Raw genomic sequence first — 144,179 nt, 5'->3', positions numbered from 1 at the left:
TGTCTTGTCATTTATTCAACCCTTTGTTATGTCAAGCCTCAATAAGTTCAGGAGTAAAAATGTGCTTAACAAATCACAAGTTGCGATGGACTCTCACTGTGTGCAATAATAGTGCTTAACATGATATTTGAATCACTACCCAATCTCTGTACTCTACACATTCAATTATCTGTAAGGTCCCTCAGTCGAGTAGTGAATTTCACAGATTCAACTACGAAGACCTGGGATGATTTCCAGTGTTTTGCAAAGAAGGGCACCTATTGGTAGATACTCCAAAGATACAGGCACCCTTCCTAACTCGGTTGCCGGAGAGGAAGGAAACCGCTAAGGGATTTCACCATGAGGCCAAACAGTTAGAGTTGAATGGCTGTGATAGGAGATAACTGAGGATGGATCAACAACATTTTAGTTACTCCACAATACTAACCTAAATGACAGAAGGAAACCTGTACAGAATTTAAATATTCCAAAACATGCAGCCTGTTTGCAAATAAACTATTTTGTCCTGAATAGAATGTGTTGTGTTTGGGGCAAATCCATGTCGGAGGGCTTAGGTATGTTGCAGGGCCTAGGTATAGAGTAGCCAACAGGCGAAGGGACTGCCTAGTAAAAACTACCTGTTGGGGCAGGCAGAAATGTCAGAGTGGAAGACCAGGAAATATGAGATGCAGGGGGGTGGGGTGTACAGACCCCAGAGTTGTGGGGTTGGTGTGGGCTCGGCTCACACTGGAGCATGTAATGGGGGGGTGTACAGACCCCAGAGCTGTGGGGTTGGTGTGGGCTCGGCTCACACCGGAGCATTACTGCTTGATAATGATTTGGTAGTCTTCAGTAGAATGATCTGATGATTACCTGGCTGAAGACTGTAGTCATGTCCCCAAATCTATGCTCTCTGATTTTGTTTAGTTTTTCAAAATATAACTGTAATGGCCCCCTTTTTAAAAAAATTTTTTTTAGCTGTTGTCTGGAATAACAAAGTCTAGATGCTATTGCTGGGGGTTAGTCTCTAATCTGACCATCTGCTTTCTCTTAAACACAGCAGCAGTAGTCTATCCATATTGCTGGTGTGCTTTTAGAGTACGTGGCTGAGGCTCTGTTTACAATGAGAGCTTGGTCAGGTTATTTCAGTGTTTTGGCAGACTGCGTAATCTCTGTTCACTGTTTACATCTGAAGTAGCATTGGTGTGTGTGTGAACACATACACTGTGTGTGTTTTGTAAGGTCATGCACAATTTTGGATGTCAGTTAAGCTTCCCAGTTGAAAGAGTTTGCGCATAAATTGACATGTTTTTTTGATGCTTTTGTTTGTTTTGGTTTCTTCGGCTGGTATTTTTTCCGGTTGTTTCCTGCGCACTTTTTAATTTTTTTAGGGGTAGCTGAAGTTCGGTATCCGAAGTCCACGACCCCTTCGTCATTTTGTGCATTTTTTTTTCACTAGAGAAATACTGCACCAAAAATCTTAGTTTGGTGTAAAATTACTTGACTAAAACGTCAAAAAATGAATGAAAGATTTCTTGATTTATCTTGGAATAATTCAGACCATTTTGAGGAATGGTTTTCTGGCTATGTTGCTACGGTGGCTCAAGAGGGGAAAAAAATAACATGTTGGCGAAGGTCTTTAGGGAATATGCGAGCACAGACCTTGGCTTTTCGTATTCTGCTACGGTCACCATAACCGTTCGAAAAGTAAACATTTTTTTTATTTTAAACTGCACATTTTCTCCTCACCTCCTCACCATTCATGATTTGAAATGCAAATCAAGCATTTTAGTTGTAAAATAATAAAGCAACCCTTATAATAATTAGCGATAAAACACATTTCTCATTCCACGTCGGTAATTAAATTTTACGAGCGACTGTTTTTTAGTCTTTGCAGTAATATTGGCTTTTTAAATTATCATTATTTTTTTTTTTAAACTTACAAGACATTTATTTAGTCTTTTTTACGTTGTTCCAAACAGTTAGAAAAATAAATATTGTAATCTAACAGCAGCTGTTATACATAATATGCACTTTTTTGTTGGATCTCCAGTATTTTCCACAACTAGTCAAATTTATTCCATATATCTGACTTCCCCCCTTTTTGGTTTTTGTCACGTCCTATGCATCCATTTTGCTGTCATGTTATGGTGTTCGGAGTTTGTTATAGCCAATTCATTGATGTGATTATGCTATAGGTCAGGCCCTATTGGTTGCGTGCATGCGATGCTTACGTAAGGAGAGCAAGGGTTGAGGGAATAGGGAAGGTTTTCCCTCAACAAATGAGAGATTTCGGTAACAGAACTTTTTCGGTCAGAAATGGCTGGCTGTTATGTGGCAGCTTTAGAAACATGGACAGCACTATAAACACTGTTGATGTTCTGTGGTGGTCGCTGCAGCAGGGAGGAGAGAGAGACAACACTATAAACACTGTTGATGTTCTGTGGTGGTCGCTGCAGCAGGGAGGAGAGAGAGACAACACTATAAACACTGTTGATGTTCTGTGGTGGTCGCTGCAGCAGGGAGGAGAGAGAGACAACACTATAAACACTGTTGATGTTCTGTGGTGGTCGCTGCAGCAGGGAGGAGAGAGAGACAACACTATAAACACTGTTGATGTTCTGTGGTGGTCGCTGCAGCAGGGAGGAGAGAGAGACAACACTATAAACACTGTTGATGTTCTGTGGTGGTCGCTGCAGCAGGGAGGAGAGAGAGACAACACTATAAACACTGTTGATGTTCTGTGGTGGTCGCTGCAGCAGGGAGGAGAGAGAGACAACACTATAAACACTGTTGATGTTCTGTGGTGGTCGCTGCAGCAGGGAGGAGAGAGAGACAACACTATAAACACTGTTGATGTTCTGTGGTGGTCGCTGCAGCAGGGAGGAGAGAGAGACAACACTATAAACACTGTTGATGTTCTGTGGTGGTCGCTGCAGCAGGGAGGAGAGAGAGACAACAGGTCACTCGCTGTCTTTTTTTGTTTTGTTTAACACAGCGCATTCTGAGTCTGGCTCGGCACATTCAAATCAATTGCTGTCGGACTCCCTCTAGTCATTTGGGTGTCCTTAATTATTTCATCAAACACTGCGCTTAAAGCATCAGACAAGCTCAGTGCATATAGTTGATTTGATTAAAACACATAGGATGTGTCTATATGGAAAAATACAGGTTTTTACAATTTTCTACCAATCGATTGGTTGAAAGAACAAACAACTCGATCGACCAAAGATTTATTTTAGTCAGTCAGACCGTCCTACATAATACAACACCTTGTTTTAGCAAGGAGCTACAAAGTTTTCATCACGTTGTTAAGAGTCCATGTTACCACGGAAACATAAATCAACCTTCAGTCAGCAGTGTGATCCATCTCGACACTGACTCACTATCTGGACTCTGGCTCTTTCCCAGAGCAGTGGTGTGAAAAAGAGGTGATGTGGAGCTAATGAGCTGAGGTCAGTTTTCAGAATCAGCTCCTGTTCACCTGATTGACTAGACCTGTAGTTAGTACTGTGTACATATCAGCACAGTCAGACTATCGCATTACTATCAGAGTTTTAAAAAAAAGCCTCTTAAAGCCTCTCACCTTCTTTGTCTTTCTTCTCCACTGGAATTGTTTTCTAGCCCGGATAACAACCCCCTCCCTTCTCTCTGTCTCTCCTTCCATAGTGATGTCCCAACACCACCACCAGCAGCAGCCCCAACAGGCCCAGGCCTTGGGTTCACCTGGCTCCCTCCCCCAGCAGCAGAGCTCCCAGGCTGGGATGATGAGTCTGTCCAGTCCCCTGGGCGTGGTTGTCAGTACCCAGCAGAAGATGAGGCTGCAGCGCATCCAGCTGGAGAGAGAGAGGATCCAGAGACGCCAGGAGGAGCTCATGAGACAGGTGAGGCAGTCTAGGCCTCCATCGCTAGGCCTCCATCGCTAGGCCTCCATCGCTAGGCCTCCATCGCTAGGCCTCCATCGCTAGGCCTCCATGGTTTGCTGCTCAATCCTAGAGTATTTACCCTTTATTTAGGCAGGGGAATTCTCATTGAGACCAAAGTCTCTTTTGCATTACGAACGAGCCAACAACACCACACAGGAGAGCCTGCTTTACTCTCAGACCTCCAGTCCATGTTTCAACACTGTTTATCCCACACCTACAACTCGCCGGAGACTGTCAGGAGAGACCTGATACATTTATTTTACCTTTATTTAACTAGGCAAGTCAGTTAAGAACAAATACATACCGCAAATCAATCATTCTCTCCTCTTTTGCTCTTAGAGACACCTGGACCCAATTTTTTTTAATTTTATTTTTTTAATAAAATAAAAAAAGTTTATTCAGGCTAAACCCACACTAGTGTGTGTGTGTGTGTGTGTGTGTGTGTTTGTTTCAAAATCTTATTTTATTTACCCTTACCCTAAACTTAACCCCTATCCCCTGAGCTTAAAATCTCCTTTGTCCCAACGAGGAACATTTTTGTCTTGTTTTAGGTCCCCACAAGGATAGAAGGACCAGCACACACACAGGCCACATGCCATCATATCACGTGCCTCCTCAATGAGAAAAAAGTTACCCAGAAGAATCTCAAAGACAGCAAATGGAGCTCTTAGTTGGACAGTAGATTGTTTTTTTAGCGCAGGCTTTGGGCCTTTCTATGACGCTGGGGGTAAATATTAGCTCCCACTAGTGGCCGAACGGGGTAGCTACCAGCTACTCTATTCAAGACCACCTAATCATCTACTTACAGGAAGGCAGGCTCGCATAGAGAGAGAGATTCACACCCGTTTGTTAATCGCCTTTATTGTCCTTAGCCAGTGACCTCAACCAGGAAATGTTTATCTCACCCAGAACGCTGTGACTCTGTCGGCCCATCCTGAGCACATAGCAGCACTGGCTGGGGTCTGGGTTTGGGAAGGGAGAGCAGAGTCTTACTCTTGCATTCTTACCTTGGCTATGGCCTGTAGAGGATGAAGGACAGGAGTGTTATAAGGGGTGTACACACATTCTGACAGTAGCTTCTCTATTTTCCACTGTACTCCCCTACACGATCTCACTGTTTTGGTCTGTCTGACAGTCTGGAGAGAGATCTATTTCGGGAAAGGGGGATACATAGTCAGTTGTCCAACTGAATTTATGCAGTTGAAATGTGTCTTCCGCATTCAACCCAACCCCTCTGAATCAGAGAGGTGCGTGGGGGCTGCCTTTAATTAACATCCACGTCTTCGGCATAGAGTTGAGTCATCCGCATACATAGAAACTCTGGCCTGGGGAATTCCTGATTCTACCTGGATTATGTTGGAGAGGCTTCCATTAAAGAACACCCACGTCTTCGGCGCCCGGAGAACAGTGTGGAGGGTGGTTCAAGTGGGGAGGGGCCCTTGGATGAGTTGGTGTGTCTGAGCCTTTGACTTAGTTCTGTATATTGCTCAGGGGAAGATTTTTACCTTGTCAGCTTGGGGATTTGATCCAGCAACCTTACGATTACTGGCCCAACGCGCTAACCACTAGGCTACCTGCCCAAGGCTCTAACCACTAGGCTACCTGCCCAAGACTCTAACCACTAGGCTACCTGCCCAAGACTCTAACCACTAGGCTACCTGCCCAAGGCTCTAACCACTAGGGTACCTGCCCAACGCTCTAACCACTCGGCTACCTGCCCATCGCTCTAACCACTAGGGTACCTGCCCAACGCTCTAACCACTAGGCTACCTGCCCAAGGCTCTAACCACTAGGCTTCCTGCCCAAGGCTCTAACCACTAGGCTCCCTGCCCAAGGCTCTAACCACTAGGCTACCTGCCCAAGGCTCTAACCACTAGGGTACCTGCCCAACGCTCTAACCACTCGGCTACCTGCCCATCGCTCTAACCACTAGGGTACCTGCCCAACGCTCTAACCACTAGGCTTCCTGCCCAAGGCTCTAACCACTAGGCTACCTGCCCAAGGCTCTAACCACTAGGGTACCTGCCCAAGGCTCTAACCACTAGGCTACCTGCCCAAGGCTCTAACCACTAGGCTACCTGCCCAAGGCTCTAACCACTAGGCTACCTGCCCAAGACTCTAACCACTAGGCTACCTGCCCAAGGCTCTAACCACTAGGGTACCTGCCCATCGCTCTAACCACTAGGGTACCTGCCCAACGCTCTAACCACTAGGCTACCTGCCCAAGGCTCTAACCACTAGGTACCTGCCCAACGCTCTAACCACTCGGCTACCTGCCCATCGCTCTAACCACTCGGCTACCTGCTCTAACCACTAGGCTACCTGCTCTAACCACTAGGATACCTGCTCTAACCACTAGGCTACCTGCTCTAACCACTAGGCTACCTGCTCTAACCACTAGGCTACCTGCTCTAACCACTAGGCTACCTGCCCAACGCTCTAACCACTAGGCTACCTGCCCAACGCTCTAACCACTAGGCTACCTGCCCAACGCTCTAACCACTAGGCTACCTGCCGGCCTGTGGACACACCACACACACCTACCTTTTAACCTGTCTGTTCACTACCATATATGTGTTGTGTTCAGTCCATACAGCTCCAATGTCACACACATCGACATTGTTATAAAGCCTCTATTGCGTGGAAAGCCCCTTCCCTTTACAGATACATTGTTATAAAGCCCCTTCCCTTTACAGATACATTGTTATAAAGCCTCTATTGCATGGAAAGCCCCTTCCCTTTACAGATACGTTGTTATAAAGCCCCTTCCCTTTACAGATACATTGTTATAAAGCCCCTTCAGACAGGGAGACTGACACGATCCAACCCTAGATACCATGTCAGGGCAGTGGGAGTTAGTTGTGCCCCAGACAGGGAGACTGACACGATCCAACCCTAGATACCATGTCAGGGCAGTGGGAGTTAGTTGTGCCCCAGACAGGGAGACTGACACGATCCAACCCTAGATACCATGTCAGGGCAGTGGGAGTTAGTTGTGCCCCAGACAGGGAGACTGACACGATCCAACCCTAGATACCATGTCAGGGCAGTGGGAGTTACAGACAGGGAGATGATCCAACCCTAGATACCATGTCAGGGCAGTGGCACAGGTGAAGGGTAGCATTGACCCCCCTCCCTCCTAGTTCCACCAGTGTAGACCTGTCTTTGTGTGTTTGGGTAAGGTTATCTTACGGCAGCAACCACAAACCTCTAACTTATCCCATAGCCCACTTCCTTTAAGACTATTAGCCAATCCCGTCCTGAGGTGTGTGTGTGTTTTCACATCATATAATTGCTGTGTAGTTCACACACTCACTACTATAGGGCTGCAAAAACACTGCTTTGTTCAGAAGCAGATTCTTTTAGGGACTCAGCAAATGTTTCTCAAGTGGTGTAGTACACAATGTGTTCCTGGATAATAATGAACATAGTTTCAGTAATCTTGAATCTCTCCTCTCACCCCTCTTCTCTCCTCTCCTCTCCTCCCCTCTCCTCTTCTCTCTCCCCCTCTTCTCTCTCCTTCTCTCATCCCTCTTCTCTCCTCTCCCCTCTTCTCACTCCCCCTTCCTCTTCTTTCTCCCCCTTCCTCTTCTCTCTCCTCTCCCCCTTCTCCCTCCCCCTGCTGCCTATTGCTTCCCCCTAGGAGGTGGCACTGTGTAGACAGCTCCCCGTGGACTCTGAGAGCATGGCACCAGCACCCACCCCTGGTGGCAACCCTGCCCAGCCCATGACCCAGGGCAACATGCCCACCAATGGATCTGACCCCTTCCTCAACAGGCAAGTGCACTCCTGATTCAATTCAAATCAAAGGGCCTTATTGACATGGGAAACATATGTTAACCACTCCAAAGCAAGTGTAATAGATCATTAACAAAGGTGAAATAAACAATAACATTTTTACAGTAAACATTACACTCACAGAATTTCCAAAATAATAAAGTTACGTCAAATGTCAAATTATGACTATATATGTAGCAGTATACTTCCGTCCTCTCGCCCGACCCGGGCTCGAACCAGGGACCCTCTGCACACATCAACAACAGTCACCCACGAAGCATCGTTACCCTTCGCGCCACAAAAGCCACAGCCCTTGCAGAGCAAGGGGAAACAACTACTTCAAGGCCTCCGAGCGAGTAACGTCATCAATTGAAACGCTATTAGCGTGCACCACCGCTAACTAGCTAGCCATTTCCCATCGGTTACACATGTATCGTCTTGTAATGATGTGCTTCTGTTTCTTCTCATCTGTCTCTCTCTCTCTCTTTTATTCCCCTCATTCTCCCTTCTTTCTCAACACCCCCTCTCCCCTCTGCCTCTCTCCCTTTTCTCCTTCTTCTCTCAGTCTGGTTATTAGACGGGATCAGTTGATTAATATGTTTTTTTCCCCCCTTCCTCTGTGATCCACAGTGGTCACTTCCAGCACTCCCGGGAGCAGAGCACAGACAGTGGCCTGGGGCTGGGCTGTTACAGCATCCCCACCACCCCAGAGGACTTCCTTAATAACATGGAGGAGATGGACACAGGTAGTCCACGTTCTCCCGCCGTCCTCGATCTCAAATTCAAGCTGCTTTATCGGCATGAAAAACATTGTGTCAATTTTGCCAAAGCAACCATGTGTTTAATACACATTGTAATAAAAAGAATGAACAATAATACAAATAAAAAAACAACAAAATGGTAGAAATATAACAAATAATAGTGACGATAAAAGGCTAAACATGGAAAATGGAACTGTCATCGTCATCATTACATCACTACTATTACTACTACCACAACCATTACTACCACTACTACCACCACCACCACTACCATTACTACTACTACCACCACTACCATCACCATTACTACCACTACTACCATTACTACTACTACCACCACTACCATCACCATTACTACCACTACTACCACCACTACCACCATCACCATTACTACCACTACTACCACCACTACCATTACTACGACTACTACCATTACTACCACCACTACCATTACTACTACTACCACCACTACATCACCACTACCATTACTACTACTACTACCACCACTACTACTACCACCACTACCATTACTACCATTACTACTACTACCACCACTACCATTACCACCACTACCATTACTACTACTACCACCACTACCATCACCATTACTACCACCACTACCATTACTACTACTACCACCACTACCATCACCATTACTACCACCACCACCATCAATATTACTACTACCATCACCACTACCATCGATATTACTACTATCACCATTACTACCACCACTACCACTACCACCACTGCCATCACCATTACTACCACCACTACCATCACTATTACTACTACCACCACTACCATTACTACTACTACCACCACTGCCATCACCATTACCATTACTACTACCACCACTACCATTACTTCTACCACTACCATCACCATTACTACCACCACTACCATTACTACTACTACTACCACCACTACCATTACTACTACTACTACCACCACTACCATCACCATTACTACCATCACTATTACTACAACCACCACTACCATCACCATTACTACCACCACTACCATTACTACTACTACCACCACTACCATCACCATTACTACTACCATCACTATTACTACTACCACCACTACCATCACTATTACTACCACCACTACCATTACTACCACCACTACCATTACTACCACCACTACCATCACCATTACTACCACCACTACCATTACTACTGCCACCACCACCACCACGTCACCATTACTACTACTACTACCACCACCACCACCACGTCACCATTACTACTACCACCACCACGTCACCATTACTACTACCACCACCACGTCACCATTACTACTACCACCACCACGTCACCATTACTACTACCACCACCACGTCACCATTACTACTACCACCACCACGTCACCATTACTACTACCACCACCACGTCACCATTACTACTACCACCACCACGTCACCATTACTACTACCACCACCACATCACCATTACTACTACCACCACCACGTCACCATTACTACTACCACCACCACGTCACCATTACTACTACCACCACCACGTCACCATTACTACTACCACCACCACGTCACCATTACTACTAGTACTACTACTACCACGTCACCATTAAACTGCTAGTACTACTACTACCACCACGTCACCATTAAACTGCTAGTACTACTACTACCACCACGTCACCATTAAACTGCTATCACTACTACTACCACCACGTCACCATTAAACTGCTATCATTACTCTCTCTCGAGCCCTCTCTCTCTCACTGACTGACTCCCCCTTCTCTCCCCCCTTCCCTCCAGGTGAGAGCATGGCCCAGGCGGGCAGTATGAACGTGTCTCAGCACAGCAGCTTCCCAGACTTCCTGGACTCCCTGCCAGGGACCAACGTGGACCTGGGAACCCTGGAGGGAGCGGACCTCATTCCCATTCTCAACGATGTGGAGTCAGTCCTCAACAAGAGCGAGCCCTTCCTCACCTGGCTGTAAACACACACACACACACACACACACACACACACACACACACACACACACCTTCTACAAACACACACACCACACACACGCCCAACAAACAGGACGAAAGACTCCAAGTATCTAAAGACTCTGTCTGTGCTGCCTTTAGTGACCTATTCAAATCAGCTTGATTGATTTTTTTCACGTGTCCAGTAATAATACCCCCTCTGTCTGGCCGACCACCTATCAATCTGAGTTCAGTTCAGGTTAAAGATATCTAAAGAGTATTAACCGAAGCCTTGAGAGAACAAAAATCAAATCAAATCAGGACACGTGTTAGTGGATACTGTAATGTAACAAATCAAAATCAAATCAAATCAGGACACGTGTTAGTGGATACTGTAATGTAACAAATCAAAATCAAATCAAATCAGGACACGTGTTAGTGGATACTGTAATGTAACAAATCAAATCAGGACACGTGTTAGTGGATACTGTAATGTAACAAAAGTTACATTTTGTATGTTCTGTAAGACTCTCCCCACCCTGGTTTTTGAATCACAATAGATCTTTTTTACAGCTTTCCTGTCTCTCTTGGTGTGACACTCTATGTGGAACAAGTACTTGGTGAAAAAAAATGTATTGGCGTCCAATGGTATTGCTTTGTCATGACTAAATGTATGCAGGGAGGCTTTTTTTTACCAATAGGTGGCGCTATTGCTTCAGCTACTGTAGTTATGAAATGGCTCTTTACTGGCAACAAGGCTGTCCCATCTGTAGGTTCTTAGTAGTGCACGTCTGTCGGCTACAGCACTGTAAACCTTCTTCTCTAACAAATGATCAATCACCAACAGTATTTTAACTGTCAGTTTGGGTTTGAATTAAAAATCCACACTGTTACTGTTGTTTCTGTTCATAAAAAAAACTGCAGATTCACTTCTACATCAGCATTAGTAGCCATGGGAACAAAGTGTGTTGTATACCAAATAATGTTTCCTGTTGTTCGCTACAATGTCACTACAAAAGCTTTAAAACTTTAAATTGTACTTAGTTTGATTTTTAAACAGAACTGTTTTTAGTTTTTTGTCATTTTAATAATTGTACTGCAATGTAGCTAATTGAACACTAAAATATCATGCCTCAGTTATGAAACAATGTCAAATTCTGTATTCTAATACGTACACTTAAAAAAATATATATATCATACTATAGTATTAGGTTTTTTTCTGATCTGTAAAATAGCCTACATGGGTTCTTTGCATCTGGTGCCATTTGACTTATAATATAGTTAGCATTTTTTGTATTTATCAAGAGCTATGATTCTATTCCTTTTTGTTCAATTTAAAAAAAAAAATTTAAACATTTTTTTTGTGAAATTGAGATTTCAAAGCACTACAAATCAGCAAAATGATTGAAATATATCTGATCATGAAGTGAATGTTGAAGTTAGATGATCACCAGACGTTTTTGTTTCTATATGCGTTGACGCTTGATAATCCTTCATACGCAAACTCTCCTTCATCTTCGGTCTGTTTTTTGGGGGGGGTTTTGCAAAAAGGACACTTTTTTTTTGTTTTTTTTCCCTTCTAATATCTGTTCTACGGGGAATTATGCAACAATAGTCTTTTCATGGGGTCAGAGGTTATTGTGCCTATATGTTTTTAGAGGATTTTTAGTGAATTGTCAGATTGGATTGGCATGGGGTTAGCATTCGGATCTTGTTTTTAACATGCCAACCCCACAACACAATCTGCTCTGATCTTTTTTTTTTTTCTACATTTGTCTCAGTTTTTGTATTTGCATGTTGATTGACATATTTGCTATTCCTAGCGTTAGGTGGTCTATAGCCCGACCTTATATTATGACTATACTGAGTCTGGTTACTATGTAGAATGTTAGAACTAAGAAGGCGAGGAAGTGATGGATCCTTGGTAGGGGCAGGTGAATTAGGGGAGGGTGAGGTTGTTGAGTTTAGGGAGGGTGAGGGGGGTGTTCTATGCACGCCAAAACACACTGGGGGTGTGAGAAGGGACAAGGTGAAGAGGGGCGTGAGAGGTGACGAGCTGAAGTGGGGGCACACAGTTATCACATCACTACCACCTGTGTCCTTGGATTGGGGGAAAGGGTGTGACGATGTGGTGTGGTTTCAGAGATTGGAGGCCTCTATTACCCAGGCATGGCCAAAGAAGGCTAGCTCTGACAGGGCTAGCAACATGCTAACTCGTGCCCATGCCCAGCTGACAGGGCTAGCAACATGCTAACTCGGGCCCATGCCCAGCTGACAGGGCTAGCAACATGCTAACTCATGCCCAGGTCCAGCTGACAGGGCTAGCTGACAGGGCTAGCAATATGCTAACTCATGCACAGCTGATGAAAAGGGCTCCAGTGAGAGGTGATGAGGTCTTTTTTAGAATCAAACAAGGTTATTAATCCAATCACACAGCTGCCAGTCTTGGTGTCTCTGTGTCAGGGAGGTTCCCTGTTTTGTGTTTTCGTTTGAATAATGTGCTGTTCCAGGCTCTAGGGTGGGAAACTTGGCAGGGCTGTCGGTGCACCATTACTGGGGACACAATTCAAGGTTGCACCAGTATGAAGGACACAAGTTAAATGGATGATAGCATTTGTATCAGATTGTCTTTTTGTAAATCTATACTTTGGGGGATATTACGACCAGATGAAAGAGATTCTATGAGAACATAGAACACAGAGGTGGTGTTATACCGTTTGAGGAAATGGTTTGGTGTGGAGCACATATTTTGACTAAAGGTGCATAGAGTGGCATGACATGGATTGGAATAGACAGGATGTAGCAATATATAGCGCAGTATAGCGCAATGGCTAGGCTACAGCTGCATGGTAGGATGGGGACGGGGGTGTGTTGTCAGTAGTTACAGGGTCTTGGAATGTTGAAGGCATGCTCATTGGTGGTGAAAATCAGACTAACAAAATGGCCGCATACTGTATCCTATCCCGGCAGTGTGGACTTCATTTTTACATGATGTAACCTCGGCAAGGAGTCTGAAAATGACAGTAACATGTTTTTAAAAAATAAATAAAGAATCAAATGGCTTCAGAACCGTAGATCTTTGTGTTGTTTTTATTTGTTATTGATGCCATTTATTACAGAAGATCACTCTTGATCACTATCACAACAAGCCACAGATCACACACAACCGTATAGGGAACCAAAAATGACCTACGAACATTATTACTCTCTAGGTAAAATAAGCTAGTATACAAAACAACATACACCCCCCCCCCACACCTTCGGGAGCAGTCCAATTACTTCCCACCAAGGACAACTTGGTCTACCCAGAGAAATGTATATAAAGTAAAAGTTTAATTTCATTTGTATTTATTTAGCTAGGATAATCCACTCAGGAACAATTGCCTCTGTTTTCCAGAGAGTCCTGGGTGAATGTTCTAACAAGAATGTAAATGTTCAGGTTCTACCATCGATATATGTAAATAGGGTTGGAGAAAGCTACATTGCAGTGTGTTTTGTATAATATAGCGGAACCCACCATAAAGTCGCTGAAAACCCGACACGACAGACTCCTTAGTAACCCTGTGGCGTTACAGTAAACATTGACACAGAGGAGGGAATCTCGTCATGTCCCTCCATCAAACAGGAACTAGCAAGAATAAAGTTATAAAATGACACCCACAAGCCTTCTCCGATAAGACTCACACAGGTGTGGCCCACAGTGTACACACACTCTGTCATAAACCTCTATGAAGGGGGTTTTCATGTGTTTTTGAATGTTGAAAATAATTTGCAATTGAAATAAGCCCAGAGACTAATATCTAATAGATGCCAAGTGTTCTGTCTTTTTAAGGTACAAACTAATATGGAATTATACTATGAAATGTTGAAAGTGCTTTTATGTTTTTAACATATAAGAAGTTTGATTTAATTACATTTTAAAAAGTTAAATATAGAAATACTTAATGTGGCTCTTAAATGTCCTCTGCTGTCATAAGACCGACCACCCAAGCAAAAGGCCATCAAGCTAGGTAGGTTTGGAAATGGTCGATTTTAAAAATATTTTTTTTTTTTTTTTTTTTACAAATATTTAACAAAATCATATGGACCTCATAGAAAGCCAGTCAGTGTTGTTGATATAAGAAGTCTTCGGTCTTCTTCTGAGGGGTTCACGGATCCTCAGACGGCATCATCACTACTCTGAAAAACAAACACAGGACAATAACTTTCCAAAAAGATTCAAATCAAGTCTTACTCAAACACACATATTTATACAGTGTATTGGTGTGTCAATCATGGATGAGCAAATTGTTGCTTAGCTTACTGAAGTTCATGGTCAGATAACACATGGCTGAGAGGTCAGTGACACAGGTGGAAGAATTAGGATCTAGCCCTTATTGGAGGGATGGGACTGGGGGTGGGGCTAGGTCTGGGACTGGGGGTGGAGCTAGGTCTGGGGCTGAGCAGCTCCAAGTCTCATATTTAATACATTTAATTAAATCAGGTGTGGTCAACTGGAAAAAAATGTGTACCAATTGGGTTTATGGGCTAGACTAGAGGTTGTTTCAATACAACAGGGTCCTCTTACCCCCACCACAGCAGCCGCAGCAGTCTCCACAGATGGCCCCGATGAGACCGTTGACGACCTGGATGGCACAGAGCACAACCTGCAGCAGACCCATGACCAGCAGCATGGAGAACAGAGTCAGGTGCCAGGTCACGATGCCTTCAGGCTCTTTACAGCCCTCCCACAGGGTGTGGTTATTCAGGTAGTCACTGGTGGACAACAGAGAGTTCAGAAAAAGTTGAATAAGACTCAGCACACTGCACATAAATTGTGTCATGTGTAATTCATGATGAATGCGGGTGAATGAGTGATTTACATAAATTGTGTCATGTGTATTCATGATGAATGTGGGTGAATGAACGAGTGAGTGAGTGAGTGAGTGAGTGAGTGATTTACATACATTGTGTCACAACATGAACAATGTATTACCAACAATGTGTTTGAGCGGTAAAACGGGTTCTTACCCGTTGACAAACGGATTGGTCCACAACTCTGTTGTGCCATTCGTATAGAGACATTTGGGTCCGTTGTGAATGGCAACAGCAGACACAATGAAGGAGTAGCCGGCCCCCAGAACCCCCACCCCAGCAAAGATGATAGAGGTGAACATCTGAGGAGAAGAAACTGATCATAGTTACAGAGGTCCAATTTAATCAATCTGGGTATTGAACCCAGTCTATCCAAGAAAAGTGACTTAAGAAGACCATGTTAGTCCACTGAGCTAAAACCTGTGGTAGGATGAACTAGCACTAGTCTTCAGGGTTCATACTGATGTTGGGATGGACTTCAGAGCCTGTATAAAGCGTCTCAGAGTAGGTGAGTACTGATCTAGGATCTGCCCATATAAATCTGATTCATTGTGATCTAAAAAGCAAAACTGATCCTAGATCAGCCCTCCTATGCTGAGATGCTTTGTGGATACGGGCCCAGGTCTCATACCGGGATCAGTTTGATACTGTATTTTAGCAAGAGTTATTTCCTTGAACTAACCAATGCAACATTGGGCAAACAATCAATTGATTATTTTGCCCAAAATCAGTTGAGAGCAACAGCACCCTCCTACGATGCAGTATGGTACCAGTGTGAGATGGAATGATACTATTGATCAGGTGGTAAGAGCTCTTTGTTTCTCCTATCTGCTGGCCACCAATATAATGGAGGCTCTGTCCCTAGGAGGCATGGGAAATGTCAGTTGAACTCCCTGCTTTGGGGCGATCAAAATCTAGGTGTTATATCTACTGTTTGTGTGTGAGGCTGGTTAGGTCTACAAGTATGGCACACTGCTTTGGATGCCCTGTGCTTTAAGGGTAAATTCCCAGACCTGAATTCAGCGTGCGTAAATGAAACATAATTCCCTTTCTATGCTCTTTTCTCTCTACATTTTGACCTTTAAACTGAACCATTTAGAATAGCATTCTAAATGGTGGAGATCAATGAGATCTCCACCTTGAAGATGAAGGTGTGGTGGAGCTGTGCCTCCACCATATTCTGACCGTGACATCATTCCCTCATAATTCCACCACCTTTTATTCACTATGAAACAATGAATAAGGTTCCAAATGGAACAACATCTATCTACTTTCTTTACCTTTATTTAACTAGGCAAGTCAGTTAAGAACAGATTCTTATTTACAATGACAGGCCTAGGAACAGTGGGTTAACTGCCTTGTTCAGGGGCAGAACAACAGATTTTTTTACCTTGTCAGTTTGGGGATTCGATCTTGCAAACCTTTACGGTTACTCGTCCAGCGCTCTAACTACCACCCTAACTACCACCTGCCGCCCCAACAATGAAGGTGTGGCAGAGCTGTGTCCACACCGTATTCTGACCGTGACATCATTCCCTCATAATGAAACTATGAAACGATGAATAAGGTTCCGAGTGGAACAACATCTACTTTCTTTTTCCTGATAAGACATAACACCAAATACACTGTCATTTACAACTTGATAAGAGCTATTGATAAGAGCTGGGTAAATGAGTAAACCGATTTGATAAAGGGATTGTAAATATAAATGACAATTGTTTTAGATTTATTTTACCTTGTAATTGATGGAGACCAATGTGAAACCAGTCATATGGAAGCAAAGTGAAGCATATACACATAGCACCTTTTCCACAGTAAGTTTATGAAATGCTGGCCTTGTAACTTGGGATGAAATGTGGAGACCCAAGCTATACGCTTCTGTAGCCTTGAGCAAATTACAGTGTAGCGTCAAACCTACCGAGTTGATTTATGATTTCTACAACGTTTTAATTATAGGCCCGGATCTTTCACTGTATATTTTACAATTTGTATCCTGTTAAATATTAGCCACTATCGGTAGCCACCGTCATTTATACCCACATACATTTATAAATGTCTATTTAGTGTTAGTTTCCTTAAATTTAGCATCGTTCCTTTAAATTGTTAGTTTACCTTTCTTTCCTCTGTCACGTTAGTGTGGTTGATCCTGAGGATCTCTAGCATTAGTGGATCATATTTGGCTAACGTATTACAAGCAGCCCAATAATGTGGGACATGTGACCTCTTTGAATCATCATGGAACACAGACCATACTGTAGCAGTTTAAACCTGGAGCCTGGCGCACGGTTCACGGTTCACGACGACTGGACCGTTGTCATCACAGTTCCATGACTAGTGAGGATTATTAGGGTAGATTTATAAAACTACTGTCCAATCCTTATTGTACACTTTTCTCAACATCCAATATTTTTTGGGATTAAACATGATTAGTCAAATCACTGTATTTTTGATTCACCAATATAACGAGGCGCTCCAAACCTGTTGTTTTTATTGATGCTTTTCTAACCCTAAATAATATTCAAGATCAGAGTATTTTTTAAATCTACCAATTGGTGCTGAACAGGAGATGATATGCATGTATTTAGATAGCCTTTTGTCATTCATCCCTAATATTCTGAACCGTTTTCGCCATGTATTCTAGTGAGTCTGTCGTTAAAGGTAAACCAAATTTAAAGAGATGGCTTTAGATAAATGTACTATTGTATGAAAAATCCCACGAGAAGATCTGTTGGCCAACAAGTGGGAGGGTTTTCAGCGGTTGAATAAAATGTATTCCGTGCACAGGGGAACCACGCCTGCAAAGCATTATGGAACTGCATAAGATAAGTCTGAGTACCATCTACTGAGAAGTGTGTCGAAAAGGCCTGTAGGACAGGTGTCTGAATCAGGCCCTTAACTGAATAGAACACCTACAGTATATAGGAAAGTTACTATGGATATGTTTGTTCCCATGTACTCACTGCAAATCTCTTTCCACAACTCTCATTGCCACAGCAACCGCAGCAGTCATTGTTTTTAAGGCCCAGGAAGACCAGCGCTGGGAAGATCATCTGCTCAGAAAGAGATACACAGCCATTAGGATACACAACTATTGGACAGGAAGACATCATACTACCCACAGCCATTAGGATACACAACTATTGGACAGGAAGACATCATACTACCCACAGCCATTAGGATACACAACTATTAGGATACACAACCATTAGGATACACAACTATTGGACACCCACAGCCATTAGGATACACAACTATTGGACAGGAAGACATCATACTACCCACAGCCATTAGGATACACAACTATTGGACAGAAAGACATCATACTACCCACAACCATTAGGATACACAACTATTAGGATACACAACCATTAGGATACACAACTATTGGACACCCACAACCATTAGGATACACAACTATTGGACACCCACAGCCATTAGGTTACACAACTATTGGACAGAAAGACATCATCCTACCCACAGCCATTAGGATACACAACTATTGGACACCCACAGCCATTAGGATACACAACTATTGGACACCCACAGCCATTAGGTTACACAACTATTGGACAGAAAGACATCATCCTACCCACAGCCATTAGGATACACAACTATTGGACACCCACAGCCATTAGGATACACAACTATTGGACACCCACAGCCATTAGGTTACACAACTATTGGACAGAAAGACATCATACTACCCACAGCCATTAGGATACACAACTATTGGACAGAAAGACATCATACTACCCACAACCATTAGGATACACAACTATTAGGATACACAACAATTAGGATACACAACCATTAGGATACACAACCATTAGGATACACAACTATTGGACACCCACAGCCATTAGGTTACACAACTATTAGGATACACAACCATTAGGATACACAACCATTAGGATACACAACCATTAGGATACACAACTATTAGGATACACAACTATTGGACAGAAAGACATCATACTACCCACAACTATTAGGATACACAACTATTGGACACCCACAACCATTAGTATACACAACCATTAGGATACACAACCATTAGTATACACAACCATTAGTATACACAACCATTAGGATACACAACCATTAGGATACACAACCATTAGGATACACAACTATTAGGATACACAACCATTAGGATACACAACTATTAGGATACACAACCATTAGGATACACAACTATTGGACAGAAAGACATCATACTACCCACAACCATTAGGATACACAACTATTAGGATACACAACCATTAGGATACACAACCATTAGGATACACAACTATTGGACACCCACAACCATTAGGATACACAACCATTAGGATACACAACCATTAGGATAATACCAGGAAAACAGTTCTAAATACTCCCTATAGCCAGACAATCATATTGGCTGGAATCAGATTAGTACGGAGTGTTTCTGTCATCAGGGACATGAAGGACAACAGCTTTAGAAGCAGAAACAAACTGGCAACGTTGAACACTGTGATCATTTCCTAAACTTTTCCTAAAATTCTAACAGTGCTGTAATCACACAAGCATAATGGACAAGACCCCCCCACAAAGGCTTTCATTTTGATCATTTCAATTGCACCTCATATAAAGATTCTACATCAAACAATACACTCACTGGTACAAAATCTTGTCCTCAATATTATCACTTAAGTTAAAGGAAAACACTTGTCGTTCTCATACATTTGGTTTCTGATTCATACAGAGGACTTGTAGTGAAGACGTGAATGCAATATACAATATGCATGGACACAGAGCATAATAGACTACACATGATTTCCACCAATCCCACTCCTGACCTCTCAATGAATATCCTGACCTCTCAGTCAATATCCTGACCTCTCAATAAATATCCTGACCTCGCAATCAATATCCTGACCTCTCAGTCAATATCCTAACCTCTCAATCAATATCCTGACCTCTCAATCAATATCCTGACCTCTCAATCAATATCCTGACCTCTCAATGAATATCCTGACCTCTCAATCAATATGCTGACCTCTCAATCAATATGCTGACCTCTCAATAAATATGCTGACCTCCCAATCAATATGCTGTCCTCTCAATCAATATGCTGACCTCTCAATAAATATGCTGACCTCCCAATCAATATGCTGTCCTCTCAATCAATATGCTGACCTCCCAATCAATATGCTGACCTCCCAATCAATATGCTGACCTCTCAAACAACATCCTGACCTCTAAATAAATATCCTGACCTCTCAATGAATATCCTGACCTCTCAATGAATATCCTGACCTCTCAATGAATATCCTGACCTCTCAATGAATATCCTGACCTCTAAATAAATATCCTGACCTCTCAATGAATATCCTGACCTCTCAATGAATATCCTGACCTCTCAATGAATATCCTGACCTCTCAATGAATATCCTGACCTCTCAATCAATATGCTGACCTCTCAATGAATATCCTGACCTCTCAATAAATATCCTGACCTCTCAATGAATATCCTGACCTCTCAATGAATATCCTGAGCCTAGATTGTGTAGAAGGAAACAAAGCGTTTTAAAAGGGCCATCCATCTCACTAAAGCCATCCTGTCATGTAGACAGAACCTCCAGGCCAGTAACTACACCTGTATCTCTACCTAACTGTTCACCTGTTTTCTGATAGACTCAAGCCAAATATTTATAATGTTCTATGTTTCACCACATGTTGAATAGAGATATTCAAATACAACCGTTGAAATGAGACATTTTGATATGAAAGAGTTACAGTATTGGAAGTTATTTAAAAGCCCCATTCCTAAAGCCCTGGCATTTTCCACTCCCCCAGTAACAGTTGACTTACCATAACACCAGATCCCATGATACCCCCAAAGTAAAACACCTCATTGGTGATGTGGTTATTGTCTTCTGCGACCAGCCCCCCAGGGAAGAAGAGCAGGATGTTGCAGAGAACACACAGGATGGCCAGGGGGATCAGGGTGATACCCAGACACTTGGCAAAGCTACCCGAACACATGGTCGGTCGATGGTTCACAATCACTTCAGCAGCTAAAACAGTCGCACAGCACAGGGCCAAGAGGGATTCTCTAAAAGTCCAAAGGGCTCCCACACAAACTCGTATACACCTAAACTGTACTGTAGGTTCCTATCTAGGACTATAGCCTACCTGTCCTGAACCAGCAAACGGTCTCAAGTCCCTCAGATTGGGGAGGGGTATATATATATATATATACACACACCACTGGCTGGATGATGATGTCATGATGGCACTGCCTTAAATTGAATTTACAGCAGTTGTGCCATGGCAACCATCTGGTCTGGTTAATATTCTACTAAAGGATTTGTCTGCCTGGCCTCAGCCCTGACAGAGAGCGAGGCTGGGCTTATTAAACACATTGGTGACTTATTGGAGTCGTCATCTAACGACCAAGAAGTTCATCTATGTGTGTTGTATCAATTGACTCTATGTATTTATGTGGAAGCAACACTCTCTACTTTCCCCTCGGGGACAATAGATTCAATCCTATCACATCACACTGGGTTATCAACAGGAGTACGTTTGGGATAATACTAGTTTTTACCTGCTACTTTACTCTGGGGGTTACTCTACTTTTACTCCCAGTACTCTGGGGGTGGCAGCGTAGCGTAATGGTTACAGCGTTGGACTAGTAACCAAAATGGTTGCAAGATCAAATCCCTGAGCTGACAAGGTACAAATCTGTTGTTCTGCCCCTTAACAAGGCAGTTAACCCACTGTTCCTAGGCCTGTTATTGTAAGAATTTGTTCCTAACTGACTTGCCTAGTAAAATAAAGGTTTTACAAAAATCTCTATTTGACTCAGTGAAACACCTGCGAAGCTTCTCATGATAACTTCTCATAAGGTATCATACACAATAAAAACCATTCCCAATACATGAAGAATAACTTTTTCCTTTACAGTTTTATTCATATTTAGGCTTATATTAGGTCCACAATATTTATAAAGTCTGAAAACAACATTGCAAGCAGTATTTTGTGCACTATTAGATTGATCATGTCTAGGCTACAGGGTAAATGTATGTTTAGCCAATAGAGAATTTGATAACATAACTGGACAATGGTATCGAGACAACCCTTTTAGCCTTGTTCCAGGTAATATCTGTTGGTAAGTAGACATTCACTTTGGTCTTCTTCGTTCTGCCGTTAAACTGCTATGTAGAGGCCTACCACATACTGCCACTTGACATGATCGTCACACAATGAAAATAAAACCGTACAGTTGAATGCAATGCACTGCTCACAGGTGTGATCTGTAATCCATCTACTATTCCCGGATCAATCGAGCACATATTAATCAATCAATCAGGAAGCAGTCACACAAACGTAGCAAAATAGCGTGGAAGAATAACGGATTATTCGTATGATGTCTAGATGATTAAATAATAATGGAAGTGACAGTACGACACAGGGAAACATACTGTAGGCCTGATTGACTATGCTCCCAACACATATGACTGAACTTTACACAATGCGTTTTCACGAGGAAACATTTTAGCGAATTTTTCACGAGGAAAAATGTTAACAAATTTTCACGAGGAAACGTAGCAAATTGTATTTTGTGTGTTAAAGGTGTAGTAAAGCTATGCAACCATCACCTCTCAATGGTCACCTGTTGTTTGTTTACATGGCTGTGTGGTTTCAAGACAACCAGGGCCGGTCCCAGGGATAAGTGACATAAGTGGTTGCTTAGGGCCTCCGGAGAATTGGAGACACCAGGTGCAGTTTCTAAATTCTGACATTTAGAACGTTAATAGATGCGACAATTGTCTGCTATGGTGCGTTTCCATTTCATTATCTTGTGGCGATTAAAACGGGTAGACGTGATGACATGAAACCTACAAAATAAATTAAAAACTGCTGTGTTTAATACAAATTCCAATTTGTATTTCTAATGGATCCCCATTAGTCCCTGCCAAGGCAGCAGCTACTCTTCCTGGGGTTTATTATGGATCCCCATTAGTTCCTGCCAAGGCAGCAGCTACTCTTCCTGGGGTTTATTATGGATCCCCATTAGTTCCTGCCAAGGCAGCAGCTACTCTTCCTGGGGTTTATTATGGATCCCCATTAGTTCCTGCCAAGGCAGCAGCTAATCTTCCTGGGGTTTATTATGGATCCCCATTAGTTCCTGCCAAGGCAGCAGCTAATCTTCCTGGGGTTTATTATGGATCCCCATTAGTTCCTGCCAAGGCAGCAGCTAATCTTCCTGGGGTTTATTATGGATCCCCATTAGTTCCTGCCAAGGCAGCAGCTAATCTTCCTGGGGTTTATTATGGATCCCCATTGGTTCCTGCCAAGACAGCAGCTACTCTTCCTGGGGTTTATTATGGATCCCCATTAGTTCCTGCCAAGGCAGCAGCTAATCTTCCTGGGGTTTATTATGGATCCCCATTGGTTCCTGCCAAGACAGCAGCTAATCTTCCTGGGGTTTATTATGGATCCCCATTGGTTCCTGCCAAGCAGCAGCTACTCTTCCTGGGGTTTATTATGGATCCCCATTAGTTCCTGCCAAGGCAGCAGCTACTCTTCCTGGGGTTTATTATGGATCCCCATTAGTTCCTGCCAAGGCAGCAGCTACTCTTCCTCTGGGTTTATTATGGATCCCCATTAGTTCCTGCCAAGGCAGCAGCTACTCTTCCTGGGGTTTATTATGGATCCCCATTAGTTCCTGCCAAGGCAGCAGCTACTCTTCCTCTGGGTTTATTATGGATCCCCATTAGTTCCTGCCAAGGCAGCAGCTACTCTTCCTGGGGTTTATTATGGATCCCCATTAGTTCCTGCCAAGGCAGCAGCTACTCTTCCTGGGGTTTATTATGGATCCCCATTAGTTCCTGCCAAGGCAGCAGCTAATCTTCCTCTGGGTTTATTATGGATCCCCATTGGTTCCTGCCAAGGCAGCAGCTACTCTTCCTGGGGTTTATTATGGATCCCCATTGGTTCCTGCCAAGACAGCAGCTACTCTTCCTGGGGTTTATTATGGATCCCCATTAGTTCCTGCCAAGGCAGCAGCTACTCTTCCTGGGGTTTATTATGGATCCCCATTAGTTCCTGCCAAGGCAGCAGCTACTCTTCCTGGGGTTTATTATGGATCCCCATTAGTTCCTGCCAAGGCAGCAGCTACTCTTCCTCTGGGTTTATTATGGATCCCCATTAGTTCCTGCCAAGGCAGCAGCTACTCTTCCTGGGGTTTATTATGGATCCCCATTAGTTCCTGCCAAGGCAGCAGCTACTCTTCCTGGGGTTTATTATGGATCCCCATTAGTTCCTGCCAAGGCAGCAGCTACTCTTCCTGGGGTTTATTATGGATCCCCATTAGTTCCTGCCAAGGCAGCAGCTACTCTTCCTGGGTTTATTATGGATCCCCATTAGTTCCTGCCAAGGCAGCAGCTACTCTTCCTGGGGTTTATTATGGATCCCCATTAGTTCCTGCCAAGGCAGCAGCTACTCTTCCTGGGGTTTATTATGGATCCCCATTAGTTCCTGCCAAGGCAGCAGCTACTCTTCCTCTGGGTTTATTATGGATCCCCATTAGTTCCTGCCAAGGCAGCAGCTACTCTTCCTGGGGTTTATTATGGATCCCCATTAGTTCCTGCCAAGGCAGCAGCTACTCTTCCTGGGGTTTATTATGGATCCCCATTAGTTCCTGCCAAGGCAGCAGCTACTCTTCCTGGGGTTTATTATGGATCCCCATTAGTTCCTGCCAAGGCAGCAGCTACTCTTCCTCTGGGTTTATTATGGATCCCCATTAGTTCCTGCCAAGGCAGCAGCTACTCTTCCTGGGGTTTATTATGGATCCCCATTAGTTCCTGCCAAGGCAGCAGCTACTCTTCCTCTGGGTTTATTATGGATCCCCATTAGTTCCTGCCAAGGCAGCAGCTACTCTTCCTGGGGTTTATTATGGATCCCCATTAGTTCCTGCCAAGGCAGCAGCTACTCTTCCTGGGGTTTATTATGGATCCCCATTAGTTCCTGCCAAGGCAGCAGCTACTCTTCCTGGGGTTTATTATGGATCCCCATTAGTTCCTGCCTAGGCAGCAGCTACTCTTCCTGGGGTTTATTATGGATCCCCATTAGTTCCTGCCAAGGCAGCAGCTACTCTTCCTGGGGTTTATTATGGATCCCCATTAGTTCCTGCCAAGGCAGCAGCTACTCTTCCTGGGGTCCAGCAACATGAAGGCAGTTTATACAATTTTAAAAACATAACAATACATTCACAGATTTCACAACACACTGTGTGCCCTCAGGCCCCTACTCCACCACTACCTCATATCTACAACACACTGTGTGCCCTCAGGCCCCTACTCCACCACTACCACATATCTACAACACACTGTGTGTCCTCAGGCCCCTACTCCACCACTACCACACATCTACAACACACTGTGTGCCCTCAGGCCCCTACTCCACTGCTACCACATATCTACAACACACTGTGTGCCCTCAGGCCCCTACTCCACCGCTACCACATATCTACAGTACAAAATCCATGTGTACGTGTCTGTATAACGCGTTTGCTATCGTGTGTGTGTATTCATGTGTCTGGCCTATGTTTGTGTTGCTTCACAGTCCCCGCTGTTCCATAAGGTGTTTTTGAATCTGTTTATTAAACCCGATTTTACTGCTTGCATAAGTTACTTGATGTGGAGTAGAGTTCCATGTAGTCATGGCTCTCTGTAGTACTGTGCATCTTCCATAGTCTGTTCTGGACTTGGGGACTGTGAAGAGACCTCTTGTGGCATGTCTTGTGGGGTATGCAGGGGTGTCCGAGCTGTGCGCCAGTTGTTCAAACAGACAGCTAGATGCATTCAACATGTCAATACCTCTCATTAAAACAAGTAGTGATGAAGTCAATCTTTCCTCCACTTTCAGCCATGAGAGATTGACATGCATATTGTTAATGTTAGCTCTCTGTGTACATCCAAACTGCAACTCTTTGTTCAGTGTTGCAGTCATTTCAGTTGCTGTAGTAGCTGACATGAATAGTGTTGCAGTCATTTCAGTTGCTGTAGTAGCTGACATGTATAGTTTTGCAGTCATTTCAGTTGCTGTAGTAGCTGACATGAATAGTGTTGCAGTCATTTCAGTTGTTGTAGTAGCTGTCATGAATAGTGTTGCAGTCATTTCAGTTGCTGTAGTAGCTGACATGTATAGTTTTGCAGTCATTTCAGTTGTTGTAGTAGCTGACATGAATAGTGTTGCAGTCATTTCAGTTGCTGTAGTAGCTGACATGAATAGGGAAAGGAAAAGGAAAGGGGGATACCTAGTCAGTTGTACAACTGAATGCATTCAACTGAAATGTGTCTTCTGCGTTTAACCCCTCTGAATCAGAGCGGTGCGTGGGGCTGCCTTAATCGACATTCATGTCTTTGGCATAGAGTTGAGTCATCCGCATACATAGAAACTCTGGCCTGGGGAATTCCTGATTCTACCTGGATTATGTTGGAGAGGCTTCCATTAAAGAACACCCTCTGTGTTCTGTTAGACAGGTAACTCTCAATCCACAATATAGCAGGGGGTGTAAAGCCATAATACATTAGAGCAGGAAGAAACAATTCAGACATTGTTGAAAGAAACATATTTTTTTTAAGGTGAAAAGGTAGATTTTGCAAGCAGTAAGCATTTAGAATTAAATGTGTTTTATGGTGATGACATCACGTATCTTCAAAATTATTCCAAAAACTATTTTTCGATCATCAAATTTTGTAGCAATAAAGAAAGTTTGACAAAGAGACAAATCCGACGCTGTTGAACTAATAAAAATGTGGTTCGATCTTTAGAAAATGCCTCTTATCTCTGCCGTTTCCATTAAATATGTTGCAATCATTTTTTGTTGTTGCGACATTGCTTTTGTGGAATTAACCTGGGTTAAAGGAGTACTACCTACTGACAGTCCCTCAATTCACACTGTAAGCTAAACACTTTTAGCTTGGTATATAGTCTAGTGACCTATCTAAACTTGTAGTAATCATGGCCGAATACTGACTGGGCACGCAGGGCATTTACCCAGAGTCCCTGACCTCCAGTGGGGCCCCCATTGCTTTTGTTAGTCATTCACACTCAGATATCATACTAACATGGCAGAAGTCATTATGAAATGTGTAGAATTGTAGGACATTAGCTGTAAAAAAAAAAAGATTTGTGTAGAATTGCAGGACATTAGCTGTAAAAAAAAAGAAGATATCTTCCCCAAAAATATCTCTGCCCCAAAAACATCTCTTCCCCAAAAATATCTCTGCCCCAAAAATATTTCTGCCCCCATGGCAATATTTGTAGAATTGCATGACATTTGTTTATAAAATTACAGTATCCTCTCCGCCACATGGAAAAATGCGTAGAATTGTAGGAAATACAATTTAAAAATGTACATTTTTCTCTCCACATCGGTCTGGGTGAGTGTTAGCTCTGGTCCAAGTCGTTTGTGCTCGTTGCGTGTTTCTAGACCAGAGCTAGGGAAGTGTGAGCCACTGTAGGCATATGAGGAAGCTATTCTCTTAATTTGAACATTTGTTTTACATGTTGTTCGATGTTTGCACATAAATTAAACAACACTTAAATCACAATTTTATGCTTTAAAAGATGATCGAGTCTGAGACGTGTCCAGGCTGGACCTGACGTTGTATTGTAGTATCCTCACAGAAATCCCGAAGAGAGGACGGAATGCTGTCGATGCTGCCATGGCTGTAGCCGCGCCCTGGCCGTGACACAACCACACAGCAGCAGTATCGGTGGGGACAGCTTCTGTCTCTTCTGTGGCACAAGCACCGGACAGAAGGGCTGCTAAAGTCTCGTTCCTCCCCAGGCAGACATGTTGGCTCCCACATATATACCCCAGGCAGACATGTTGGCTCCCACATAGATACCCCAGGCAGACATGTTGGCTCCCACATAGGTACCCCAGGCAGACATGTTGGCTCCCACATAGATGCCCTAGACAGACATGTTGGCTCCCACATAGTCAGACAAATGTTGGCTCCCTACAGTCAGACAAATATATGTGGTAACACTCAGCCTTTTTATACAAGTGTTATTGTATCATGAAGGGTCAGGCTGGTGATACGCTCTAATGTAATCTCTGTGTTTGTTTGTTGTGAAAATAGCCAGTGTTCTGTATCGTGTACAATGACACTCTATTGACAATGGCAGTTTCCTGAATTACATCAGTACTACGAATTCTATGCAGCATAAACTGAGACCCATTTTAACCAGTAGAGAAATGATTTCGCGTGTTTTACATTGTGTCATGTTTCAGACGTCATGAAGCTTATTTTCCCTATTTGAACCAACCTCTAAACCCTTCCTTGATTTAGCCTGATTTAGCTAGTTTTGTAAACAAACTATAAACAGAGAAATAAAATAATCTCCAACAAATCAGTCAGCCAGCAATTAATACCTGTTGTTTCTTTATGAGTGCTATAGCCAGGTAACGGGTCAGTGGTTTAAGTATGTGTGTGTCTGTGTTGATTCAGTAATAGGCAGTGTTGTTCTTGGCTTTGTGTTTTATCAAGCCACTATTACCTTAAGCTTCCTGTTTAAGCCCAATGTGTTATACTTGACCACAGAGGAGTGGTTGCTTACTGGTTCCAGTCAATCTTACAGTAGGTTTCTTGATTTGGAAGGGCATTCTATGCCATCAAAAGGAACATAAATTTCAACATACCAATTAGGATTTGGCTAAAAATACTTGAATCAGTCATACAGCCCCTTGCACTTTATGGTTGTGAGGTCTGGGGTCCGCTCACCAACCAAGACTTCACAAAATGGGACAAACACCAAATTGAGACTCTGCACGCAGAATTCTGCAAAAATATCCTCCGTGTACAACGTAGAACACCAAATAATGCATGCAGAGCAGAATTAGGCCGATACCCACTAATTATCAAAATCCAGAAAAGAGCCGTTAAATTCTATAACCACCTAAAAGGAAGCGATTCCCAAACCTTACACAACAAAGCCATCACCTACAGAGAGATGAACCTGGAGAAGAGTCCCCTAAGCAAGCTGGTCCTGGGGCTCTGTTCACAAACACAAACACACCCTACAGAGCCCCAGGACAGCAGCACAATTAGACCCAACCAAATCATGAGAAAACAAAAAGATAATTACTTGACACATTGGAAAGAATTAACAAAAAAACAGAGCAAACTAGAATGCTATTCGGCCCTACACAGAGAGTACACAGCAGCAGAATACCTGACCACTGTGACTGACCCAAAATTAAGGAAAGCTTTGACTATGTACAGACTCAGTGAGCATAGCCTTGCTATTGAGAAAGGCCGCCGTAGGCAGACATGGCTCTCAAGAGAAGACAGGCTATGTGCTCACTGCCCACAAAATGAGGTGGAAACTGAGCTGCACTTCCTAACCACCTGCCCAATGTATGACCATATTAGAGAGACATATTTCCCTCAGATTACACAGATCCACAAAGAATTCGAAAACAAATCCAATTTTGAAAAACTCCCATATCTACTGGGTGAAATTCCACAGTGTGCCATCACAGCAGCAAGATTTGTGACCTGTTGCCACGAGAAAAGGGCAACCAGTGAAGAACACACACCATTGTAAATACAACCCATATCTATGCTTATTTATTTTATCTTGTGTCCTTTAACCATTTGTACATTGTTAAAACACTGTACATATATGTATGACATTTGTAATGTCTTTATTGTTTTGAAACTTCTGTATGTGTGATGTTTACTGTTAATTTTTATTGTTTATTTCACTTTATATATTCACTTTATATATTATCTACCTCACTTGCTTTGGCAATGTTAACACATGTTTCCCATGCCAATAAAGCCCTTGAATTGAATTGAATTGAATTGAGAGAGAGAGAGAGAGAGAGAGACTGCCCCTGAACAGGCAGTTAACCCACTGTCTCTCTCTCTCTCTCTCTCTCTCTCTCTCTGTCTGTGTGAACACAGTCAGCGGATCTCCTGAAGGGGCGTCTAAGCCAATCCCATCCTTCCACGCCCTGAACGCCGGGGGTCGTGACCTGCTGGTGTGACACTGTCCGCCTGTTTGGCAGTCAGAAGGTCATGTATAAATTATAATGTATGGTTACATTATATTCTATTCTACTTTATTCTTTTCTGTTCTACTCTATTCTATTGTACTCTATTCTGTTATTTTCTATTCTATTCTACTCTACTCTATTCTATTCTACTCTACTCTATTCTGTTATTTTCTATTCTATTCTACTCTACTCTATTCTACTCTACTCTATTCTGTTATTTTCTATTCTATTCTACTCTATTCTACTCTACTCTATTCTGTGAGGCCGTGTATTCATAGTGTACATTCATCTTAAAAAAGGCCTTGCACCTGAAACATCAAAAACAACTCCTTTCTAACCCTTTGTTTTTCCGTAGCTTGTCTATAGCAACAACTGAACGAATCCTAACTCTCGCCGTCGTTTTCTGTGTAGTGATAGCGTTAAAAACATGGCCCCCACCCTCAGACACTGTCTTCCTGTTATTTGTAGATCTCATTGGTTCGTTCCAGCCCTGTGTTTGGCCTGGGTCCAGCAGGTTCTTGAGCAGGCTCCTCTACTATGTTACCAGGCCTTCTTCAGAGGAGCTGTGATGGTCTGTATAGTTGTGTTCTATTCAGACTTCATAGTCAGTCTGTTGTTGTGATGGTCTGTATAGTTGTGTTCTATTCAGACTTCATAGTCAGTCTGTTGCTGTGATGGTCTGTATAGTTGTGTTCTATTCAGACTTCATAGTCAGTCTGTTGTTGTGATGATCTGTATAGTTGTGTTCTATTCAGACTTCATAGTCAGTCTGTTGTTGTGATGATCCGTATAGGACAGTGTTCTATTCAGACTTCATAGTCACTCTCTCTCTCCATGGCAACCTTCTGCTTCCACTGCTATGACATCTGATATGTAAATGTTAATAACCCAGAAATATTAACCAGATGTATTAACATCCCTCCCTACACCATTAATAATAGCACTTCCCAAAACATGATCTGTTAACTAATTTAAAGGGGTAGCACCTCTAAACATGATATGTTAACTAATTTAAAGTGGTAGCACCTCTAAACATGATCTGTTAACTAATTTAAAGTGGTAGCACCTCTAAACATGATCTGTTAACTAATTTAAAGTGGTAGCACCTCTAAACATGATCTGTTAACTAATTTAAAGTGGTAGCACCTCTAAACATGATCTGTTAACTAATTTAAAGTGGTAGCACCTCTAAACATGATCTGTTAACTTCTTTAAAGTGGTAGCACCTCTAAACATGATCTGTTAACTAATTTAAAGTGGTAGCACCTCTAAACATGATCTGTTAACTAATTTAAAGTGGTAGCACCTCTAAACATGATCTGTTAACTAATTTAAAGGGGTAGCACCTCAAAACATGATCTGTTAACTAATTTAAAGGGGTAGCACCTCTAAACATGAACTGTTAACTAATTTAAAGGTGTAGCACCTCTAAACATGATCTGTTAACTTCTTTAAAGTGGTAGCCCCTCTAAACATGATCTGTTAACTTCTTTAAAGTGGTAGCACCTAGGGCTGTGGTGTTCATGACATTTTATCAGCTGGTGATTATCATGCAAATAACAGCCGGCCTCATGGTAATTGGCCGTTAATGAACATAAACACCTTTAGCATCGCCTGGCTTCCACGCATAGACTACAAGCCACTGATGTGGACCTTTGGAACATCTACATTTAATAAAAAGTTTAATAAATCAATTTAATATAGCCTACACCCTTTAGACTCAACTCTGGACCTTGAAGCCAGCCCCACTGCATATTCTCATTGTTCTCCTGTAATCAGGGACTGGTTGCAGGTTGCACACACATCATCAGTCTCTCATTCACAATTTGACAACCCCTTGATAATATTCTCACCCATCAGACTATTCTTAATTTAATCTGGTCTTTACACATAGTCTACTAATATATGTGTGTAATAATTTTTTTATTTAGAATGGCCCACACAAAGAAAACGGAATCCGTAGCCTGCACTTAAATAGCAAATGGAGGTTCCGTTCCGTTTTTAATAACATGCAAGCATAGGTAGTGCATCCACAAGGATTGGGTAAACTTTCCCTGAAGTAAATTGATTTAAATTATCAAAATTATATCCTAATTAGCCTACTCCTGTCTATACAGAAATAAATAAAACCATTCAAAATAGTCTACTAAAGCATGATTTGGCCTCAGAGGATTGTTAGCTTCTTTCCAAAAAATAAATTGTGGATTGTTTTAAATGACATTGCCTGCAGTTAGAAGGAAAAGAGGCGGCGCAGTTTGAGCAGATTATTGTTGATTTGTAACTGTCTGTGAAAAGCAACGAGTCCAAGCAAAGGCATATCACAATATTTCAACATACAATCGCAGGAATACATATTTTGGAAAGCAAATGATTATTGCTGTAAAGTTTGTTATCAAAATTGAGCGAACAACAGTATAGCCTACCTAATTGGCACCCGCAGAGATCATTGATAATATCCTTGGTGGGCGTGCACTGCGCCTATTCATTATCATTGGGTCAGTGCTACTTAAATTTGCTTTTGGACAATAGTTGCCTCCTCCAGTTTAATTGGACATCAAAGTCTATTTCTGTCTCCCCTTCTTGTAGGTCTATTATATGGACAATTTCGTTTGTATTGACCCATTAGTCAGTGACAGCGGAGTAGGCTATCATGTTATATTCTGCTAATGTCTCCAACTCCAGTCATATAAAGTGTAGTAGAATAGCATGAAATGTGTTTATGAAAGGCCACATTTTTCCCATGCAAACAAAGAAGAAACAGAGCCTATAGGCTACTCTATGCCAAACTCTCTCAGCCATGTGTTGAAAGATATTTTTTGGCCAACAGTGATTGAGTTATATTATTAGCCTAAATTATGACAATCCAATCTACTCATCACATTACGAATAGTAGACTGTCTTTACATAACTCTGCAAATGCAATTATGTGTGGATGCTTTATTATAAAGGTGCATTTTTATGGTGAAAATTAGCTACCCACAAACTTGAAACTCACGCATCGTCTATGTATGTCAGGTTGGTTAAACTAGTTGGAAAGAGGATGAATGTAATTCATTGTAGGACACATCTTTTAGCCAGCGCTGGCTCTGAAGACAGATATATTGGTCCTCTAATACAGCACTATTAAAGGCCCAGTGCACCACTTTTGTGGAAAAAAATATTTTATAACATTTTTCTATTCCGATTTTTCAGGGGGTGGTGCAACAACCTCAGCACCCCTACTTCCCGCAGCCATGATCATACGCACTTAAATAGGACATGGAGGACACTTTTCCGTGGCTCATTTTCATGTCAGCCAGGTAGGCTACTCCTATTGCAATGTGCTTCATATTAGGAAAGTTAAGAAATAAGTATAGTAGGCCTAGCATATAGAAAGCTGATGGGATCCTCCTCTTTTTAAGAGGACATACAAATGTTGCGCAACATGAGCTCATAGTGTCTCATGAGCTCATTTGGAGGGACAATAGAGCGCTGAGTTCCAGGCCATTAGCGACTGGCCATTAGCAAGTTTGGTAGGCTACTGTATCTCAGAGGTTCCATATCTTTATCCTGGGAGTAGTCAGTGGGGCGGTTGTGTGTGTGAAATTCCAGTACACTCTTAGAAAGAAATGTGCTATCTAGAACCTAAAATGGTTCTTCGGCTGTCCCCGTAGATAGGAGAACCCTTTGAAGAACTCTTTTTGGTTCCAGGTTTTGAGTTCCTTTTGAGTTCCATGTAGAACCCTTTCCACAGAGGAAACCCTTTCCCTTTCCATCTGGAACCAAAAAGGGTTCTCCTAAAGGGTTCTCTAAAACTGCCCTCAGGTAATGACTCTCTGTGTTTCCTGCTGAAGATGGTGGTGTGACTCTATGTTTCCTGTTAACTTCCCGTTACCGCTGACAAACTGACCGTGCGTTTCCTGTTCCTCTGTGTCTGCAGATCTCCATCCAGGACATCCTGAGGCCCTCCTCAGACCTTCCCTGTTGTTTCCGCCCACCACTGGGTGAAGTGGGTCCATAGCAGGTGGGATGCTGGGAGGGAGCTGAAAAGAGACTTCCTGATTAAGAACGAGGGGCACAAACATGGACAGATGTTTTCCAAACCCTATCTGGCCCAAACCTTCCAGGTAACCCTGCCCTGGGCCTTGACTGAGCGAACAATCAGTGATGTCCAACATTACTCAAAGAGGAGTGTCTGTGTGTGCATTTCTCACTCCTGGGGCATGGGGCTCAACTCTATTGTGTACAGAATGGATCTCTAATGCCATGTCTAACAGACTTGGTCCTTTAACCTGTGAGTCCCTGAGTCACCAGTCTGGTTTTGTATGAGTAAAACCTATAGAAAACCCATGATGAGGTATTGGTTAACCTTGCTAACTATAGCTAGGCTACTCATGATGATGTATTGGTTAACCTTGCTAACTATAGCTAGGCTACTCATGATGATGTATTGGTTAACCTAGCTCGCTATAGCTAGGCTAGTAATGATGATATATTGGTTAACCTAGCTCGCTATAGCTAGGCTAGTAATGATGATATATTGGTTGACCTAGATAGCTATAGCTAGGCTAGTAATGATGATATATTGGTTGACCTAGATAGCTATAGCTAGGCTAGTAATGATGATATATTGGTTGACCTAGATAGCTATAGCTAGGCTACTCATGACGATGGATGTATTAGTTATTTGTTTTTTGCTTTGGAAGTGCTTTCAGATTTCTTTATTTTATGAAAAGTGCTATAGAAGTTTAATAAATGATCATTATTATTCATTACTGAGTGCTGCCATGGATAGCATCATCCATCCAACATAACAGTCAGTTGATTATTATTTTCAGTTCATTGATAAACAAGACATCTCATTGTGCCTTTGTAGCAAATTTATGCCATTTAGCAGACGTTTTTATCCAAATCATACAGTCATGCGTGCAAACATTTATACGTATGGGTGGTCCCGGGAACCAAACCCACTATCATACCGATGCCAGCACCATGCTCTACCAACTGAGCCACAGTTTCCATAGCATCTGCTGGTCCCAGTGGGCTGAGACAGAGATCCCTGGTCCCAGTGGGCTGACATAGAGATCCCTGGTCCCAGCGGGCTGACAGAGATCCCTGGTCCCAGCGGGCTGACAGAGATCCCTGGTCCCAGGGGGCTGACAGAGATCCCTGGTCCCAGACATAGAGATCCCTGCTGACAGAGATCCCTGGTCCCATCCCTGGTCCCAGGGGCTGACATAGAGAGATCCCTGGTCCCAGTGGGCTGACAGAAAGATCGTTGGTCCCAGTGGGCTGACATAGAGATCCCTGGTCCCAGTGGGCTGACAGAAAGATCCCTGGTCCCAGTGGGCTGACAGAAAGATCCCTGGTCCCAGTGGGCTGACATAGAGATCCCTGGTCCCAGTGGGCTGACAGAGATCCCTGGTCCCAGTGGGCTGACAGAAAGATCGTTGGTCCCAGTGGGCTGAGACACTAAGATCGTTGGTCCCAGCGGGCTGAGACACTAAGATCCCTGGTCCCAGTGGGCTGACAGAGATCCCTGGTCCCAGTGGGCTGACAGAGATCCCTGGTCCCAGTGGGCTGACAGAGATCCCTGGTCCCAGTGGGCTGAGACACTAAGATCGTTGGTCCCAGCGGGCTGACATAGAGATCCCTGGTCCCAGTGGGCTGACAGAAAGATCGTTGGTCCCAGTGGGCTGAGACACTAAGATCGTTGGTCCCAGCGGGCTGAGACACTAAGATCCCTGGTCCCAGTGGGCTGACAGAGATCCCTGGTCCCAGTGGGCTGACAGAGATCCCTGGTCCCAGTGGGCTGACAGAGATCCCTGGTCCCAGTGGGCTGACAGAGATCCCTGGTCCCAGTGGGCTGACAGAGATCCCTGGTCCCAGTGGGCTGACAGAGATCCCTGGTCCCAGTGGGCTGACAGAGATCCCTGGTCCCAGTGGGCTGACAGAGATCCCTGGTCCCAGTGGGCTGACAGAGATCCCTGGTCCCAGTGGGCTGAGACACTAAGATCGTTGGTCCCAGCGGGCTGACATGTCGTGTACACAGAAACTGATATCTGACTCATATTTCACTGGTGTCTATGTTCGGAGAATGTCAGTTGAATGAAATGAATGATTGACTGAATAGCTGGTGAATTATTTTATTATGCAGTGACACTCCTATATATTGATAGATAAAATATTTCACAACTCAATGATTGATTCAGGTATTTTTTTTAAATGTAATAAATAAATAAATTAGGGGGCGTAGACCAGCTTTAATAGTACAGATAGATTGTAGCTTCCATCAATGTAATTGTCTGTATAACTTCCAATCCCCCATATATTGTTTTGTAAATATATATACAGTTCCAGTCAAAGGTTTGGACACACCTACTGTACTCATTCCAGGTTTTTATTTATTTATTTTTTACAATTTTCTACATTGTAAAATAATAGTGAAGACATCAAAACTATGAAATAACACATATGGAATAATGTAGCAACCAAAAAAGCGTTAAACAAATGAAAATCTATTTTAGATATTAGATTCTTCAAAGTAGCCACTCTTTGCCTTGATGACAGCTTTGCACTCTTGGCGCTCTCTCAACCAGCTTCATGAGGTAGTCACCTGGAATGCATTTCAAATCTTTTGTTTTTAATCCCATCCTTCAGCTACCATCAACCCCTCCCATCTACCATTCAGAACAGAGGCGTGATGAGTCTGGAGGATCTGTGACCATGACAACGAGGAGTTCAAACAAATCCACACGGACTACAAGGTATGTTCAAGGACACACAACACAACCAACGAAGGAGGAGTTTGATGTGATGGATCACAGTGACACAACGCTCATGTTACTATCAGTCCCACTGTGGAGACTCTCTCTCTCTCCTCCCTCTGTTCTCTCTCCCACTCTCACTTTCCTGCTCGTCTCTCTCTTTCCTGCTCTTCTCTCTGTTTCTCCCTCTTTTTCCTTCCCTCTCTCTTTTTCCCTCTCTCTATCAGGGGGTGAAGCTATGGAAAATCTCTCATGGCAGGACTCATGGCCCTCAATATACTGGAGAACTTTCCCATCAAAGGTACACTCCTCACCTTAGCTATGGCTCAACAATAAAGGACAACCCCAGCTATGTATTGATTTGTGGAGAAGAGCATGGCTACATTAAACTCCATTGAGAGAATGTGTTAATTACTTACAGCTTGATTGTTCCATTGTTGTTTTGATAGGAATCAAAAAGAAATGACCACACAAGGCCACCTGTTAGTCTCAGTGAGGATCTTGGGTTGACCCATCTCGGCGTTCCACAACAAACAGCCAACACTGGGTCTGCTCCAGAACCGTTGGTGAGAAACACTGGCCTGTTCAATGCAACCCAAGAAGGTGCTACCTAGAACCATAAAGGGTTCTTCAATTGTCCCCCATAGGAGATCCGTCAGAAAATAACTATTTTTGGTTCCAAGTGGAACCTTTCCACTAAATGCAAGGTTCTAAATGGAACCCTTTCGCTACTAAAAAGGTTCTGAGTAGAATAATGGAGACCACCAAAGGGTTCTATCTGTGGTATAAAAGATTTGACTCAGAACCGTTTCTTATCCTTTTGAGACAAACAAATAATAAGTGTCTGTATCTGTGCTCTGGTTCAGAACAGTGGAGTTACCTCTGTGTGGTGACTGAGGCCCTGAGTCTGGCTGATACAGTCCATTACTGTGCCGACCCAGACCATGTTAAAATCCCTCTGGAGCAGTGAAGGCTCCTCGGAGGAGGAAGGGGAGGACCATCTTCCTCAGTGAATTTTATTTAAAAAAAATTAAAAATAGTGAAATATTTTAAAAAGTGATCATTTTTTAATAAAACTTTACTAAATATATTCACGTCACCAAACAATTGATGAAAACACAATCTGTATTGTAGCAACATGGTGTATCCGGAGGCAGAGTATGTGAGTGGAGTGGAGCAAGAAGTGGAGTGGAGCAAGAAGTGGAGCTGGAGCGGAGCAGGGACTGGAGCTGGAGCGGAGCAGGGAGTGGAGCTGGAGCGGAGCAGGGACTGGAGCTGGAGCGGAGCAGGGAGTGGAGCTGGAGCGGAGCAGGGACTGGAGCTGGAGCGGAGCAGGGACTGGAGCTGGAGCGGAGCAGGGACTGGAGCTGGAGCGGAGCAGGGACTGGAGCTGGAGCGGAGCAGGGACTGGAGCTGGAGCGGAGCAGGGACTGGAGCTGGAGCGAGGAGTGAAGAGTGGAGCTGGAGTGGAGCAGGGACTGGAGCTGGAGCGAGGAGCGAGGAGTGGAGCTGGAGCGGAGCAGGGACTGGAGCTGGAGCGGAGCAGGGAGTGGAGCTGGAGCGGAGCAGGGAGTGGGCAGGGAGTGGAGCTGGAGTGGAGCAGGGAGTGGAGCTGGAGCGGAGCAGGGAGTGGGCCTGGAGCGGAGCAGGGAGTGGAGCTGGAGCGGAGCAGGGAGTGGAGCTGGAGCAGAGCGAGGAAGTGGAGCTGGAGCGGAGCAGGGACTGGAGCTGGAGCTAATGGAGCTGGAGCTAATACTGAAAGCATTAGCTACAGCTAGTTAGCACTACAGTGCATAAAATGTGGTGAGTAGTTGACTCGAAGAGTGAGAAAAACAATAGTTTTGAACAAATTGATTTATTCCACAATGAAGGAGGCAAGAGAGAACAAGAGAGAGAGAACTAGAGAGAGAGAACTAGAGAGAGCTACCTAGCTATATTTCGTAATATATATATATATATTTTTCCCTTTCACTTACTTAATTAGCATCGAATGCAGCTAGCTAGTTTGGCCTACTCAAACATCCTTCTTCCTCTTAAACGGCACCGACTGCCACTGCTCTGGAGAGTCTAGCATCGACTGCCACTGCTCTGGAGAGTCTAGCATCGACTACAGCCTGTAACAGTCCCACACAACATACACAGGTCAGACCACACAGGTGTGTGTGTGTTATGAAAAAGTAAGCAAGTAAGTAAGCGAGTAAGTAAGTAAGTAAGTGAGTAAGTAAGACAGAGAGAGACAGAGACAGAGAGAGAGAGATAGAACATCTGTATCCATGACAGGATCAGGGCTTTGAGGTGACACCACCCTTTCTATTTCCAGTTCAGTGGAGGCTGCTGAGGGGAGAACGGCTCATAATAATGGCTGGAACAAAGCAAATGGAATGGCTTCAAACACATGGAAACCATGGAAACCATATGTATTTGATACCGTTCTACTGATTCCAATCCATCCATTACCACGAGCCCGTCCTCCCCAATTAAGGTGCCACCAACCTACTGTGTTACAGTTAGTGCATTCATCTGAAGGGAGCTAGGTGAGACAACCACATAGCTTAGTCATAGTAAGTAAAACAATTCCTCAATAAAGCTAGTTATCAGCCAAGCTGCCTCCTCCCTGTAAATGGTACCTGTCTCTGCCAGGTACACTCTGCGTGCTGTAGATATTGCATGGCGACAGCACCGATCGATCAAACCTACCAGACTTTGATCTCTTGATTCACTAGATGAAAGACAAACAAAACAGGCCGGTTTCCCTGTCTGACACCGCTGCATAAATAAACCTTCAACAACCATCTGTCTGTCTTGTGGTGGACACTTCTAAATATTCAAATATGACCCATGTTTTCTCTCTCTCTCTCTAACGTGTTTACTAAACTACTGTAATACTTTCAGAAACAAATCAAAGAAACGTGTGCACAGATTTTGTTCGTTAATACAAGTGGAAGTGTGTGAAAAGTCGATATTTTTTATTCTTATCGCAAAGTGTATATTCCGATAAGCATCCCAAAATTGTTTCTCCTATAAAGGGTTTTGTTGTTTGCCCTGCCTAGCCTTGACGACATCCCTTTGGAATGAACAGCAGAGCGATGTGTCATGGCCGTTGAATTCTATTGAGTGAAAGGAAAAGGACGATGGGGGGGCACATCCTGACTGAGTCACAGCCCTCCAAGCCCCTCTTTGTTTCTGCTTCTGTGAGAGGGAGGTTAGTGGGAAAGACCAGCCCTAAAGCCCCAGACTTGAACTGAGCCACTAGGAAAATCAACTGAACACTCCTGATCCAAACAGAGAGTAGTGTTCAAACTGCACGATTCCCCCTGAACCAAACCCATATGGGACTCCGTCCGTCCGTCCGTGATTGACTAATGTATGGACCAATGGGACGGCTAGCAGGAAGTTAGACAGACAATGTAACAATGTTGTTTTTTGTTGTTGAATGTTGCTAGCTAGGTCTTTTTATTTTGTCTAAATTTGCACTAAGAATGGCATAATCAAGTTACTGGTGTTGTTTGTTTACAAAGTTAAGATCTCTCTCTCTCTCTCTTCTCTCTCTCTCTCTCTCTCTCTCTCTCTCTCTACTGCATTTCCATTTCAAATATTAATTAGATGGATTTTCTATTCTCTTCCTGATTTGATTGAATAGAAATGTCAGTCACCCTATAACCCTGTGAGAGACTTCTATTTTTTAGAGACCGGGGGAAATCCCCCAACTGTGGAAAAGAGGAACAAAGGCCGTCCTGGGGTTATGTGTGAAATGTCATTATTGTACAACACCAGTTTGGTTTTCTTGCATTAATCCATCCATGAGCTATAAATCTACCCACAACACCTCAAACCTGTGGCCCTCCGTCAGTGGATTGGACTCTGCCCACTGTTGTATCCCCTTACAACAGGCTTCCCCTGGTACACAGCCTCAAATCCCCTGGAATATGTTCGTCAGCAAATGAAAGAATGAAACACTAATAGCAGCTGCGGTTCATGAAACGAGTCCAGCTAACCTTGGTTACGCCAGATTAGGATTAATACAGGGTGATATTACTAAACTACATTACACTTGATCCTATTCTTTCCATTCTAGCACATTCCTGCCTTGCTCATAACATTTGAGTCATTTAGCAGACGTTCTTACCCTGAGCGACTTACGAGTGCATACAATTTGATACTACGGGACACGTGTAGTATTGTATAGTCCCAGTGTGTACTTAGCTATTAAACACATAAACGTGGTTAACTAAGTAGCTGTCTCAAATGAAGTACCCATTGACCTTCATATATTGTGTTGGGGGGGTTTACTATGATGAGGTTGTTGTGACTGAATAAAAGAACTGACTGGTGTCCCAGATAGAATGTGTCACTGTAGGTCTGTCGGGATAGGTTGGTGTCGTCTTGTCTCATCTGTTTGGCCTATGTTTATTCTTCTCATGCCATCTCCTGTTGGTGGAGAGAATGACTGGCTCAGTTAGAGGGCTGTTCGCAGCCACCTGTCCTGTCAATAAACTCAAGGTCATATAACCTGATACCACAGAATTTCTGCCATGCCATGGGTTTACTTTGGATGAATAGTTCAGCTGTTTGTCTAAAACATTGCTGCATCTGTCTAGGGGTAGAAATAAACATATACATGTGTATTTGTACACTGAAGCTAAAACTTTTAATTTGGCTCTATATACGCCCACATTTTGGATTTGAGACAACAAAACAAAAAAAAATTAATATGAGTCGACAGTACAGAAGGGGTGTATGCCTTATGATTAACGAGTCGTGGTGTAATCATAACAACATACAGGAAATCAAGTCCTTTTGTTCACCTGACCTAAAATTCCTTACAATCAAATGCCGACCGCATCAACTACCAGGAGAATTCTCTTTGATTATAATCTCATCCGTGTATATCCCCCCCCAAAGCAGACACCTTGACGGCCCTGAAAGAACTTCATTGGACTCTATATAAACTGGAAACCACATGTCCGTAGGCTGCATTTATTGTAGCTGGGGATTTAAACAAGGCTACTCTCAAAACAAGACTCCCTAAATTTGATCAGCATATCGAATGCGCGACCCGGGCTGGAAAAAATTCTAGATCATTATTACTCTAACTTCCACGACGCATACAAAGCTATCCCTCGCCCTCCTTTCGGCAAATCTGACCACGACTCCATTTTGTTGCCCCCAGCCTATGGACAGAAACTAAAACAGGAAACGCCCGTGCTCAGGACTGTTCAACGCTGATCCGACCAATCTTATTCCACGCTTCAAGATTGGTTTGATCACGTGGACTGGGATATGTTCCGGTTAGCATCGAACAACAACATGTATACGCTGATTCGGTGAGCGAGTTTATTAGCAAGTGCATCGGTAATGTTGTTCCCACGGCGACTATTGAAACCTTCCCCAACCAGAAACTGTGGATTGATGGCAGCATTCGCGTAAAACTGAAAAGCACGAACCACTGCTTTTAATCAGGGCAAGGCGACCGGAAACATGACCGAATACAAACAGTGTAGCTATTCCCTCCTCAAGGCAATCAAACAAGCTAAGATTCAGAATAGAGACAAAGTAGAGTCGCAATTCAACGGCTCAGACACGAGAGGTATGTGGCAGGGTCTACTGTCAATCACAGACTACAAAAAAGAAAACCAGCCCTGTCGCGGACCTCAATGTCTTGCTCCCAGGCAAACTAATCAACTTCTTTGCTCGCTACAACGGACTAGGTATCCCCCTTTCCCTTTACTCAGTACTTTCTTGAAGCACCTTTGGCAGTGATTACAGCCTCGAGTCTTCTTGTGTATGACGCTATAAGCTTGGCACACGAGTACTTGGTGAGTTTCTCCCATTCTTCTCCGCAGATTCTCTCAAGTTCTGTCAGGTTGGACGGGGAGCGTTGCTGCACTGCCACTTTTGCATTGTCTTGGCTGTGTGCTTAGGGTTGTTGCTGCCACCACCATGCTTCACGGTAGGGATGGTGCCAGGTTTCCTCCAGATGTGACACTTGGCATTCAGGCAAAAGAGTTCAAACTTGGTTTCATCAGACCAGAGAATTTTGTTTCTCATGGTCTGAGAGTCTTTAGGTGCCTTTTGGCAAACGCCAAGCAGGCTGAGGAGTGGCTTCCGTCTGGCCACTCTACCATAAAGGCCTGATTGGTGCTGTTCTGCCGAGATGGTTGTCCTTCTGGAAGGTTCTCCCATCTCCACAGCTCTGTCAGAGTGACCATCGGGTTCTTGGTCACCTCCCTGACCAAGGCCCTTCTCCCCCGATTGCTCAGTTTGGCCGGGTGGCCAGCTCTAGGAAGAGTCTTGGTGGTTCCAAACTTCTTCCATTTAAGAATGATAGAGGCCACTTCAATGCTGCAGAACTGTTTTGGTACCCTTCCCCAGATCTGTGCCTCGACACAATCCTTTCGCCGAGCTCTATGGACAAATCCTTCACCCTCATAGCTTGGTTTTTGTTCCGACAAATCAAAATCATGTCCAATCAATTGAATTTACCACAGGTGAACTCCAATCAACTTGTAGAAACATCTCAAGAATGATCAATGGAAACAGGATGCACCTGAGCTTATTATGAGTCTCATTTTAAACTTATGTAAATAAGGTATGTTTTTTCAAACATGTAACATTTGCTTTGTCATTATGGGATATTGTGTGTAGATTGGCGAGGATTATTTAAAAAAGTCAATTTTAGAAAAAGGCTGTAATGTCACAAAATGTGGAACAAGTCAAGAGGTCTGAATACTTTCCAAATGCACTGTAGAATGTTAGAGGTTCTTGATGATCTTGGTCTCTCTGTGACACCAGGTGCTGTAGATGTCCTGGAGGGCAGCCATTGTTTTAGCTTCACTGTTCAAATAAATACGTAAAAGTGATTGTATCTGCTTTTACAAACCAAAATACTCTACTGTTCATACTGTATATTCTTTGTAGTGGTCTGTTGACCCGTTGGTTAGCTTTGTCAGGGCGTTCACAGTTCACCGCACCCTGGAGTATTGTGGAGTAGTGGAGGAGGTTCCAGAAATATATGTCAATTGTAATGTATTTTTAGTCATGTGTCAGACCCCTAGCTGTCAATGGGGAATCACATCAAAACACATACTCCCTCTTTATCGCTCTCTGTCTCTCTTTTTCTCTCCCTCTGTCACTTTCTGTCTTACTCTCTGACCCCCCCCCTCGCTCGCTCTCTCTCTCTGTTACTCTCCCTCTGTCACTTTCTGTCTTACTCTCTGTCCCCCCCCACCTCGCTCGCTCTCTGTCTCTCTTTTTCTCTCCCTCTGTCACTTTCTGTCTTACTCTCTGTCCCCCCCCCCTCGCTCGCTCTCTGAATTCCTAAGGGATTTTTCATAGTTTTTCGGACAGAATGCTTTCCGGCCCTGAGGGATTGGTCAGGGCTCAAGACTCTCACCCTTCTCTCTTCCTGTGGCGTCCGTTCCACTCAGCCCCTCGCCTTAAAATGGAGTTGGTTGCGTCATCAACCTCAGACTCTCAGGAGGTGGAGGGTTCAGTTAAAACCCATACACACCAGGGAAACCATTCAGTTTCCTTCCTGGATTACAGCTGTGAACAGACCCCAGACCTTCCTCTCTCTCTCTCTCTCTCTCCATTCCTCTCTTCACAGATCCTCTAACCCTCTCTCTGCATTTCTCCACTCCTCTCTCCACTCGCTGGTCTCCTTGGTGATCCCCGCTCCACTCTTCCTCTCCATTCCTCTCCTCCTCGTCCTCCTGTGTGGTAGGGGCGATGTGCTCTACGGGTTTTGTGCGGTCGCTGGGCTTTGCCCTCCTGCCCCTGGCGGTGTGCTGTATTGTGGCTAACGTTCTGCTGTTCTTCCCTGGAGGAACGACCCAATACTTGCAAGAGGGGAAACTGTCCAGGCTGGTCTGGTTCATGATGGGCATCGGAGGGGGAGGCGCATTGGTGAGTAGTTTTCAACTCTCTAGAGACAGCAGGAGCGGTAGAGATACTCTTAATGATCAGCCAACTGACATTTACTCCTGAGGTGCTGACTTGCTGCACCCTCGACGACTACTGTGATTATTATTATTTGACCCGGCTGGTCATCTATGAACATTTGAACATCTTGGCCATGTTCTGTTCTAATGTTGGTAATCTATGAACATTTGAACATCTTGGCCATGTTCTGTTATAATCTGCACCCGGCACAGCCTGAAGAGGACTGGCCAACCCTCATAGCCTGGTTCCTCTCTAGGTTTCTTCCTAGGTTTTGGCCTTTCTAGGGAGTTTTTACTAGCCACCGTGCTTCTACACCTGCATTGCTTGCTGTTTGGGGTTTTAGGCTGGGTTTCTGTACAGCACTTTGAGATATCAGCTGATGTAAGAAGGGCTATATAAATACATTTGATTTGATTTGAGTAGCTACAGTATATGTCATCTTGTTGTTACTACACCGGCTACAGTTGTAGTACTGTTGAGTTGACGGTTTATGGGTCAGGTTAACAAGTGGTTCAGGGAACAGAAGGTAGAATAAAAGATCAAGATAATTAGGAGAACTTTAGGGAAGTTATAATAGTTTCATATTTTTACATAGTCTTGTATTTACATAGTCTTGTATTTCCTTTCGGATAAAAACACATGCTAATATGAAACAGGTGCTAATCTGACACGGGTATTAATCTGACACAGGTGCTAATCTGCCACGGGTGCTAATCTGCCACGGGTGCTAATCTGACACAGGTGCTAATCTGATTTTAGTAAATCGATGTGTGTAAGGAATTGATCTTTTGCTGTTTTTTGTAAGAGTGGGGTTGAGGCTACATGGCTGTATCCTGGATGTTTTGACCTTCGACCTTCCCTCAGCTGTTTTCCTAACTGTGAGGATACAATAGGAGACAAAGGAAAATGGTTGTCAGCTCTTCCTCCAACAAACCCTAGGAGTTTTATTTTACCAGACACCTACAATAGAGTGGTGAACTAGAACAGGTTCAATAAAAGGTGGCTAATGGAGCATCTTTTATTGTTGTTGTGATTAGCCATAGTTTTACAGTACAGTTCAGTACAATACAGTACTACAACAACAGAGCTCTATAGATGGATTGATGCGCTGAAATAATATACCGAGGCAGAACCTGAGATTTTCCCCTGTTGTGTGTGTGTCTCTGTAGATGTTCCTGAGATTTTCCCCATTGTGTGTGTGTGTCTCTGTAGATGTTCCTGAGATTTTCCCCGTTGTGTGTGTGTGTGTCTCTCTGTAGATGTTCCTGAGATTTTCCCGTTGTGTGTGTCTCTGTAGATGTTCCTGAGATTTTCCCCGTTGTGTGTCTCTGTAGATGTTCCTGAGATTTTCCCCCGTTGTGTGTGTGTCTCTGTAGATGTTCCTGAGATTTTCCCCCGTTGTGTGTGTGTCTCTGTAGATGTTCCTGAGATTTTCCCCGTTGTGTGTGTGTGTCTGTAGATGTTCCTGAGATTTTCCCCCGTTGTGTGTGTGTGTGTGTCTGTAGATGTTCCTGAGATTTTCCCCCGTTGTGTGTGTGTCTGTAGATGTTCCTGAGATTTTCCCCCGTTGTGTGTGTGTGTGTCTCTGTAGATGTTCCTGAGATTTTCCCCGTTGTGTGTGTGTCTCTGTAGATGTTCCTGAGATTTTCCCCCGTTGTGTGTGTGTCTGTAGATGTTCCTGAGATTTTCCCCGTTGTGTGTGTGTGTGTCTCTGTAGATGTTCCTGAGATTTTCCCGTTGTGTGTGTCTCTGTAGATGTTCCTGAGATTTTCCCCGTTGTGTGTGTGTCTGTAGATGTTCCTGAGATTTTCCCCCGTTGTGTGTGTGTCTGTAGATGTTCCTGAGATTTTCCCCGTTGTGTGTGTGTCTCTGTAGATGTTCCTGAGATTTTCCCCCTGTGTGTGTGTCTGTAGATGTTCCTGAGATTTTCCCCCGTTGTGTGTGTGTGTGTGTGTCTGTAGATGTTCCTGAGATTTTCCCCGTTGTGTGTGTGTGTGTGTGTCTGTAGATGTTCCTGAGATTTTCCCCCGTTGTGTGTGTGTGTGTGTCTGTAGATGTTCCTGAGATTTTCCCCCGTTGTGTGTGTGTCTGTAGATGTTCCTGAGATTTTCCCCTGTTGTGTGTGTGTCTGTAGATGTTCCTGCCTGCTGGTGTGTTCATCAGCCTCGGGAAATGTACAGGCTGCTGTTGGAATGAAAGCGTCGTGGTGAGTACTGATGCTTTGGTTACGTCTCGTCATTAAGGGGCCTTGTGTTTTGTGAGATCATGTGACGTGCCTGGATTTTAAACTTTATTTCAAGCTTTTTCATCAAACTGTCCACCACTTTTTTTATATTTTTAGCTTTGATCCTATTAATATAAAATCTCTGATATTACAAAAGGTCAATTTTAACACTTGTGCTAAACTAAGGCTACCCTGGAGCGTTGGACTAGGAACCGGAAGGTTGCAAGTTCAAACCCCCGAGCTGACAAGGTAGAAATCTGTCGTTCTGCCCCTGAACAGGCAGTTAACCCACTGTTCCTAGGCCGTCATTGAAAATAAGAATTTGTTCTTAACTGACATGCCTAGTTAAATAAAGGTAAAATTAAAAATTAAAATGCAAAAACTAGGTAGGCTGTGCTTAGCTAATTATACATAGGGCCATTGTAACACTATTAGCAGGTACACTAATGATATGAGGAGGAGGCCTCACCATCAGGGAGTACAAAGCATCTGGGCCGGGAAGAGGAGCTGAACCTTATCTGTGTACAAGATGTTTTGTAACAGCCAACATTTCTCCTCACACACCCACTCCTCTCATGGGGATTGTTATGCAGCTGTTCTGGGTGTAACAGGCAGAACATGAAAGTGAAAGACAGAGAAAGATTATATATATAGTACCGTTTGAAAGTTTGGAGTCACTTAGAAATGTCCATGTTTTCCATGAAAACCTACATGAAATGAATTGCAAAATGAATAGAAAATAGGGCCATTGTGGCCTCCCGGGTGGCGCAGTGGTCTAGGGCACTGCATCGCAGTGTTAGCTGTGCCACCAGACACTCTGGGTTCGAGCCCAGGCCCTGTCGCAGCCGGCCGTGACCGGGAGGTCCGTGGGGCGACGCACAATTGGCCTAGCGTCCTCCGGGTTAGGGAGGGTTTGGCCGGTAGGGATATCCTTGTCTCATTGCGCACTAGCAACTCCTGTGGCGGGCCGGGCGCAGTGCACGCTAACCAGGTTGCCAGGTGCACAGTGTTTCCTCCTACACATTGGTGCGGATTCCTTCCGGGTTGGAAGCGAACTGTGTTAAGAAGCAGTGCGGCTTGGTTGGGTTGTGTTTCGGAGGACGCATGACTCTCGACCTTCGTCTCTCCCGAGCCCGTACGGGAGTTGTAGCGATGAGACAAGATAGTAACTACTAACAATTGGATACCACGAAATTGGGGAGAAAAGGGGGTAAAATTCCAATAAATAAATAAATAAAAATGAGGGCCATTGTAACACTATTAGCAGGTACACTAATGATATGAGGAGGAGGCCTCACCATCAGGGAGTACAAAGCATCTGGGCCGGGAAGAGGAGCTGAACCTTATCTGTGTATAAGACGTTTTGTAACAGCCAACATTTCTCCTCACACACCCACTCCTCTCATGGGGATTGTTATGCAGCTGTTCTGGGTGTAACAGGCAGGCCTGACCGCGAGCGTGTGTGTGAGAAAGAGAGATTATACAGTGGGGCAAAAAAGTATTTAGTCAGCCACCAATTGTGCAAGTTCTCCCACTTAAAAAGATGAGAGAGGCTTGTAATTTTCATCATAGGTACACTTCAACTATGACAGACAAAATGAGAAGAAAAAAAATCCAGAAAATCACATTGTAGGATTTTTAATGAATTTATTTGCAAATTATGGTGGAAAATAAGTATTTTGTCAATAACAAAAGTTTCTCAATACTTTGTTATATACCCTTTGTTGGCAATGACAGAGGTCAAACGTTTTCTGTAAGTCTTCACAAGGTTTTCACACACTGTTGCTGGTATTTTGGCCCATTCCTCCATGCAGATCTCCTCTAGAGCAGTGATGTTTTGGGGCTGTTGCTGGGCAACACAGACTTTCAACTCCCTCCAAAGATTTTCTATGGGGTTGAGATCTGGAGACTGGCTAGGCCACTCCAGGACCTTGAAATGCTTCTTACGAAGCCACTCCTTCATTGCCCGGGCGGTGTGTTTGGGATCCTTGTCATGCTGAAAGACCCAGCCACGTTTCATCTTCAATGCCCTTGCTGATGGAAGGTTTTCACTCAAAATCTCACGATACATGGCCCCATTCATTCTTTCCTTTACACTGATCAGTCGTCCTGGTCCCTTTGCAGAAAAACACCCCCAAAGCATGATGTTTCCACCCCCATCCTTCACAGTAGGTATGGTGTTCTTTGGATGCAACTCAGCATTCTTTGTCCTCCAAACACGACGAGTTGAGTTTTTACCAAAAAGTTATATTTTGGTTTGATCTGACCATATGACATTCTCCCAATCTTCTTCTGGATCATCCAAATGCTCTCTAGCAAACTTCAGACGGGCCTGGACATGTACTGGCTTAAGCAGAGGGACACGTCTGGCACTGCAGGATTTGAGTCCCTGGCGGCGTAGTGTGTTACTGATGGTAGGCTTTGTTACTTTGGTCCCAGCTCTCTGCAGGTCATTCACTAGGTCCCCCCGTGTGGTTCTGGGATTTTTGCTCACCGTTCTTGTGATCATTTTGACCCCATGGGGTGAGATCTTGCGTGGAGCCCCAGATCGAGGGAGATTATCAGTGGTCTTGTATGTCTTCCATTTCCTAATAATTGCTCCCACAGTTGATTTCTTCAAACCAAGCTGCCAGGTCTACAATTTTGTTTCTGGCTCTTTGGTCTTGGCCATAGTGGAGTTTGGAGTGTGACTGTTTGAGGTTGTGGACAGGTGTCTTTTATACTGATAACAAGTTCAAACAGGTTCCATTAATACAGGTAACGAGTGGAGGACAGAGGAGCCTCTTAAAGAAGTTACAGGTCTGTGAGAGCCAGAAATCTTGCTTGTTTGTACGTAACCAAATACTTATTTCCCACCATAATTTGCAAATAAATTCATTAAAATCCTACAATGTGATTTTCTGGATTTTTTCCCTCATTTTGTCATTTTGTCATAGTTGAAGTGTACCTATAATGAAAATTACAGGCCTCTCTCATCTTTTTAAGTGGGAGAACTTGCACAATTGGTGGCTGACTAAATACTTTTTTTGCCCCACGGTATATATATATACTACCGTTCGAAAGTTTGGGGTCACTTAGAAATTTCTGTTTCCTATGAAAACATACATGAAATGAATTGCAAAATGAATAGAAAATATCGTCAAGACAAGGTTATAAATAATGATTTTTAATTTAAATAATAATTGGGTCCTTCAAACTTCGCTTTCATCAAAGAATCCTCCATTTGTAGCAATTACAGCCTTACAGACCTTTGGCATTCTAGTTGTCAATTTGTTGAGGTAATCTGAAGTGGTTTTTCCCCATATTTCCTGAAGCACCTCCCACAAGTTGGAGTGGCTTGATGGGCACTTCTTACGTACCATACGATCAAGCTGCTCCCACAACAGCTCAATAGGGTTGAGATCTGGTGACTGTGCTGGTAACTCCATTATAGACAGAATACCAGCTGACTGCTTGCTTCTTCGCTAAATAGTTCTTGCATAGTTTGGAGCTGTACTTTGGATCATTGTCCTGTTGTAGGAGGAAATTGGCTCTAATTAAGCACCGTCCAGAAGGTATGGCATGGCGTTCCAAAATGGAGTGATAGCCTTCCTTCTTCAAGGTCCCTTTTACCCTGTACCACCAAAGCACTCCCAGACCATCACATTGCCTCCACCATGCTTGACAAATTTTTTGGCGTCTCACAAATGTTCTTCTTTGTAATCCGATCACCTCAAACTTATATTAGTCTGTCCAAATCACTTTTTTCCAATCTTCCTCTGTCCGTCTGTGTTCTTCTGCCCATCTTAATCTTTTCTTTTTATTGGCCAGTCTGAGATATGGCTTTTTCTTTGCAACTCTGCCTAAAGGTCAGCATCCCGGAGTCGCCTCTTCACTGTTGACGTTGAGACTGGTGTTTTGCGGGTACCATTTAATGAAGCTGTGAGTTGAGGACTTGTGAGGCGTCTGTTTCTCAAACTAGACACTCTAATGTACTTGTCCTCTTGCTCTTTTGTGCACTGGGGCCTCCCACTCCCTCTTTCTATTCTGGTTAGTGCCAGTTTGCGCTGTTCTGTAAAGGGAGTAGTACACAGCGTTGTACGAAATCTTACGTTTCTTGGCAATCTTGGCCTTCATTACTCAGAACAAGAATAGACTGACGAGTTTCAGAAGAAAGTACTTTGTTTCTGGCCATTTTGAGCCTGTAATCGACCCACAAATGCTGATGATCCAGATACTCAACTAGCCTAAAGAGGGCCAGTTTTATTGCTTCTTTAATCAGCACAACAGTTTTCAGCTGTACTAACATAATTGCAGAAGGGTTTTCTAATGATCAATTAACCTTTTAAAATGAACTTTGATTAGCTAACACAACGTGCCATTGGAACACAGGAGTGATGGTTGCTGAAATTGGGCCTCTGTACGCCTATGTAGATATTCCATAACAAATCAGCCGTTTCCAGCTACAATAGTCATTTACAACATTAACCATGTCTACACAGTATTTCTGATCAATTTGATGTTATTTTAAATGGACAAAAAACGTGTTTTTCTTTAAAAAACAAGGATATACCCAAGTGACCCCAAACTTTTGAACAGTAGTGTATGTGTGTACAGTATATACTAATGTATTATATATATACATGTGTATTATATACATCTATAATACACATCTATAATACACACATACTTGTAAAACACACATATAATACACATCATAATATACACATATAATACACTTATATAATACACATATATATATAGATGTGTATTATAGATGTGTATTACATATGTTTATTATACATGTGTATATATATATATATGTGTATTATATGTGTATATTATGTGTATTATATGTGTGTTTTACAAGTATGCGTGTATTATAGATGTGTATTATAGATGTATATAATACACGTATATAATACACATGTATTATATACGTGTATATTATATGTGTGTATTATGTGTGTATTATAGATGTATATTGTATATTATATATGTGTATTTGTGTATTATAGATGTGTATTATATATTTGTATTATATATGTGCATTATATATATATAAATATGTGTGTGTATTTTATATATATATATATATATATGTGTGTGTGTGTGTGTATTGTAGATTTGTATTATATATGTGTATTACAGATGTGTGTGTATTATAGATGTGTGTGTGTGTATTATAGATGTGTGTGTGTGTATTATAGATGTGTGTGTGTATTATAGATGTGTGTGTGTGTATTATAGGTGTGTGTGTGTATTATAGATGTGTGTGTGTGTGTGTGTATTATAGATGTGTGTGTGTATTATAGATGTGTGTGTGTGTGTGTGTATTATAGATGTGTGTGTGTATTATAGATGTGTGTGTGTGTGTGTATTATAGATGTGTGTGTGTATTATAGAGGTGTGTGTGTATTATAGATGTGTGTGTGTGTGTGTATTATAGATGTGTGTGTGTGTGTGTATTATAGATGTGTGTGTGTGTGTGTGTGTATTATAGAGGTGTGTGTGTGTGTGTGTATTATAGAGGTGTGTGTGTGTGTATTATTGATGTGTGTGTGTGTGTATTATAGAGGTGTGTGTGTATTATAGATGTGTGTGTGTATTAGAGATGTGTGTGTGTATTATAGGTGTGTGTGTGTGTGTATTATAGATGTGTGTGTTGTGTGTGTTTATTCCAGATGTGTGGATCAGTCACGGCAGCGTTAGTTGGGTTGGCCGGGTCGGGGTACTGTTTTGTCATCTCTGCCATGGCCATGTTGGAGGGACCTCAGTGTGACACCGGTCTGGGATGGTCCTATCCCTTCGCCAACGAGGGAGGCAGGTTAGTGCTAATATATAATAATATATAGTTAACCCACAGTTCCCCGGGCATCGAAGACGTGGATGTTGATTAAGGCAGCCCCCCCCTCTGATTCAGAGGGGTTGGTTTAAATGCGGAAGACACATTTCAGTTGAATAAATTCAGTTGGAATTTAGGTACTAGGTATTACCTTTCCCCCAATGAGGGTGGGTCCAGGATGTCTACGAGTAACAATAACTTGACTACATTGCATTTAGAAAGTATTCAGACCCCTTGACTTTTTCCACATTTTGTTACATCACAGCCATATTATAAAATGGATGAAATGAATTTTAAAAATCCTCATCAATCTACACACAACAGCCCATAATGACAAAGCGAAAACAGGTTTTTATACATAAATACCTTATTTACAAAAGGTATTTCAGACCCTCGGCTTTGAGACTCGAAATTGAGATCAGGTGCGTCCTGTTTCCATTGATCCTCCTTGAGATGTTTCTACAACTTGAATTGAGTCCACCTGTGGACTCGGTACTGGTACTTGTGTATACAGTGCATTCGGAAATTGCTCACTTGGCATTTAGGCCAAAGAGTTCAATTTGGTTTCATCAGACCAGAAAATCTTATTTCTCATGGCCTGAGATTCTTTAGGTACCTTTTAGGCAAACTCCAAGTGGGCTGTCGTGTGCCTTTTACTGAGGAGTGGCTTGCGTCTGGTCACTCTACCATAAAGGCCTGATTGGTGGAGTGCTGCAGAGATGGTTGTTCTTCTGGAAGGTTCTTCCATCTCCACAGAAGAACTCTGGAGCTCTGTCAGAGTGACCAAGGCCCTTCTCCCCCGATTGTTCAGTTTGGCCGGGCAGCCAACTCTAGGAAGAGTCTTGGTGGTTCCAAACTTCTTCCATTTAAGAATGATGGAGGCCACTGTGTTCTTGGGGACCTTCAACGCTCCAGAAATTGGAACCCGTCCCCATATCTGTTCCTCGACACGATCTTGTCTTGGAGCACTACAGACAATTCCTTCGACCTCATGGCTTGGTTTTTGCTCTCACATGCACTGTCAACTGTGGGACCTTATATAGAAGACTGGTGTGTGCCTTTCCAAATCATGTCCAATCAATTGAATTCACCACAGGTGGACTCCAATCAAGTTTCAGAAACATCTCAAGGATGATCAATGGAAACAGAATGCACCTGACCTCAATTTTGAGTCTCGTAGCAAATGGCCTACTAATGTAAATTGGGTATTTATTTTTTTTACATTTAAAAAAAAAAAAAAGTATACCTTTGCAAAAATGCCTAAAAACCTGTTTTTGCTTTGTCTTCATACGGTATTTTGTGTAGATCGATGAGGAACAAAAAGTCAATGGGTCTGAATACTTTCCGAATGCACCGTGTAGTGTATTTTACGATCTGTATGGCACAGCTGTCAATTTTTTGATTCTTAAATGAAACTGGTATACTTTTTTAATTATCACAATTTAACCAATTGTGGTCTTTAATGCAGGGTCAACAGACAAGTTCCTAATTTTCTCCCCATACCACTTGTCTCTTCCATTTTTGCGGTAAAGCTGCAATTAGTTGGTTGTAATTTCGGATAGAGCAGATATTTCCATATACAGGTGTCCTGGCTAAATTCCCAATCTGGCCCTCAAACCATCACGGTCACCTAATAACCCCCAGTTTACAATTGGCTCATTCATCCTCCTCCTCCTCTCCCCTGTAACTATTCCCCAGGTCGTTGCTGCAAATGAGAACGTGTTCTCAGTCAATTTACCTGGTAAAATAAATAAATGATCAACAAATACACTGGGGAGAACAAGTATTTGATACACTGCCGATTTTGCAGGTTTTCCTACTTACAAAGCATGTAGAGGTCTGTAATTTTTTTTTAGGTACACTTCAACTGTGAGAGACGGAATCTAAAACAAAAATCCAGAAAATCACATTGTATGCTGTTTACTAGTCAGCTCAGGGATTCGATCCAGCAACCTTTCGGTTACTGGCCCAACGCTCTAACCACGAGGCTACCTGCCACCCCACAATCAATTAGTATATTAATCAATCAATTAGTATATTAATCAATCAATTAGTATATTCGAGTTTAACCATAATATTTGTTGTCATATTTGTTCGGTCTTTTCTGGTGGATTAAAATGCAATTGCAACCAACTTTCTATGGCTTGTTTTTAAAAATAGTGACATTTTGGAGATTATTTCATTTTCAAATAACTGAAAGTGAAAGGTTGTAATCTGAATAAATTGGGAAAAGGCCATTCTTGAACACGAGTGAGCTAATCTGTTAGAGAACGAGTTCAGATTTAAGCGTATGTTTTGTATGACTGAAGCCTTTAGTGAGCGGTCTAATGATATTAATATTAAATTATTTCTGCCCTCCAAATTCATATTCATTATATAAATAGGCATGTTTAATTTTGTCTGGCTTGCCATTCCAAATAAAATGGAAAAAAAACATCACTTTAGTAAATACTATCCACACAAAAAAAGCACTCTAGTAAATACTACAGTATTATCCACAAAAAAAGTGGTATTTAATTTACATATACCCTGTCCATTCACCTCCCACATATCGTAATTTGTGGCAACCATAAGTGAAAAACCTACATGCCAAGTATAGACCATATATTGTGTTCCCTGCAGGATGTAGAAAAGAACAGGATCTCTGAACTACCTGTTCAGATCCCAGTCCTAACTCCCTGCAGGATGTAGAAAAGAACAGGATCTCTGAACTTCCTGTTCAGATCCCAGTCCTAACTCCCTGCAGGATGTAGAAAAGAACAGGATCTCTGAACTTCCTGTTCAGATCCCAGTCCTAACTCCCTGCAGGATGTAGAAAAGAACAGGATCTCTGAACTTCCTGTTCAGATCCCAGTCCTAACTCCCTGCAGGATGTAGAAAAGAACAGGATCTCTGAACTTCCTGTTCAGATCCCAGTCCTAACTCCCTGCAGGATGTAGAAAAGAACAGGATCTCTGAACTTCCTGTTCAGATCCCAGTCCTAACTCCCTGCAGGTTGTAGAAAAGAACAGGATCTCTGAACTACCTGTTCAGATCCCAGTCCTAACTCCCTGCAGGATGTAGAAAAGAACAGGATCTCTGAACTTCCTGTTCAGATCCCAGTCCTAACTCCCTGCAGGATGTAGAAAATGTGTTCTTTTAGTATTTCTCCAGTAGGTTTCCTGAAGGACAAAGACTTCTATTTCAAATATAATAAAACACAAACATTTTAGTAAATACTACAGTAATGTCTGTAAAAACACTACAGCAAATACAACATTATACTACAATCCACAAAAAAAAAATCCATTACTATAGTTTATACTACAGTTCTCTTTTACTACGGTATTTATACTATAGTTAACTTTAAATACTACAGTATACTACAGTAACTACTACAGTATTCACTGTAGTGCCTCTACAGACTTTAGTCCACAAAAACACAACAGGAAATACTACAGTAAAGTCTGCAAAAACACTACAGGAAATAGTATAGTATTTCTACCATATTATACTATAGTATTTTTCATGTGGGTATTGTCTTTTCTTTTTGCAAAAAAAAAAGTAGTGTGTAGTGCCAACAGTTAGCTACAATGCTACATGGCAGAGAAGTATTTAACTCCTGAAAACACTACGTAGGTTTAAATGTAGTTAAACTACCAGCAAGCTACTGCAAAATGGTGTTAAATGTTCAACTACATGTAGTTTACTACTCCAACACTGGTTGAAGTAGTATGAAATAACAGCCTGTTCTTAACACCTCGCAACTTCTAAACTTATTATCAACAATACTAACCAATATGTATAGAACAACACTACAATATACACATTACGACAGAATATATACACAAAATTACAACTCTCCCCCTGTGTTTGTCTACAGGTACCTGTTTGAGCAGGAGACGTGGTCTAACTGTTCATATCCCGTCAGCATTGTGGAGTGGAACGTGACTCTGCTGTCCATCCTGCTGGGTCTCAGTGGGTTGGAGTTTATCATCTGTTTCCTACAGGTCATCAATGGACTGGTGACAGCCGTCTGCAGACCCTGCTGCTACAAACAGGACTATACCCTCAACGCCTGAACACACACACACAAATGTGACACACACACACACACACAAATGTGACACACACACACAAATGTGACACACACACACACACACAAATGTGACACACACACACACAAATGTGACACACACAAATGTGACACACACACACACAAATGTGACACACACACACACACACACACACACGTGTACATGATACATACACATGTATGCATATAACATAAGATCCAGTGGCATACCCATGAAATGACACATAAAACAGGAGAGTGTACATTACCAGCCGGGGGAACATTGCTTTCCTAGACACTCGTTGTTATCTCCTTATTGGTTTCTAATCAGGAAGTGTGATTTTTTTTTTCAAGCGAATGCTGCCTCATCTCTGTATGAGGGAGAGATACCTGTTTGAATGTTCAGTTAATTTATGGTATTCATTACAAAACACTGTATTATAAAAACACCGGATGAAAGTTTGTAGACCGCAACAATAGCCATTTGTTGTCTGTATTTTTAAATATTATGTTTAACACACTGGGCACAGACGTCAGTTCAACATCTAGTTTTGATTTACATTTGGTTGAGTTGTCAACTAAAGGTGAATTTGACATGAAATCAACAAAAAGTCAAATAATAAACACTATTAAAAAATTAACAAAAATGGAGTGTTTCCCTGTCAAACAGTTTTGTTATATTTTAGTCTTCTGTGATATATCTAAAGTGTAGTATTGGGATGCAAACTCAAAATGTAATACATTTAAACTCTATATCTGACATGGTACAGGTGTCGTCTTAAACCCATAACCATGTGTTTGAGGTGTATACTTTTGTTTCAAAGTAGATTTGTTGAAGACTACCCAGAAACACCAACCTTGTGACCTTGATTTAGCCCACTGCAGTAAAATGTTTTAAGTTTGGTGGATAAAAATATTTTTTTGAGCAAATCCAAAGCAGTTTTTCACATTGATTTTTTGTTGTTGAAATGATGTCGATGTAGGAGAGTTGTCTTTTGTATTAATGTTTTCATTTGAAGTGTATTGTAAATGATTGTCTCACAGATTCTAGATGTTAAGATAAATCAATTTGATATATTTAGTGCATTTTGTAATATTTTTATAACGTTTGTGCTGCCTTAAATAAAAGTATTTTCTATTTCAATTGTTCTGATTATTCCTATTTTGTTTTATAGTAAACATGCTATATTTGTCAAAGTTGTATACTTTGATACCTATTTGAGTATTTACCAAGGACAGCTATTAAAGTCATAGGCGTAATCCACAAATCAACCCCTAAATCCTTCACTCAACTTCTAATCAATATGTTGAAACTTCCACCTAGCCTATCAGAAGGAAAGGTGGAGCTGTTACAATATGCTAACCTTGTCAAATCCTCTCATATCTCCACAAGTGCATAGGGTATAGGGTTTAGGGGGTCGATTTGGTATAGGACCATACTGTCACATCATTTCATAGACTTCCATAGTTCTGATGTTATACTCCCACTATCTGGCTCAAATGTAGAACTACAATATTTGAACACCACTTGGAATACGCTGGGCTACAACCATTTGGTCCAAGAGCAAAAAGTAGATTTGGTTATTGTCATTGACTAGTTAGATTGGGCCGGACCCATTTTAGACTGGGGAAGTGGTTAGTCATTGACTAATTGGGATTTTTTTTTTTGCATGACCTTAGATTGCATTGTTGTCCCCTCACATCACTGCTTGGCCCTCAGTAGCCCATGGTGAGGACATGTTGGATTTCCCATAGGGGAGATGTGGGGTAAGTTGAGCCACCGTGAGGACATGGTGAGGACATGTTGAGGACATGGTGAGGACATGGTGAGGACATGGTGAGGACATGGTGAGGACATGGTGAGGACATGTTGGATTTCCCATAGGGGAGATGTGGGGTAAGTTGAGCCAAAAGGGTAAGTTGAGCCACCGTTGTTCTAGGAAACACAAAATGAATCACGTGACCAAATATTAAGGAAGATGTCATCATTTCATGGCGTCTGTGAAGGAAGAAGCCACATGGGGGAAAAAGTAGTAAGCAAGTTAGGTCCAGAAAACACATTTTCACCAAGTCAAATTCATTTATTGTGTTAGAGGTTTCATGGTGCTTGTATCTAAACCAAAGTAGATCTTTTTAAGATTGTTCTATACATCAGTTGAGGTCTCATTAACCTTCAATATGAGGTCCTAAACCTAGCATGAAAGTGCATCCTTGTTCCTGTGTTGGCAAATATAGTCAAATTGTTTGCCTTGGGGTAAACTGAGCCAATGGCCTTGGGGTAAGCTGAGCCAATGGCCTTGGGGTAAGCTGAGCCAATGGCCTTGGGGTAAGCTGAGCCAATGGCCTTGGGGTAAGCTGAGCCAATGGCCTTGGGGTAAGCTGAGCCAATGGCCTTGGGGTAAGCTGAGCCAATGGCCTTGGGGTAAGCTGAGCCAATGGCCTTGGGGTAAGCTGAGCCAATGGCCTTGGGGTAAGCTGAGCCAATGGCCTTGGGGTAAGCTGAGCCAATGGCAAGTTAAGCAAATTGAAGTGTTTTCTTCCCAGGCAAAACGCAAATCATTATTGCTGTGAAATGAGGTAACCCCAGGGCCTATATTAAAAGTGTTTAAAAAGTACATTGTGTTTGTTAGGTGTTAAGCCCGTGTTAAAAGATGCTTCAAATTATTAAAAGACAAAAAACTGTGATTGTGTTGAACTGTGTTTGGGAAATAAAAGATAGACCTGTTTTAAAAAGGAAGTGGTCAAATTAAATTTAGTACAGAAATTTGTAGGCAGCTTAACTCACCCTGTCCTCTAGCGTAACTCACCTCATACCTTATGTTAAAAAATATATATTTCCAGGGTTACTCAACATCCTAAAATATTTGTAGATATCTTTGTTAGAACGAATATTACATTTCCCTTGACTATTCCTGTAAACCATGTTGATTCTCTGAGTCAGAAAACCCCTTCGTCATGCTCTGTGCTCTTTGGGGTCTTATGTAAATAGTGTCTGTTTACCAGTGATTGACTGAAGCAACTCATTGTCCTATGATGTGATTGGCCATTGTTGTCAGAAATAAAGCTCTCTTTGTGGATTTGGTAGACAAAGTAACAATGGAATCATGTACAGAGTGGCCAGTGTTTGTTGTCTAACTTTACTAGCCTTTAAAGTTCCAAAAGTCCTCACAAGGATAGTAAAACAAGAAAAAAAACAAAGAAATTAGGACATTTTTAGGACATGTTACCAAAAGGAAAAAATAATATTTTAGGCTCAGGGGTTCAGTTTAGGGTTAGTATTAGGGGTTCAGTTTAGGGTTAGGGGTTTGGGGTTAAGGTTCAGTTAGGGAAAATAGGATTTTGAATGAGAATACGTTTATTTGGTCCCCACTTGGAGAGTAAAACCAATGTTTGTGTGTGTACGTGTTTGTAGCAGTCAGATAGACATAAGGTACTACATACCATTTGGGGAAAATAAGCGATGGTCTTCTCCAGGTCAAAGGTCTGGAAATTCTGCATCTGTGTGTGTTTGTGTGAGGTCACATTGCCTGTTTGTGATTGGCTGTGTGGACCCATCACCCCAGTATCTATAAAAAGCTGTGAGTTCTATAACAAAATCATCTGACTGTCTGGAGACAAAATGGGGAGTTCTACAGCGAGCCTGTTCCTTCTACTGGGCTGCTTCATCCCTGTGTTCTGTATCACACGGGAATATTTTATTGGGATTCGGGAGATTCAGTGGGATTACGCTCCCACTGGGAAAAACATCATCCTCAACAAACTTCTGAAGGAAGATGAGTGAGTAATTCAGTACAACTGTCATGAAGAAGTAATAAAATATAATAGAATATATTTAGGGCGTACTGTATATATATATATACACACACACAGACTGTATATGTAGAAGTTTTGGGAAGTTATGATAGGAGGGTTTTAGGAATTCATTGAACACAGTATTTCCTGTATAATATACTACAGTAAAATCTACATTATACAGAGTCTTCAGTAAGTATTCACACCTCTTGACTAGTTCAACATTTTGTTGTGTGACAAAGTGAGATTAAAACTGATTTAATTGTAAAAATCTACACAAAATACTGTCAAAAGTGTAAGAATATTTAGATCATTATTTATACATATATTTTTTTTAAAGTAATATAGATTGTATACTATGTAGACTTTTTTGTTGTTGCGTGTGTATAAATGTAATTATGTCTCTTCTCCTAACCCCCCCTCTCTCCACTCCACGACAGACACGCTGCTACGTTCCTGGAGCGCGGGCCCCAGAGAATCGGCAGTGTGTACAAGAAAGCAGTTTACCTGCAGTACACGGACGCCACCTATACAAAGGAGATAACCAAGCCCAAGTGGCTGGGCTTCCTGGGTCCTGTGATGTCGGCTGAGGAAGGGGACGTGATCAAGGTCCACCTGAAGAACATGGCCACTAGGGCCTACTCCATCCACTCCCATGGAATCATGTACAACAAGACCAATGAGGGTGAGTGGATGTGGATAGGTGTCTAGAACAGTAGAATAGAGGAAAGAATATCCTATTTAATTATCAACGCAAAACCTCCAAGACAAAATGGACATTTGCCATAACTGCAGGCAACAGAGATGATGGATTGTGTTGCCCTATTAATTATGGAGTGTGGAGCCGTCTGTAGATTATGGTATGTGAATCTTATGAATGTAGTGAGTGTGAGTGACACCCTCTAATGTGAATCGTATGAATGTAGTGAGTGTGAGTGACACCCTCTAATGTGAATCGTATGAATGTAGTGAGTGTGAGTGACACCCTCTAATGTGAATCGTATGAATGTAGTGAGTGTGAGTGACACCCTCTAATGTGAATCCTGTAGTGAGTGGGAGTGACACCCTCTAATATGAATCCTGTAGTGAGTGGGAGTGACACCCTCTAATGTGAATCCTGTAGTGAGTGGGAGTGACACCCTCTAATGTGAATCCTGTAGTGAGTGGGAGTGACACCCTCTAATGTGAATCCTGTAGTGAGTGGGAGTGACACCCTCTAATGTGAATCCTGTAGTGAGTGGGAGTGACACCCTCTAATGTGAATCCTGTAGTGAGTGGGAGTGACACCCTCTAATGTGAATCCTGTAGTGAGTGGGAGTGACACCCTCTAATGTGAATCCTGTAGTGAGTGGGAGTGACACCCTCTAATGTGAATCCTAGTAGTGACACCCTCTAAGTGTGAGTGACACCCTCTAATGTGAATCCTGTAGTGAGTGTGAGTGACACCCTCTAATGTGAATCCTGTAGTGAGTGTGAGTGACACCCTCTAATGTGAATCCTATAGTGAGTGGGAGTGACACCTAATGTGAATCCTGTAGTGAGTGGGAGTGACACCCTCTAATGTGAATCCTGTAGTGAGTGGGAGTGACACCCTCTAATGTGAATCCTGTAGTGAGTGGGGTGAGGTGGGTAATACTCCTGGCACAAGTCACATGATGGGGACCGGGATTCAATCCCTGCGTCCACTTTTCCCACCTGCCTGTATCCCCATCATATTTACATACTATCTCAATAAAGTGTGAAAATACACTCCCCCCTCCCCAAGACAAATTGAAGTCAGTCACTGATCCAGATAACTCCCATATTGAAGTCAGTCACTGATCCAGATAACTCCCATATTGAAGTCAGTCACTGATCCAGATAAGTCCCATATTGAAGTCAGTCACTGATCCAGATAACTCCCATATTGAAGTCAGTCACTGATCCAGATAACTCCCATATTGAAGTCAGTCACTGATCCAGATAACTCCCATATTGAAGTCAGTCACTGATCCAGATAACTCCCATATTGAAGTCAGTCACTGATCCAGATAACTCCCATATTGAAGTCAGTCACTAATCCAGATAACTCCCATATTGAAGTCAGTCACTGATCCAGATAACTCCCATATTGAAGTCAGTCACTGATCCAGATAACTCCCATATTGAAGTCAGTCACTGATCCAGATAACTCCCATATTGAAGTCCGTCACTGATCCAGATAACTCCCATATTGAAGTCAGTCACTGATCCAGATAACTCCCATATTGAAGTCAGTCACTGATCCAGATAACTCCCATATTGAAGTCAGTCACTGATCCAGATAACTCCCATATTGAAGTCAGTCACTGATCCAGATAACTCCCATATTGCCAGGTGCTTTGTACCCGGACGAGACGACAGATGCGGAGAAACATGACGACCGGGTGGATCCTGGGAAGAGCTACACTTACGTGTGGGTCCTGAGCGACACCCACGCCCCCACCAAGGATGACACCAACTGCCTGGCACGCGCCTATCACTCCCACCTCCACGCACCTCAAGACATCGCCTCAGGACTTGTTGGACCCCTCATCATCTGTAAAAAAGGTACAGGCTTCTTATCGGGCACCTAAACGCTGGTTATGTACAGTAGGAGGTCTGATCTGGTTTTGAACAACAACATGTTGCACCACTGGAGCCCCCGAGTGGCACAGCGATCTATGGCACTGTATCTCAGTGCTTGAGGCATCACTACAGACACCCTGGTTAGATTCCAGGCTGTATCACAACCGGACGTGATTGGAAGTCCCATAGGCCCAGCGTCGTCCAGGTTTGGCCGACGTAAGGCCGTCATTGTAAATAAGAATTTGTTCTTAACTGACTTGCCTAGTTAAATGAAGGTTAAATAAAAATACAAAAATGTTTAAAAAAAAATATATATATTTGAGTTTTATGTATAGTGTTATTAGCCCATTGTGGCGACAGAAGAGGTTACAGAAGAGAGAACACACACCATCTCCCTGTGTCATAAAGGCCATAGTATGTCATCATGTACATGGATGTTTATTTCTGAGATGCGCAGGTACCCTGGATGTCTATGGTGACAAGGCAGCAGACTACTCGTACGTCCTGATGTTCACCGTGTCGGACGAGAACATGAGCTGGTACCTGGACGACAACATCAAGACCTACTGCACTCAGCCATCAACAGCAGCCAACAGCCCACAACAGCCATCAACAGCAGCCAATAGCCCACAACAGCCATCAACAGCAGCCAACAGCCCACAACAGCCATCAACAGCAGCCAACAGCCCACAACAGCCATCAACAGCAGCCAACAGCCCACAACAACCATCACCAGCAGCCAACAGCCCACAACAACCCATAACTAAAGTAGACAAAGATGATGAAGCCTTCCAGGAGAGCAACCTGATGCACTGTGAGATTATTAACGTAAATAACACTTACACACACACACACACACACGCGCTAAACAACGCACAAAGCCTATGAGATCATAGGCCACTAACATAGTGTGTCCACTGTTTTGCAGCGATCAATGGCTTTGTGTACGGCAACCTGCCTGACCTGAGCATGTGTGTCGGAAACAAGATCCACTGGCACCTGATCGGCATGGGCAATGAGGTGGACATCCATTCAGTGTTCTTTCATGGCCAGATCCTGACCAACCTTGGTCACCACACTGACGCGGTCAGCTTGTTCCCAGCCACATTCACCAATGTGGAGATGACTGCTGACAACCCTGGTCACTGGCTGCTGAGCTGCCAGGTCAACGACCACCTAATGGGTATGTATGTATTTCACAAGCCAGGGACTGTATCCAATAAGCATCTCAGAGAATAGGCTGCTGAACCAATGTAGGACCAGGTGTTCCCTTGCCATATGCTATTAATAATAAAGATCTAGAAGGTTAAAATGAATCACCTACTCCGAGATTCTTAGGGCCCAGATAGACAGCCAATCAGAGGGTAGTACAACAACTTCCCAACAAGTTACAAGACATGCCACAGAGTGAACATTTTATTTGCCAGAGTCCGAGTTAATGGACACAAACCGGTTGAATCAACGCCGTTTCCACATGACTTCAAAAAACAATTCAATGCGATGACGTTGAATCAACGAGGAAAACTGATTGGATTTGCAAAAAGTTCCTCAGTGTAAAGGAATATCCTTTCTTCGCCCAACTTTGAACCTAAATTCAACGACATGGTGACATTTTTTGGTTGATTTCACATTAGTTGACAATTCAATCAAATGTCAATCAAAACTAGATGTTAAACTGACGTCTGTGTCCAATAGGATAAAGTGATAGTCTTCCTGTGATTTCCTCCACCTCAGCGGGCATGCAGGCCCTCTTCGAGGTCAAGAAGTGTTTCCCTGCCGTCCACAAGCCGCGGCCCAATGGGGAGGTGAGGGAGTACTTCATCGCTGCCGAGGAGGTGCTGTGGGACTATGCCCCTTCACAGGTCAACCACGGCACAGGGAAACCTCTGAACACAGATGGGTCAGTAACATCACTGTCGTCTGTGGTTTGGGAGAACTTGTTTTGAGTTGAAACGGGATTTTTGAGTGCGTAACTATTGCCCATTACCAATTTAAACCTGGTCCCCCCAAAAAATATAGAAACGGACTGAAGGGGGTTGTTTTCTGGTCTTGTATTGGTGCTGATCTGACTGGTACCATGTTCTTTGTCCCTCCTGAATGTCCTCAGTGATTCAGAGACGTTTTTCCAGAGGGGTAACGATCGTATTGGCGGGAAATATAAGAAGGTCCAGTACAAGGAGTACACAGACAACACCTTCACCGTGCAAAAGGAGAGAACACCTGAGGAGTTGCACCTAGGGATTCTGGGTAATGTACTACACACCTCTTGCACTGTCTTCACATTATGCTGCCTTGAAATTAAATCTAAAAAAGGGATTACATTCTAATTTTTTTCTATCGATCTACACAACCTACTCCACATTTTCAAAGTGAAAGAAAAATTATATAAAACTGTCCAAATGAATAAAAAATAAAAAATAGGATGTATTGATTGATCATTCAAATCGACGGGCTGAAGTTGAGCGGGTCGAGAGCTTCAAGTTCCTCAGTGTTGAAATCACTAAGGATCTATCATGGTCGACACACACCAACACAGTCGTAAAGAAGGCATGGCAATGCCTCTTTCCCCTCAGGACGCTGAAAAGATTGAGAATGGGTCCTCAGATCCTCAAAAAGTTATACAGCTGCACCATTGAGAGCATCTTGACTGGCTGCATCACCGCCTGGTATGGTGACTGCTTGGCAAGGCGCCACAGAGGGTAGTGCGTACGGCCAAGTACATCACTGGGGCAGAGCTCCCTGCCATCCAGGATCTATATACCAGGCGGTGTCAGAGGAAGGCCCTAAAAATGGTCAAATACTCCTGTCACCCAAGTCATAGACTGTTCTCTCTGCAATCGCACGGCAAGTGGTACCAATGCAGGACCAACAGGACCCTGAACAGCTTCAAACCCCAAGCCATAAGCCTGCTAAATAGTTAGTTAAATAGTTAACCAAATAGCTAACCAAACGATCTGCATTGACCGTTTTTGCACTAACTTTTTTAAACTCATCACATCTGCTGCTGCTACTGTTTATCATGTCACTTTACTCCTAGTTATATGTACATACAGTATTACTCCTAGTTATATGTACATACAGTATTACTCCTAGTTATATGTACATACATATATGTACATACAGTATAACTCCTAGTTATATGTACATACAGTGTCTACCTCAATCACCTCGTACCCCTGCACTTCGACTCTGTACTGGTACCCCATGTAATAGAGCCAAGTTATACTCACTGTGTATTTATTATTACGAGGTATTACTTTTCTTTTTCTATTTTCTTTCTCTCTGCATTGTTGGGAAAGGGCATGTAAGTCAGCATTTCACTGTTCGTCTATACCTGTTGTTTACCAAGCATGTGACAAATAACATTTTATTTGATGTCTCCACATCCCTGAGTTAATACTTGGTGGATGCACTGTTGACAGCCATTACGGCTGTGAATAATTTTGAGTAATGTTAGAAAAACTCTTAGGGAAACATATATTCATAGATTTTTTTCAAAATCAAAAGACTGAGGCGGATTTTAACTACTTACCTGGGCTTTGCTCCTTTCATATGTATTTTTATCCTAACAAACTCCCCTGCTGGTGACAAGCATACCCATAACATGATAAATGCCACAAGCCTGTGTTAAAAATTCCACTCCAAATCATCCATTCTGTGTGCAACAAGGCCGTTAAGAGGTACTGCAAGACAACATGGCAAAGACATTAACGACAGGTTTGGGTCAAATCCAATACAACACAGTGTGAAACCCTCTGTATTTTCAAGTATTGGGGTGGCAGCATCATGTTATGGGTATGCTTGTCATTTGCAGGGACTGGGGAGTTTGTCAGGATCAGAAGAAATATGAAAGGAGCAAAGCCCAGGGACAATTACACCAATTTTTATGCCAAAGACACACCAGAAGGGCTTTCCAAAAGGTGTAAATCAGCAGTAGCGGTGCGTGGGTAAAATCACTGAGGAAGCCAAGCCAAGCCAGTAAAAATACCATATTAAATCTGTTGTGATATTTGCGGCGTTTGCTCTTCAACCCATTCATTCACATGCCACCATGATATACAACAAGGCTGTGACAACAAAAAGACAGCAGTCACACAGTGGCAGAATCAATTAAACTACACGTATGTTTGTTTCATCACAAAACCAAAAGAGCAACATCTGTGGTGAAGTCCACAAAGCAAATATTGCATGTAACAAACAGTTATATGACCTGCAGCGTGGTCACGCAAGTTAATCTTTTCAACAGTTTACTGAACAACTACTGATTTACAACCTCAGAGTTACCCACAAGTCAGCACAAAGACAACAGGAGCCCTGACTCCACTATTTCAGCACCATTTCAACTTAAACATCATCAAATCAACAAAGTTTAGTGTAATACACTGAAAACAAACTTAAAGATACCAAAAACAATACCAAAACAATTTAGTCCAATCAATTATTATGCTCTTGTTTAAGTCAGTCCTGACTTAAATCTGCTTGAAAATTACAGACAAGGTTTTAATATTTCTGTCCATCAATAATTCCCAACCAAATGTATTATTATTATTATTTTTAGCCCAATTTCATGGTATCCAATTGTTAGTAGTTACTATCTTGTCTCATCGCTACAACTCCCGTACGGGCTCGGGAGAGACGAAGGTCGAAAGTCATGCGTCCTCCGAAACACAACCCAATCAAGCCGCACTGCTTCTTAACACAGCGCGCATCCAACCCGGAAGCCAGCCGCACCAATGTGTCGGAGGAAACACCGTGCACCTGGCGACTAGTGTGCACTGCGCCCGGCCCGCCACAGAAGTCGCTAGTGCGTGATGAGACAAGGATATCCCTACCGGCCAAACCCTCCCTAACCCGGACGACGCTAGGCCAATTGTGCGTCGCCCCACGGACCTCCCAGTCGCGGCCGGCTGCGACAGAGCCTGGGCGCAAACCCAGAGTCTCTGGTGGCACAGCTAGCACTGCAATGCAGGGCCTTAGACCACTGCGCCACCCAGGAGGCCCTGAGCTTGAACAATTTTGATGAAAAAAATAGACACTCCTTTAACTTCAGAGTATTTTCTTAAATATATTTTTTTGCTCTATAGAAATTAAAGCACTTTATGCCCCCCCATTTGCAGGTGTCATTACTATTCGGACAAATTCACTAGTAGTTAAAAATGTTGTATTTGGTCCCATATTCCTAGCACGCAATGACTAAATACACATCAAGCATGTGATTCTACAAACTTGTCGGATGCATTTGCAGTTTGTTTTGGTTGTGCTTTGGATTATGTTGTGCCTAATGCTGTGCCCTCCCAGTATTTTGTGTTAAATGCTCTACAACAAAGCTTTCTTAGTGTCCAACAAGCTTTCTCTGCCCTTAACCTTTTTCTGAACACCTCCAAAACAAAGGTCATGTGGTTTGGTAAGAGGAATGCCCCTCTCCCCACAAGTGTGATTACTACCTCTGAGGGTTTAGAGCTTGAGGTAGTCATACAAATACTTGGGAGCATGGCTAGACAGTGCACTGTCCTTCTCTCAGCACATATCAATGCTGCAGGCTAAAGTTAAATCTAGACTTGGTTTCCTCTATTGTAATTGCTCCTCTTTCACCTCAGCAGCCAAACTAACCCTGATTCAGATGACCATCCTACCCATGCTAGATTATGAAAAGTAATTTATAGATCGGCAGGTAACGGTGCTCTCGAGCGGCTAGATGTTCTTTACCATTCGGCCATCAGATTTGTCACCAATGCTCCTAATAGGACACATCACTGCACATCAATGCACTCTATACTCCTCTGTAAACTGGTCATCTCTGTATACCCGTCGCAAGACCCACTGGTTGACGCTTATTTATAAAACCCTCTAAGGCCTCACTCCCCCCTATCTGAGATACCTACTGCAGCCCTCATCCTCCACTTACAACACCTGTTCACTCCCCCCTATCTGAGATATCTACTGCAGCCCTCATCCTCCACATACAACACCTGTTCTGCCAGTCACATTCTGTTAAAGGTCCCCAAAGCACACACATCAATGGGTGGCTCCTCTTTCCAGTTCGCTACAGCTAGCGACTGGAACGAGCTGCAACAAACACTCAACTGGACAGTTTTGTCTCAATCTCTTCATTCAAAGACTCAATCATGGACAATCTTACAGACAGTTGTGGCTGCTTTGTGTGATGTATTGATTGTCTCTACCTTCTTGCCCTTTGTGCTGTTGTCTGTGCCCAACAATGTTTGTACCATGTTGTGTTGCTACCATGTTGTTGTCATGTTGTGTTGCTACCATGCTGTGCTGTCATGTGTTGCTGCCTTGCTATTTTGTTGTCTTTAGGTCTCTCTTTAGGTAATGTTGTCTCTCTTGTTGTGATGTGTGTTTTGTCCTATATTTATATTGTACTTTTTAAATATTTTTTTAATCCCAGGCCCCTGTCCCCGCAGGAGGCCTTTTGGTAGGCCATCATTGCAAATAAGAATTTGTTCTTAACTGACTTGCTTAGTTAAATAGAGGTTCAATCAAAAAAAATATTAAAAAAATAGAAATTATTGGGTAATAATGAATTGTGTCATTTTGGAGTCACTTTTTATTGTAAATAAGAACAGAATATGTTTCTGAACGCTTTCACATTAATGTGGATGCCTCCCTGACTACAGATAATACAGATAATCATGAATGAATCATGAATAATGATGAGAGAGAAAGTTACAGAGGCACAAAGATCATACCCCGAAAACATGCTAACCTCTCACCAATAACATGGGTGGTTAGCATTTTTGGTGATATTTATGCCTCTAACTCTGTAAATCCAATTGAATCCCTTTTTAGAGGTCATTTATAAAATGTGAAGACTATGCAATGGATGTGTAGACTTTCACTAGTCACTGTAGTTCATTCATACTGCAGGTTGATTCTGTTGCTCCGGGAGTAGGAGAACTATCCCACTAGTCACTGTAGTTCATTCATACTGCAGGTTGATTCTGTTGCTCCGGGAGTAGGAGAACTATCCCACTAGTCTTGTAGTGGGTCCTCTGTAGATTTAAGCAATGACACCCCGGAGGTTTGTGGTTATGGGAAATATACCAGAGCTGTGGGCTGTTCTCAGCACGACGCAACGCGGAGTGCCTGGATACAGCCCTTAGCTGTGGTATATTGGCCAAATCTCCGAGGTGCCTTACTGCTATTATAAAACTGGTTACCAATGTAATTAGAGCAGTAAAAAATATGTTTCGTCATGCCCGTGGTATACAGTCTGATATACCATGGCTGTCAGCTAATCAGCATTCAGGGCTTGAACCACCCAGTTTATAATACATGGTAGATCATGGCAAGACTTGGATAGTGGGATCGATACCCAAAAGTTTATTTTTATTTTTTAATGCATGCATACTTTTTGTTACTTTGGATAAAAGCGACTGCTAAATTGCATATTTCTACAAATGTATTAATGACTGAATGGCTGCCGTGTGTGTTGCAGGTCCTGTGATCAGGGCCGAGGAGGAAGACACCATCAAGGTGGTGTTTAAGAACAAGGCCAGCCGTCCGTTCTCCGTGCAGCCACATGGAGTGCAGTACAACGTCGAGCAGTCAGGGACTCTCTACTATAACGAACTGGAAGGTTAGAGGTTGTAAAACACGAGTGATGATTATTAATTACATGTTAAGAGTCAACACCCTGATGAGGACAGTTTGTCTGTCCAAACGTTGGTTACACAATTATTTACATCTGAGCTCCCAGAGTGCGAGACTCCTTTTTTTTTTCAAGACAGCACCGTTTATTATTTTTGTTGTAAAAAATGTTTTCCTTTCAGTGACAAACGTCTCATTACCATCAATTAACGCTCGTAATGCTTTCACAGAATCCTACACTGCCAAAAAACTCAGAGAAATCAAGAAGGAGACGAGTAAGTATGCTCATTTATGCCTTTTTAATTTTTTTTTTTTTATAGAACTACAGTATCCAGCAAGGGTCAATTTCATTTCAATGCCAGTCAATTGGAGTTCCAACTTTATTTAATGCTTTTCAATGGGCCCCATTCAATCCGTAGCACTAATGATCGGCGCTACAGCGTGATATAAATTTAAAGGTAGTGTGCCATCATTCGCGGAGACTCTGCATTCATTGTAAACGCTGTATATGTCAGCTCAATCGAAAATTACCTTTAAATGGAAATTATGCTACAGCACAGATCTTCAGCACTACGGATTGAATTGAGCCCTTACTTTCTGAATTGACTGGAATTTAAATAGAATTGACCCCAAACCCTGGTATCCAGTTCCTGCAGGTGTTCAGCCACACTGAGGAAGAGGTGGGGACCCGGCCAGCTGGCCAGGGATGTTTTATGTTTGGTCACCAGCATCTTTCTCTCACCAAACTCGGTCCAAATAAAACTAAACAATGTCACTTAATTTGCTCTTGCTAGGTAGTGATGCTAGACATCCACAGTGTAAAGTCTAAAAGTCTATATTCAGTGGTCTGACAGTGGAACCTAGGACATTAGCTACAGTAGTGGCTGGTTAGTTACTGAGTCCTGCTGGCAGTGTACACACATTTACACCTGCCCAGAATAAGCACAGAACATATTATGACCGTAGGCCCAATTTTACCTTTACATGTTAGTCATTTAGCACACACCCTTATCCAGAGTGACTTACAGTAAGTGAAGTTAAGATACTGTAGCTGGGTTGGACAACCACATATCACAGTCATAATAAGGACATTTTTCCTCAAAAAAGTAGATATCAGCAAAGTCAGAGCTAGTAAGACGAAAAACAAAAAAAGTAAAGCGTTAGTTCACGAAAGGTATTCCTCACCATGTGAAGATATGATAGGGCTGAGTTACTTGGTGTATAGAGGCAATAGCAGAGGGCCTAGAACCCGAGCCTTGGGACACGTGAGAGTACATGGTGCAGACACAGATCCTCTCCACGTCATCTGCTAGGAGAGGTCTGCCAAGTAGGACGCAATCCAGGAGTGTGCAGAGCCTGAGACGTCCAGCCCTGAGAGGGTGGAGAGGAGGATCTGATGGTTCACGGTGTCGAAGGCAGCAGATAGATTTAGGTGGATGAGAACAGAGGAGAGAAAGTCAGCTTTGGCAGAGAGCCTCCCTGACACAGAGAAGGGCAGTCTTGACACAGAGAAGGGCAGTCTCAGAGAAAGATACCCAGAAAACATGACCCCATTGGCCCCGTGTGGCTTTTTGGTTGGCAAGATGGGCACGGCCTAGCCCACACCAGCCCAACATTGGGCTAGCCCACAACAAGCTCAGCACAGGCTAGCTTACACCAATCCCACATCAGCCCAACACGGGATCGCCTACACCAACCTTTCACACAGACTAGCCCACACCACCTCAACATGGGCCAGCCCAGCACATGCTAGCCCACACCAAGCCCAGCACATGCTAGCCCACACCAAGCCCAGCACATGCTAGCCCACACCAAGCTCAGCCCAGGCTAGCCCACACCAAGCCCAGCACAGGCTAGCCCACACCAAGCCCAGCACAGGCTAGCCCACACCAAGCCCAGCACAGGCTAGCCCACACCAAGCCCAGCACAGGCTAGCCCTCACCAAGCCCAGCCCAGGCTAGCCCACACCAAGCCCAGCCCATGCTAGCCCACACCAAGCCCAGCCCAGACTAGCCCACACCAAGCCCAGCCTAGCCCACACCAAGCCCAGCCTAGCCCACACCAAGCCCAGCCCAGACTAGACCACACCAAGCCCAGCCCAGACTAGACCACACCAAGCCCAGCACAGGCTAGCCCACACCAACCCAATAGGGGCTAGCCCACACCAGCCCAATAGAGGCTAGCCCACACCAGCCCAATAGGGGCTAGCCCACACCAGCCCAATAGGGGCTAGCCCACACCAACCCAATAGGGGCTAGCCCACACCAACCCAATAGGGGCTAGCCCACACCAACCCAATAGGGGCTAGCCCACACCAACCCAATAGGGGCTAGCCCACACCAACCCAATAGGGGCTAGCCCACACCAACCCAATAGGGGCTAGCCCACACCAACCCAATAGGGGCTAGCCCACACCAGCCCAATAGGGGCTAGCCCCACCAGCCCCAGCCCACACCAGCCCAATAGGGGCTAGCCCACACCAGCCCAATAGGGGCTAGCCCACACCAGCCCAATAGGGGCTAGCCCACACCAACCCAATAGGGGCTAGCCCACACCAACCCAATAGGGGCTAGCCCACACCAACCCAATAGGGGCTAGCCCACACCAACCCAATAGGGGCTAGCCCACACCAACCCAATAGGGGCTAGCCCACACCAACCCAATAGGGGCTAGCCCACACCAGCCCAATAGGAGCTAGCCCACACCAAGTCCAGCTAAAAGCAGGGGCTCATTTTAATATTTTAGGGTGTGGTTTGCACACAGTTCTCACACTTTATTTTACTGAGTGTCTGTGTTCTGTTGTGTGATGGCCAATGTTTTTCGATCTTGTACACTGTCAATGATGCAGTCTTTAAAAAGTTCCTAAAGGGGCAATCTGTAGTTACTACCTCAATGTTTGGACTTATAAATGAACGCTACTGTAGGTTCTCATTGATTCTTCAAGAACATAACTTATAAATGCCTCATGATCTTAGTTCAACGGTCGAACCCATCAGAACCTAAAATATAAGATTGTTTTACTCCTTTGTTTGTAAACAAAGTAAATATAAACAAACACTGTGTAGCCTCAAAACATGAATTTGAGAATGTTCACATTTCTCCAGCCCCATCCCTTGGATTTACTATTGTTTCGCTGTTATTGTTTCAACTGTTGATTGCCCCTTTAAATAAGTGCATCTCACATCTTGTTTAAAAAAAGAAAATAATATATATATTTTTTAAAGTGTACAAAACATTAGGAACACCTGCTGTTTCCATGACATAGACTGACCAGGTGAATCCAGGTGAAAGCTATGATCCCTTATTGATGTCACTTGTTAAATCCACCTCAAATCAGTGTAGATGAAGTGGAGAAGACAGGTTAAAGAAAGATTTTTAAGCCTTGAGACAATTGAGGCATGGATTGTGTATGTGTGCCATTCATAGGGTGAATGGGCAAGACAACATATTGAAGTGCATTTGAACGGGGTCTGGTAGTACAGTAGGTGCCAGGCACACACTGTTTGAACGGGGTCTGGTAGTACAGTAGGTGCCAGGCACACACTGTTTGAACGGGGTCTGGTAGTACAGTAGGTGCCAGGCACACACTGTTTGAACGGGGTCTGGTAGTACAGTAGGTGCCAGGCACACACTGTTTGAATGGGGTCTGGTAGTACAGTAGGTGCCAGGCACACACTGTTTGAACGGGGTCTGGTAGTACAGTAGGTGCCAGGCACACACTGTTTGAACGGGGTCTGGTAGTACAGTAGGTGCCAGGCACACACTGTTTGAACGGGTCTGGTAGTACAGTAGGTGCCAGGCACACACTGTTTGAACGGGGTCTGGTAGTACAGTAGGTGCCAGGCACACACTGTTTGAACTGTTTGGGGTCTGGTAGTACAGTAGGTGCCAGGCACACACTGTTTGAACGGGGTCTGGTAGTACAGTAGGTGCCAGGCACACACTGTTTGAACGGGGTCTGGTAGTACAGTAGGTGCCAGGCACACACTGTTTGAACGGGGTCTGGTAGTACAGTAGGTGCCAGGCACACACGGTTTGAGTCTGTCAAGAACTGCAACGCTGTGGGGTTTAAAAAGCTCAACAGTTTCCCATGTGTATCAAGAATGGTCCGCCACTCAAAGTACATCCAGCCAACATGGGCCAGCATCCCTGTGGAACGCTTTCCACGACACCTTGTAGTCCATGACCTGACGAATTGAGGCTGTTCTGAGGGCAAAAAGAGGGTGCAACTCAATATTAGGAATGCATATGTGTATATGCAGTGTATATGCAGTGTGTATGCGTATATGCAGTGTGTATGCAGTGTGTGCAGTGTGTATGCGTATATGCAGTGTATGCGTATATGCAGTGTGTATGCGTATATGCAGTGTGTATGCGTATATGCAGTGTATATGCAGTGTGTATGCGTATATGCAGTGTGTATGCGTATATGCAGTGATATGCAGTGTGTATGCGTATATGCAGTGGTGCGTATATGCACGATATATTGTATCAGAAAGACAACTCTAACACGTTCCTTAAACACCTCGAAGGCTTGTAAAATTATGAAATTGTGCAACTCAATATTAGGAATGCATATGTGTATATGCAGTGTATATGACAGTGTGTATGACGTATATGCAGTGGGTATGCAGTGTGCAGTGTGTATGCGTATATGCAGTGTATGCGTATATGCAGTGTGTATGCGTATATGCAGTGTGTATGCGTATATGCAGTGTATATGCAGTGTGTATGCGTATATGCAGTGTATGCGTATATGCAGTGTGTATGCGTATATGCAGTGTGTATGCGTATATGCAGTGTATATGCAGTGTGTATGCGTATATGCAGTGTATATGCAGTGTGTATGCGTATATGCAGTGTATATGCGTATATGCACGATATATTGTATCAGAAAGACAACCAAATCTAACACGTTCCTTAAACACCTCGAAGGCTTGTAAAATTATGAAATTTATGCATTGAATTAAATTGTAATAAATATATTATAAATAAATTCCTATTAAAATAGCAAAGGCGCATCGGCCCAATGTAGACAGCCTAGATGGGGCCAATATTTTAGCCCGCATTGGGCCCACGTGGTGCCAATGTGGGCATGTTTTCTGGGACAGCTCTAATCCTGGTCCTTCTGTTTTTGCCATAACACAGACCGTTTATTAAAACTAATCACCAAGCCATGGAATCTTTATCTTATTAACCTCTAACCCCTACCCTCCAGGAACTGTAACCCCTCCCCCGGCAGCGCTGGTCAAACCAGGCACCACCCACACCTATGAGTGGGTGGTCCCTAAGGGTGGCGGGCCGGTGGCGGACGATGCAGACTGCATTACATACTTCTACTACTCAGCCGTGGATCCTGTGAAAGACACCAGCTCCGGCCTTGTTGGACCCCTCCTGGTCTGCAAAAAAAAGACCCTCAAAAAAGGGAAACAGGTAAAGAAATGGAATTGGATTGAATACCTTTATTGTCAGTGTGTTGAAATATTGAATCTGTAATGTGTTCATCAGCTGACTTGGCATTAGAAAAAGGTCAAATACAGACAGAGCACTCACATCAAATATTTTCACGTTTATTTATTTCCCATTTCAGAAAAACGTCAACAAGGAGTTTCACATTCTGGCTACAGTGTTTGATGAGAACCTGAGCTGGTTCCTGGATGACAACATTAACCAGTTTACCAAGGCTCCCAAAACTGTCAACAAGGAGGACGAGGACTTCCAGGAATCTAACAAAATGCACTGTGAGTCTTTTAGGCTTTGTTCACACACGCAGCCCAGTTCTAGTCTTTTACTCAACTATTTGTAAAATAGCTGATCTGATTGGTCAAAAGACCAAATTAGTGGAAATAGATCAGAATTGGGCTGCTTGTGTAAACACAGCCTTAGAACACTGATCTATCATGGAAACGTGTTCAACTGATGCTAATTCAGCTACAAAACATGTACATCTTTGGCAAAGTTGTAATTAAACTCATTCCTTCTCAGTTACTTTCAAAAAGCCTATATTGTAATGGGATTTCCCTATGGATAAAAAAAAAAAGTAAACACCAAAACACAGAGCAGTTACCAACAACCTAACACGTTTCAACCTCTCACTGGTCTTCTGTAGGGCACTAACTTTTCCATTTCCTGTTCCCACAGCGATCAATGGCTACATGTATGGGAACCTTCCAGGGCTGACCATGTGTAAGGGGGACAAGGTGTCTTGGCACCTGTCTGGCCTGGGCTCGGAGGCTGATATCCACGGCCTATACTTTGAAGGGAACAGGTTCATCTACAGAGAGACACGCAGAGACGTCATGAACGTGTTCCCTCACATCTCCCACACTGTCATGATGGAGCCAGACAGCATGGGTAAGACACATTATGGATGGAGGGATGCATGGAGGAATGAATGGATGGATGGATGAGTGGGTGAGTGGATGGATGAATAGAGGGATGGGCAGATGGACTAATGGAGAGATGGATGGATGCATGGAGGAATGAATGGAAGGAAGGATGGATGGATGAGTGGGTGAGTGGATGGATGAATAGAGGGATGGGCAGATGGACTAATGGAGAGATGGATGGATGCATGGAGGAATGAATGGAAGGAAGGATGGATGGATGAGTGGGTGAGTGGATGGATGAATAGAGGGATGGGCGGATGGACTAATGGAGAGATGGATGGAAGGAGGGGCAGACAGAAAGACAGAATCGTAAATGTTTACTTCTGTTCTAATTGCAAATCAATTAAAACAAATTATAATGACAGACAATGCATTTGTTTCCCCCCCTCCAGGTCAGTTTGAGGTGGTGTGCAAGACGACGGACCATTACCAGGGTGGTATGAGGGCCAACTACACTGTGCAGAAGTGTAGTATGTTCAACAGGCAGTCAGAGATCATGCTCCACTCGAAGACCTACTACATTGCTGCCATGGAGATAGACTGGGACTACTCCCCCAACCGGACTTGGGAACAGGAGATGTACCATGGCCTCACACAGAGGTAATCTAACCGTAGCTTCATGTCCACAACCCCAGCCCAACCCTAACCCCAGCTTAACCCTAACCCCAGCTCAACCCTAACACCGGCTCAACCATAACCCCGGCCATAACACTAACCCCAGCCATAACCCTAACCCCGGCTCAGCCATAACCCTAACCCCAGCCATAACCCTAACCCCAGCCATAACCCTAACCCCAGCCATAACCTAACCCCAGCCATAACTCTAACCCCAGCCATAACCCTAACCCCAGCCATAACCCTAACCCCAGCCATAACCCTAACCCCAGCCATAACCCTAACCCCAGCCATAACCCTAACCCCAGCCATAACCCCGGCTCAACCCTAACCCCGGCCATAACCCTAACCCCAGCCATAACCCTAACCCCAGCCATAACCCTAACCCCAGCCATAACCCTAACTAGGGTTACAAAATTCCTGGAACTTTCAATAAATTCCCTAGTTTTCCAGAAATCATGGTTGGAGGATTACGGATTTTCTGTTTATTCTCTCCTGATTCTAGAAACCTCCAACCGGGATTTCGGGAAAACTAGGGAATTTATTGAAAGTTCCGAATTTTTCAACACTAACCCTAACTATAGCTTCATGTCCACAGCCCTAGCTCAACCCTAACCCCGGCCATAACCCTAACCCCAGCCATAACCCTAACCCCAGCCATAACCCTAACCCCAGCCATAACCCTACAAGCCCCCAGCCATAACCCTAACCCCAGCCATAACCCTAACCCCAGCCATAACCCTAACCCCAGCCATAACCCTAACCCCAGCTCAACCCTAACCCCAGCTCAACCCTAACCCCAGCTCAACCCTAACCCCAGCTCAACCCTAACCCCAGCTCAACCCTAACCGCAGCCATAACTCTAACCCCAGCTCAACCCTAACCCCAGCTCAACCCTAACCCCAGCTCAACCCTAACCCCAGCTCAACCCTAACCCCAGCTCAACCCTAACCCCAGCTCAACCCTAACCGCAGCCATAACCCTAACCCCAGCCCAACCCTAACCCCAGCTCAACCCTAACCCCAGCTCAACCCTAACCCCAGCCATAACCCTAACCCCAGCTCAACCCTAACCGCAGCCATAACCCTAACCCCAGCTCAACCCTAACCCCAGCCCAACCCTAACCCCAGCTCAACCCTAACCCCAGCTCAACCCTAACCGCAGCCATAACCCTAACCGCAGCCATAACCCTAACCCCAGCCATAACCCTAGAAACATTTGTGTTCCATGTTTGAGACATGGATCTACAATACATCAGTATCAGTATGTTTTCTTTGTCTCCAGTCCAGGAAATGCTTTCATTGATAAACAGGGTAAGTTCATCGGCTCCATGTACAAGAAGGTTGTGTACAGGGAGTTCACCAACAATAAATTCACCAAACAGAAGGAGAGATCAGCAGACATGCAACACCTGGGGATCCTGGGTAAGTTGTAGAATAAAGGGTTTGGCTCTGGGTAAGTTGTAGTATAAAGGGTTTGGTTTTGGGTAAGTTGTAGTATAAAGGGTTTGGCTCTGGGTAAGTTGTAGTATAAAGGGTCTGGTTCTGGGTAAGTTGTAGTATAAAGGGTCTGGTTCTGGGTAAGTTGTAGTATAAAGGGTTTGGTTCTGGGTAAGTTGTAGAATAAAGGGTTTTGGTTCTGGGTAAGTTGTAGTATAAAGGGTTTTGGTTCTGGGTAAGTTGTAGTATAAAGGGTCTGGTTCTGGGTAAGTTGTAGTATAAAGGGTTTGGTTCTGGGTAAGTTGTAGTATAAAGGGTTTGGCTCTGGGTAAGTTGTAGTATAAAGGGTTTGGCTCTGGGTAAGTTGTAGTATAAAGGGTTTGGTTCTGGGTAAGTTGTAGTATAAAGGGGTTGGCTCTGGGTAAGTTGTAGTATAAAGGGTTTGCCTCTGGGTAAGTTGTAGTATAAAGGGTTTGGCTTTGGGTAAGTTGTAGTATAAAGGGTTTGGCTCTGGGTAAGTTGTAGTATAAAGGGTTTGGCTCTGGGTAAGTTGTAGTATAAAGGGTTTGGCTCTGGGTAAGTTGTAGTATAAAGGGTTTGGCTCTGGGTAAGTTGTAGTATAAAGGGTTTGGCGGTACAGTAGGCTTATAGGTACATAACATATGGAATTTAATTGCCATACTTTACTTCCCAGGAACCAAGCGATGACTTGACATTATTTTCATTATTAAACTGACCTGTTATGAATCCTGATTGATGACCCCTCTCGTTTCGTTCCCCAGGCCCTATGATCCACGCAGACATTGGTGACAAAGTCAATATAGTCTTCAAGAACATGGCCACAAGAACTTACTCTATTCACGCACACGGGGTGAAGACAGACGTTCCACAAGTCAAGGAAACTAAGCCAGGTAAAATAAACAGCACCCATAATCCATTGCATTTGACCAGCTAGTGTTTTAGACATTGGATTTGACCAGCTAGTGTTTATAGACATTGGATTTGACCAGCTAGTGATATAGACATTGGATTTGACCAGCTAGTGTTTTAGACATTGGATTTGACCAGCTAGTGTTTATAGACATTGGATTTGACCAGCTAGTGATATAGACATTGGATTTGACCAGCTAGTGTTTTAGACATTGGATTTGACCAGCTAGTGGTATAGACATTGGATTTGACCAGCTAGTGTTTTAGACATTGGATTTGACCAGCTCGTTTTTTAAACATTGGATTTGACCAGCTAGTTTTATTGAGATTGGATTTGTGATAGTGATATGTAGTAGTTTCAATAGCAGAAAGTACTTTTGATCGCAACAAAAACCTGTGTCATTGATCTTTTATTACTATGGTTACTCATATATATTTCATGACCCTGTTCTACATAATAACAACTTTGTAGTGAATGAGAGTTAGTTTCCTAAAGAAGAGTTGTCCCATACAGGTGAGACCCAGATATACACATGGTATGTCCCCAATACAGCTGGGCCTACAGACAAACAGGAGACATGCAGTGTGGGAGCTTATTACTCCACAGTCGACGTCAACAAGGTAAATGAGAACACAAACTGAGCCACAAACTCAATCTCTAGATCAGGGTCTTGTTTCCCAAAGCCTTTAGTAGCGTTGAGATCATTGTTAGATCGTAAGAAGGTTCTGTCTTTAGTAGCCAAGGTGTTTCTCAGACTTACACAAATAAAAACATCTACGAGTGATCCAGACCACACGTACAGCGGCTAAAGTTTTTTTTTTTTACCCATTCCGAGTCACAGAAGATCTCCGCTAAACATGGAATCAAGATGTCTGACTCGGCCCCCAGTGTCCGGTCTGGAGCGTGAAGTCACGAGCTCCGCTGGTCGGCTACGGCATGGCAACATAGCGTTGCCAAAAGCCCTGGTTTGCCCTGGAAAGCCTACGTAAATTACGATTAGCAGAACTGTCAAACAAAAAACGTTCTAGTCACGGCCACTTTCACTATGATCTTTAACTATTTCTTGGTGCCGTTAAGCCCAAGGGACCAAGGTTCCAGTCTAAAAACACGGTTTTGACTGCTCCTACAGTTTTGACCTGGTATTGCAGTTTAACTGATGCCCGGCCCAGAAAAATTATTTCAATAGATGGCCACATAGAGAAGTCAAGACTTGAAATTTCCTAATAAGACAATTTAGTCATCACCTTTATGCACAAAACATCCAAATTACTGTCGCTGAGGTCGATCTTTTTTCAAATCACTTACAGCGTAAGATATTAACATTTTATATTCATCAAATGTCATGTTTTTGGATGACATGACGACGTAGTCGCTGCTCGCGCTGCACATACTGCTAGCGCGCATGTGATGTTGGTCACATAAATCGCATACAACCTGGATAGAGAATCGTGTATGTGAAAGAGAATAGATTACTTTGAAAACAACGGTCGTACATCTTGGATTCAGTTATTATCAGTAGTTGTTGTTTATGGGTAAAGTCACTGGGGAAGCCAAAACATGGCAAAACAAAAAGCCATATTACAACATACGGTGCATTTGGAAAATATTCAGACCCCTTCCCCTTTTCCACATTTCGTTACGTTACAGCCGTATTTTTTAAATTTAACCTTAATTTAACTAGGCAAGTCAGTTAAGAACAAATTCTTATTTACAATGACGGCCTACACCGGCCAAACCCGGACGACGCTGGGACAATTGTGCGCTGCCCTATGGGACTCCCAATCCCGGCCGGAGGTGATAAAGCCTGGATTTGAACCAGGGCCTGCCTCTTGCACTGAGATGAAGTGCCTTACACTGCTGTGCTACTCAGGAGCCTTATTATAAAATTGATTAAATTAATGTTTATCCTCATCAATCTACATACAATACCCCATAATGACAAAGCAACAACAGGTTTTTAGATATGTTTGTAAATGTATTAAAAATAAAAGCAAAAAAACCTACATATTTAAATAAGTATTCAGACCCTTTTCTATGAGACTCGAAATTGAGCTCCGGTGCATCCTGTTTCCATTGATCATCCTTGAAATGTTTCTACAACTTGATTGGAGTCCACCTGTGGTAAATTCAATTGATTGGACATGATTTGGAAAGGCACACACCTGTCTGTAGAAGGTACCACAGTTGACAGTGAATGTCAAAAACCAAGCCATGAGGTCAAAGGAATTGTCCGTAGAGCTCCGAGACAGGTTTGTGTCAAGGCATAGATCTGGGGAAGGGTAGCATTGAAGGTCCCCAAGAACACAGTGGCCTCCATCATTCTTAAATGGAAGGAGCCACTCCTCAGTAAAAGGCACATGACAGCCTGCTTGGCGTTTGCCAAAAGGCAACTAAAGACCATGAGAAACAAGATTCTCTGTTCTGATGAAACCAAGATTGAACTCTTTGGCTTGAATACCAAGCGTCACATCTGGAGGAAACCTGGCACCATCCCTACAGTGAAGCATGGTGGTGGCAGCATCATGCTGTGGGGAAGTTTTTCAGCGGCAGGGACTGGGAGACTAGTCAGGATCGAGGGAAAGATTAACAGAGCAAAGTACAGAGAGATCCTTGATGAAAACCTGCTCCAGAGTATTCAGGACCTCAGACTGGGGTGAAGGTTCACCTTCCAACAGGACAACGACCCTTAGCACACAGCCCAGAGAATGCAGGAGTGGCTTCGGGACATGTCTCCGAATGCCCTTGAATAGCCCAGCCAGAGCCCGGACACCGATCTAACATCTCTGGAGAGACCTGAAAATAGCTGTGCAGCGACGCTCCCCATCCAACCTGACAGCTTGAGAGGATCTGCAGAGAAGAATGGGAGAAAACTCCCCAAATCCAGGTATGCCGAGCTTGTAGTGTCAAATTCAAGGAGACTCGAGGCTGTAATTGCTGCTAAAGGTGCTTCAACAAAGTACTGAGTAAAGGGTCTGAATACTTATGTAAATGTGACATTTCAGATTTTTTCATTTAATACATTTGTAAAAGTGCTAATAAACAGTTTTTGCTTTGTAATTAATGGTTATTGTGATGTCATTATGGAGTATTGTGTGTAGATTGATTAAGGGAAAAACTAATTAATCCATTTCAGAATAAGGCTGTAACGTAACAAAATGTGTAAAAATGCAAGGGGTCTGAATACTTTCCCAATGCACTGTATGTGTTGTGATAAATTGCGTTTGCTCTATAACCTGTTAGTTCAGAATAAATACAACCACACCTTTGTTTCATCACAAATCTGGACCTTAACCTCTGTTCAGTGAAGTTCACAAAGCATAATGCATGTAACAAACAGCTACATGATCTACAGCATGGTCAGGCAAGGTAATGTTTCTGACCTTTCCTAAAACTATTGATTTAGAACCACGGAGAGTTACCGCAGGTCTCAAAGAAAACAGGAGCTGCCTCCACTATTCCAGAACCATTTACACTTCAACATTATCAAATCACCTTGGAGTAGTCTCATACAGTGACAACTAAAAGATACCAAAAACAATTTAGTCCAATCAACGTAAGCTAAATATGATGTCGTTTTCAGTAGTTCTGATTTCTCTCTCTCGCTCTCTGTGTGTGTCTGTGTCACAGGAGGTTGGTGGCACCTTAGTTGGTGAGGACAGGCCCATGGGAAAGGCTGGAACGGAATCAGTGGAATGGTATCAAACACATGGTTTCTATGCGTCACATGGTTTCTATGCGTCACATGGTTTCTATGCGTCACATGGTTTCTGTGTTTGATGCCATTCCATTGGCTCTGTTCCAGCCATTATTATGAGCCTTTCTCCCCTGAGCAGCCTCCACTGGTGTGTGTGTGTGTGTGTGTGCATAGAAAATACATTTACTCACCCTACTTCTAGAGAAATGCCGATGCCATCCTCCTCTCTTTCATGTTGATGAAATGGTCTATGACTGTCATACAGTACCTGCTTTTAGTGTTTGTTGTCCTGGGCAACCTGGCTAAAAAGCTTGCTTGCTCGCTAGCCTAACTGCCTTTCATGGGCAACGATGAGCCAGCTAGTTAACATTAGCCTACTATATCTAGCTACATATTGAACTTCCATCCTCTCAGGCCAGGGAAACAATGTATTACTTTATGGTTGGATCAGAATCACCGTTATAATCATTGACCAGTACGGACAATTAAGTAAAACCCCAAGTTCAAATCCCTATCTCCATCCATGACTAATTTAGGAATGGGCCACTTTTAGCTAGCTAGCCACCGGAAGACAACGAAAACTAAATGCAACAATTCAAGTTATTTTCTGTCAATAACGTTTTGCTTTTGACGTGAAGCCAAACCCAAACTGATTTCTCTTGACATTTCTCTTTTTGGTGCGCCAGGACCATTCACAGTGGCGCTCACTCAGTTTAGCTCAATGCTGATTGGCCATTATTTAATACCTTTTTGAAAGAAAATTCTCAATGGAGGCCAAATACTCTCTGGCTTGCCTTACATTCAATGCTACGGGCGGCAACAATGTCATACTCTTTTTGACCAGCCAGCATAAAATAGATGGGCTACACGTGATGAAAGATTCAACTTCTTGCAAATTGAAGAAAACTTATGAAACACAAAAATGTGTTTAATTAGTTCCCTTGGCATCCACGAATACAGGCTACTGCTTATTATATTTCAGCCTATTCAGCAATATGGCGAGCTTCAAATTCTTCAGGCTTCACGCAACATCAGAAGTTGTCCGTAGGAATACCAGTTAGAACAATGAGCCAGGTGTTTCACCGGATGTATGAACCCGAAGCATCCAGTTGGCGTTTCCAGGCTGGCAGAGGGAGAAGCAGGAACGAGATGGATTTTGGCCGACATTCGGCAAAATGTTCTCCGATTAAACATTTGATCTCAATACAGTTTTCGTTTCCCAAAACTACAATCTGTTATGAACAGAGCGGACAAAGTTTTGTAGACTTTACCCTTTGCCAAAGTAAAACAAAATGTATTTTTAATTTTTAGTTGGAGTGCAAAGGCGAATTGAGTTATTTCACAAACGCACTTCAGAAATATGCAAATACTTGCTATAACGCAGGGTTTCACTAGCTCGTGCTTGGCTCTGCCATACCTCCTTGCTTGTTCTGCACACTATGGTTAATTTGCTCCAATTGGAAACGACAGGCTCTGGTCTATTTTTTTGGGATGATGTCAGCGCTATCACGCTCTACTGATTTTTAAAGTCTATGGTCTGACGGTGACCGCCATTAACTTCAGAACTAAGTTGACTACAAATTCAAAAGTTGTCAAAGTATTTGCAATTGTTACAAACAAGTGAATGATAAAAAGAATGCTTCAAATGAAAACCGAGATGACAGCATAAAAATATTAATAGGATCGGCTTCATGGGCCTATATAGGCTATTTCAATCATATTTAAATAAAGGTAAAGTTCAATAAATTGAGTTTTATTTTGCTACTAGGCTACTGTCTATTTTTTTTTGCCTCAATGTGTTTCATGATGTGCGCAATGATGTACAGTACCTAACCCTCAATAGCCTACTTAGTCATAGGCGATAATATCTCTCTAGGTGCTAATCCGTCATCGATATTGTGGAAAAATAATAATGTTAAGGTAAAATTTGAATGGAGGAAGCTGATCGATGTTTTTCTTTTGATCATATCGGTATCAAGACACGGTCTAACGATGAATTTAACTAACGTTATCTCTACGTGCTTGTTTGGGAAACTTGACTCGTAAATAACGGTAAATGACATCGTACATCCGTAGGTAAACATGTCACTGTTACAGGCTGACTACACCGCTCGCGTTGCAAAATAAATGTAGATCTATATTGATATATTCAAGGCCTACATTCAAACTCAGTGCCTCTTTGCTTGGCATCATGGCAAAATCAAAAGAAATCAGCCAAAACCTCAGAAAACAATTGTAGACCTCCACAAGTCTGGTTCATCCTTGGGAGCAATTTCCAAACGCCTGAAGGTACCACGTTCATCTGTACAAACAATAGTACACAAGTATAAACACCATGAGACCACGCAGCCGTCATACTGCTCAGAAAGGAGACGCATTCTGTCTCCTAGAGATGAACATAATTTGGTGCGAAAAGTGCAAATCAATCGCAGATCAACAGCAAAGGACCTTGTGAAGATGCTGGAGGAAACAGGTACAAAAGTATCTATATCCACAGTAAAACGAGTCCTATATCGACATAACCTGAAAGGCCGCTCAGCAAGGAAGAAGCCACTGCTCCAAAAGTGCCATAAAAAAGCCAGACTACGGTTTGCAACTGCATATGGGGACAAAGATTGTACTTTTTGGAGAAATGTCCTCTGGTCTGATGAAACAAAAATAGAACCGTTTGGCCATAATAACCATCGTTATGTTTGGAGGAAAGAGGCTTGGACGCCAAAGAACACCATCCCAACCGTGAAGCACGGGGGTGGCAGCATCATGTTGTGGGGGTGCTTTGCTGCAGGAGGGACTGGTGGTGCACTTCACAAAATAGATGGCATCATGAGGACAGAAAATTATGTGGATATATTGAAGCAACATCTCAAGACATCAGTCAGGAAGTTAAAGCTTGGTCGCAAATGAGTCTTCCAAATGGACAATGAACCCAAGCATACTTCCAAAGTTGTGGAAAAATGGCTTAAGGACAACAAAGTCAAGGTATTGGACTGGCCATCACAAAGCCCTGACCTCAATCCTATAGAAAATTTGTGGGCAGAACTGAAAAAGCGTGTGCAAGCAAGGAGACCTACAAACCTGACTTAGTTACACCAGCTCTGTCAGGAGGAATGGGCCAAAATTCACCCAACTCATTGTGGGAAGCTTGTGGAAGGCTACCTAAAACATTTGACCCAAGTTAAACAATTTAAAGGCAATGCTACCAAATACTAATTGAGTGTATGTAAACTTCTGACCCACTGGGAATGTGATGAAAGGAATAAAAGCTGAAATAAACCATTTTCTCAACTATTATTCTGACATTTCACAATCTTAAAATAAAGTGGTGATCCTAACTGACTTAAGACAGGGAATTTTTACTAGGATTAAATGTCAGGAATTGTGAAAAACTGAGTTTAAATGTATTTGACTGAGGTTTATGTAAACTTCTGACTTCACCTGTACACTACATGACCAGAAGTATGTGGACGCCTGCTCGTCCAACATCTCATTCCAAAATCATGGGCATTAAAATATGGACTTGGACCCCCCTTTGCTGCAATAACAGCCTCCACTCCTCTGTGAAGGCTTTGGTACTGATGATGTTGGGCGATTAGGCCTGGCTCACGGTCGGCGTTCCAATTCATCCAAAAGGTGTTTCATGGGGTTGAGGTCAGGGCTTTCTGCAGGCCAGTCAAGTTCTTCCACACCGATCTTAACAAACCATTTCAGTATGGACCTCGATTTGTGCACAGGGGCATTGTTACACTGAAATAGAAAAGCACAGAATCGTCAAGAATGTCATTGTATGGTGTAGCATTAAGATTTCCCATCACTGGAACTAAGGGGCCAAGCCTGAACCATGAAAAACAGCCCCAGACCACTATTCCTCCTCCACCAAACTTTACAGTTGACACTATGCATTGGGGCAGGTAGCGTTCTCCTGGCATCCGCCAAACTCAGATTCGTCCCTTGTACTGAGAGATGGTGAAACGTGATTTAACACGTTTCCACTACTCCAGAGACGGCAAGATTTACACCACTCCCTCCAATGCTCGGCGTTGCATATGGTGATCTTAGGCTTGTGTGCAGCTGCTCAGCCATGGAAATTTCATGAAGCTCCCGACGAACACTTCTTATGCTGATGTTGCTTCCAGAGGCTGTTTGAAACTTGGTAATAAGTGTTGCAACCGAGGACAGAATATTTTTTACGTGCAATGTGCATCAGCACTCGGCAGTCCCGTTCAGTGAGCTTGTGTGGTGCTACCACGTCGCGGCTGAGCCGTTGTTGCTCCTAGACCAGGGCTGCCCAACCATCTTCCTGGAGATCTACCGTCCTGTGGGTTTTCAGTCCAACCCTAATTTAACACACTTGGTTCTACTTATTAGCTGCTCAGCAAGACCTTAACTAGCTGAATCAGATATGCTAAATTAGGGTAGGACTGAAAACCTACAGGACAGTAGATCTCCAGGAAGAGGGTTGGGCAGCTCTGTTCTAGATGTTTCCACTTCACAATAACAACATTTACAGTTGGCCAGGGCAGCTTTACCAGTGCAGAAATTTGACAAACTGACTTGTTGGAAAGGTGGCATCCTATGACAGTGCCACATTGAAAGTCACTGAGCTCATCAATAAGGCCATTCAACTGCCAATATTTGTCTATGGAGATTGCATGGCTGTATGCTCGATTTTATACACCTGTCAGCAACGGGTGTGGCTGAAATAGCCGAATGCACTAATTTGAAGGGGTGTCCACATACTTTTGTATATATAGTGTACATATAAATACCTACACGTTAAAACACATATTTACATATATCATTGGTCTCTACCCCCAGGACCTGTACAGCGGTCTAATTGGTCCCTTAGTGATATGTAGGCGGAGCTATGCGAGATCATTTGGACTGAAGAAGGAAGTGGAAGAGTTTGCTCTCCTTTTCATGGTGTTTGATGAGAACGAGTCCTGGTACCTGGACGACAACATCAAAACAAACATCAAGACCCCCACCAGGAACATCAAAGAGGATGAGGACTTCATCGAGAGCAATAAAATGCACGGTGAGGCTGGGGAAAGAAAGGGTGTGTGTTCTTTATCCAGCGTTCATAGGAAAGCCTTTTGCTTCATGATTTCTGAACCATTTATAAAAGAAAGGCCTTATAAAAAGGGGATTTATTAAGACTTCATTACTAGGCCTTATTAAAAAGCTATTGTTTGTTTAAAGTGGGACCAGTGCCTATTCACAAAGCATTTTTTTTTTTTAAATAGGAGTGATCTAGGATCAGTTTTTTGCCTTTTATAGATCAGATCCTAGATCAGCACTCCTACTCTGAGACACTTGATAAATACTGCCCCGGGTAAATTGATGTTTTTGTCACTGACATGTCTCTGCTGTAGGCATCAACGGGCAGCTGTATGGAAACCTGCTGGGACTGAACATGGAAGTGGGGGACAAGGTGTACTGGTACCTGATGGGGATGGGCAACGAGATAGACATTCACACTGCCCACTTCCACGGGCACAGCTTTGACTATAAGGTAAGATCCCATTTGACCATATTCAAAAAAAAAAAGTCTAAAAAAAAAACCCATTAGAGGTGTACATTTCCTCAAAACCTTTCCTGGAAACTTTCAAAGCAGCATAACTTCCCTCCAATTTAAGTGTATGAAGCTCTAAATCATCAGAACTTTTATTTAAAAAAAAACAGAACAGAGAGGTTCTCTGACCACATTGAATTTTGGACCATAAGCCCAGATGTAGGCGGTCAGTCAAGTATTACATACACTTTATCTAAAATTTTCTTCAAGGTTGTCTTGGGAACACACAGGATGTGGCTGCATTCAATCTGCGCTACAGCCTTATAGACATTTAAAGGCAAATGTTCTCGTATTAGCCGGAGACTGCATTAAATGCTGCATAGGATGGCTCAAATCAGAAATTACCTTTAAATTCCAAATCACACCATTTTTTTTTTTAAACTTAAAAAAAAAAAACTCTTGAATCGAGCCCTTGATCTTCTAGCCTAGAACTAATACATCTGAATCAACTAAATGGTTACATACATTCTCTGGTCCTGTTCCCCAGCTGAGTGGAGGGTCCCACCGTGCAGATGTGTTTGGCCTGTTCCCAGGCACCTTCCAGACGGTGAAGATGAGACCGAAGTACCCTGGCTCCTGGCTGCTGCACTGCCACGTGGCAGACCACATCAAGGCCGGCATGGTAACAGTCTACAAAGTCACTGAGAAGGGTAAGGAGTGTGTAGGTTTGGTTCAGTGTGTGTGAAGTATGGGTTACCGTGTGTGTGTGTGTGTGTGTGTTTACACTCTATAATTTAGCTGTTACTCCCCACTTGTGAATGTTTATACAACTAACCTCTCTTGTGTTTTTGTGTCTTCAGAAAAGAAGGGCTTTTTTGGATGAACGCGGAGCAGTAACACAAACAAGCGAATAAAAGCTACGTACATCTCTTCAGTAATTACACATTGACCTCGTATTCCACATAAGGAGCACAGTGACCACTGACAATGCATGAACTAACTAAACGGCTTTAATACAGGGTTTAAGCCTACCTGGTTAAAAAAAGGTGAAATAAAAAAGCAATGAGCAATGTCTAATGTCAATGTCTAATACATTTTGAATAAAGAAAATATAAAATCCTTCCTGGTGTCGTTCCTGATGTCGTTCCTGGTGTCGTTTCTGATCGTTCCTGGTGTCGTTTCTGATGTTGTCCACCATTGGCATGAACGACAGTGTCTTTAAAAGTTTTCAGAGAACAGCGCGGAAAAAAAACCAACATCCCGTCAGCGGCAGTCTTGTGGACGAGAGGTCGAAGGAGAATGGAAAGAATCGTGAAGGCGAACTGGCGGGCCAAACAGACAAAATAACGGCGCAGTACGACAGTAGTATGGAGAACAGCATCTCGGTCCTTCTCACGGATGGGCTATTGCAGCAGACGACCACACTGGGTTCCACTCCTGTCAGCTAAGAACAAGAAGAAGTGGCTCCAGTGGGCATGCGATCACCAGAACTGGACAATAGACGAGTGGAAAAAAACAATGCCTTGTCCGACAAATCTCTGATGGCAGAGTCAGGATTTAACATAAGCTGCATTAGTCCATGGACCCGTCCTGCCTGGTGTCAACGGTACAGGCTGGAGGCGGTGGTGTTCCTCTGTCCAATATGCAGCAACATGCCTGATTCCATGGTGTCAGCATGTACCAACATCCCTGTGGAACGTTTCCCACTTGTAGAATCAATTCCCTGAATAATTCAGGCTGTTCTGGAAGCAAAGGGGAATCCGACCCAGTACTAGATGGGTTTAAATAATAAACTGGCCCGGTGGGTGTACACTTCAATATATTGCTAATGTGTTTGTGAAAGGAGCAGAACATAACATAAAATGTTTTTAGAGAGCATTTATTAAACACAGTGAACCAACATCAAAAAAAAAAAACTGATAAAAACAAACACTGGGAATAGATGATATTACGGGGTTTCATAGTGAGGTTATACATCTCAGAGAAGCTTCCTTCCACGTTATTTAACCACCTTTTCTTATCTCTTCTTCCAATAAACACCAGAAAGACTAGTCCAGTGTATAACTCAACATCCAGTTCCTAATACTCAGTAATAAAAGGTCTCAGGGGTATCCACAAGTCCACACAGAAGAGGTACTGTACCACTGCAGGGTATGACTAGTGACGTGACAATACTAAAACAGTCATAGAAAAATTGAGGTCAGAAAAAAAAGTTTAAAATAATTCAGGATTTCCTTATTAAAATCAGAAAATAGTCATATCTCTGCACAGCAAAATTCTCTGTTCATATTAATTTGACTAATAGGACTACAAACGGTGGTTTTCTATGGGTACCATTTCCATAAGGCTCTACAGTAGTAGCGTTTTGAAAGGCTCACTCCACACTAAGTGGTTGATTGTCCAGCGCCTTCCAGGTTTAGGATCCTCCATAGAAATAGAATCAGTAGAAGGGACTATTCCATTCAAACCAGCGGTCCGTTGCATCAGTTCCTGTACTGGGCGTACCACTTGGAATGTATGCTTAAAATGGACACTAACTAACCTGTTCTACTTAGGCAGAAATGTCAAATTCAACTAATCTGCCATATTGGATGGACCATGAAATAAAACAGTGTCTTTTAGAGCTACTGTATGTCTGTTCTACTAGTTGTAATTCTACGGCTCCTCCTCCTCACATCATGAGGTTTCTCTGGCTGCACTCCAGCAGGTGAGGCAGGAAGAAGTGGACCGTCCCATCGTCAGGCAACAGGTCCAGTAACTCCAGGGGGTTCAGCTCCATGGCAACCACCACCAGCGTTTCTGTTGTCAGGGAAAATGCAGATGTTATGGCCCAACTCTGAATATGAAAAGGGGCAATCTGCAATTCATACATTTTTTTACTTTTAAATTAATTATATTCAATCCAATGATTCTTGAAGAATCTATACTGAACAAAAAACGCAACACGTAACAATTTCAACGATTTTAGTGAGTTACAGTTCATATAAAGAAATCACTCAATTGAAATAAATTCATTAGGCCCTAATCTATGGGTTTCACATGACTGGGCAGGGACGCAGCCATGGGTGGGTATATGCCCACCCACTTGGGAGGCAGGCCCACCCACCGGGAAGCCAGGCACAGCCAATCAGAATGAGTTTCTCCCCACAAACGGACAGAAATACTCCTCAGTTTCATCAGCTGTCCGGTGTGACTGGTCTCAAATGATCCTACCGGAGAAGAAGCTAGATGTGAAGGTCCTGAGCTGGCGTGGTTACATGTGGTCTGCGGATGTTAGGCCAGTTGGACATACTGACAAATGAACATTAAATTATCTGGCAACAGCTCTGGTGGACATTCCTGCAGTCGTCATGCCAATTGCACTCTCCCTCAAAACTTGAGACATCTGTGGCATTGTGTTGTGTGACAAAACTTCACATTTTAGAGTGGCCTTTTATTGTCCCCAGCACAAGGTGCACCTGTGTAATGATCATGCTGTTTAATCAGCTTCTTGATATGCCACACCTGTCAGGTAGGTGGGTTATCTTGAGAAATGCTCACTAACAGGGATGTAAACACATTTGTGTACAACATTTTAGAGAAATAAGCTTTTTGTGTGTATGTCACATTTCTGGGATCTTTCATTTCAGCTCATGAAATACATGTTGCATTTATATTTTTTGTTCGGTGTAAAACATCTATACGCCACATGATCTTAGGTCAACTGTGGTAACCCATCAGAAACCAAAAGCATGTTTTACTCCACTGTTTGTAAACAATGTAAACACACACACACACACACACACACACACACACACACACACACACACACACACACACACACACACACACACACACACACACACACACACACACACACACACAGTATACCCTCAAAACATGTTTCAAACGATACATTTTGATAGCATGGGTGGTCAGTCCTTGCATCCATAACTCTATAATCACTTGAGACTGGTTATACTTATCCAGCCCCATCCCTAAGCTGTTACCCAAAACAGTGGTGGGGTGCCCTTTGTTAATTGTTTAAACTGTAAATTGCCCCTTTAACCACAGAAAAGGTGTTGACATTCTGGAGTTAAACCCTATGCTTGAAAACACAGGCTAGAGTCTAACTGGTGAAACTATACTGACACCGTGACGAGAGTGTACCGTCATATCTCCCTCAACATGGTTTTCATGGTGCTGCTCTGGGAGCGTGACGAGATGCGTGGCTACAAAATTAACTTCTTGTGATGTGCAGATAGAATGGAAGCGCACCGCCTGCACGTCGACCACCCTTCACAACGGGAGGATATTAGAGCACCGCCTGCACGTCGGCCACACTTCACAACGGGAGGATATTAGAGCACCGCCCGCACGTCGGCCACACTTCACAACGGGAGGATATTAGAGCACCGCCTGCACGTCGACCACGCTTCACAACGGGAGGATATTAGAGCACCGCCTGCACGTCGACCACGCTTCACAACGGGAGGATATTAGAGCACCGCCTGCACGTCGACCACGCTTCACAACGGGAGGATATTAGAGCGCCGCCTGCACGTCGGTCACGCTTCACAACGGGAGGATATTAGAGCACCGCCTGCACGTCGGTCACGCTTCACAACGGGAGGATATTAGAGCACCGCCTGCACGTCGACCACGCTTCACATCGGGAGGATATTAGAGCACCACCTGCACGTCGGCCACACTTCACAACGGGAGGATATTAGAGCGCCGCCTGCACGTCGGTCACGCTTCACAACGGGAGGATATTAGAGCACCGCCTACACGTCGCCACGCTTCACAACGGGAGCATATTCTTGCTACTTCAGCAACAAATGTGCATGTTTGTTGTAATTAAAATGATTTAAAGTAGTTATATATACATTTTTCAACATTTAACCTAAAATGCAATACCAAACCTTTCAATGTATGCAGGGTTATTTTTGTTATTTTCCTACTTAGTTTTAGGATTATTGCGATTATTTGTGAATTTATATCTGATATTATGTGTTTATTTCTGTGCAGCTGCATCTTTGCCACGCTGCCGAGGAAAATAAACTGGAAGCGTAAAAACTACACTGCTTCAAGAGAGACTCGCGTCGCAGACGACGTACTGCTTTCCCCGTGCGATACAGCACGTTTTACAGAGACGTGGCGATGACGGTGTAGTTAAGGCTGTGAGTGTACCTTTGAGTGCAGCCAGCAGGATGGTGTTCTCTCCCTGTGTTGCTCTGGTTCTCTCACACAGCTCGGGGAACAGCTTCTGCCACCACAGAGCCTGAACAAAAAAAACACACGAAACCATTAGGAAGATATGCACTATAGAACCATTGAAATATATATTTTTTTAAAAGGCAATGTTCCCATGTTCACAGAGACCGAATTCACTATTAAAAGCAGAAATTACCTTAATTTACGCTATTATGTGGGCCTTCTGCGGTACTGATTGAATCTAGCCCTTAGCATTCAGACCATAGGACTGAGGTTAGAGCTTATGAGGATTTAAGGTTGTGTAAGTACGCATAGGGTAAGATCCACAGTAGGGTCAAAAGGAGTTGGGGCAACAGTTCCACAGTACCCACCATGTTATTGTTCTGCAGCTCATGATTAGCATAAGGGATGATGGCCTGAGGACAGCGGTCTAGCAACCTCTCGATGGAGCTCTCGTAGTGACCCAGCTTGGTGGCACAGAGCACGTGCACACTGAGCCCAGCGTTGTCCTCGTCAGGCAGCTGCTCCAACAGGGGCAGGATGGATGACGCGTCCAGGGTGGGACCGCACAGCAGGGACTGGATGATTCATTGTTTGTACACCATAGTGGTACATTTACAGTGGGGCAAAAAAGTATTTAGGTCAGCCACCAATTGTGCAAGTTCTCCCACTTAAAAAGATGAGAGAGGCCTGTAATTTTCATCATAGGTACACAGACAAAATGAGAAAAAAAATCACATTGTAGGATTTTTAATGAATTTATTTGCAAATTATGGTGGAAAATAAGTATTTGGTCAATAACAAAAGTTTCTCAATACTTTGTTATATACCCTTTGTTGGCAATGACAGAGGTCAAATGTTTTCTGTAAGTCTTCACAAGGTTTTCACACACTGTTGCTGGTATTTTGGTCCATTCCTCCATGCAGATCTCCTCTAGAGCAGTGATGTTTTGGGGCTGTTGCTGGGCAACACAGACTTTCAACTCCCTCCAAAGATTTTCTATGGGGTTGAGATCTGGAGACTGGCTAGGCCACTCCAGGACCTTGAAATGCTTCTTACGAAGCCACTCCTTCGTTGCCCGGGCGGTGTGTTTGGGATCATTGTCATGCTGACAGACCCAGCCACGTTTCATCTTCAATGCCCTTGCTGATGGAAGGAGGTTTTCACTCAAAATCTCACGATACATGGCCCCATTCATTCTTTCCTTTACACGGATCAGTGGTCCTGGTCCCTTTGCAGAAAAACAGCCCCAAAGCATGATGTTTCCACCCCCATGCTTCACAGTAGGTATGGTGTTCTTTGGATGCAACTCAGCATTCTTTGTCCTCTAAAGACCATGAGTTGAGTTTTTACCAAAAAGTTATATTTTGGTTTCATCTGACCATATGACATTCTCCCAATCTTCTTCTGGATCATCCAAATGCTCTCTAGCAAACTTCAGACAGGCCTGGACATGTACTGGCTTAAGCAGGGGGAAACGTCTGGCACTGCAGGATTTGAGTCCCTGGCGGCGTAGTGTGTTACTGATGGTAGGCTTTGTTACTTTGGTCCCAGCTCTCATCATTTTGTCCCCACAGGGTGAGATCTTGCGTGGAGCCCCAGATCGAGGGAGATTATCAGTGGTCTTGTATGTCTTCCATTTCCTAATAATTGCTCCCACAGTTGATTTCTTCAAACCAAGCTGCTTACCTATTGCAGATTCAGTCTTCCCAGCCTGGTGCAGGTCTACAATTTTGTTTCTGGTGTCTCTTTGACAGCTCTTTGGTCTTGGTCATAGTGGAGTTTGGAGTGTGACTGTTTGAGGTTGTGGACAGGTGTCTTTTATACTGATAACAAGTTTAAACAGGTGCCATTAATACAGGTAATGAGTGGAGGACAGAGGAGCCTCTTAAAGAACAAGTTACAGGTCTGTGAGAGCCAGAAATCTGGCTTGTTTGTAGGTGACCAAATGCTTATTTTCCACCATAATTTGCAAATAAATTCATAAAAATCCTACAATGTGATTTTCTGGATTTTTTTTCTCATTTTGTCTGTCATAGTTGAAGTGTACCTATGATGAAAATTACAGGCCTCATCTTTTTAAGTGTGAGAACATGCACAATTGGTGGCCGACTAAATACTTTTTTGCCCCACTGTACATGTAAGGGTTAAAAAAACAACAACTTTATTTTACAAGTTGATTGGTTGGTTGATTGATTCCATGTCTGACTGATAAATTGATAAATAGCACAGACATGATGCAGAGAGACTGACCTGTAGTTTGTGGAGGTCCTCTGGAATGATGTTGACGTGAGCTGGAGTCAGGATGCTGACCCAGGGATACAACGAACCATAGTGGGAACACCAGTTAATCTGTAACACAGAAACCGTCACCCAGGGATACAACACGCTGTAGTGTCGTAGTGGGAACACCAGTTAATCTGTAACACCGAAACCATCACCCAGGGTTACAACACGCCATAGTGGGAACACCAGTTAATCTGTAACACAGAAACCGTCACCCAGGGATACAACACGCTGTAGTGTCGTAGTGGGAACACCAGCTAATCTGTAACACAGAAACCGTCACCCAGGGTTACAACACGCTGTAGTGTCGTAGTGGGAACACCAGTTAATCTGTAACACCGAAACCATCACCCAGGGTTACAACACGCCATAGTGGGAACACCAGTTAATCTGTAACACAGAAACAGTCACCCAGGGATACAACACGCTGTAGTGGGAACACCAGTTAATCTGTAACACAGAAACCGTCACCCAGGGTTACAACACGCTGTAGTGCCATAGTGGGAACACCAGTTAATCTGTAACACAGAAACAGTCACCCAGGGTTACAACACGCTGTAGTGGGTACACCAGTTAATCTGTAACACAGAAACCGTCACCCAGGGTTACAACACGCCATAGTGGGAACACCAGTTAATCTGTAACACAGAAACCGTCACCCAGGGTTACAACACGCTGTAGTGCCATAGTGGGAACACCAGTTAATCTGTAACACAGAAACAGTCACCCAGGGTTACAACACGCTGTAGTGGGAACACCAGTTAATCTGTAACACAGAAACCTTCACCCAGGGTTACAACACGCTGTAGTGCCATAGTGGGAACACCAGTTAATCTGTAACACAGAAACCGTCACCCAGGGTTACAACACGCCATAGTGGGAACACCAGTTAATCTGTAACACAGAAACCGTCACCCAGGGTTACAACACGCTGTAGTGGGAACACCAGTTAATCTGTAACACAGAAACCTTCACCCAGGGTTACAACACGCTGTAGTGCCATAGTGGGAACACCAGTTAATCTGTAACACAGAAACCGTCACCCAGGGTTACAACACGCTGTAGTGCCATAGTGGGAACACCAGTTAATCTGTAACACAGAAACAGTCACCCAGGGTTACAACACGCTGTAGTGGGAACACCAGTTAATCTGTAACACAGAAACAGTCGCCCAGGGTTACAACACACCATAGTGGGAACACCAGTTAATCTGTAACACAGAAACCGTCACCCAGGGTTACAACACGCCATAGTGGGAACACCAGTTAATCTGTAACACAGAAACCGTCACCCAGGGTTACAACACGCTGTAGTGGGAACACCAGTTAATCTGTAACACAGAAACCGTCGCCCAGGGATCTCCACTACCTCCTAGACTCCAGCCTTGGGGGACATCACACCTTAGTGCGAAGAACACGCTACAGACACACAGAAAAACACACCAGGTCGTCTGCGCTCTTGAGCGGTTTGAATCCGCGGCCATCTCGGCGTGTGACGCGATCGATGTAGACAGTGGTGAGGCGGAACAGCAGCTCCTGGATGACGGCTTCCTGTGACGAGGCCATCAGCAAGGCTTCCCAGAAGTCAACCAGCAGCTGAGGGCCTCCCTGGGGCCCTGACACATCCCCACACAGCTCCTACAGGAAACACGCACAATGAAACGCATTATATATGGTCACATTTTGGAATTGAATCCTGGAGGAATGACAAATCAAATCAAATTTTATTTGTCACATACACATGGTTAGCAGATGTTAATGCGAGTGTAGCGAAATGCTTGTGCTTCTAGTTCCAACAATGCAGTAATAACGAGCAAGTAATCTAACTAACAATTCCAAAAAAACTACTGTCTTATACACAGTGTAAGGGGATAAAGAATATGTACATAAGGATATATGAATGAGTGATGGTACAGAGCAGCATAGGCAAGATACAGTAGATGATATCGAGTACAGTATATACATATGAGATAAGTATGTAAACCAAGTGGCATAGTTAAAGTGGCTAGTGATACATGTATTACATAAGGATGCAGTCGATGATATAGAGTACAGTATCAACGTATGCATATGAGATGAACAATGTAGGGTAAGTAACATTATATAAGGTAGCATTGTTTAAAGTGGCTAGTGATATATTTACATCATTTCCCATCAATTCCCATGATTAAAGTGGCTGGAGTAGAGTCAGTGTCATTGACAGTGTGTTGGCAGTAGCCACTCAATGTTAGTGGTGGCTGTTTAACAGTCTGATGGCCTTGAGATAGAAGCTGTTTTTCAGTCTCTCGGTCCCAGCTTTGATGCACCTGTACTGACCTCGCCTTCTGGATGACAGCGGGGTGAACAGGCAGTGGCTCGGGTGGTTGATGTCCTTGATGATCTTTATGGCCTTCCTGTAGCATCGGGTGGTGTAGGTGTCCTGGAGGGCAGGTAGTTTGCCCCCGGTGATGCGTTGTGCAGACCTCACTACCCTCTGGATAGCCTTACGGTTGAGGGCGGTGCAGTTGCCATACCAGGCGGTGATACAGCCCGCCAGGATGCTCTCGATTGTGCATCTGTAGAAGTTTGTGAGTGCTTTTGGTGACAAGCCGAATTTCTTCAGCCTCCTGAGGTTGAAGAGGCGCTGCTGCGCCTTCCTCACGATGCTGTCTGTGTGAGTGGACCAATTCAGTTTGTCTGTGATGTGTATGCCGAGGAACTTAAAACTTGCTACCCTCTCCACTACTGTTCCATCGATGTGGATGGGGGTGTTCCCTCTGCTGTTTCCTGAAGTCCACAATCATCTCCTTAGTTTTGTTGACGTTGAGTGTGAGGTTATTTTCCTGACACCACACTCCGAGGGCCCTCACCTCCTCCCTGTAGGCCGTCTCGTCGTTGTTGGTAATCAAGCCTACCACTGTTGTGTCGTCCGCAAACTTGATGATTGAGTTGGAGGCGTGCATGGCCACGCAGTCGTGGGTGAACAGGGAGTACAGGAGGGGGCTCAGAACGCACCCTTGTGGGGCCCCAGTGTTGAGGATCAGCGGGGAGGAGATGTTGTTGCCTACCCTCACCACCTGGGGCGGCCCGTCAGGAAGTCCAGTACCCAGTTGCACAGGGCGGGGTCGAGACCCAGGGTCTCGAGCTTGATGACGAGCTTGGAGGGTACTATGGTGTTGAATGCCGAGCTGTAGTCGATGAACAGCATTCTCACATAGGTATTCCTCTTGTCCAGATGGGTTAGGGCAGTGTGCAGTGTGGTTGAGATTGCATCGTCTGTGGACCTATTTGGGCGGTAAGCAAATTGGAGTGGGTCAAGGGTGTCAGGTAGGGTGGAGGTGATATGGTCCTTGACTAGTCTCTCAAAGCACTTCATGATGACGGATGTGAGTGCTACGGGCGGTAGTCGTTTAGCTCAGTTACCTTAGCTTTCTTGGGAACAGGAACAATGGTGGCCCTCTTGAAGCATGTGGGAACAGCAGACTGGTATAGGGATTGGTTGAATATGTCCGTAAACACACCGGCCAGCTGGTCTGCGCATGCTCTGAGGGCGCGGCTGGGGATGCCGTCTGGGCCTGCAGCCTTGCGAGGGTTAACACGTTTAAATGTCTTACTCACTTCGGCTGCAGTGAAGGAGAGACCGCATGATTCCGTTGCAGGCCGTGTCAGTGGCACTGTATTGTCCTCAAAGCGGGCAAAAAAGTTATTTAGTCTGCCTGGGAGCAAGACATCCTGGTCCGTGACTGGGCTGGGTTTCTTCCTGTAGTCCGTGATTGACTGTAGACCCTGCCACATACCTCTTGTGTCTGAGCCGTTGAATTGAGATTCTACTTTGTCTCTGTACTGGCGCTTAGCTTGTTTGATAGCCTTGCGGAGGGAATAGCTGCACTGTTTGTATTCAGTCATGTTACCAGACACCTTGCCCTGATTAAAAGCAGTGGTTCGTGCCTTCAGTTTCACACAAATGCTGCCATCAATCCACGGTTTCTGGTTAGGGAATGTTTTAATCGTTGCTATGGGAACGACATCTTCAACGCACGTTCTAATGAACTCGCACACCGAATCAGCGTATTCGTCAATGTTGTTGTCTGACGCAATACGAAACATCTCCCAGTCCACGTGATGGAAGCAGTCTTGGAGTGTGGAGTCAGCTTGGTCGGACCAGCGTTGGACAGACCTCAGCGTGGGAGCTTCTTGTTTTAGTTTCTGTCTGTAGGCAGGGATCAACAAAATGGAGTCGTGGTCAGCTTTTCCGAAAGGGGGCGGGGCAGGGCCTTATATGCGTCGCGGAAGTTAGAGTAACAATGATCCAGGGTCTTTCCACCCCTGGTTGCGCAATCAATATGCTGATAAAATTTAGGGAGTCTTGTTTTCAGATTAGCCTTGTTAAAATCCCCAGCTACAATGAATGCAGCCTCCGGATAAATCGTTTCCAGTTTGCAGAGAGTTAAATAAAGTTCGTTCAGAGCCATCGATGTGTCTGCTTGGGGGGGGGATATATACGGCTGTGATTATAATCGAAGAGAATTCTCTTGGTAGGTAATGCGGTCTACATTTGATTGTGAGGAATTCTAAATCAGGTGAACAGAAGGATTTGAGTTCCTGTATGTTTCCTTCATCACACCATGTCACGTTGGCCATAAGGCATACGCCCCCGCCCGTCTTCTTACCAGAGAGATGTTTGTTTCTGTCGGCGCGATGCGTGGAGAAACCCGCTGGCTGCACCGTCGGATTGCGTCTCTCCAGTTAGCCATGTTTCCGTGAAGCAGAGAACGTTACAGTCTCTGATGTCCCTCTGGAATGCTACCCTTGCTCGGATTTCATCAACCTTGTTGTCAAGAGACTGGACATTGGCAAGAAGAATGCTAGGGAGTGGTGCACGATGTGCCCGTCTCCGGAGTCTGACCAGAAGACCGCTTCGTTTCCCTCTTTTTCTGAGTCGTTTTTTTTTTGGTCGCTGCATGTGATCCACTCGGTTACACTGGTTGTAAGGCAGAACTCAGGATCCGCATCGCGAAAAACATATTCTTGGTCGTACTGATGGTGAGTTGACGCTGATCTTATATTCAGTAGTTCTTCTCGGGTGTATGTAAAGAAACCTAAGATGACCTGGGGTACTAGTGTAAGAAATAACACGTAAAAAAACTGCATAGTTTCCTAGGAACGCGAAGCGAGGCGGCCATCTCTGTCGGCGCCGGAAGTACACGGAAGTACACACACAGTAACCCTGACCTGGAAGAAGAGGTCAGCCTCGTCCAGTTTGACCTTGTCGTTCTCGTGCAGCGCCACCATGGCTGCCACCAGCAGGCCGTCCTGGTTGTCCCTGAGGTGACGAGCCAGGAGAGTAGGTACCACCGTATCCCCTCTGCCATGCAGCAGCAGCTTGGCTTCCTCAATGAACCCATACACCTGCAGCATCTGGGACGGGGCATAGAGCAGATACACTGTTCACACACACACACACACACACCTCTTCCCCCACCAGCATACACTAACATGATCTGACCTCTGTGTGTCGGTCCATGTGTTGCCTGTAGAGCTGCAGGTCTGCCATGCGCAGGGCCAGGGCAGCCTTGGACAGGGTGAGGGGTACGGAGGGGGCTCCGATGGACTCCAGCCGCTCTAGGTGGGCCAGGCCACAGTCAGGGCTGGCTCTGGCCATGGAAGGGCTGGCTATAACATGGGGAAGCTGGGACGGCTCGGCCACACCGAAGATATCCAGCACCTCGTTGGCCGTCTCCTACAACACACACACACAGACAGACACCAACCACTGAATCTCAACAGTGTGGCTATTGAATCAGAAGAGCTTCTATTGGAATGGCTGGAGGTGTCCAGGGACTGGTGAAAGTTACCTCAGTGAGCAGCTCCAGGGTCTCCTCATAGAGGGAGTGTTTGAGGAAGAAGAGGAAGCCCTTCCCGTAGCCACAGAGGCTGTTAGACAGACCCCTGTTCCTGGAGATCACCTCTGTCAGAGACAGGCCTGACATCTTATAGTAGGGCAGGGCCAGGTGGCAGTCCCGCTTGTCAAACCTACACGTCGGTGGAAGGGATGGTCGCACTTCACATTCAGTAAACCAACCAACACATCAACCAGTCCAGCAACACATCAACCAGTCCACCAACACATCAACACATCAACCAACACATCAACCAACACATCAACCAACACATCAACCAGTCCACCAACCAACACATCAACCAGTCCACCAACCAACACATCAACTAGTCCACCAACACATCAACCAACACATCAACCAGTCCACCAACACATCAACCAGTCCACCAACACATCAACCAACACATCAACCAGTCCACCAACCAGTCCACCAACCAACACATCAACCAGTCCACCAACCAACACATCAACCAGTCCACCAACCAACACATCAACCAGTCCACCAACCAACACATCAACCAGTCCACCAACCAACACATCAACCAGTCCACCAACCAACACATCAACCAGTCCACCAACCAACACATCAACCAGTCCACCAACCAACACATCAACCAGTCCACCAACCAACACATCAACCAGTCCACCAACCAGTCCACCAACCAACACATCAACCAGTCCACCAACCAACACATCAACCAGTCCACCAACCAACACATCAACCAGTCCACCAACCAACACATCAACCAGTCCACCAACAAACACATCAACCAGTCCACCAACAAACACATCAACCAGTCCACCAACACATCAACCAGTCCACCAACACCCCAACCAACACATCAACCAACACATCAACCAGTCCACCAACACATCAACCAACCAGTCCACATCAACCAGTCCACATCAACCAGTCCACCAACACACCAACCAGTCCACCAACCAGTCCACATCAACCAGTCCACCAACACACCAACCAGTCCACATCAACCAATCCACCAACACACCAACCAACACATCAACCAGTCCACCAACACATCAACCAGTCCACCAACACATCAACCAACCAGTCCACCAACACATCAACCAGTCCACCAACACATCAACCAACCAGTCCACCAACACATCAACCAACACATCAACCAACCAGTCCACATCAACCAACCAGTCCACCAACACATCAACCAACACATCAACCAACACATCAACCAACCAGTCCACCAACACACCAACCAACCAGTCCACCAACACACCAACCAACCAGTCCACCAACACACCAACCCGTCCACCAACCAACCCGTCCACCAACACATCAACCAACACATCAACCAACCAGTCCACCAACACACCAACCAACCAGTCCACCAACACACCAACCAACCCGTCCACCAACACACCAACCAACCCGTCCACCAACACACCAACCAACCCGTCCACCAACACACCAATCAACCCGTCCACCAACACACCAACCAACCCGTCCACCAACCCGTCCACCAACACACCAACCAACCCGTCCACCAACACACCAACCAACCAACACACCAACCAACCCGTCCACCAACACACCAACCAACCCGTCCACCAACACATCAACCAACCCGTCCACCAACCAACCAGTCCACCAACACAACAATCAACTCGTCCACCAACACACCAACCAACCCGTCCACCAACACACCAACCAACCCGTCCACCAACACACCAACCAACCCGTCCACCAACACACCAACCAACCCGTCCACCAACACACCAACCAACCCGTCCACCAACACACCAACCAACCCGTCCACCAACACATCAACCAACACGTCCACCAACACATCAACCAACCAGTCCACCAACACACCAACCAACCAGTCCACCAACACACCAACCAGTCCACCAACACACCAACCCGTCCACCAACCAACCCGTCCACCAACCAACCCGTCCACCAACACACCAACCAACCCGTCCACCAACACACCAACCAACCCGTCCACCAACACACCAACCAACCCGTCCACCAACACACCAACCAACCCGTCCACCAACACACCAACCAACCCGTCCACCAGCACACCAACCAACCCGTCCACCAACACATCAACCAACCCGTCCACCAACCAACCAGTCCACCAACACATCAACCAACCAGTCCACCAATCAACCCGTCCACCAACACACCAATCAACCCGTCCACCAACACACCAATCAACCCGTCCACCAACACACCAATCCCACCAACACACCAATCAACCCGTCCACCAACACACCAATCAACCCGTCCACCAACACATCAACCAACCAGTCCACCAACACATCAACCAACCAGTCCACCAACACATCAACCAACCAGTCCACCAACACATCAACCAACCAACCAGTCCACCAACACATCAACCAATCAACCAGTCCACCAACACATCAACCAATCAACCAGTCCACCAACACATCAACCAACCAGTCCACCAACCAACCAGTCCACCAACACATCAGCCAACCAACATATCAACCTTGATGTTAATGTGATCCGACCCCACTGACCTGCTGAAGCAGTCTCCTAACTGGGCGCAGCTCTCCTGGAAGGCCTGCTGCAGCTCCTGTCTGTCTGTGGTGCGGGTTGTATTATATCCCAGGGCCTGGGCTAGGTTCTGACCAGTGGTCTGAGGCCGTTCTACAGGGTTTCCAACCCGGGGGTCCAGGAGCGTGGCTCTCAGGAGGAGGTGGGCTTCACTGAGCAGGTGCAGACGGCTGTGAGACAGAGGGTTGGTCTCCTCATACGTCTTACTGTACTCCACCTAGCCCAGAGAAACGGTTGACTGTTGAACGCCAAGGTTAAACAGTATAAATGACTGTTGAACGCCAAGGTTCAGCACAACCAACAAAGGTCAAAGAAAAAAAGAAATGGTAAAATGGAGGTAAGGTGTCATAACATTAAGGCTATTGTTGACATGTTCTCATGGTGCGTTACCATCTCGTTGTAGAGCTGGAGCGGGGGGACGGTGTTGACCACGTACAGGTTCCAGCCGTGACCCATCTCACTGGGATTCTGGGGCTTGGTGAAGGGTGACTTCCTGTTCCTGGGTCAGAGAAGCAGGAAGTACAAGTCAGCTCATCTCTATAATATATATATATATATTTTTTAAATGGCCACAGATGGCTGACATTACAGCTTCTATCTAGGTGGTCAGAAACTACAGCTCAGCTGCCACAACAAGCACATGAAGGAAACAATAGCTCCTGGGCTGGACCAGAATGCGAAAGCGTGTAGCTCAATTGGGAGTTCGCATGAATGACAAACCTATGAGCTAAAAAAAACACCAAACATTTAGTTTTAGATCCAGTTAACACGTTAGTCATTTAGCAGACGTTCTTATCCAGAGGGACTTACAGTTAAGTGAAGAGAGCGAGATGAGACAACTACATAACATAGTCAGCAAAAACAATTCCTAAACAAAGCAGCTATTAGCAAAGTGAGTAGTAGCACTTCTCCCTAGAGATTAGTCGGACTACCTACCAATGCAAACCAATCAACAGAGGATGTTATTGAGGGCAAGGGGTTTTGGGCGTTAATGTGAATCAGACATGTTGCATGCTTTTCTTCACAACTCCACATGTTAACACACAAGGCCTCTACTGACCCATGTGCTGAACACTGTGTGTGTGTGTGTTCTATCGGCTTCCCTGTCCAGTACAGCCTGTAGCAGCGATAGCTAACAGACCTGATGCTCTTAGCCAGTGAAACACGCGGCAGTGTCAAGCAGTCTCATGTGATAACAAAGCCCCTGTGTGTGAGATTTGGATAAAAAAGGTCAGCTTGGTGGAGGAATGGTATTTTCTGCATGTTTCCCCACTTCTCGTCTGTGAATGCATGGTCTCACTTCCTGATTCTACGCGCGGCGGGTCTCCACTGGCCGCGCGGCGGGTCTCCACTGGCCGCGCGGCGGGTCTCCACTGGCCGCGCGGCGGGTCTCCACTGGCCGCGCGGCGGGTCTCCACTGGCCGCGCGGCGGGTCTCCACTGGCCGCGCGGCGGGTCTCCACTGGCCGCGCGGCGGGTCTCCACTGGCCGCGCGGCGGGTCTCCACTGGCCGCGCGGCGGGTCTCCACTGGCCGCGCGGCGGGTCTCCACTGGCCGCGCGGCGGGTCTCCACTGGCCGCGCGGCGGGTCTCCACTGGCCGCGCGGCGGGTCTCCACTGGCCGCGAGGCGGGTCTCCACTGGCCGCGGCCTTCCAACCTCTGGATCCATCATGCTTTAGTCTAATCAGGCGTACTGGGTTTTCAGACGTTAATGCTCACAGTACGTCATATATGCCATTTAGCCGACGCTTTTATCCAAACGCGACTTAAGAGTCATCCTTTCATACATTTTACATACTAGTGGTCCCGGGAATCGAACCGCCACACTCTAACAACTGAGCTACATACAGACCACTATACGAATGACATTATATTATGTCCAGTAGGTGATATCATCACACTGATACGATGTCCTGTTTAGTCCATCAGTTAGTGACGAGACACACAGGGGGATGTTGTTTTAGTAGGGTTGGTGGGGTGGGGGGGGGGTTTATTCCAGGTGGACTACAGAGGGACACACCATCAAGGAGGTCAAGAGACTTACAGGAAGGAGTGGGCCAGAAAACGCTTCAGAGCCGGTGTGGTGGAAGGCTCTATACCTACTGCTAGGAAAATCCCCCTAAGGGTTTGGTGATCTTTGTATTCTCTACAATAAGAGTTTACAGGTACAATTGAAGGACAAAGAGAAGGGAGATTTCAGATATTTAAAATCCTATAAATTAACAAATGAAATATTTTAAACACAAATGTGAAGTAATAACAGTGTATTTTCAGTGCTTAATAAATGATGAGTGTGTCTATTGTCTGAATGCTGCTTTACTTGTGCTCCACAGTAAGATGCTCTGACCATGGGTATAGGATTAGATAAGGGCTGGGTGATTTTCTACATTTGATGGTATGCCTGCATTTTATGCTTCGGGAATAACACAAGTTCTTCATATGTTTTTCTGTGTAACCCATGACCCTAGGATGGCAACAAATTAATTATACGTGGTTTTAAAATGAGCTTTCCCCCATTCTGATTGTTTTATACTAAACCAAAACTGACAGTAAAGTAGTCCAATTTGTAGAACTTTTCATTTGTTTATCACTGTATCAAAATGTAAATGATAGAATATAGATGGTATCAAAATTTAATTATAGAGAAAAATCCTTTGTCGTATGTGGTTCGACACTGGCATAATTTAAAATACAATATCATTACCCAGGTCTAGATCACAGGCATACCTTAAAATATAATATCATTACCCAGGCCTAGATCGGATGTCTTACCATAAATCCAGCATTACCCAGCCTAGATCGGATGTCTTACCATAAAATATATAGCATTACCCAGCCCTAGATCGGATGTCTTACCATAAATCTATAGCATTGCCCAGCCCTAGATCGGATGTCTTACCATAAATCTATAGCATTGCCCAGCCCTAGATCGGATGTCTTACCATAAATCTATAGCATTGCCCAGCCCTAGATCGGATGTCTTACCATAAATCTATAGCATTGCCCAGCCCTAGATCGGATGTCTTACCATAAATCTATAGCATTGCCCAGCCCTAGATCGGATGTCTTACCATAAATCTATAGCATTACCCAGCCCTAGATCGGATGTCTTACCATAAATCTATAGCAATGCTCAGCCCTAGATCGGATGTCTTACCATAAATCTATAGCATTGCCCAGCCCTAGATCGGATGTCTTACCATAAATCTATAGCATTGCCCAGCCCTAGATCGGATGTCTTACCATAAATCTATAGCATTACCCAGCCCTAGATCGGATGTCTTACCATAAATATATAGCATTACCCAGCCCTAGATCGGATGTCTTACCATAAATATATAGCATTACCCAGCCCTAGATCAGATGTCTTACCATAAATCTATAGCATTACCCAGCCCTAGATCGGATGTCTTACCATAAATATATAGCATTACCCAGCCCTAGATCGGATGTCTTACCATAAATCTATAGCATTACCCAGCCCTAGATCGGATGTCTTACCATAAATCTATAGCATTGCCCAGCCCTAGATCGGATGTCTTACCATAAATATATAGCATTACCCAGCCCTAGATCAGATGTCTTACCATAAATCTATAGCATTACCCAGCCCTAGATCGGATGTCTTACCATAAATATATAGCATTACCCAGCCCTAGATCGGATGTCTTACCATAAATCTATAGCATTACCCAGCCCTAGATCGGATGTCTTACCATAAATCTATAGCATTGCCCAGCCCTAGATCGGATGTCTTACCATAAATCTATAGCATTACCCAGCCCTAGATCGGATGTCTTACCATAAATCTATAGCATTGCCCAGCCCTAGATCGGATGTCTTACCATAAATCTATAGCATTGCCCAGCCCTAGATCGGATGTCTTACCATAAATCTATAGCATTATTACCCAGCCCTAGATCGGATGTCTTACCATAAATCTATAGCATTACCCAGCCCTAGATCGGATGTCTTACCATAAATCTATAGCATTACCCAGCCCTAGATCGGATGTCTTACCATAAATCTATAGCATTGCCCAGCCCTAGATTGGATGTCTTACCATAAATCTATAGCATTGCCCAGCCCTAGATCGGATGTCTTACCATAAATCTATAGCATTACCCAGCCCTAGATCGGATGTCTTACCATAAATCTATAGCATTGCCCAGCCCTAGATCGGATGTCTTACCATAAATCTATAGCATTACCCAGCCCTAGATCGGATGTCTTACCATAAATCTATAGCATTATTACCCAGCCCTAGATCGGATGTCTTACCATAAATCTATAGCATTACCCAGCCCTAGATCGGATGTCTTACCATAAATCTATAGCATTACCCAGCCCTAGATCAGATGTCTTACCATAAATCTATAGCATTGCCCAGCCCTAGATCGGATGTCTTACCATAAATCTATAGCATTACCCAGCCCTAGATCGGATGTCTTACCATAAATCTATAGCATTGCCCAGCCCTAGATCGGATGTCTTACCATAAATCTATAGCATTGCCCAGCCCTAGATCGGATGTCTTACCATAAATCTATAGCATTACCCAGCCCTAGATCGGATGTCTTACCATAAATCTATAGCATCACCCAGCCCTAGATCGGATGTCTTACCATAAATCTATAGCATCGCCCAGCCCTAGATCGGATGTCTTACCATAAATCTATAGCATCACCCAGCCCTAGATCGGATGTCTTACCATAAATCTATAGCATTACCCAGCCCTAGATCGGATGTCTTACCATAAATCTATAGCATTGCCCAGCCCTAGATCGGATGTCTTACCATAAATCTATAGCATTACCCAGCCCTAGATCGGATGTCTTACCATAAATCTATAGCATTACCCAGCCCTAGATCGGATGTCTTACCATAAATCTATAGCATTGCCCAGCCCTAGATCGGATGTCTTACCATAAATCTATAGCATTGCCCAGCCCTAGATCGGATGTCTTACCATAAATATATAGCATTACCCAGCCCTAGATCGGATGTCTTACCATAAATCTATAGCATTGCCTACATTTGAATTGGTCCAATTTTGAAGTAGTATTTACTTTGCCGTGAGACAATTTCGAAATGTATATTTCCTTTCTACATCATGTGTGGCTCTAGCTATGACTACAGTGTCTAAGTGTGTGCGTGTGACCTACATGACTCTGCGTGCGGTCCTCTCTGTGTCCTCCCTGGTCTCCACATCTGCAGTGGTCAGCAGGACGATGTGGTGTCGGTAGTGACACAGAGCCTTCAGACCAATGAACAGCTGAATACGCAGAGCACACAACTCCATGGTGATGGGAGGACAGGCCTGCGTGCGCGCACACACACACACACAATTTTTACATTGTTAATAACTCACAATTACACTTTTGTATCTTTGGGATTTATTAAAATAATCATATTGCTGCTATATGTCAAGTAGATATTCATTGAAAACTGTTTCTTGCCGATATCATGGTCTTACTCTGGGAACCTGACGGGAGGAATATGGGCCCTAGGGGCGGTAAGTAGCTACTCACAATGAAGATTCCACTTTAAATCAAAATTGGGCTTCCCAGCATGTGCAGACCAATCACATTTAGGCTCTCAATTACCATTCTTGAGAGACACTGCAGCCCTGCCTTACATGGTGCTAGTCAGATTCCACTGTGTCACTGTTAGACACGCACGCATGCAGACACACACTGCACAAAACAACGACACTCTTGTCACCAGATGCAACTGTGTAAGTGGTGGTTGCCATTATGAGCCCTTTCCAGCTCCACCATCTTTGTGAAAGTAACGCAGTGATCTGAGCCAAGCAGACAGCTACCTGCATTTCTGGAGAAGCTGTGATCCAATCTAATGACTTCCTGTCTTATTGTGTAGCAGGGCCAATCAGAGCACAACTAACCGAGGCACAACCAATCACATACGAGGGGAAGCCTCAGGTCAAAGCATCCTTAAGACCAATAATGGGGGTAGATATGGTGAATATTCCACCAAGCCTGACGGATAACTAAAAGCTTTTCCGGTCCTCAGATCAATAAAGAGCTCCTTAGGGGTCCGGCCGTGGGTCGATCTGTCTTCCATTAGCTAAGGAAAATAGGGTGATCCTCACCTTCATGGTGGTATCGATGTAAGGGTCCTCAGCTCTGGCTGCCACTGCTGCACACCTCACTGAGAAGCACTGGAGAGCATTCCTGAGAAACACAGGTATAAATTAGGGCCCTGGGTTTTGTGAGATCATGTGACATGCCTAGATTTGAACCTTTTTTTTTTCTTATGTCACATGGTCCAGCAACCATCCCCCAGACAATTGCTTTCATTTTTGGTGGAATTCTCATTTCTGGACAAAGCTTCGAATACAGGATAAAATCTTGCTATTTATTTTACTAGGGAAGTCAGTTAAGAACAAATTCTTATTTTCAATGACGGCCTAGGAACAGTGCGTTAACTGCCTTGTTCAGGGGCAGAACGACCTTGTCAGCTCGGAGATTTGAACTTCCTTTCGGTTACTAGACCAACGCTCTAACCACTAGGCTACCCTGCCGCTATGACACATGATTGCGCCAACACTGTAGGGTCGTGCAGTATCCAGATGTTTCTGTACCATACCAGGGTATACAGTATTACCAACCCCCCAAAAAGTATATATTTTTTTACTGTATTGAAAATCAGACCGTCAGTAAAAAAAAACTGTTTATACCATGTACCGGGGTATCACCGAAGTCAGAGACTAGTCTCATGGACTTCCTTTACCGTCTCGAGAGGCCCAGCCCAGTACTTACTTTGTGATGATGTGGAGGAAGAGGTCAGTGAGGACGGCCTGCTGGGCCTTCTCTGGATACTGATAGGCTGAGACCATCTGAACCCCGCCCCTCACGCTGTACAAATAGCCCGTCTTGGGCAGCGAGAAGAAACAGAACAAACACGTCGGCTCCACCCCTCTACCCCCCTCCACACATACTTCCTGGTTGCCTGGTTGTCAGGGAGAGGAGAGCAATGGAAGAGAAAGGGATGAGATGTGAAGCAGATGGGAATGTAGAAAATATAGGTGCTCCTACTTTAAGTGTCCCTCATACATATGTATTTACACTACATGTTAATTCCATAGGTAGGGAAAGAGCCAAGTACATAGAGAGTTGGAACATTGAGGTTTCTACATTATGAAGCATTTAACAGGACACTACAACATTCTATGGCAGCCATGTTGGCTACATTGTCTCGCGTCAGATGGCGTCACTCCTCCGCGACACTCATCACAAAACCGATCGTTCTTGTAGGACGTGAAACTTCAAATTTGAATAATGAGCATCCGCCATTCAAAAAATGAAAACATAGTGATAATTTTGTATATCACTGTGCTCTCATAGGACTCTCTATGAAATAGTCAGAATAACTAGCTAGCTAAATTACTACACACATTATGACAGTGATTTCATAGTTTGCCATTGTGAAAAAAATGTGGGGAGAAAACGGTGGTCTCCTGTACAAATTCTGTGCCAGGATGTTGGTCGCCAGTGTAGTGACTTGATCAGCTGTGTAACTGTTGTAGCTAGCTTACTGACACAGTTAGCTAGCTCTTCCTTCACTAACTAGCTAACATAAAAAGCTTGCTTAACCTGTTTAAATTACCCTGAAGTTGTAGACACGCAGCCCCACAATTAAGAAGTGACTTAACAGAAAATCGGTCCATAGATCAGCATGTTTCTCCGCAATTGTATCGTTGAGGTCAGCTGAGCATAGCAGCTAACTCAGGAGGCTGGTGGAATGACTCGAACAACTGCTTCATGAAAACTCATACCAATGTGAGCATAATTTGCACTACTAGCTAACTACAGTAGCTTGCTAGCCAGCTTTTGTTGTACGTTTTAAGATTGTGTGTGCAGCACTAGGTAGGTAGATGATTTCAGCTAACGTTAGCAAGCTAATGTTAATGTTGGACAAATTTATGCTAGCTTTCGTGCCCATTGTCGAACTTTAGAAATACTGTTCATTGAAGCAAAATAATCCTCACCAACATAACATGTTTTACATACAGTGCATTTGGAAAATATTCAGTACCCTTGATTTTTTTCCACTTTGTTACGTTAGAACCTTATTCTAAAATCGATTAGAATCGAATTTTATTCCTCAGTCTAAGCACAATATCCCATAATGGCAAAGTGAATACAGGTTTTTAGAAATTTTAGCAAATGTATTAAAAAAAACAGAAATAGCTTATTTACATAAGTATTCAGAACCTTTGCTATGAGACTCTATATTGATCTCCGGTGCATCCTGTTTCCATTGATCATCCTTGAGAAGTTTCTACAACTTAGAGTCCACCTGTGGTCAATTCAATTGATTGGATATGATTTGGAAAGGCACACACCTGTCTATATAAGGTCCCACAGTTGACAGTGCATGTCAAAAACCAAGCCATGAGGTCGAAGGAATTGTCCGTAGAGCTCCGAGACAGGATTGTGTCTAGGCACAAATCTGAGGAAGGGTACCAAAAGGTGTCTGCAGCATTGAAGGTCCTCAAGAACACAGTGGACTCCATCATTCTTAAATGGAAGAAGTTTGGAACCACCAAGACTATCCTAGAGCTGGCCGCCCAACTAAACTGAGCAATAGGGGGAGAAGGGCCTTGGTCGGGGGAGGTGACCAAGAGTCCAATGGTCACTGACAGAGTTCCAGAGTTCCTCTGTGGAGATGGGAGAATCTTCCAGAAGGACAACCATCTCTGCAGCACTCCACCAATCAGGCCTTTATGGTAGAGTGGCCAGACGGAAGCCACTACTCAGTAAAACACACAACAGCCCGCTTGGAGTTTACCAAAAGGCACCTAAAGATTCTCAGACCATGAGAAACAAGATTCTATGGTCTGATGAAACCAAGATTGAAATCTTTGGCCTGAATGCCAAGCGTCACGTCTGGAGGAAACCTCTCACCATCCCTACAGTGAAGCATGGTGGTGACAGAATCATGCTGTGGGGATGTTTTTCAGGGTCAGGGACTGGGAGACTAGTCAGGATGATCGAGGGTAAGATGAACAGAGCAAAGTACAGAGAGATCCTTGATGAAAACCTGCCCCAGAGCACTCAGGACCTCAGACTGGAAAACGACCCTAAGCACACAGCCAAGACAACACAAGAGTGGCTTCGGGACAAGTCTGAATGTCTGAGTGGCCCAGCCAGAGCCCGTACTTGAACCCGATCAAACATCTCTGGAGAGACCTGAAAACACCTGTGTAGCGACGCTCCCCATCCAACCTGACAGAGCTTCAGAGAATCTGCAGAGAAGAATGGGGAGAAACTCCCCAAATACAGGTGTGCCAAGCTTGTAGCGTCATACCCAAGAAGACTCGAGGCTGTAATCGCTGACAAAGGCACTTCAACAAAGTACTGAGTAAAATGTCTGAATACTTAAACATATGTAATTTTAGTTTTATTTGATACCTTTGGTGAAATTTCTTTTAAAAAAACATGTTTTTGCTTTGTCATTATTGTTTGTAGATTGAAGGGGAAAGAAAGTAATGAATTTAAAATAAGGCTGTAACGTAAACAAAAATGTGAAAAAAAAAAGTCTAAATACTTTCCGAATGCATTTATTGTTTTAGATTCATTCAGACAGTTGACGCAAAAATGGGGATCAGCAATGTCAATGTCACCTAGGTAACACTGTTAAAAATGTTAGACAGCACAAACTACTTTTGAGCTCTCCCATTACACGATAGGAGACTGATCAGTGCAGGTGGAACCGGTGTGCTATCTGAAGTAAGACAATGTGTTAGCTGACACACACACACACACACACACACACACACACACACACACACACACACTTCACAGGGAATAATTCAACAGCGCTATTTAAAACTGCATGTCTAGAATGAGAACAATTCAATTCTAAAATTTGGCTCAACTCTATATGGTTATTGGGATGGGACAGTGTAATGAGGTTCTGACTCACTGGTGAACACTGGGTGAAACTGCAGGGAGTGCAGGTGGGTCTCCTCAACACTACAGTCCTGGAAGAAGTCTGGAGCAAAACGCCTGGATAGGGGAGACTCAATATGATGAGACCACACACAGAGACACACACACAGAGACACACACACACACAGAGACACACACACACAGAGACACACACACACAGAGACACACACACACAGAGACACACACACACACACAGAGACACACACACACACACAGAGACACACACACACACACAGACACACACACACAGACACACACACACAGAGACACACACACACAGAGACACACACACACACACACACACACACTGACACACACACACAGAGACACACACACACAGAGACACACACACACACCTGTATAAGATATAGGTGATGATGAGGTTGCCCCTGGCCTCACTCTCCATGCCTGTCCACTCCAGAGAGATCTTGACCCCACAGTCCTTAGCCCTGTCCCCCAGGAGCTCTTGGTGCTTGGGGAAAATGAAGAAGTCATCATGGTCACGGTGACCAGCCAGACCCTCTCTCCTCCCCTCTGGCGAATACAACACAGTGTAAACACAACCTAGTTAGACAGAACATGCAAATCACACCATGTTCTGTAGTATGTGGTATCTGAAGCATCGGTTTTCATGTGTAGACTGTTACCCGTCTCGTTGTCGTGTTCTGCTCCAGTGATCATATCTTGGGGGACCAGACTGTGGTCCTGGGGCTTCTTGTCAGCTGACTTCTGGGTAAAAGCAGCACCAGGAAGTCTCTCCAGTTTGACCACCAGCACCTCCAGCTCTGTCTGCAGGGCAATGTACCCTGCACAGATCGCCACCTGCAGGCAGGGAGGGCATACATATTCTATGAAAAGGTTGCATGACAGAATAACCTTCTCTAAGTTAAGAGCGGCAGGTAGCCTAGCGGTTAGAGAGGTGAGCCAGCAACCGGAGGGCTGCAAGTTCGAATCCCAGGTCAGACAGGAAAAAAACTGGCGGGAAGTGAGCTGGCAACAGGAGGGTATCAAATCCTAGATGCCATTACCTGCCTTTGTGCACGAACCCCCCCACAACAGCCCACCCCCCACCTCTCTAAAACCTGTATTTGGTGTTTTATTAGGATCCCCATTAGTGGTTGTGAAAACCGTAGCTACTCTTCCTGGGGTCCAACACAGAACATAAAACATGACATAATACAGAACATTGATAGACAAGAACTATATACATTTAAAGAGGGCACACATAGTTTGTGTATGTAGGCTATCTACTATATAATACTTTACGCTTTCTTGAATTTGATCTGGATTTGGGGACTGTGAAAAGACCCCTGGTGGCATGTCTGGTGGGGTAAGTGTATGTGTCAGAGCTGTGTGTATGTTGACTATGCAAACAATTTGGAATTTAACACATTAAATGTTTCTTATAAAAAGAAGAAGTGATGCAGTCAGTCTCTCCTCATCTATCAGCCAAGAGAGACTGGCATTCATAGTATTTATATCAGCCCTCTGATGACAATGAAGAGTAAGACGTGCCGCTCTGTTCTGGACCAGCTGCAGCTTCAATAGGTCTTTCATTGCAGCACTTGGTTATTGTCCAGACATGTGGTCAACATAAGATCAAATTAGAGACTGCAGGACTTACTTTGTGGAGTGTGGTGTCAGAAGAAGAACATCTATTACGGACAGAGTTCTCCCTATCTTTACAACCATTGCATCTTAACTCAGCAAAAAAAAGAAAAACGTCCCTTTTTCAGAACCTTGTTTTTCAAAGATAATTCGTAAAAATCTAAATAACTTCACAGATCTTCATTGTAAAGGGTTTAAACACCGTTTCCCATGCTTGTTCAATGAACCATAAACAATTAATGAACATGCACCTGGGGAACGGTCGTTAAGACACTAACAGCTTACAGACGGTAGGCAATTAAGGTCACAGTTAGGAAAACTCAGGACACTAAAAGAGGCCTTTCTACTGACTCTGAAAAACACCAAAAGAAAGATGCCCAGGGTCCCTGTTCATCTGCGTGAACGTGCCTTAGACATGCTGCAAGGAGGCATGATGACTGCACATGTGGCCAGGGCAATAAATTGCAATGTCCATACTGTGAGACGTCTAAGACAGGGCTACAGGAAGACATGACGGACAGCTGATCGTCCTCGCAGTGGCAGGCTACGTGTAACAACACCTGCACAGGATCGGTACATCCCAACATCACACCTGCGGGACAGGTACATGATGGCAAGAACTGCCTTTCTGATCGCTGGATCAGACAGGACTGGCAAAAAGTGCTCTTCACTAACGAATCGCAGTTTTGTCTCACCAGGGGCGATGGATGGATCTGTGTTTATCGTCGAATGGAATGAGCGTTACACCGAGGCCTGTACTCTGGAGCGGGATCGATTTGTAGGTGGAGGGTCCATCATAGTCTGGGGCAGTGAGCCTGCATCATCGAACTGAGCTTGTCGTCATTGCAGGCAATCTCAACGCTGTGCGTTACAGAGAAGACATCCTCCTCCCTCATGTGGTACTCTTCCTGCAGGCTCATCCTGACATGACCCTCCAGTATGACAATGCCACCAGCCATACTGCTCATGAGCACGTCTGGGACCTGTTGGATCGGAGGGTGAGGGCTAGGGCCATTCCCCCCCAGGAATGTCCAGGAACTTGCAGGTGCCTTGGTGGAAGAGTGGAGTAACATCTCACAGCAAGAACTGAGCAAATCTGGTGCAGTCCATGAGGAGGAGATGCACTGCAGGACTTAATGCAGCTGGTGGCCACACCAGATACTGGCTGTTACTTTTGGTTTTGACCCACCCTTTGTTCAGGGACACATTCCATTTCTGTTAGTCACATGTCTGTGGAACTTGTTCAGTTTATGTCTCAGTTGTTGAATCTTATGTTCATACAAATATTTATACATGTTAAGTTTGCTGAAAATAAATGCAGTTGACAGTGAGAGGACATTTCTTTTTTTGCTGAGTTTATATGGTTTGACTATGACAGTTTACAATCCAAGGTAACAAGTCATTTAGTCTCCTTAACTTGTTCAACAGCCACACCATTCATTACCAGATTCAGCTGAGGTCTAGAACTTAGGGAATGATTTGTACCAAATACAATGCTCTTAGTTTAGAGATGTTCAGGACCAGTTTATTACTGGCCACCCATTCCAAAACTGACTGCAACTCCTTGTTAAGGGTTTCAGTGACTTCATTAGGCTCGGTTGCTGACAAGTACGGTGCATTCGTAAAGTATTTAGACCCCTTGACTTTTTCCACATTTGTTACGTTACAGCCTTATTCTAAAATTGATTAAACAGTTTTTTCCCCCTCATCAATCTACACACCCCATAATGACAAAGCAAAAACCGTTTAGAGATTTTTGCAAATGTATTAAAAAAACAAAACTGAAATATCATATAGGTATTCAGACCCTTTACTCAGTACTTTGTTGAAGCACCTTTGGCAGCGATTACAGCCTCGAGTCTTCTTGGGTATGACGATACAAGCTTGGCACACCTGTATTTGGGGAATTTCTCTCATTCTGCTCTGCAGATCCTCTCAAGCCCCATCAGGTTGGATAGGGAGCGTTGATGCAGTTATTTTCAGGTCTCTCCAGAGTCGTTCGATCGGGTTCTAGTCCGGGCTCTGGCTGGGCCACTCAAGGACATTCAGAGACTTGTCCCGAAGTCACTCCTGCATTGTCTTGGCTGTGCGCTAAGGGTCATTGTCCTGTTGGAAGGTGAACCTTCACCCCAGTCTGAGGTCCTGAGTGCTCTGGAGCATGTTTTCATCAAGGTTTTCTAGTCTCCCAGTCCCTGCCACTGAAAAACATCACCACAGCATGATGCTGCCACCACCATGTTTCCTCCAGATGTGACGGTTGGCATTCAGGCCAAAGAGTTTAATCTGGGTTTCATCAGACCAGAGATTCTTGTTTCTCATGGTCAGAGTCCTTTAGGTGCCTTTTGGCAAACTCCAAGCGGGCTGTCATGTGCCTTTTACTGATGAGTGGCTTCCGTCTGACCACACTACCATAAAGGCCTGATTGGTGGAATGCTGGAATGCTGCAGAGATGGTTGTCCTTCTGGAAGATTCTCCCATCTCCACAGAGGAACTCTAGAGCTCTAACAGAGAGACCATCAGGTTCTTGGTCACCTCCCAAGGCCCTTCTCCCCTGATTGCTTAGTTTGGCCAGGAGGCCAGCTCTAGGAAGAGTCTTGGTGGTTCCACTGTGTTCTTCCACTGTGTTCTTGGGGCCCTTCCATGCTGCAGACATTCTTTGGTACCCTTCCCCAGATCTGTGCCTCGACACAATCCTGTCTCAGAGATCTACGGACAATTCCTTGGACCTCATGGTTTGGTTTCTGCTCAGACATGCACTGTCAACTGTAGGACCTTATATAGACAGGTTTGAGCCTTTCCAAATCATGTCCAATCAATTGAATTGACCACAGGAGGGACACCAATCAATATGTCAAGGATGATCAATGGAAACAGGATGCACCCGAGCTTCAATTTCACATAGCAAAGGGTCTGAATACCTATGTAAATAAGGTACCTGTTTTTTAATATTTAATACTTTTTACATTTTTTTAAGTTCGCGCTTTTTTATTATCAGGTATTGTGTGTGTATTGATGAGGCAAAAAATTTATTTAATCAATTTCAGAATATGGCTGTTAACTTAACAAAATGTTGAAAAAGTCAAGGGGTCTGAATACTTTCTGAATGCACTGTATGTATTTCAGTGTCCACGCAGGGAAAAAAAAAAAAAGTTTTACTTTCAATATCTGGGTGGTAAAAAGAGACTACGGAAATCCCAACCCCTAACTTACATCCATCCCTACCTGTTGGGGCGACAGTCCCGGGAGGTGGATGATGAGACAGCGCTCAAAGTCCAGGATGGAGAGCTTGTCGTTGAGGGCCTGTCTCTTTAGACTGAACAGCACCAGGCTCTTAGGACACCCCACCAGCAGGTCTCCGGTCACCCCACAGCACGCCACACACAGAGGCCGCTCAAACAGTGGAATCTCAATGATCTCCATCTGCTCTTTGGGAGCCCCGCGCATGGACGAGCCGCGCAGGAAATGACCGAGCAGACGCACGCCAACGCGGGTCTTCTCAGCCGCCTGGTAGCGCCAGTTGGTGTAGGCGCGTAGGTAGGGGGCGTTGTTCTTCTCCTCGATGGTCACCAGGTAGTCCCCTGTGGAGGGAGGGGCGGACAAGGGGAGGAGGGTCAGAAACTATTTTATTTGTCACATGCTTCCTAAACAAACAACAGGTGTAGACTAACAGTGAAATGCTTACTGAGGAGAATGTCATGAGTTAGAGGTAGTTTTCCAAGCCAATACTAACCTCCTTCATACTGGACACAGAGACATAAAAATGGTATCCACTAAATCATCTGACTCTGGGGAATGTAGACAAAGAGCCTCGTTGTTCATTTGACTATTGGGGATGTAGATAAAGAGCCTCGTTGCTAAAATCACGACATATCCCTTTGACACTAGAGGTCCAAATTAGCCTTGTATTGTTTTGTTGATTGCATTTCAACTAACTCCATTAGATACAGTTGAAGTAGGAAGTTTACATACACCTTAGCCAAATACATTTAAACACAGTTTTTCACAATTCCTGACATTTAAATCAAGTAGAAATTCCTTGTCTTAGGTCATTTAGGATCACCACTTTATTTTAAGAATGTGAAATGTCAGAATAATAGTAGAGAGAATGATTTATTTCAGCTTTCATGTCTTTCATCACATTTCCAGTGGGTCAGAAGTTTACATACACTCAATTAGTATTTGGTAGCACTGCCTTTAAATTGTTTAACTTGAGTCAAACGTTTCAGGGAGCCTTCCACAAGCTTCCCACAATAACTTGGGTGAATTTTGGCCCATTCCTCCTGACAGAGCTGGTGTAACTGAGTCAGGTTTGTAGGAATTCTTGCTCGCACACGCTTTTTCAGTTCTGCCCACAAATTTTCTATAAGATTGAGGTCAGGGCTTTGTGATGGCCACTCCAATACCTTGACTTTGTTGTCCTTAAGCTATTTTGCCACAACTTTGGAAGTATGCTTGGGGTCATTGTCCATTTGGAAGACCCATTTGTGACAAAGCTTTAACTTCCTGACTGATGTCTTCAGATGTTGCTTCAATATATCCACATAATTTTCCATCCTCATGCAGCCATCTATTTTGTGAAGTGCACCAGTCCCTCCTACAGCAAAGCACCCCCACAACATGATGCTGCCACCCCCATACTTCATGGCTGGGATGGTGTTCTTCGACTTGCAAGCCTCCCCCTTTTTCCTCTAAACATAACGATGCTCATTATGGCCAAACAGTTATATTTTTGTTTCATCGGACCAGAGGACATTTCTCCAAAAAGCACGATCTTTGTCCCCATGGAGACTTTTATCTCCCTCACCAACTTCAAACATCAGCTATCTGAGCAGCTAACCGATCGCTGCAGCTGTACATAGTCTATTGGTAAATAGCCCACCCATTTTCACCTACCTCATCCCCATACTGTTTTTATTTATTTACTTTTCTGCTCTTTTGCACACCAATATCTCTACCTGTACATGACCATCTGATCATATATCACTCCAGTGTTAATCTGCAAAATTGTAACTATTCATCTACCTCCTCATGCCTTTTGCACACATTGTACATTGTATATAGACTCCCCCTTTGTTTTCTACTGTGTTATTGACTTGTTAATTTGTTTATTCCATGTGTAACTCTGTGTTGTCTGCTCACACTGCTATGCTTTATCTTGGCCAGGTCGCAGTTGTAAAGGAGAACTTGTTCTCAACTAGCCTACCTGGTTAAATAAAGGTGAAATAAAAATAAAATAAATAAATGTGTAGTTGCAAACCGTAGTCTGGCTTTTTTATGGCTGTTTTGGAGCAGTGGCTTCTTCCTTGCTGAGCGGCCTTTCAGGTTATGTCGATATAGGACACGGTTTACTGTGGATATAGATACTTTTGTACCCGTTTCCTCCAGCATCTTCACAAGGACCTTTGCTGTTGTTCTGGGATTGATTTGCACTTTTCGCACCAAAGTACATTAATCTCTAGGAGACAGAACGCGTCTCCTTCCTGAGCAGTATGACAGCTGTGTGGTCCCATGGTGTTTATACTTGCGTACTATTGTTTGTACAGATGAACGTGGTGCCCTCAGGCGTTTGGAAATTGCTCCCAAGGATGAACCAGACTTGTGGAGGTCTACAATTTCTTTTCTGAGGTCTTGGCTGATTTATTTTGATTTTCCCATGATGTCAAGCAAAGAGGCACTGAGTTTGAAGGTAGGCCTTGAAATACATCCACATGTACACCTTCAATTGACTCAAATCATGTCAATTAGCCTATCAGAAGCTTCTAAAGCCATGACATCATTTTCTGGAATTTCCCAAGCTGTTTAAAGGCACAGTCAAATTAGTGTATGTAAACTTCTGACCCACTGGAATTGTGATACAGAAAGATGATTTAACTTATAATTCACTCTAAACAATTGTTGGAAAAATGACTTGTGTCATGCACAAAGTAGATGTCCTAACCGACTTGCCAAAACTATAGTTTGTTAACAAGACATTTCTGGAGTGGTTAAAAAAACGAGTTTTAATGACTCCAACCTAAGTGTATGTAAACTTCTGACTTCAACTGCAGCTATATAGACCAAATCAAAATGTTTCCAGGTGTTTCCAATCCCCCCCCCGCATTTTTATTTTCACAGTATTGAAAATCATACCGTCTGTATTTCAAAAACCCCGGTATACGGTATATTGCCCAAGCCTAGTAGCTAGATCGCTAGGTTGCGTTGTTCATGTAGGAAATGCTAGCTACAAAGCTACAGTGTATTGGTTGCAGCCCATCTGTATGCTAGCCAACCAGTCTGCTAACTAATTGCAATGTTGGATAGATAGCTAATCTGTTCCATTTATGGAAAGTATTTCAATTTATCCAATCTTCACACACCGGCACTGTGCAGCATGCAAAAACATTAGCTAGCTAGCTAATGTTAGCCCCCAACTACCTAGCTAAGTTCCAGCTCTTGTCTCGTTATTTTTCAGCCATCTTCTTTGAACACCGAATGACCACATGCTGCCTGCGGTAGCTAGCTAGATATCCCGGCCTCAGCCATTGCATATCTTGCCAGTACACATGAATGAATGCAGATGAGTCAGTCATGTATCGTTAGCAAGGAGAGACCCTCGTTTTCAATGAATAATATTGGCTTGGTAGCTACATCATCACACATATTTCCTTAACCGATGCAGACGATGGTTTCATAGCCTGCCATACGTGAGTTACTGAGCTGCGGCTACGAGGTTATCAGAAAGTGTACTAGCTAGCCTACTTGTCTTGCAAACGGCATAACCTACATGTCAAAATATAATTTGAGCATCGTTTTCCTCTGCTAGCCAACCGGCTACCACGTTTGGACTAGTTACCTGCTTGCTAGTAGAAAATGTTACACACAGAAAATGATTATATTGTTGGATCCTGTGTTTTACATTATAGCCATTACCATATATGATTGAATTGTTATCTGCTGTTGGCTTGTGTGGATGTATGCATGTGTTATGCAACATAGCTGACTTGAAACATTGTTAAAAGCTTCAGGGCCATGGGCCTTTCTCATGATGGAAAAAAGACAGGAACTGTGCAATGAGTTAGGGGTGGCACATTCAGAGCGTGGTGTTGCGAGAACAAGCGGTCTTTTGTTAGATAACAGGAGCCAGGTGCGAGATAATGGTATGGAGCATGAGAGCCTGGATGTTCTTCACATCTATCAACAGAAGCGCCAAGAGGCGGGGGACCCGCCTGAGCGCCTGCAATAGGCTGAGCAAGTTTAAACCACGCCCAGTCTCTACTGTGATAGGCAGTTCCAACACGTCTGTTGGCCTATCACAGTATAAAGAATACTGTTTACATACATCTTGTCAGTTCTCTGTTCTGCCCTGCGTGGTATTACAGTGAGCCCGTATATACGAAAGTTGCATTTGCCATTTATTACTTAGCTAATAAAAAATACATAGTATAAAATCGGTGACTCATTGTTATATTTATCATGATACCAGATTTGAATTTACGCAACCCTAACAATATCCTAACAATATGTTATTTGACTTGAGGAGGATGAGAATTACAAACTATACAGTAGGATTGTAGTTATCATACATACTACAGAAGGCAGTATTGCAGTTCTTTTAAAATAAGTTTATCGTGAGTCTGGAGGACTCAAATGGACAGTCAGGAAGACACATGGCTGTCACTAGTATATTCATATGTAGGCCTCCATGCAAGTGTAACCTGTTTTATAGGCTATGCATTATTATAATAATTTACTTTGTCATGTGCATTTTGAATCGAGCAACAAGGACCGTCATTTAAACGTCCCCCAAAAGCTTGTTATGCAAAGGGGCTCAAAGTTAAAGTGCACTATCCATTACGAGTCAACCATGTGCCTCTTAAAAGCGATGATAATAACAATAGCTTACACGACTGCTATTTGACAAATCCATAAGGCAATTCAATAAACCATATGTAATGACCAGATTTATCTTTTTCCATAAAAGCACATGGATGTGTGTGAAACAGAAACATGGGGTTTTGTCATATGTAAAAAATGTTGTCCAACGTTAGTAGTAAACTAGTCAAGGATTTATTTAACTAGCCAAGTCAGTTAAGAACAAATTCTTATTTACAATGGACGGCCTACCCTGGCCAAACCCGGACGACGCTGAGCCAATTGTGCGCCGCCTAATGGGCCGCCTAAGCACGGCCGGATGAGATACAGCTTGGATTCGAACCAGGGACTGTAGTGACACCTCTTGCACTGAGATGCAGTGCTTTAGACTGGAGGATGCATATTTTTGCAATATTGGCACACAACAAACGTAAACTTTGAACTTGTAAGTTTCAAATATCCCTCTAGTGGCCAGGGTTGACTTAGACCTATTTTAAAGAACGGCCATTGGTTGGTGGATATATAGTCTAAGATCTTTGATAGGCTGATGAAGTACTTGTGACAGGATATAGTCAGTGCCACCTGTTGAGGCTAGCATAGGGCTAACGTGTGCCATGTAATCTGATGGGACCAGCTACAATTTAGTGTTCGGTCATGAGCAAGCAAATTGACTGATACTCATTTTGTACCGGAGAACCTGTTTATTAAATGTAAATGGTTACTTATGTTCACAAGTATGTGTAACGGTATAACTTTAGACCGTCCCCTCGCCCAAACCCGGGCGCGGACCAGGGACCCTCTGCACACATCAACAACAGTCACCCACGAAGCATCGTTACCCATCGCTCCACAAAAGCCCGTGAAAGGCAGGAGAATGCATATCCCATCTCTGCAATGAGGTACGTTTACCAACCCATAACTTGCGCCCGCGCCATAGAATCAATCTTATCCCTTTACACTTGTGTGTGTATAAGGTAGTAGTTTTGGAATTGTTAGTTAGATTACTCGTTGGTTATTACTGCATTGTCGGAACTAGAAGCACAAGCATTTCGCTACACTCGCATTAACTGCTAACCATGTGTATGTGACAAATCAAATTTGATTTGATCTTTAGGATGTTTTTAACATAAATCTTCAATAATGTTCCAACCGGAGAATTCCTTTGTCTGTAGAATTGTGATGGAACAGAGCTCGCTCTCACGTGAACGAGCATCACGAGCTCAAGGCATTCTGGCAGACCGCTGACTCATTCCCCTGTCATTTGGTCCCACTTCACAGTAGAAGCATCAAACAAGGTTCTAAAGACTGTTGACATCTAGTGGAAGCCTTAGGAAGTGCAACATGACCAATATCCCACTGTATCTTCAATAGGGAAAGAGTTGAAAAACAACCAACCTCTGATTTCCCACTTCCTGGTTGGATTTTTTCTCAGGTTTTTTCCTGCCATGTGAGTTCAAACAGTTTTAGAAACTTCAGAGTGTTTTCTATCCAAATATACTAATAATATGCATATATTAGCAACTGGAACTGAGTAGTAGGCAGTTTACTCTGGGCACCTTATTTATCCAAACTACTCAATAATGCCCCCAGCCATAAGACGTTAACAACTTCCTTCACAATAGCTCTCCTCTGCTCCGCTAAGCACATGAAGTATGAAAGCCCTGATGTCTGCAGAGGCTGCATCACAGTAAATACTGTACAGCCACTTCAGAAGTTATATTTAAAGGCTCTGCATGGTCAATCTACCATGGCATTGTTGAATACTCATTTCTGATTGGCTTGAAGGGCGTTCTAGAGTGCATTATTTCCCTATTAACGCGCAGTATATTTGCACGGTATAATTCAATGGCTATGATTCGTTCTTATATGTTCGAGCTGCTTTTGAAATCAAAAGTTGAATTGAAAACATTACTGGCATTGTTGAATTCAATTTTCATAATAGCAAGCTAAGACTAAAGGCGTCGGCATGCTTCAGTTCGGCTGGCAGCTAGCCACAGTCGGCTAGGCGAACCAAACGAGTGTGCTCGTATACTTCCTCAAAAGACCTTAGCTTGAAAAACAAGGGGAAAAAAGTGGCAATAGTACGGTTTGTCCATTTTGAGATGCCGTAGCCACTCAAAATAGTCTGAATTAATCTAACCGAAATCTGTCACTCATTTTGAAAAGGCGCATGAAAACTATTAGTCTCGCATTGAAAGACAAAGACTTTACTCAAAAATCCTTACTGTTGACCAATTACCGATGAAGAGGCATAGACCTCACTGGCACTGATGTTGGGCGATTAGGCCTGGCTCACAGTCAGCGTTCCAATTCATCCCAAAGGTGTTCGATGGAGTTGAGGTCAGGGCTCTGAACAGGCCAGTGAAGTTCTTCCACACCGATCTCAACAAATAATTTCTGTATGGGTGTCGCTTTGTGCATGGGGTCATGCTGATGTTGCTTCCATAGGCATTGGAAGTCGGTAGTGAGTGTCGCAACCAAGGCTAGACGATTTTTACGTTCTACATGGCTCAGCGGTCCCATTCTGTGAGGTTGTGTGGCCTACCACTGCGGCTGAACCGTTGTTGCTCATAGACATCTCCACTTCACTATAACAGCACATACAGTTGAACGGGCAGCTCTAGCAGGGCAGACATATTACAAACTGACTTGCTGGAAAGGTGGCATCCTATGACTGTGCCACGTTGAAAGTCACTAAGCTCTTCAGTAAGGTCATTCTACTGCCAATGTTTATCTATAGAGATTTCTTGATTTTCTGTGGCTGTATCCAGGCACTCTGGAGACGACACCAGCGAGGGTAAAAAAAAAAAACACAAAAAAACCACCCTGTTTAACAAAAAAAATTGTATATTGACTTTCAATTGAAATAGCAGAATCCACTTATTTGCAGGGGTGTCCACCTACTTTTGGCCATGTAGTGTACTTCAGTGGATGTTGAAAACATGTTTAGCCATGGTATAAATGGGATAATCAACTCCTGGCTCTATCCGTTCTCTGGAAAATAATGCAACACAAAATTTCAATTCGACTTGCTTGGACTTCTCCCTGACCAATATGGTTGCCATTTTCACACCATTCTGGAACTTTGAGGGTTCATGACAAATCCCTTCTAGTAATTAGACGTACCTCAATCACTCAGCAGTAAACAACTCAGCCAATAGGGAAAGAAGAAGTGAGAGAAAGAAAATTACACACCTATCTCACTGTGTAGGATGCTCTGCACAGTCCCCATAGTGGCGAAGCGGCAGATGAGAGGACACCCCTCTTCTCCCAGTTGAAAAGCCTCGATCTTGCATCCTCCAGCGGACACCACGAATAGGGCACCCCCGCCACAGCACACCAACCCCGGTTCCTGCTCGGTTGGCACGATTTGCTGGGACGCGAAGGGGTGGCAGTTGTATACGTGAACCATCTTTGCTTGTTATCGTAAATTACGTCGAGGCAAAACAAAGTATCACCAAGCTAACTACATTGTCCCTGTGCGGGGCTTGTGTTACCAAATATAATGTGGTCTCTATCGCGGTTAGTGAGCTCCAGCCCGAGGCAAGCTTACTTAATCTATATCACATGCCCCACCGTCTTGTGATGAGCAGGCTGAATCCGTTGAACTCGAAAAGTATTTTTTTCTACCCAGTCTATGGTAAATTTACTTCACTTCCTCTGCCATTCGAAGTCCCCTTTCTGCACAGAAATCGTAAAGTAATGTGAAACAGAAAGTCTGAAGAGTTACACTGTGAAAGTGACAACTAGAAATAACAACCCCACCTCCAGCGTTGATTGGCTGAGTTCCCTGTCAGTAAGCGTTTGAAAGTCCCGCCTCTCTGCCTGCTCTCTGCCTAGTCGGTGGCATTATTTCAACATAAATTGGATAAAAACGGCTGTTAAAACTCCAAAGAAGAAGAAGAAGGCACCTTCTTCTTCTTCTTCCTCTTATGTTTCTTCTTCTTTGGTGAGTTTTAACAGCAGTTTTTATCCAATTTATGTTGAAATAATGCCACCGACTAGACTGGGAAATAAATCCATTATACTTTGATCCACAAAATTGAGAATAAAACAAAGAAAGAATCAATACAAATAAAAACCTACATTCATTCATCCTTAAGAGTCTATGAGTGCGTCAATCTAAGTAACGTAATAAAAAAATCCCCATCAAAATCCGTCAGTTTAAGATTTTTGGGGGGCATTGGCTGTGTCTCAAACAGAAAGCATCCGCCTATGTCGGCCTTACGTATCTGTGGTGGAGTGTGGCTAAACTACAGTGGTGTTTGTCACACCATGAGACATCCCGAAAATCAGTCTTCGCAGAAAAACATATGTAGCGTCCGAACGGTTTGGCCTTCAAATTAATGTGACCACTCTAGGAAAGAGGAAACTCCCACAAGTGTCACAGGACTTGTCTGAAAGTAACCCATACAAATGAATAGAACTATGGAGATTTTTTTGTGCCCAAAAAAATATAATAGGTTAAATCCTGCGCTTTCTTATATCTCCTAGATGTAGGACAGACTCTTCAAAACCTTATTCCTTATGATTTATTTTTGGACTGTCTTTTTTTGCCATTTATGAATTTGTCATTCAATGTGTTTCTATGGGCTGTACTAGTAAAGACCCAATTCAATATTTTATCAAATAATTTTGTAATACTTTTTTAATATTCACCTAAAGGGGTCCTAAAATGTCAAATTAAATAGGACACCACCACTCAACACGACCTGTAACTCGTCTAAAGTCAAATCTCGTACCCCCAAATACTTCTCTTTTGGATGCAGTCTATCACAGTGCCATCCGTTTTGTCACCAAAGCCCCATACACTACCCACCATTGCGACCTGTACACTCTCGTTGGGTGGCCCTCGATTCATACTCGTCGCCAAACCCACTGGCTACAGGTTATCTACAAGTCTCTGCTAGGTAAAGCCCCGCCTTATCTCAGCACACTGGTCACCATAGCAGCACCCACTCGTAGCACACGCTCCAGCAGGTATATCTCACTGGTCACCCCCAAGCCAATTCCTCCTTTGGTCGTCTTTCCTTCCAGTTCTCTGCTGCCCATGACTGGAACGAATTGCAAAAATCTCTGAAGCTGGAGACTCACATCTCCCTCACTAGCTTTAAGCACCAGCTGTCAGAGCAGTTCACAGATCACTGCACCTGTACTTAGCCTATCTCATCCCCATACTGGTATTTATTTATTTTGCTCCTTTGCACCCCAGTATCTCTACCTGCACATTCATCTTCTGCCGATCTACCATTCCAGTGTTTAATTGCTATATTGTAATTACTTCACCACCAGGCCTATTCCTTAACTTACCTCATTTGCACTCACTGTATATAGACTTTTTGTTTTCTTTTGTTCTACTGTATTATTGACTGTATGTTTTGTTTATTCCATGTGTAACTCTGTGTTGTTGTATGTGTCGAATTGCTACTCTTTATCTTGGCCAGGTCACAGTTGTAAATGAGAACTTGTTCTCTACTAGCCTACCTGGTTAAATAAAGGTGTTCTCAACTTGTCTACCTGTTTAAATAAAGGTGTTCTCAACTAGCCTACCTGCTTAAATAAAGGTGTTCTCAACTAGCCTACCTGGTTAAAAAAAGGTGTTCTCAACTAGCCTACCTGGTTAAATAAAGGTGTTCTCAACTAGCCTACATGGTTAAATAAAGGTGTTCTCAACTAGCCTACCTGGTTAAATAAAGGTGTTCTCAACTAGCCTACATGGTTAAATAAAGGTGTTCTCAACTAGCCTACCTGGTTAAATAAAGGTGTTCTCAACTAGTCTACCTGGTTAAATAAAGGTGTTCTCAACTAGCCTACCTGGTTAAATAAAGGTGTTCTCAACTAGCCTACCGGGTTAAATAAAGGTGTTCTCAACTAGCCTACCTGGTTAAATAAAGGTGAAATACATCTATTTTTTTTTTTTAAATGCAACTTTTGTAACTTCCACCGATTGTTACGGCTTTCTTCCGTTGAAGGAGAGTCGGACCAAAATGCAGCGTGGTTAAATCGAGACATCTTTAATAACGATGAAAACGAACAATACAAAAACAACAAACCAAAAGCGAAAACGAAAACCTATACAGCCTGTCTGGTGACAACTAACACAGAGACAGGAACAATCACCCACAAACACACAGTGAAACCCAGGCTACCTAAATATGGTTCCCAATCAGAGACAACGAGAATCACCTGACTCTGATTGAGAACCTCAGGCAGCCATAGACTATGCTAGACACCCCTACTCAGCCACAACCCCGATACCTACTAAAACCCCCAATACCACAAAATAACCCCATGTCACACCCTGGCCTGACCAAATAATTATATAAACACAAAATACTAAGACCAGGGCGTGACACCGATGTGTTTTGCTTCTTGAGGGTCAATTATTTTGATAAATGGCATCGGGTATGAGCAAGTCGATACACAAATATAATAGTATATATATATATATTAATATACAGTTGATGTCGGAAGTTTACATACACTTAGGTTGGAGTCATTAAAACTCGTTTTTCAACCACTCCACAAATTTCTTGTTAACAAACTATAGTTTTGGCAAGTCGGTTAGGACATCTACTTTAAGCATGACAAAAGTAATTTTTCCAACAATTGTTTACAGACAGATTATTTCACTTATAATTCAACTGTTTCACAATTCCATTGGGTCAGAAGTTTACATACACTAATTTGACTGTGCCTTTAAACAGCTCAGAAAATGATGTCATGGCTTTAGAAGCTTCTGATAGACTAATTGACATTATATGAGTCAATTGGAGGTGTACCTGTGGATGTATTTCAAGGCCTACTTTCAAACTCAGTGCCTCTTTGCTTGACATCATGGGAAAATCAAAAGAAATCAGCCAAGACCTCAGAAAATAAATGGTATACCTCCACAAGTCTGGTTCTTCCTTGGGAGCAATTTCCAAACGCCTGAAGGTACCACATTCATCTGTACAAACAATAGTACACAAGTATAAACACCATTGGACCACGCAGCCATCATACCACTCAGGAAGGAGATGTGTTCTGCCTCCTAGAGATGAACGTACTTTGGTGCGAAAAGTGCAAATCAATCCCAGAACAACAGCAAAGGACCTTGTGAAGATGCTGGAGGACACCAGTACAAAAGTATCTATATCCACAGTAAAACGTGTCCTATATCGACATAACCTGAAAGGCCGCTCAGCAAGGAAGAAGCCACTGCTCCAAACCGCCATAAAAAAGCCGGACTACGGTTTGCAACTGCACATGGGGACAAAGATCGTACTTTTTGGAGAAATGTCCTCTGGTCTGATGACACAAAAATATAACTGTTTGGCCATAATGACCATCGTTATGTTTGGAGGAAAAAGGGAGAGGCTTGCAAGCCGAAGAACACCATCCCAACCGTGAAGCATGGGGGTAGCAGCATCATGTTGTAGGGGTGCTTTGCTGCAGGAGGGACTGGTGCACTTCACAAAATAGATGGCATCATGAGGACGGAAAATTATGTGGATATATTGAAGCAACATCTCAAGACATCAGTCTGGAAGTTGAAGCTTGGTCACACATGGGTCTTCCAAATGGACAATGACCCCAAGCATACTTCCAACGTTGTGGCAAAATGGCTTAAGGTCAACAAAGTCGAGGTATTGGAGTGGACATCACAAAGCCCTGACCTCAATCCTATATCAAATTTGTGGGCAGAACTGAAAAAGCGTGTGCGAGCAAGAAGGCCTACAAACCTGACTCGGTTACACCAGTTCTGTCAAGAGGAATGGGCCAAAATTCACCCAACTTATTGTGGGAAGCTTGTGGAAGGCTACCCGAAACATTTGACCCAAGTTAAACAATTTAAAGGCAATGCTACCAAATACTAATTGAGTGTATGTAAACTTCTGACTCACTGGAAATATGATGAAAGAAGTAAAAGCTGAAATAAATAATTCTCTCTACTATTATATATACATTATATATTTATATATATATATATTTTCATGAATTTGATGATATAAGCTTGAAGCCCATAAAAAACCATATGGTACAGGAACCAGGAACTTGCAAGTACTTTCATAGGGAATTACGAGTTGGAGAGACGTTCAAGTTCATTTCCCCCAGTCGTTTGTGGTAAATACCACCTTCCCACTTGGTTATGAAGTCCCATTTAGTTTTTAATGAACTTCAAGCTTATATCATCACATTCCTGAAAACGTGGCAATTTAAGAAATATGTATAATTGTATTTGCAGATGAATTTACCTTTACCCAATGCCTTTAATTAAGGTTTTTGATTACAAAAATAACGCAATTGAAAATATTCATGAAAGGCATCAGGTAGAAGTACATAAATCCAAAAATATTAATATAGTTTTACATATATCTTAAATGACCACATTTTCAGGATTTTGATGATATAAGCTGGAAGCTCATTTAAAAACAGTACGGGACTTGAACCAGGAAGTAGGCAGGACGTTCATAGCATATTGGTAAATGTTGACGCATAGCTACCTTCACCACAACATCCCATCTGCTGTACTACACTGGCAGATTATGAAATATTTTTGAGAGTAATTTGGTTAACATCATGCTTTTGAAACACACACAGTTGCTCTTCTCATCAGATGAAAACATTTTTAATGGTAAATTGAATTGGCTACAATCACACAATACATTATTATAACCACTGAAAATATACTGTATACATTGTAGGCTAAACTATACATTTATTGCTCTGATGAATTTACTAACTATCATAGTTATTATCATACAGTACAATGTTGTGGAATTCTTTACGTATGTGATCTGAGATAGTAGCAACAACAACAACAACAGCAGCAACAACAACAACAGCAGCAGCAACAACAACAACAACAGCAGCAACAACAACAACAGCAGCAACAACAACAACAACAGCAGCAACAACAACAACAACAACAGCAGCAACAACAACAACAACAGCAGCAACAACAACAACAACAGCAGCAACAACAACAACAACAACAACAACAACAACAGCAACAACAACAACAACAGCAGAAACAACAACAACAACAGCAACAACAACAACAACAGCAACAACAACAACAACAGCAGCAACAACAACAACAACAGCAGCAACAACAACAACAACAAAAAGGTGAACATTGTCCAGCTAGGGCAAAATAGGGGAAGTGTTTTGAGTCATAGTTCTTTCAGTTTTCCTTTGTTACCAAAGTAGCTTTGTATCTCAGGAAAGTGTTAATAAGCTTTTATTGCAGTAGCGGAAGATGTTTATCAATCAAATTGGAAACCTGTCCAGTCCCAGGTTAGTTTTCCTCTTGGCTGGACAGTTGCTTGCTGCTGCTGAGGCTCTTGGAGGCGGTGGCACATGAGGGGGAGGTAGAACCACCACTATACCCAACAAACCCTTCAGTCTGGGGGAAGCCTGATTGGAGTTGGGGGGGTGGTGGTGGTGCTCATAGGGATGCAGGTGTGTGTGTCCTCATCTTCACTCTGATGCCCACTGTCTCCTCTGACATGGGCCTCCTCCTCTGCCTTGGCAGTCTGAGAGATGGACATAATAATGATCACTTTATTTGTAAAATCCAATTGAAATGGTATGCCCACTCCCAGATCAACCCCTTTCCCCCAGACCTAGACATAGTCTTGGGCTTGAATTTAGACCACAATTTAGTCAGATCTGGATGGAACAAAAGCCTACATTGCAGAGGTCTCCTCTGCTCAGTTACTGAGGTTACTATGACTACTATCTTGGTCTCTCAGTTACTGAGGTTACTATGACTACTATGTTGGTCTCTCAGGTACTGAGGTTTCTATGACTACTATGCTGGTCTCTCAGTTACTGAGGTTTCTATGACTACTATGTTGGTCTCTCAGTTACTGAGGTTACTATGACTACTATGTTGGTCTCTCAGTTACTGAGGTTACTATGTGGCATGGCAGTGATGGCACTGTTGTGGAAGATTCCTACCTCTGGTTCAAAGATTTCACACTTCACCTCGATGGGGAGTTTGGTCTGAAACGTGCCATCATCCAGAGTGGTGTGAGAGCCTGTGCAGAAGGCCTTGTGCTAGGCGACAGAAAATGGAATTGGATTGCTCAGATAGAGAAACACGATATGATGCAAGTGATCTCACTGAGACTGATGTGGTTCTACAGTAGTCTGCTTTCCTCTGCTGAATAGCTGTCAGCTTGCCACATACAAATCAGGATTTTTGTTCCCTTTTCCCTATTTCAAAACACGTGACAGACAGTGTGTAGATGTAGTGTGGTACCTTACTCACTGCAAATTCACAGTCCATCATTTTACACTGGGTCAAATCGACGTCAGGAGTGTCCTTAGCACAGACCGTCTCTCTGATGATGAACTCTACAAAATAGGCCGGACCCACCACCCACTGTGAAGACGAAGCAGTATACTTTGAACTTGAAATCTACTGAAAAAAATGCAAACGCAACATGTGAACTGTTGGTCCCATGTTTCATGAGCTGAAATAAAACATTCTAGAAATATTCCATATGCACAAAAAGCTTATTTAGATCAAATTCTGTGTACAAATTTGTTTACATCCCTGTTAGTGAGCATTTCTCCTTTACCAAGATAATCCATCTACCTGACAGGTGTGGCATATCAAGAAGCTGATTAAGCTGCATGATCATTACACAGGTGCACCTTGTGCTGGGGACAATAAAAGGCCACTCTATACTGTGCAGTTTTATCACACAACACAATGCCACAGATGTCTCAAATTGGCATACTGGCTGCAGGAATGTCCACCAGGACTGTTGCCAGAGAATGTAATGCTCATTTCTCTACCATAAGCCGTCTCCAATGTCGTTTTAGAGAATTCTTCACCTGTAGGATCGTCTGAGACCAGCCACCCAGACAGCTGACTGAACTGTTGGTTTGCACAACCAAATAATTTTTGCACAAACTGCCAGAAACCGTCTCAGGGAAGCTCATCTGCATGCTCATCGTCCTCACCAGGGTCTTGACCTGACTGCAGTTTGGCGTTGTAACCGACTTCAGCGGCCACTGGCACGCTGGAGAAGTGTGGTCTTCACGGATGAATCCATTGTTATGTTTGGAGGAAAAAGGGGGAGGCTTGCAAGCTGAAGAACACCATCCCTACCGTGAAGCTCGGGGTTGGCAGCATCATGTTGTGGGGGTGCTATGATGCCGGGGGACTTCACAAAATAGATGGAATCATGAGGACGGAAAATTATGTGGATGTATTGAAGCAACATCTGAAGAGATCAGTCAGGAAGTTAAAGTTTGGTCGCAAATGGGTCTTCCAAATGGACAATGACCCCAAGCGTACTCCCAAAGTTGTGTTAAAATGGCTTAAGGATAATAAAGTCGAAGTATTGGAGTGGCCATCACAAAGCCCTGACCTCAATCCTATAGAAAATATGCGGGCAGAACTGAAAAAGCATGTGTGAGCAAAGAGGCCTACAAACCTGACTAAGTTACACCAGCTCTTGTCAGGAGGAATGGGACAAAATTCACCCAACTTATTGTGGGAAGCTTGTGGAAGGCTACCTGAAATGTTTGACCCAAGTTAAACAATTTAAAGGCAATGCTACCAAATACAAATTGAGCGTATGTAAACTTCTGACCCACTGGGAATGTGATGAAAGAAATAAAAGCTGAAATTAATATTTCTCTCTACCATTATTCTGACATTTCACATTCTTAAAATAAATTGGTGATCCTAACTGACCTAAGACAGAGAATTTTTACCAGGACTATCAGGAATTGTGAAAAACTGAGTTTAAATGTATTTGGCTAAGGTGTATGTACACTTCCGACTTCAACTGTTGGTCTACAACAGGACGGTCTCACAGACCTGCATTGTAGCTCCTGTTACGTTGAGGAGGGTGAAGTAGTTTGGCAGGCGATTCATTCTATTTTATTTCTGGAGGATCAGATTGGTCGTCTCCGCTATGATGGGGTCATCCAGGCACTCTACTATTGGACAGTCTGGACACGTGTCGACGATGACCGTGGCAGGTACTGAACACAAGGTCAAAGGTTAGGGGTTACAGTTCACTACAGGTCGTCGTTACACGTTGGTCAAACCAAAGGTTCAATGCACCAGTAAGTCATTGAACTGAAAGGTTTTTGTGGTTACAGTAGCTACTGTGTATTGTTCTCCCCACTCCCTATAAGTCTAACTCCCCACTCCCTATAAGCCTAACTCCCCACTCCCTATAAGCCTAACTCCCCACTCCCTATAAGCCTAACTCCCCACTCCCTATAAGCCTAACTCCCCACTCCCTATAAGCCTAACTCCCCACTCCCTATAAGCCTAACTCCCCACTCCCTATAAGCCTAACTCCCCACTCCCTATAAGCCTAACTCCTCACTCCCTTTAAACCCATACATCCCTATATGGTAGACTGCTTACTGTTACGTTAGCTACATCCTTTACTTCACATTTCTTCCACGGCTTCTTGCTGATCACATGACACTTTGTCTCCAGCACGTCTATGGTCAGGTTGAACAGCACGCCTGCTCCTTCCTGGGGAGAGAGGTGGAGGTAGGGAGGCAGTTGCTCCACTAAAGGAGTGGAAAGCTCAACAATGCGTGCCATAGCAATTTAACAGCTCAAATACTCAAATTTACATGTATTTACTTTAAGGGGTAGTAGAGGATTACGCAAAAACTTTAGAACTAACTTCTCTTGGACACTAGAGGGCAGTATCAATTACTAATAGAGAACCGTACAAGCTGTTGTGATTTGTAAAAACAGAAATTATTATTAATTATTATTAATTAATTATTATTATTAATTATTATTAACTATACACAGCATCTTTACTCACCTTTATCTTTTTTGTAAAATTTGTGCTCAAAAGACAGGAAAATAAAAAACTCTTGCATTGTTTCATTAACTATAACACCCCTTTTATTTGACAGGAAGAGTAGTACAGTTCAATACAGTAGCTAGTTGACTAGCCTCACCCCTGTCTACTGGCTGACATCATAGACTCTGTTGAGGCTGAGGATGAATCCTTCGGTGAGGTCAGAATTGATCTGGTCCAGGCCTTCCTCTGGACCTCTGGGCCCTGGCATCCCACCACGGGGGTCACCGGGGAGGGGCTACCCCCGTGCCAACACACACACACAGGGCCACCAGCCACACACAGACCCACATCCTTACTGTACACAGCACCCCGTGTTAGCCTGGTCGCTAATGCTAATGAGGAAACGAGGCTAAAGAAGCTTGGGCTACATCCCGGGGGGGGGGCGTACTATACGCAGACTGAGAGGGGTAGGAGGAGAGGTAGTCCAAGGCCCCTACTGGGACTCAGCTAGTCAACTTTGCCCTCTTCCCCAGAGCACATGCAAATTCAGCTTTATCTGCAGTTGACCAATTACTTTTCGTACATTTAAACATTGAGTGAGGGGTTTGGGCTCGGTGTGGAAATAGACAAATATTTGCCCTCACCCAATGGGGGGGGGATAGCCTCGAGCTGCCTGTTGGGAAATCTGCAGGACAGGAATACTACCTACCGCCATTGTGACCTTAAGCAAAGAAACCTATGTACTCAACAGTCCCATGCTCTGCCACAGTCCCATGCTCTGCCACAGTCCCCTGCTCTGCCACAGTCCCCTGCTCTGCCACAGTCCCATGCTTTGCCACAGTCCCCTGCTCTGCCACAGTCCCATGCTCTGCCACAGTCCCATGCTCTGCCACAGTCCCATGCTCTGCCACAGTTCCCTGCTCTGTCACAGTCCCCTGCTCTGCCACAGTCCCATGCTCTGCCACAGTCCCATGCTCTGCCACAGTCCCATGCTTTGCCACAGTCCCATGCTCTGCCACAGTCCCCTGCTTTGCAACAGTCCCCTGCTCTGCCACAGTCCCCTGCTTTGCCACAGTCCCCTGCTCTGCCACAGTCCCCTGCTCTGCCACAGTCCCCTGCTCTGCCACAGTCCCATGCTTTGCCACAGTCCCCTGCTCTGCCACAGTCCCCTGCTCTGCCACAATCCCATGATCTGCCACAGTCCCCTGCTCTGCCACAGTCCCCTGCTCTGCCACAGTCCCCTGCTCTGCCACAGTCCCATGCTCTGCCACAGTCCCCTGCTCTGCCACAGTCCCATGCTCTGCCACAGCCCCTGTTATGCGGCAGGTTGAGTACTATAAAATAAAAATAAAAAAGTATTTCCATGCAAATGGATCAATAATTATGGTATACAAGTATTGTATTGTGCTGTGTCTTTATGGATCAGGGACTCTGGGTGTTACTGTTTCTGTACAGTGCATCACAGTTAACGTGTTTGTTTTCCAGCATGGAATGTAAAACGTGTTTGTAAATAATGAAACATGTAGCCTGGGTGCCAGTCTTTTAATGAAACATGTAGCCTGGGTGCCAGTCTTTTAATGAAACATGTAGCCTGGGTGCCAGTCCTTTTAATGAAACATGTAGCCTGGGTGCCAGTCTTTTAATGAAACATGTAGCCTGGGTGCCAGTCTTTTAATGAAACATGTAGCCTGGGTGCCAGTCTTTTAATGAAACATGTAGCCTGGGTGCCAGTCTTTTAATGAAACATGTAGCCTGGGTGCCAGTCCTTTTAATGAAACATGTAGCCTGGGTGCCAGTCTTTTAATGAAACATGTAGCCTGGGTGCCAGTCTTTTAATGAAACATGTAGCCTGGGTGCCAGTCTTTTAATGAAACATGTAGCCTGGGTGCCAGTCTTTTAATGAAACATGTAGCCTGGGTGCCAGTCTTTTAATGAAACATGTAGCCTGGGTGCCAGTCCTTTTAATGAAACATGTAGCCTGGGTGCCAGTCTTTTTCTGTTTAAGTAGTGAACTTGTCATTCTGATTGACCAACAATGCCATGCAGTGATTTATCTTTTGTTTACTGGTTGTTAAATGCAGAAAAGGCTTAATGGCAGAGGAAGCCCATTAGGGATGTTCCCTGAACAGCACAGTGCAATTGCTCTGCTCTGGTGCAGTTTCAGCAAGGCTGTCTGAATAACAAAGTTGCATCCTGTCCATATCAAAGGTTTATGAAGTGGATTAGGCATGTCCATCACATGTACAATCTTCATCACTCCTATGCTCATCTTCATACAAAACCAATCAAACCCACCTCAACGTCGCTGTTTCAAACCCACCTCGACATCACTGTCTCAAACCCACCTCAACATCACTGTCTCAAACCCACCTCGACATCACTGTCTCAAACCCACCTCAACATCACTGTCTCAAACCCACCTCACCAACACTGTCTCAAACCCACCTCTACAACACTGTCTCAAACCCACCTCAACAACAGTCTCAAACCCACCTCAACATCACTGTCTCAAACCCTGAATGGGCCTTTATACCTCCACCATTGTCGGCTGTCACTCACAGACATATCTCCCCTTTCGGGTGTATTGGTACAGCTGTGATGTAATCAGGGTGGTTGTTATGGTGATGGCTCTAGATGTGTCTCCAATCCTCCTGTTGCTCTTCTCTGGCGTGCCATGGTGAAGATAACAGGGCTTGTCTATACAGATACACATGCAGTAGCTTGGACCAGGTACTGTTTTATTTTCACAGTCACATCTGACACAATGTTTTCCTGGCATTGTGAGAACAATAATGTGTATCTTCAGGTCAGAGTTTCACAACCTTTAAAAAGAAAAGTTTAACCTGCACCCACTTATACCACCCCAACCCACTTCTAGGTACTTTAGCCAGGGGTATGCGTTTTGCCTTATTCTAGGCAATAAAAGCATTACTATCCTTATATACGTATTGTATAGCTTACTGTACATCTTGTTGAATGAGATAGGTGATGCTCTGCTGCCAACATAGTCGGAACTATTTACGTACATAGGCTCTGATTACTGTAGCACTGTTATATGTTACTTCAGTATACTTTTCTCCCCGGGCACTGTCACTATGTTACTGTCACTATGTTACTGTCACTATGTTACTGTCACTATGTTACTGTCACTATGTTACTGTCACTATGTTACTGTCACTATGTTACTGTCACTATGTTACTGTCACTATGTTACTGTCACAATGCTACTGTCACTATGCTACTGTCACTATGTTACTGTCACTATGTTACTGTCACTATGTTACTGTCACTATGTTACTGTCACTATGTTACTGTCACTATGTTACTGTCACTATGTTACTGTCACTATGTTACTGTCACTATGCTACTGTCACTATGTTACTGTCACTATGTTACTGTCACTATGTTACTGTCACTATGCTACTGTCACTATGTTACTGTCACTATGTTACTCTCACGATGTTACTGTCACTATGTTACTGTCACTATGTTACTCTCACTATGTTACTGTCACTATGTTACTGTCACTATGTTATTGTCACTATGTACTGTCACTATGCTACTGTCACTATGTTACTGTCACTATGTTACTGTCACTATGTTACTGTCACTATGCTACTGTCACCATGTTACTGTCACTATGTTACTGTCACTATGTTACTGTCACTATGTTACTGTCACTATGTTACTGTCACTATGTTACTGTCACTATGTTACTGTCACTATGTTACTGTCACTATGTTACTGTCACTATGTTACTGTCACTATGTTACTGTCACTATGTTACTGTCACTATGTTACTGTCACTATGTTACTGTCACTATGTTACTGTCACTATGTTACTGTCACTATCACTATGTTACTGTCACTATGTTACTGTCACTATGTTACTGTCACTATGTTACTGTCACTATGTTACTGTCACTATGTTACTGTCACTATGTTACTGTCACTATGTTACTGTCACTATGTTACTGTCAATACTCATGTTACTGTCACTATGTTACTGTCACTATGTTACTGTCACTATGTTACTGTCACTATGTTACTGTCACTATGTTACTGTCACTATGTTACTGTCACTATGTTACTGTCACTATGTTACGATGTTACTGTCACTATGTTACTGTCACTATGTTACTCTCACTATGTTACTGTCACTATGTTACTGTCACTATGTTATTGTCACTATGTACTGTCACTATGCTACTGTCACTATGTTACTGTCACTATGTTACTGTCACTATGTTACTGTCACTATGCTACTGTCACCATGTTACTGTCACTATGTTACTGTCACTATGCTACTGTCACTATGTTACTGTCACTATGTTACTGTCACTATGTTACTCTCACTATGTTACTCTCACTATGTTACTCTCACGATGTTACTGTCACAATGTTACTGTCACTATGTTACTGTCACTATGTTACTGTCACAATGTTACTGTCACTATGTTACTGTCACTATGTTACTGTCACTATGTTACTGTCACTATGCTACTGTCACTATGCTACTGTCACTATGTTACTGTCACAATGTTACTGTCACTATGTTACTGCCACTATGTTACTGTCACTATGTTACTGTCACTATGTTACTCTCACTATGTTACTGTCACTATGTTACTGTCACTATGTTACTGTCACTATGCTACTGTCACTATGTTACTGTCACTATGTTACTGTCACTATGCTACTGTCACTATGCTACTGTCACTATGTTACTGTCACTATGTTACTGTCACTATGTTACTCTCACTATGTTACTCTCACGATGTTACTGTCACTATGTTACTGTCACTATGTTACTCTCACTATGTTACTGTCACTATGTTACTGTCACTATGTTACTGTCACTATGCTACTGTCACTATGTTACTGTCACTATGTTACTGTCACTATGCTACTGTCACTATGCTACTGTCACTATGTTACTGTCACTATGTTACTGTCACTATGTTACTCTCACTATGTTACTCTCACGATGTTACTGTCACTATGTTACTCTCACTATGTTACTGTCACTATGTTACTGTCACTATGTTACTGTCACTATGCTACTGTCACTATGTTACTGTCACTATGTTACTGTCACTATGTTACTGTCACCATGCTACTGTCACTATGTTACTGTCACTATGTTACTCTCACTATGTTACTGTCACTATGTTACTGTCACTATGTTACTGTCACTATGTTACTGTCACTATGCTACTGTCACTATGTTACTGTCACTATGTTACTGTCACTGTGTTACTGTCACGATGTTACTCTCACGATGTTAGTGTCACTATGTTACTGTCACTATGTTACTGTCACTATGCTACTGTCACTATGTTACTGTCACTATGTTACCGTCACTATGTTACTGTCACGATGTTACTGTCACTATGTTACTGTCACGATGTTACTGTCACTATGTTACTGTCACTATGTTACTGTCACTATGCTACAGTCACTATGTTACTGTCACTATGTTACTGTCACTATGTTACTGTCACTATGTTACTCTCACTATGTTACTGTCACTATGTTACTGTCACTATGCTACTCTCACTATGTTACTGTCACTATGTTACTGTCACTATGTTACTCTCACGATGTTACTCTCACTATGTTACTGTCACTATGTTACTGTCACTCTGTTACTGTCACTATGCTACTGGTTACTGTCACTGTGTTACTCTCACTATGTTACTGTCACTATGTTACTGTCACTATGCTACGGTTACTGTCACTATGTTACTGTCACTATGTTACTGTCACTATGTTACTGTCACTTTGTTACTCTCACTATGTTACTGTCACTCTGTTACTGTCACTATGCTACTGGTTACTGTCACTGTGTTACTCTCACTATGTTACTGTCACTATGTTACTGTCACTATGCTACGGTTACTGTCACTATGTTACTGTCACTCTGTTACTGTCACTATGTTACTGTCACTATGTTACTCTCACTATGTTACTCTCACTATGTTACTGTCACTATGTTACTCTCACTATGTTACTGTCACTATGCTACTGGTTACTGTCACTATGTTACTGTCACTATGCTACTCTCACTATGTTACTGTCACTATGTTACTCTCACTATGTTACTCTCACGATGTTACTCTCACTATGTTACTGTCACTATGTTACTGTCACTATGTTACTGTCACTATGCTACTGGTTACTGTCACTATGTTACTGTCACTATGTTACTGTCAATATGTTACTGTCACTATGTTACTGTCACTATGTTACTGTCACTATGCTACTGGTTACTGTCGCTATGTTACTGTCACTATGTTACTGTCACTATGTTACTGTCACTATGTTACTCTCACTATGTTACTGTCACTCTGTTACTGTCACTATGTTACTGTCACTATGTTAC

At 43.6% G+C, this 144,179-nt stretch overlaps 6 protein-coding genes and 1 long non-coding RNA gene across 15 annotated transcripts in view; 4 read left to right on the top strand and 3 right to left on the bottom strand.

The window, feature by feature from the left end:
• wwtr1 (WW domain containing transcription regulator 1) overlaps window positions 1-10,624 on the top strand; it is a 75,785-nt gene extending 65,161 nt beyond the window's left edge. Inside the window, exons 3-6 of one of the 2 annotated variants that reach the window (XM_042322546.1) lie at window positions 3,649-3,863; window positions 7,552-7,682; window positions 8,313-8,428; window positions 10,227-10,624. In XM_042322546.1, the coding sequence (XP_042178480.1) occupies window positions 3,649-3,863; window positions 7,552-7,682; window positions 8,313-8,428; window positions 10,227-10,411 (647 nt within the window). In that variant the 3' untranslated portion in view covers window positions 10,412-10,624. Of the gene's footprint in view, window positions 1-3,648; window positions 3,864-7,548; window positions 7,683-8,312; window positions 8,429-10,226 lie in introns of both variants that reach the window. The other variant, XM_024422619.2, reaches the window with a different exon arrangement.
• A 2,833-nt stretch (window positions 10,625-13,457) lies between these two features.
• tm4sf4 (transmembrane 4 L six family member 4) lies at window positions 13,458-21,441 on the bottom strand. The gene is made up of 5 exons (XM_024422394.2): window positions 21,075-21,441; window positions 18,200-18,289; window positions 15,396-15,541; window positions 14,953-15,140; window positions 13,458-14,564 (listed from the first exon to the last, which is right to left on the bottom strand). Exons 1-5 carry the CDS (start codon window positions 21,246-21,248, stop codon window positions 14,560-14,562), a joined length of 603 nt encoding a protein of 200 aa, XP_024278162.1. The 5' UTR covers window positions 21,249-21,441; the 3' UTR covers window positions 13,458-14,559.
• A 9,317-nt stretch (window positions 21,442-30,758) lies between these two features.
• On the top strand, window positions 30,759-38,294 carry LOC112251430. The gene is made up of 6 exons (XR_002953675.2): window positions 30,759-30,859; window positions 34,208-34,394; window positions 36,928-37,034; window positions 37,262-37,335; window positions 37,484-37,600; window positions 38,169-38,294. It is a non-coding gene; the product is annotated as an uncharacterized LOC112251430 (long non-coding RNA).
• Window positions 38,295-44,521: 6,227 nt separating this feature from the next.
• On the top strand, window positions 44,522-58,221 carry tm4sf18 (transmembrane 4 L six family member 18). The gene is made up of 4 exons (XM_042322545.1): window positions 44,522-44,939; window positions 47,110-47,181; window positions 52,863-53,005; window positions 56,886-58,221. The coding sequence occupies exons 1-4, from the start codon at window positions 44,763-44,765 to the stop codon at window positions 57,082-57,084; spliced, it is 591 nt and encodes a 196-aa protein (XP_042178479.1). The 5' UTR covers window positions 44,522-44,762; the 3' UTR covers window positions 57,085-58,221.
• Window positions 58,222-60,656: 2,435 nt separating this feature from the next.
• Window positions 60,657-90,768, top strand: LOC112251428 (ceruloplasmin). Its single transcript, XM_042322536.1, has 20 exons — window positions 60,657-60,854; window positions 61,310-61,554; window positions 63,225-63,437; window positions 63,913-64,269; window positions 64,384-64,638; window positions 65,190-65,355; window positions 65,563-65,702; window positions 70,915-71,055; window positions 71,297-71,341; window positions 76,285-76,499; window positions 76,657-76,807; window positions 77,208-77,420; window positions 77,848-78,055; window positions 79,355-79,494; window positions 80,292-80,420; window positions 80,954-81,060; window positions 88,950-89,169; window positions 89,507-89,646; window positions 90,194-90,356; window positions 90,507-90,768. The coding sequence occupies exons 1-20, from the start codon at window positions 60,697-60,699 to the stop codon at window positions 90,527-90,529; spliced, it is 3,429 nt and encodes a 1,142-aa protein (XP_042178470.1). The 5' UTR covers window positions 60,657-60,696; the 3' UTR covers window positions 90,530-90,768.
• Window positions 90,769-91,509: 741 nt separating this feature from the next.
• hps3 (HPS3 biogenesis of lysosomal organelles complex 2 subunit 1) lies at window positions 91,510-128,798 on the bottom strand. 8 transcript variants are annotated; one of them, XM_042322537.1, is made up of 19 exons: window positions 128,202-128,793; window positions 120,366-120,733; window positions 116,195-116,369; window positions 115,904-116,111; window positions 115,522-115,604; window positions 112,353-112,542; window positions 111,683-111,764; window positions 110,736-110,890; window positions 107,615-107,716; window positions 105,962-106,070; window positions 105,535-105,788; window positions 102,962-103,139; window positions 102,613-102,846; window positions 102,339-102,524; window positions 98,571-98,765; window positions 97,096-97,194; window positions 95,214-95,420; window positions 94,819-94,909; window positions 91,510-92,445 (listed from the first exon to the last, which is right to left on the bottom strand). In XM_042322537.1, the coding sequence occupies exons 1-19, from the start codon at window positions 128,416-128,418 to the stop codon at window positions 92,318-92,320; spliced, it is 3,261 nt and encodes a 1,086-aa protein (XP_042178471.1). In that variant the 5' UTR covers window positions 128,419-128,793; the 3' UTR covers window positions 91,510-92,317. The 8 variants fall into 8 exon arrangements, with proteins under 8 accessions (XP_042178471.1, XP_042178473.1, XP_042178472.1 ...); XM_042322539.1 differs by having other exon boundaries at window positions 115,904-116,081; window positions 128,202-128,792; XM_042322538.1 differs by having other exon boundaries at window positions 120,378-120,733; window positions 128,202-128,792.
• A 5,273-nt stretch (window positions 128,799-134,071) lies between these two features.
• On the bottom strand, window positions 134,072-135,484 carry si:ch211-284e20.8 (uncharacterized protein LOC563738 homolog). The gene is made up of 3 exons (XM_042322535.1): window positions 135,268-135,484; window positions 134,955-135,053; window positions 134,072-134,527 (listed from the first exon to the last, which is right to left on the bottom strand). The coding sequence occupies exons 1-3, from the start codon at window positions 135,286-135,288 to the stop codon at window positions 134,393-134,395; spliced, it is 255 nt and encodes an 84-aa protein (XP_042178469.1). The 5' UTR covers window positions 135,289-135,484; the 3' UTR covers window positions 134,072-134,392.
• Between the last annotated feature and the right edge of the window lie 8,695 nt (window positions 135,485-144,179).

This window comes from Oncorhynchus tshawytscha, linkage group LG05 (genome assembly GCF_018296145.1).
Source record: "Oncorhynchus tshawytscha isolate Ot180627B linkage group LG05, Otsh_v2.0, whole genome shotgun sequence".
In the NCBI taxonomy this organism is placed as follows: Eukaryota; Metazoa; Chordata; class Actinopteri; order Salmoniformes; family Salmonidae; genus Oncorhynchus; species Oncorhynchus tshawytscha.
This window is presented reverse-complemented; position numbering and strand designations above follow the sequence as displayed.

Coding starts and splice junctions, on each gene's coding strand:
- tm4sf4 (XM_024422394.2), bottom strand. CDS start 21,248: ATGTGTTCGGGTAGCTTTGCCAAGTGTCTGGGTATCACCCTGATCCCC. Junction 18,290..21,074: donor TCATGGGATCTGGTGTTATG/GTAAGTCAACTG, acceptor CTTTCTGAGCAG/ATGATCTTCCCAGCGCTGGT. Junction 15,542..18,199: donor GTTGTGGAAAGAGATTTGCA/GTGAGTACATGG, acceptor TCTTCTCCTCAG/ATGTTCACCTCTATCATCTT.
- tm4sf18 (XM_042322545.1), top strand. CDS start 44,763: ATGTGCTCTACGGGTTTTGTGCGGTCGCTGGGCTTTGCCCTCCTGCCC. Junction 44,940..47,109: donor TCGGAGGGGGAGGCGCATTG/GTGAGTAGTTTT, acceptor GTGTGTCTGTAG/ATGTTCCTGCCTGCTGGTGT. Junction 47,182..52,862: donor GTTGGAATGAAAGCGTCGTG/GTGAGTACTGAT, acceptor TGTTTATTCCAG/ATGTGTGGATCAGTCACGGC.
- LOC112251428 (XM_042322536.1), top strand. CDS start 60,697: ATGGGGAGTTCTACAGCGAGCCTGTTCCTTCTACTGGGCTGCTTCATC. Junction 63,438..63,912: donor CCTCATCATCTGTAAAAAAG/GTACAGGCTTCT, acceptor TGAGATGCGCAG/GTACCCTGGATGTCTATGGT. Junction 76,808..77,207: donor GGAATCTAACAAAATGCACT/GTGAGTCTTTTA, acceptor CTGTTCCCACAG/CGATCAATGGCTACATGTAT.
- hps3 (XM_042322537.1), bottom strand. CDS start 128,418: ATGGTTCACGTATACAACTGCCACCCCTTCGCGTCCCAGCAAATCGTG. Junction 103,140..105,534: donor TTAGGAGACTGCTTCAGCAG/GTCAGTGGGGTC, acceptor ACCGACGTGTAG/GTTTGACAAGCGGGACTGCC. Junction 95,421..97,095: donor AGGACCTCCACAAACTACAG/GTCAGTCTCTCT, acceptor TGAATCATCCAG/TCCCTGCTGTGCGGTCCCAC.
- si:ch211-284e20.8 (XM_042322535.1), bottom strand. CDS start 135,288: ATGATGGACTGTGAATTTGCA. Junction 135,054..135,267: donor TGATGGACTGTGAATTTGCA/GTGAGTAAGGTA, acceptor TCTGTCGCCTAG/CACAAGGCCTTCTGCACAGG. Junction 134,528..134,954: donor GTGAAATCTTTGAACCAGAG/GTAGGAATCTTC, acceptor TCCATCTCTCAG/ACTGCCAAGGCAGAGGAGGA.